At 39.0% G+C, this 113,915-nt stretch overlaps 1 protein-coding gene and 1 pseudogene across 4 annotated transcripts; both read left to right on the top strand.

The window, feature by feature from the left end:
- Window positions 1–4,717: 4,717 nt before the first annotated feature.
- LOC104598337 (WD repeat-containing protein LWD1 pseudogene) lies at window positions 4,718–6,179 on the top strand (annotated as a pseudogene). Its single transcript, XR_016078750.1, has one exon. The product of XR_016078750.1 is annotated as a WD repeat-containing protein LWD1 pseudogene (transcript).
- A 39,179-nt stretch (window positions 6,180–45,358) lies between these two features.
- Window positions 45,359–93,990, top strand: EDA7 (embryo sac development arrest 7). 3 transcript variants are annotated; one of them, XM_010260356.3, is made up of 17 exons: window positions 45,359–45,490; window positions 45,613–45,761; window positions 46,563–46,661; window positions 46,789–46,880; window positions 49,096–49,196; window positions 53,350–53,440; window positions 68,807–68,865; window positions 69,024–69,144; window positions 69,507–69,575; window positions 70,995–71,047; window positions 71,147–71,255; window positions 80,108–80,278; window positions 80,400–80,558; window positions 88,910–89,002; window positions 89,753–89,935; window positions 91,367–91,572; window positions 93,304–93,990. In XM_010260356.3, the coding sequence occupies exons 2-17, from the start codon at window positions 45,635–45,637 to the stop codon at window positions 93,653–93,655; spliced, it is 2,085 nt and encodes a 694-aa protein (XP_010258658.1). In that variant the 5' UTR covers window positions 45,359–45,490; window positions 45,613–45,634; the 3' UTR covers window positions 93,656–93,990. The 3 variants fall into 3 exon arrangements, with proteins under 3 accessions (XP_010258658.1, XP_010258657.1, XP_088747716.1); XM_010260355.3 differs by having other exon boundaries at window positions 45,374–45,490; window positions 45,608–45,761; XM_088891590.1 differs by lacking the exon at window positions 45,359–45,490 and having other exon boundaries at window positions 45,506–45,761.
- Window positions 93,991–113,915: the final 19,925 nt, after the last annotated feature.

Genomic DNA, 113,915 nt, shown 5'->3' with positions numbered 1-113,915 from the left:
TGTATAGGTTTTGATACCTTTCCCTTCTTTTCCCTACGTTTTCCTTCAAACCAAACATTGCCTAATGGGTTCCATAAATGAGTCTAGATCTACTAAAAATGTTTACATGGGTTGAACCATGGTTTTGAAAACTGGAGTGGATGGTTGGACCGGTTGACCCAAGAACCATCTAGGTAACTGGTTCCGTTTCACTCTAAGATCGATTGCTTAGTGACCCACTAACCTGGGTGGTTGAACCATGAACCTATCAACCTAGATAATGGTTTTTGGCCATTTTTTTATTTTAATTATTTTCTTAATTTAAAACTGTTGTTCGAACTGGATGTTGGATTGTTCGACTCGAGAACCGGTTTGCAAATCAGTTTCATGTCCAGTCCGGTTTTTAAAACCTTGGGTTTAACAAATCTGGAGTAAATGTGTCAATGGATATGTACTATGACGATATGTACTAGCGTGTCCCAATGAAACGCTCCCAACATTTCCCAACCGACCATTAGGAACATCTCCCCATGAATAATTTCTAATGTATGGTTGGAATGGTTTGTTGGGACATATTGGGAGCATTTTATTGATAAAAAATCCCTACCAACAGGGCTACCATCCCTGTCCCAACAGACCACTGCAGCCTTACATTGAGAATATTTCCCTTCTCATTCATGGGGAGATGTTCCCAATGTAAGGATGCAATGGTCGGTTGAAAGGTTGTTGGCACCGTGCATTAGTGGCTAATCCGAATTCTTCCCTCTCTCATTCGAACTCCCCTCCCACCGTCTCTCAAGTCAAGATACTATAATTTGAGCATCGGCCACCACAACAACCGACGTTCAATGTAAGGCATCAACTGACGACTAGAGACTGATGGTAAATTGTTCTTTCTTCTCTTTCTCCTCCACCTTCTTCTTCTTCTTCTCATTTTTGTTGACAACAATCCTCTGAAATCTAAAGATCATGTCCCAGAAGTCCAACCCACTCGGGTTGATCTGACGGCAAGGAATCAACTGCTACCGGTTGCTATTGGAGTAAAGTAAGCCTAACCTTCAAAATTAAGATCATTAAGTAGGCTAAGCTCTGATATATGAGGGGGAGAAAAGGAAAGCATGAAGAAAGTTGAACTGCTGCTACTTGAGGTATTAGGAGAGAAAATCCATTTAGGGACAATTAAAAAAATCAGTTGTTCGTCATTACCTTCACTCATTTGTGGTAGCTTTAAAGAATTCCCCAATCCTTGCTAAGTACATGTAGATTTTCTAAGAGCATTTAAACGTTTGAAATTATGGACTGAATAATCCAAGAAGCAACCCGTTGTAGCGCATTTACATGAAGTTTGGATTACTGTTGATCTTATCCCAACACACAAAAGTTGGTATCAAAAGATTACCTAAAAATCTTAATACTAGAGCAGAAAACATTGATCTTACGAGACATGAAATCAGCTAATATATGTCGGTGGCAATTCAAGAGCCAGTGTTCCAATTGATTTTGGCCTTCTTCTTCATTGTCTTAGAATCTTATTGTTCTTTTTCTACCCACATATCCTGCACTTCCGGCCGGCTGACAGGGAGAGAAGAAGAAGATGACGATTTTATCCTCAGTCAACTTGAGCTGTTGTGGTTCGATGTTGAAAGACAGTGGGAGGGGAGTTCGAATGAGGGAGGAAAGTACTGTTGGCTTTGGTTTTTCAGTTTTTTATCTTTTTAGTGGCTGGTTTCCGTTAAATTCCTATTAAGTTAATAAGGTGATGTGCTCATTTTTCATTCGTAGATGCACACTTCCTATGAACCAGAGGGTTCACAGAATTTGAGCTCATTTCTGCAGCAGTTCCGGAGTCGAAATCCAATTGAATCACAAATGAAAGTGATGGATGTTGGAGAAATGGGGTCACTATAACTTTGAAGGAGAAGCTCTGAGGCACATTTGAATACACTGTCTTTAAAACGTTATTTGCCCCCACTCAGTTTTACTGAGTTTGTTGTTGGGTTACAGGCAAATTCGTTCTCAGGATACAACAGAGCCTTGAGCGAGAATCTGCAACCAGTAAAGTTGAAGAATCTCCAAAAAAACCTTCTGTGAGACTGTAGCAGACCGGACTGAGAGAGAAAGAGAGAGTGAATTTCGAATTGTGTGTTTTTAAGTCTGATTCATGCTCCTTAAATAATTTGTGAAGACGTATGAAGAAAATGTAGATACTGACATTGTGACTGTTTAAAAAGTATTTAACAGTTAGTGATTGTTAACTTTCAATTGTGCCTCCTGATCACACCCGATCGAATCGTGACCGTTGAACTCATCAACGATGATCAACGGTCAGCATCGCACCAAAAACCAAAGTTGCCTTTCACAAACGCCTCATTGTGCCGCGCGCGCATTGCACAATATCATACCCCCATACTCTCATCTACTAATTCTAAGGAGTATAAATCAGCTCCTATTAAAATACTGAAAACAAAGTTTATAATTTTCCAATGTGGGACAAATTTAAAACTGGATTTTTGCAAGAGAAAAATTAAATTTTCAATCAAATGTCCAGATGCAAATTCTCATATAATTGACCAATCAAACCCATTAAATTTAATCTCTTATGAGATTAAAATCCAACTACAGAACTTACGATGAACACATTTGAGAAAAAGTGTTGAAGTTTAGTCTGGACAGCGGTGCTCTTCTTATTATAAATAATCACGTCATGGCCACGAAAGCGGCAAAACTTCTACATCTGTTAAATTATAATATTTTTATTTGTGAAATTAAAAAATGACAAAAGTGAGAAAAAGAGAGGGAACCCAAGTCTTTTGAGATTTGCCACCTTTGGACTCCGAAAAAAAACTTCATCAAACCAAGGTGCTATAGCGATCACAGAAGACCATCTTCTTCAACCTTCATCTAGGGGCGAAGCTTGCCATCTGTGCTAAAATAATACATGTAGCTTCATGTTGGATAGAACAACAAGAGGTTCTCTTGAAGTATTCTCATATCTCAGACATGGCAGGCGAGGGCCGGAGAGAGATCTGAGAATTCAAAAGTGAAGTTCAGGCCTACTATTCAGTAGGATGGAAAATGGTGTTGCTTCAACAGATTCCATATATACAACGATGGTTGCATCATCTTCTGTCTAAGCAAACACGAAGGACTGCATACCTCTTTACAGTATTATCAACACCAAGGGAAAGTAAAATCAGAACCGAACATCTTAGTCGTTCAATTCCTGACTACGAGTTGCATAGCACATTCTGAAATGTTTGAAATTCATGTTTTAAATCTTACAATCCAATTCTTTTGCATTATTTTCTTCATTCATATTTCTTAGGATGCTAATAGACAAAGAGTTTGGCCATTTGCTTCCTCGATTACAGTTGCAGCAACTCTGTTCTTGTCAATTTTGGACTGGTGAAGAAGAAGACATGTGACTCTTATTGAACCTTTTGAAGATTTACAGGATTGATTCCCCGTTTATATTTCCAAGAGTTCTGCTTTAAAGATTCAAGGAACTAAACAAGTAGAAGAAAAAAAGGTCTTCCGCAAGTCGTTAATGGTGGATAGCGTTAAGCTTTGATGATGTTTTTGTTTGTAGCCCCAAGTCAGGAAGTCTGAATAGACCTGGGTTCTGTCTATTTATTTTCCTTTTTTTTTTGAATTAGTTAACGGAAGTAAAAATATAATGGTTTTTAAAACCGACTCGGAGATGAACCGGTCAGGGGTCCGGTTACCGGGTCGAACAGTTGGCCCGTTGATAAAAAAACGATCAAAACCATTCGAACAATTAATCGCTCGGTTCAACGGTTTATTGATCAAAATTAACGTTATTTTTTTTTTTTTGAGAAAATCCGATTTTAAGGGGAAACGGACCGGTTCCCGGTTTTTCCGATTGGGTCCGGTTTTACGTATTCATATCTGATTCGAAGAGCACCGCTGCTGCCCACACCATTTTGAGTGCGGGAGATCTGAAGTTGCTCTGAATATTCGTAATTTATAGAAATTTTATTTTCATACGTAAGACTAAAAAAGTCAATTTCTTTTACCAAAATATAAAAAAGGCCAAAAGCCAATTTTCTTTTATTCCCAACCGTACTGAAATCTGTACCACTCACTCTCCGTCAGTGCTCTGATCCTTGGATTTGCATCTAAAAATCGATACGAATATTAATCGGCCAGCACCTGTTGTACTACTTACTACCTTGAGACTGGTAGGTGATGAAGCCATCCATTGTTGTTCGTTAGGTGATCGTTTCACGTGGGTTTCTTCTGCAATTCCAAGATTTATTTAGGAGGTTTGCAAATAGAAGTCTACACAGGGGTTTTTACAGTTCAGTCCACTTGTAGGATTTTTAGGGGGTGAATTGAGTCGTGTGGGTGGATTGGATTGATGTTAAATTTATGGGTAGGATGCCGTTCATAGGGAGGGGGGGGTTTGCAATTCTAAAAATCCCAAATTTATTTTTATTTTTTATGTATCTGAATTCAACCCACAGTTCAGCCACAATGTCCAAATCAATCCGACCTTGAAGGGAATCATAATATGCCACGTCAGCTTACCATGTGGGACCCACGTGGTAGCCGACAGGCTGTTCGGATTAGACTGTCATAATTTATTTGACAAATAAAAGGAGTAAATGCACTTTCCCCTTAATATTTTATTAATTGGGATTGCGACTTTTTTATGGATACATAACTTGGAAAGGAAAGGGAGCGGGGCCTATGTGTTTCTTGCGATATGATGGCATTTTTCTTCCTTGCATGTGTGGCCGGAGTTTCTTGCCATCTTCGGCTTCCGTCGGTACAAGTCGTGTTTGAACGACCTTTTACAGCCTTTCATTATAAATATCTCGGTATTATGTGCTTTATTTTATGAAAAAATATTTCCAATAATAGGTTGAAGTCCTCTCTCTAGCATCAGGCAAAGGCAGAGAGTTAACTAATTAACTCAATGGAGAGGAGGCCTGGTGTGTTCACCTATGACGCCCAGTGGCCGATTTACGCACTAGGTTGGTCGGCCCGTCGCGACAAGAAACACCGCCTCGCCATCGGAAGTTTCCTGGAAGAACACAGTAACAAGGTGGAGCTGGTGCAACTCAACCAAGACACATTCGATTACTCTAACGGTAGTGCCCTTGTCTTCGACCATCCTTACTCGCCAACGAAGCTTATGTTCTTCCCCACTGAGGATACACTGAACCCTGATATAATTGCTACATCCGGTGACTATCTACGGCTGTGGGAGATTCATGAGGACCGGATTGAGCTTAGGACCCTTCTCGACGGGAACAAGGACAGTGAGTTCGACTCGGCTGTCACCTCATTTGACTGGCCGGAGTTCGACCCACGTCGAGTGGTAGCCTGTAGCAACGACACCACATGCACAATCTGGGACCTAGAGAAAGAAGCTGTTGAAGCTCAACTGGTAGCACATGATAAGGAGGTCTACGATGTATCTTGGGGAGGGCCCGGAGTATTTGCTTCAGTCTCTGCGGATGGCTCGGTCAGGGTGTTCGACATGAGAGACAAGGAGCGTTCCACCATTATCTACGAGAATAGCAGATCTGGGAGTACTCCATTGTTACGTTTGGAGTGGAACAAGGCTGACCCCAAGGTCATTGCGACGGTCGGGATGGATAGCAATAAGGTGGTGATCTTGGATATTCGATTTCCGGCCTATCCATTAATGGAGCTAAGGAGGCACAGGGGGAGTGTGAACGCAATCGCTTGGTCACCGCACGTCGGGCGGCAACTGTGCTCAGTCGGGGACGATTCAAGGGCCTTCATATGGGAAGTGCCGGTGGCTGAGGGTCGACCAGAGTCCGGTGATGATATAGAACCTGTTATGTGGTATGGAACAACAGCTGAGATCATTCAGGTAGGGTGGTCATCTTTGGATCCTGATTGGATTGCAGTTGCTTTCTTGAATAAATTGCAGGTCTTGAGAGTTTGAAAAGACTTCATTAATTTGTATTACTTGATGCTATGTTGGTTTTAATTATTACCTACCATGTATCATGTTGGGCCAAAATAGAATAGAAGTAGAAATTCTTTAGGGCTGGTTCATTTCCTCTTAACTTGTATCTTTTAACAGAATCTTTTAACTTTAAGAGAAAAATGATTATTCATTTATTTTTATTTCTTATCTCTTAAATTGTAATCATACAACTTTTTAATGGATATTTGATCATTTTCAGAATTCATAACAATATTCATTGCATTTGAGTTCAGACGAAAAAAAAATTCACCAATACCAATATACCTCTTAATGTAATTATTGCACTTTCAGATGTTAGATTTCAAAACAAACAAACAGGCCCTACTCTTACTTTGCTTCAAATGAAATAAAGAACTATAAAAATCAAATCTCCTTGCATTGGCTTAACATGCAGATGACCACTCCAAAAATTTAGTCTCTCCCTTTTTCTCTCTTGTTTATTTCTTTCTTCTTTTCAAATCTGATTAGCCAATTTCGTTAGTAAGAGCTCACAGCAATGCGCCGACACAGACAACCCAAATTTAACTCTTCTATGGGCTACCAAATTAGCAGACCTGGGAACAGAATGATGAAGTGAGCTTTGGGGAATTCTCTCCATAAGAGCTCTACATTTGGGCAAGATAGGGTAAATCCACTACCGAGGCAAAGTCTTTCCGGTGTCTATATATTCTTCTACGCGCATATTCTCTAACTTCAAATGATTTTATCTTTCCTATCCGAAGAAAAAATGATTTTTTTCTTTTAAGTGAGTGAGTTTAGTCTTTTATTGAGTTTTTTTCTTTCTTTTTTTTCTCCAATATATATGATGCTGAAAAGGTACGATAACAAAAAACTTCTATCAATCAAAAGTCTCGATGCAATTAGCCCGAATACTAACCCATGCCCGACCTAATCTAGACCTGCCCAGCTCAAACCAACCGGATTTGGATCCGAATGGGCATGGTTGTCTTACTTGGATCTGATTTGGTCACTCTTGATGCAATTAGCCCGAATATGAATCTACTTAGATGGTTCAAGTTGGTCTAGCCGATTTGGACCCAAGCAGTTCAAATGGCTCCAAGTGATTATTGCTTTTAATTTCATTGTAAAAATAATATGCATGTAATGTGATTTGAACCTTCACCATTAATCCATGACCAACTTATTTAGAACTGGTTATCAGTTTCAAGTGTATAAATTAAGTAGTTACAAGGTTAATGGGTTGGGTAGGTTTGATTGGGTAAAAGCAGGTTTGGATTGAATCCAACCCATTTAATTTTATTTAAATGGGTCATTAATAGGTTAATGGGTCAAATGGGTTGGACTGAAGTTTAACCCAAACCCAACCATCCAAACCTACCCAATTGCCACCCCTATCTAGCACTTGACATACTACCAAAACCTCAAACATGGACCCTACTCACCCGGCTTCCCTGCCTATAAAACCTTAGCCCAAACCCAGAAGTTTGTGGGCCAGGCCAAATTGTCATTCCTGCTATTAGTGCAGCTGTTGGGAATATTGTCATTCCTGCTATTAGTGCAGCTGTTGGGAATATTGTCATTCCTTCTATTAGTGCACTAGTAGGTGATCCACTCCAGGATTTGCTACCCACAAATTGTTCCCACATCCCTACCTACATTGCACCACCACCATGTATTCGAAACATCTCCCATGAATGACAAGGGAGATATTCCCAATGTGTAGGTGTAATGTCTTGTGGGTATCGATGTGGGAACAGCTAGTGGGTAGAAGATCTGAGCCCCAGGTGATCAGGGTTTATAAAATAGTAGGTTATAATTAATAGGTGTTGATGGTACATTCATTTTTGGTAAAAAGTGACTTTAATATTTTTGGTAGAAAGGGTTGTACAAGAAAATAAATTAATAAATAAATAATTACATGGATTAATTATTGGATATTTTCGGTAATTGAAAATTAACATTAAACTAGAAAAAAGAGTCCAACCTACAAAAGGAGTGATGTTGCACAATCTAGGCACTCCTAGCTGGCTGTGACTTGGCTTCTGGCTGGAACAGACGGCACCTGAGAGGAAAAGTAGATAATAATAGTAGGTTATAATTATTATTGGATATTTGCAAAAGTAGATAATCAATTTTTCTTCAGAATGCTTTGAGAGCCTTACGCCAGCTAAGTTGGCAACAATTTCACCATGATCAGTGATAGAAACAAGCAAAGAAGACGAATGAAAAAATAATAATTCTTCCTATGCAATTCAACCGATTACAACCTTTATTTATAAGGAGCTAGAGAGCCAAGGTCGGCTACCTAAGTTAGAATACAAAGAGGAAAAGTACAGCCAATTTTGGATAGGACTATCTCTCCTAGAATTAAAGAGAGTAATTTTGATAGAATACTAACATCCCCCCTCAAACTCAAGATGGTAATGTATCAATCATCTAGAGTTTGCCAACTAGAGCATGGAAGCGAAGAGGAGAGTGAGCTTTGGTAAATATATCGGCAGACTGATCCTGGGACGAGACAGGAACAAGGCGAACAGTACACTCGAGCACAAGATGACGAATAAAGTGACAATCAGTCTCAATATGCTTAGTGCGTTCATGGAATACATCATTGTGGGCAATCTGTATGGCGCTACGATTGTCACAGTAAAGTGAGGTGGCAGATGAATGAGTAAGTCCCATGTCATGGAGTAACCAGTGTAACCATAACAGCTCGGAGGTAGTGTCAGCAAGAGCTCGATATTCAGCTCCAGTACTGGAACGAGAGACAACTGTTTGCTTCTTACTACGCCAAGATATAAGAGAATCTCCAAGAAAGAAGAAATAACCAGTAGTGGAGCATCTATCAGTAAGATCACCGGCCCAATCAGCATCAGAGTATGCGATCAACTAAAGAGAGGAAGAACAAGAGTAGTGAAGTCCATGAAACAAAGTTCCCTTGACATAACGGATGATATGAAGCACAGCAGCATAATGAGTAGTGCGAGGGGCAGACATGAACTGACTTACAATATGAACAGCATACGCAATATCAGGACGAGTAACAGTAAGGTATACAAGACTGCCAACTAGTTGCCGATATAAGGTGCAGTCACTAAGAGGAGTACCGTCAGTGGCGGTAAAATGGGCATTAGGCTCAATCAGAGTGGTAACAGTCTTAGTATCAGTGAGTCCTGTGCCAGAAATAAGATCAGTAGCATACTTGGCCTGAGACAGATAATATCCCGATTGGTCGGAGGAGACCTCAATGCCTAGGAAATAATTGAGGCGACCAAGATCTTTCATTTCAAATTGTTTGCTAAGGAAAGCCTTAAGAGCGGAAATGCCCTGCAAATCATCGCCAGTAATGATCATGTCATCCACATAAAGGAGGAGAAGGACACAACCCTGAGAGGTCTTACGAATGAACAAGGCATGATCATAAGTGCTAGATTTAAAACCACATTGACAAACAGTAGAGCTGAATTTGGAGAACCATGCGCGAGGCGTCTGCTTAAAAGTCCATATAGAGCCTTATGGAGACAGCAAACCTGATTAGGGAGATGATCATAACCAGGAGGGGGCTGCATATAGATCTCTTTAGAAAGATCGCCATTGAGAAAAGCATTCTTAACATCCATCTGAAATAGCTGTCAGTGCTTAGCTGCAGCAATTGCAATAAGACTGCGAACAGAGGTGAGACGGGCAATCGGGGCAAAAGTCTTCTCATAATCAATGCCATAATCCTGTGTGAACCCTTTTGCTACCAATCTAGATTTATATCGCTCAACTGAACCATCTGCCCGAGTCTTGATTTTGTAGACCCATTTACAACCAATTGCGGATTTATCTGGAGGCAGGTCAACTAAATCCCAAGTATGAGTGCTTGTAAGAGCTTGAATTTCTTCTGCCATTACTTTCTGCCATAGACGGTCAGTACTAGCCTCGCGATAGGTGCAAGGCTCAAATAAAGATACAATGGTAGAATAACAATGAAAATCATGAAGAAGAACGGAATGTTTAGTGACTCTACCAGAACGACGGAGAGGAGCATTAGAACGGTCAGAGTCGAACTCATTAGGAGCAATCAAGGGCTCAGAAGAAGGTAGAGCTGGAGGATCCATAGCCAAGGTATATGCAGTCGGAGAGGTTGCAGGTTGCGCAGTATTGTTAGAGCTATCAGAGGAAGAAGTAGTCGGACCTACAGGTAAATCATCAGGAAAAAGCGAAATAGTAGGATCAGAAAAAAAATGTGAAGAGGTCGTGGTAACTCGAAATGGGGAGAGACTTGAGAACGTTTTGTGTTCCCAAAAGGTAACATGACGAGATATGCGAAGTCGTTGGGAAAGAGGATCCCAACATCGATATCCTTTATGTTCAATACCATACCCCAGAAAACAACATAGACGTGCTTTTGGTTCCAATTTAGTATGTTCATGAGGTTGTAATAGAACAAAACAAACACAACCAAAGACACGAAGAGACTAGTAATCAGGGCAATGGCCATACAATCGTTCATAAGAAGAAATGTTACCAATAATAGGAGAAGGAATGCGGTTGATGGTATAAACTGCAGTGAGGGCTGCTTCCCCCCAAAATCGTTCAGGACAAGAGGAAGAGATTAAGAGAGCTCGAACAGTATCAAGAATATGCCTATGTTTTCGTTCTGCACGCCCATTTTGTTGAGAGGTACCGGGACAAGATCTATGAATGATAGTTCCATTTTGTGAAAGAAATTGGATTAGGATAGAATCTCTATATTCCATGGCATTATCAGTGCGAAAAAATTTGATGATAGAAGAAAACTGAGTTTTGATCATGGTGGCAAATTGAATATAAATTGCAGGTAATTCAAATTTATTACGCATGAGATAAATCCATGTATATCGAGAGAAATCATCAATAAAGATCACAAAATAACGTGAACCACCCATGGTATTATGAGGCGAAGGTCCCCAAATATCAGAATGAATAAGATCAAATGGTGCAGAAGAAAATGAATCACTTATATTAAAAGGCAAAGCATGATGTTTTTAGAGAGGACATGAAACACAATCAACGTGGGTTGTTTTAACAGGACCCAAACATCCATTAGAAATTAAAGATCCTAATCTAGAGGTAGAAATGTGACCAAGGCGAGAATGCCAGACACTAGAGGTGACAACAACAGCAAGAGATGGTAATTGAAGAGATGATAGCTCAAACAGTCTACCAACCTTACGGCCTGTCCCAATGATCTTCCCTGTCCGTGGATCCTACACAGTACAACCACGACTTGAGAAATGTATTTCAAAACCAAGTTCACATAATTGTCCAACAGATATAAGATTTAAAGATAATTGAGGTACCAAAAAAGTGTTAGGAAGTGACAAACGAGATGTTGAAATAGTTTCTACACTTGTGACAGTTAAGGTGAAACTATCGGCAGTATGAACAATTGGTGTAATAAAAGGATTTGACTTGGAAGTAAACAGGGATGAGTTGGATGTCATATGATTGCAACAGGCAGAATCAAAATACCATGATGAGGTAGTACCTAGAGTGACGGACAAGACTGTATTAGAAGGCATACCAGAATCAGGTTGGAGCTGGTGAAGGAGAGTTTGGAGATCTCTAAGAGAGAATTTTGGAGAGGTGTTAGCAGAAGAATTTTCTGTGGCAGCAGCTGTAGTAGAACTCGAAGCCTGAGAACTCATGGATGAAGACTTCTGTCCAGACGCCTTTTTGGCTTGCAAGCGGCAACACTCCGAAATAGTATGACCAGTCTTCTTGCAGTAATTGCAGAAAGTCCGTTTTGAAGATTTAGATGAAGTTGAAAAAGTAGTAGAAGTACCCGGAGTAGCAAGAACATCATCAGTAGATAATAAGGATCGCTCATCTCGAAGTGTTTTTAGTCGAGTTTCTTCAGAGAGCAAATCTTTGATTACAACTTCAAGGGAAGGCAATGGGCTACGATGAAGTAGAGTACCACTAATAGGTTCGTACTCATCCCTGAGAGTTATCAGAAGATGCCAAACACGTTGGCGATCGCGAAGCTTAGAATAAGTAGTAGCTGCAGAGGTACTATCCCATTCAGGTTCACACTGTGCTAACTGATCCCAAAGAACTTGTAACTCAGAGACATAACTATGAATGGTCTGTTCAGGTTGCTGCTTCATACGGTGAAGACGCCTATAGAGCTGAAACTGATGCACATCATCAGAAATAGAACACCGAGCTTGTAAGAAATCCCATACCTCTTTAGGAGAGTCATATCTGCGAAATTCCAACTTGATGCTTGCAATACAAGTATTGCAAAACCAGGTCAGTATTTGTTGATTTTTCCCATCCCATCTTTCTACTCGTTCAGCAAACTTATCTTCTGTTTCATCAACAACTTTAGTAGGTTTGGGAACCTCACCAGTCACATATCGCCATAGAAGGCGGCCCTTGAAAAAACTACACATCTCTTGGGACCATAAATCATAATTTGAGCCATTGAAGGTAATAGTGATGGGATGAGAGATATGTTGAGTAACTTCAAATGAATTCATGAGGAGAAACACAAATCTTTGGAGCAACACAAATCACGGAAAAAAACTGGCTGTGGTGGACGAGTCGGGAAGGTGAAGGATCCGTACGCTTGCTCTCTATCCCTCACTAATGCCGCAGGAGAATGTTGTAACTCTCGATCTCTAGAACGGCGGGGTGCTTTCAAAATAGCAGAAACTTTGGATCTGGAGAGCAAGTTTATGTGGCTGGTGCATGAATGCAGATGGCGCAGAATTCCGGAAGAGGCGATTCCAAAGAGCGCCGACAACGCCTTACGACTGGCCAGCGATGGCTACCCAGAACCCTGTTGAAGCAAGAAGGAACGATTCGTCTGTGTTTCACAAGGGTCTTCCTGCTCCGCCGAGGCGATTCCGAAGAGCGCCGACGACGCCTTACGACTGGCCGGTGATGGCTATCCAGAACCCTGTTGGAGCAAGAAGGAACGAGTCTGTGTTTCACAAGGGTCTTCCTGCTCCGCTGCCCGGTACAGAGGTAAATAGAGAACTGAAGCTTGGATCCTCCGTCTTCCAAGTCTGCGACCAGTCCGACGACTCTGTCCGGTCAGAGGTAAGTAGAGAACTGCAGCTTGGATCCTCCGTCTTCCAAGTTTGCGACCAGACCGACGACTCCTCTGCTCTGGTTGGCTGCGGAACAGGCTTGGATCCTCTATCCTCCGTCTTCCAAATCTGCAACTAGACCAATGACTCCTCTGCTCTGGTTGACTGCAGAACACGCTTGATGACAAGGAGGGAGTAGAAGATATTGAAGATCTAAATTACTCAGTTCCTTACTGGTCCAACGACTTGGATCAGGACGTTGACGAACAGGACCCTTCTCTTCAGTTGGACTAACCGACTAAAATCGAAGCGGAGAGGGCGAGAGTGTGGAAGAACGGCGTCGTTCTCATCGACCGACCGATGTTACCCGCAATCAAATTGCATGCTCTGATACCATGATAGAAATAAGCAAAGAAGACGAATGAAAAAATAATAATTCTTCCTATGCAATTCAACCGATTACAGCCTTTATTTATAAGGAGCTAGAGAGCCAAGATCGGCTAGCTAAATTAGAATACAAAGAGGAAAAGCACAGCCAATTTTGGATAGGACTATCTCTCCTAGAATTAATGAGAGTAATTTTGATAGAATACTAACAATCAGAAATCCACTCACTGCTCTTAGTTTTTAACCATATAGTGTGATTTTTCTGCCTTCAAAAATTAACAAATTTATAAAAAGGGGCTATTTTTCTATCTCCTTGTTTAAGCCAGATCTGTCGTGATTTATGTTTCCAAAATAGCTCTTGTTGAATTAAGTGTTTTTTTATTCAAAGCTTCCGATTGAGTTATTTGGCTTTCATTTTGAGAGTTAATCTGGCTATTCTCTAGAGACAATTTTATGAGTGATATCTTCCACTTTTTTATTTACATCACCAAAATTTCCCAATTTCACTTCTTTAGCTGTCTTTTCACCTAATCCCATTTAGTGACTATCCTAAAATTAGCATAATTTGAACCCTATGATCCCAATTTTGCTTAATTATTTTATGACAATCTTCCTCGAAGAGCCAACATTGAAAGAAGCTTTTGGTTTTTTTCTAAGCCTAGTGCATGTTGATCGGACTAACATCAATAGATTTTCTTTGGGTAAATTTCTTAAACTACCTTTATGGTTTAGTTAATTGACTAAGCGTATCCTTACTGTTTGAAAATTGACTATGGCTACTCTTTATGGTTTGCTATGTCTTAGCTGCTTCATAGATTGTGCTTTCCTGCTATCTTCTTTGTTTTCTTCCCAACAAATCCCTACGACCCTATCCAACAGCAAAAAGTAAAGAACAGTTCAATGACTCCATCCATGAACCATTTATACCATAGAATGACAAAGTTAAAAGCTACCTTTTAAATGCATGTAAAATGTCTGATATCAAAGGCCAACTTCAAAAGTCATACTCAAAGCAACCACTAATAACATTCTCAACTGCAGGAGGCAAACCAGTAGGAATATGTGGTTTTTCTTGCATTGTTACAACTAAGTGATACATATCATCTATTGATCTCCCAAACCAGGGTTGAGTCCCAGTTAACACCTCCAGGATGCTACATCCAACCCCCCATGAATTGGCTTCAAAGGATATTGGGCTACTTACTTCTGGTTGTCATTGCTCTGGAGACATATAATTTGGAGTTCCAAATTTGAGAACCATATATGAGCTGGGTAATGGAATTCCAAGAAGTAGGAAAGGAATCCTAAAATCCCTCATAACAGCTTGGTCATGCTCATTAAGGATGAAGTTGCAGGGCTGATGTGACCAGAGTTGAGTTCACCTACTCAACTAGGCTCATTTGCAACAACTGATTACATAATGCCGAGTGTTGGAAATGACAATGAGAATGAAAGGTGTCTCGATTGAGGAAAAGGGCTGCATTAGGGACATGTGATGAGTCTTTGTGCATGCAATCCACCCAAAAGTTTCTGAATCAGTTGAATCTAATTGAAAGTATTTATAGTTCTAAAAACTAGTAGTGGAGACCAGGATTGCACAGCTATTGTAGGATCAAGTGTTGATTGAATTCGTCGAAAAGTTGTTGAATCAGTTAAATCTAGTGTAGAGGCTAGTAACGGAGTCCAGGACCATGTTGCTATTACAGAGTGTAGTGTTAAAGCTAATGCTGTTGCTGCAGATTTGAATGAGAAATTGCCATTACCAACATCTCCTTCTCCTTCAGTAAAACGAGAAGAGCCTCTTCAAGCTGTTCACAGAGATATTGATGCTCATTCAATTGTTCAACAGCCAACTAGTGTGAAGGGTCAAGATTTTTTGCTTGAGTTGGGCTTTCTCAAAAGAATGTGGAAATGATAGTTCTAATGGGAAAAGTAATCGTATTTTAGAAAAATGTTCTAATGTGGTTGGCAGCTCTGACAAGACAGAATTTGAGGAGAAAACCTCAAATCAACTACCGGTTCATTTTCTTTGTCAAATGCAAAAGAATCAGATCTGGAAGAGAAAATTGTTTAGATTTTTGAAGAAAATCATAATAAATCCATACCAAGCACAGGCATATTTAACCAATTTGTGAGTTGGTGTAAATTTTGGAGAACTAGCCCGAATCCCCGATAGTCCAAATGGACATTGTAGTAAAGAACTGCACCAGATAAACAACCAATATGCAAATCAGGAACTATTCTCAAAGGATTTATTTTGGGATGATGTGGAATGGTTTGTGCACTCGCACAAGGGCTCAGTCATCATCTCTCAATCAAAGACTAGGTACCTTTGTTTCCTTCTAATAATTTTTGCTCGTGGTGTTGCAATGTTCTTTCATTCAGCTTTAACTCAATTGCATTGAGATTTGGAAAGAAAGAGAAAAGGGAAAGGGGGAAGGTGACGATTAACAATGAGATGAATCCACATCAAAAATTATTTCACTTCACGTGAGATGAAATGATTAATTAAGTTGAGACAAAAACTGGTTTTGTTTGGTAGTAAACACTGGGAACACTCGAATTTATTAATTCAGATTATTTCCACAAGTAGGGAAAGAGGGTTGGTTACATTTGCCTAACCCACGTCAAAAATTATTCCACATCGCATTAAATGCGCAATTAATTCCTTATGAATGATGAACCCACGTCAAGACGTGCCATTATAAGGTCTTGTAGACTTGTACGTAGTGTTTTGTTGTGGGTAAATCCAGAGTCCAGACCACACAGTATTTGGTCCCATGCCTCAGCTACAAGAAGCTATAGATCTTCTTCTTCTTCATATGTGGCTAATGTTTTAGGCTGTGTTTGGTTGTAGTATAAATGCATGGAAGTGTAAGTATAAAAATGTAAATTCTTGTTTAATTTTGTTTTGGATTTATTTCACTAATCATGTCTTAATTTTGCAACCAAATAAAACAAAAACAGGTTAGAATTTTACATTAAAATCATTTGCACTGTCATGATTTTGCATCAGTGCAAATTTATCTGTATTGCAACCAAACACATTCTTATGGCCAGCCATCCGGACTCTCTAAATTGAGTGCAAATCCGGACAGTTGTTTCATTTAGGAAAGTGAGAGTTTTAGGTTGAGCTACTGATTATATGGAATTAGTTGCAGTGTTTATATTGTATACATGGGGCTCACAGTGGAACATTGCCATGTTCATTGTGGTTTGTGTTTGCATCAAATTAGGACTCGCTTGGGAGGGCAGATGTACAACAGCTTCAAGCTTTGAGGTGGGCTCTACGGGCAGTATGAATTTGGTGGAAAAATGCAGACAACCCAAATCAGCTGTCACAGACTCTTCAACAATTTATTTTTCTCTACTTTTACCAAATAAGTTATTGACGAGGGTAAAAATTCTTTAATGGATTTGGGTTTATTATTACTATTGTTTTGAATATCTTATTATTTAAATATTTTATTCACTAAAAGACAAAGTAATAATTCATTCAATTCATCGACCTCTACCATATAGGATCTATATCTATATATTAAAATGGAATGTGTCAAGTTGGCACTTTTCTGATTTTTTTTTATCAAAAGTGAACAAAATAACTCAAAATGGCCAATAAGCCTTAAGATTTTTATCTCTTCTCATTAACTCACCATTAGGCTGTGTTTGGTTTAAAGGAAAAAGCAGGGAAAGGAAGGGAAGTGTAGGGAAATATTTACAAATCTTGTATTGGTTTCCCTATATTTCCCTTCCTTTCACTACCTTTTCCTTCAAACTAAACATAGCCTTAACTCCCCCTCTTCTTTCTCATTAACTCCTCTAATTATCTCTATTCATTAATTATACCATTAACTCCTTTAATAAATCTTGTCATTAATTTCTCTCTCCTCTTCATGATTCCATTAAATTGTCTAAAATTCATTAGCTTTATCTATATTTATATTTATTTCATTTTAATTATAATTTTATATACATTATATATATTTATATTAAATTGTAATCATCAAAATAATAATAATTATATTAAATGGAAATATTCAATGATATATTATTAGGCTCAATAATCTACTACAATTTAAAAGATAATTAATTAATTTATATTTTAGAATGAATATTATTTAATTCACTCAACAAACAAAACTAATGTCTTAAAAATCGATTTGGATGTTGAATAGTTTTTGTCTCTAGGTCACGTGTCAATGGTTCAACTGTCTAGGTTGGACAAATCAAACAATGGCACATCATCCATCTATATATGTAAATTCAATTTAATATAATTACATTTTGTGTGAATATTATTTTATGTTCAATTTGTATTTTTTATTTTATAAATAAAAGAGCCAGAAATTGAAATTTAAGACCACAAAGTTAAGTCTTTTAGAAGTTTTCAATACATTATATTTTATAACCCATGATCCAATGACTAGATCAAAAGCGTCAATGGTTCAACTGCCTAGGTTAAATGGGTTTTGACCCAATCAACCATTTTTGACAAAATAGTAGGTTTTAAGAAACCCAGAATTAGAAATAGGGTTGAGTGATGGTTCAAATGGTTTAACTATTTGAGTCAATGACGAGTTGAAAACATTGAATAAAACATTTTAAAAATTATAATACATGTATATTCCATTAGAAATTATAAAAATTAATTAACCATAGTAAAAATAATTTATTAAATTACTTAAATAAGACAATAGTAATTATTAATCATTATTATTATTGATAAAAATATCTATATCAATATAATAAAAACAAATAAATTAATAAAAAGTAACAATATTTATTAATATAAAACTAATACAAAATTATTTAATAATTATTAGTTTTACAATTAATTTTTACTAACGAACTTAAATCTCATTGAAAAATAAAAATTTAATAGAATTAATTACATTTAGTAAGGATTGATAAAAATAAAAATTTATAAAGATTTCTTAACCTTAAATATAGTTTAATTAATTTAAAATCAACACAAGTTCTATTAAAAAATAGGAAATATCATAAAAACCTCCTTGGGTTTTCTAACAATCCTATGAACCTCTCCTATATATGTTTTTGACCTTAACAAAAGCCTCCATATTGTTTTGGCAAAAGGTGCAAATACTTTCATTCCATTAGCATTTGAAATAGAAAATGTTGATGAAATGCATTATTTTTCTTTAAACACCAAATTTATTCAAAAACAATTACAAACCAAAAAATGTTTGGTAAAAAAAATATTTTTACCTAAAAATAATGACAACAAATAAAATTTGAAAAATTAATAAAAATGTAGTATTAAGATACAAAAAAAAATATAGATTTATCTAAAACATGAAAATTAGCCACTCTTACTAAAGTACAACTTGAATTATGATCAAATAAACTAGACATAACCCAAAAAGAAAATTTGAATTGGACTTAGATAAACACTGTTTAATTGGAAATGCCATGGAACTCCTTCCTCAATTTTTCTTAATAAAACCCACCTCACAGATCGCAACTAGTTAGTATAATAAGCAAAACCATAGGTTTCCATTATTAGTGGGCCAGGGTGAAACTCAAGGAGCATGCTAGAGAGTGAAGCTCAAGGAGTGATCTCTCCTTTTCCTACACTTAGTTGTTGTTTTCTGTGGGTATAGACTTCCTTTTGTGTGCATAGATATATTTTACCGTTTAGTGTTGGTATAGACTATAGTAGTTTGATGTTTTAGTTTCCCAGCGTTGCTTTTAAAAGTTATTTCTCTTTGAGGATGGCCTTCACAATGGATAGTTGTTAGTTTTCTACCTCCTTCGTTTTTGTGTTATTTATTTCATTTTTGGCGCTTTCTCTTGTGAGATCAAATCAGCCCACCATAAGATTGTCCCTCACAGCATCTCACAGCACATCTCTGCCATATATTAGAAACATTTCCCGATAATACCAGAAATGATAATGTCATCATTGAAAAATGTTCCCAATACACGGAGATATGCTGTGGGGTGATTTGAACTTATTTTGTTGTTTTTGTTTACTGTTTCGTTGTTCTCTATCTTAGTTAATTAGGTGCATACGGATAGAAGATGTAAGGTCAACTTTCGCTTGAATGATGCAGGAAAATGAAGATACGGAGGAAGACATTTTTTATTGTGATGTGACTTATGAGGATAAGTATTCACCAAAAAAAAAAGACTTATGAGGATAAGAGTGTTTGGAAGCTTTCCATGATTGGTAATTGTGAGGTGGGGGTTAGGTATGTACGGAGGTATGTATCCCAGAAATTTTCCGGATTGTACTCCAAATGCACACCGAGCCATAGAAATTTTCCATCAATTCTCTAACCCAGTTTGGGTGAATCTCAGTTTGGTCAACTCTATAGCTCAGAAATTTTTTAGACTGTACTCCGAATGCACACTATAATAGGTTGAGTTTAAGGTTGAAGGCTCTACATCTGACGAACATTTTTCTAAGTACCTCCGAATGATCTTCTCTTTCCTTTGCTTTCACCACTATGTCATCCACATAGTATTCGATCTCCTTGTGCATCATATCATGAAATAAGCTTGTCATCGCTCTCTAATATGTGGCTCTAGCATTCTTCAGGCCAAAGGGCATTCCGAGTTGGCATTCTAAATGCCGTGTGTGGTGCATCTACAGGGCCCATATAGATTTGATTATACCCATTATAGGCGTCTAAGAAGGAGAACAACTGGTTTCCTGTCGTTGAGTCGATGAGAATGCCCATATTCGGAAGAGGGAACTCATCTTTGGGACAGGCCCTGTTCAGGTCTCTGAAGTCAACATAGCACCTAGGGTGGGGGTGGGAATAGTCAATGTGCTAATTTTGTTCTAATAACCGCAAACTAATGTACTAGGAATGGGATACTAGCCTTAGTTGTTTGTTCTTCTTTTTGATTGAAACCACGTTGGCTAACCATTGTGGGTGTTCGATGGGCTTGATGAAGCCTACTTTCAGAAATCGTTCGACCTCCTCTTTGATTTCCAAAGCAATTTTTGGTTTGAAGATCCTCTATGGTTGTTTCATAGGTTTGAATTTGGGATTTATGCATAGTGCATGTTTGACAAGTGCTAAGTCCAATTCGGGCATCTAGTCGTACAACCAAGCAAAGACATCTTGGAACTCTACGAGAGAAGACACAGTTTAGTTTTGTTTTAACAAATGTCCTAATATTTACAATGTGGAAAAAAAAAAGGTTTTTGTACCTTTCAAAAGATCCAATAACCTTTGTCTTTCCTCAGGTTCTAATTTGGCCGAGATATACAACAACCTTTTCTCTATTCCTTCTACGACCATGTTTACCTCTTCTAACAGCTCTTCCACAATATCAATAGAGTCCTGCATGTGCTTGGGAGGTGCGTGGACCTCATCATAATACTTTACGACTTCTCTATTTTTCCCCTATTGTTTTGGGTGATTTTTAGTATTTCTTTATGTTGTTAATTGTACACACTAATTAATCGCGTCGTACCTTTGATTCTAGTGAGCCCTGTTTTGTTTGTTCATGGTCCTTTTGCGATGAGATCATCATGATGTCCATTTATGAAAGTGGTACGGAAAAATAATTCTGATTGAGACAATCATTTAGAATGCATGCATGTACTTCTTTAATAGCTTATAGTGATCATTTGATCGCATGTTCAGTGACCATATGGTTTCAGCAATAAAGGCATGCGCAATGGTCATCCGATTTCAGTACAGTAGTAAATGCATATATAGTGGTCATTTGATTTCAGTAGTAGATGCATGTATAACAGTCATTCAATTCTAGTAATGGCAATATAGCTTACAACGATCATTTGATGGCATATAACAAGTGATAATCGTAAAGTCATACATCAGGGATGGCCTTCTTAGTGGTTGGTGCATCGGCATCCTTGTACTCTTCCACGGTGGTATAGTAACTCTTCCCATCCTCGCCAATGACTCGTACACACCTTGATCGCTTCTTCTTCTCCAGTGCCGCAAGGGATTCCCTCGCAAGGTTCGGAAGCTGTATACTCTCTACTTTGGCCACTCTAGTCTCACCTTCATCAGCTAGCTTAGTGTAGTAGATCGCATCCTACAAATGGGTTTCTGACTTGTTGAACGAGATGTGCATCCTGGAATCCTCACTACAGGGCCCCTGTGTTTGGCCTTGATGCACTGATGATATGTCGATGGGAACAAGGTTAGGCCATGTATCAATGGGTGTCCCAATAGATCATGGTACGTTGTTCTCCCTGAAATCACCTAGAACTCCTAGGTAATGGTGAACAGGCCCTATCGCGATAGGTAATTCAATGGATCTTTCTATGATGGACGCATTGCCATTAAAGTATGTGACCTCCATAGGCAATCCTTTAACTATTTCTTTCTGAATGTTCATCAGCTTTAAAGTATGGACAGAGATCAAGTTTATAGAATTGCCTTGGTCAATCATGGATCGCCACATTTCATATCCCCTATCTTCGCTGTGATGTACAGGGGGTGGTTATGATGGGGGTCGATTGCTAGCATGTCATCTGGGGTTAACTCTACATGCGATCTATCAAACCGATGGGGTTCCAATGGCCTTCTGAATGTTTCTACCAGTGCCCTGATGGCGAGCCTCCTTGTCAAGGCACTAGCTCCGGGCTTTGTTCGAATCTTTGAATTAACATATCCGGGTGGTCTCGGCCGGGCGCTCCGACCACAATGATGCTCCCTCCCTGAGTGTGCACGAGGAGGGGGTTTGTCTCTACTTGAGTTGGTTTCTTCTTCACGAAATCGTCGAGCTTCACCTTCTATACAAACAACTACCAAAGTGTGAAGCAGTCCATTAAGTCATGGTTCCACGATTGGTGGAAGTTGCACCGCCTCCCTCCATGTCTCTCCTTCTTTGGGTCAACTCTTACTGGTGGTGGTGGCAAATTGATGACACGGTCCTCTACCAGTTTATTCCCTCCATGTCTCTCCTTGAAGGAGCCTATCGCATGAAGCAATTTGTCTCACAACTCCCTGTAATCCACAAGGACAAACTTGATGTGCTGCAGATGATGGGCGGACAGAGCACCACCAACAGGCAACGCCAACAAAGCGGTCACGTCCTTAACCGTCATTGTGAACTCTCTAAATGTCCCAACGAACGTGTGTGTGCGACAACACCAAAATTCCACCAGATGACCCACATACTTTACACCTTCCATACCAGACAGGCTTGTGTCAGTCTACGAGCCTGAGCAAGCCAGAATCCTACAACATCTGACACTACATGGGGTTTTCAAACACAAACTCCGCCCATGCCGAATAATTATTGGGGGACTTTGAGCTGTCACTCCTCGATTACTATCACTTGTAGGACGTAGATTGATCTGAATGCCCACAAAGGCATAGCAACTCGGTACCTAGAACAGGGTCGAATATGCCTTCTATACCTCTTGCCACAGGAACAGGAGGCCAAAACCTCTATTCCTCGGTAGCGGCCAAAGTTGTTTCCTGTTTCGAAAGCATTTTAGCCATGTCAACTGTTCTCACAAAATCGACAACAGGGCACTCGACCCTCTTCTCAGTTTTTCTTCTCTCCTCCCTCTCAACAGTTCTAATGTCCCGGTGGCGATGTAGAGCCATGGGTAGAAATCCAATCGATCCTCAAAAGAGTCAATGACGCAGAAATTATCTTCGCCCACAAAGGAGTGAACACAAACACACCCGATATGCTCACACCCTCTTATAAGAACCTTCTTCAATATTGATGAAAGGTGATTTGGCCCAACCTCATAGACAAACGACGCGTGTACGTGACTCAACACAAGTAACAACTTGGCACAAGGCAGCTCGGTATAAAGTGAGCTCGGGTATGCTAGTACTCCGAACTGGGATCACCTCGGCCCAAGGACACTTCGGCGTTCACAAGGGCAGACCAAAGCGTGAGCTCGAGAAGCTCGCTACTCATTAGCTTGCTACCAAGCAGCCCGGTATCCTGCAGGTAGCTCATCTACTGTACAGATCTCTGCATGGCCACCTCGAGGAGTACACCCCCATCCCTGAACCCCACAGGACCGTACTTATAACGGTAACATTAGTTCACCAACTCCCTGTTCTGACGGGAAGTGACAGTATTACCGTTTGGCGGCGCTTCAACCACCTAAAACGCGACAAGTCCCATTGTGACAGGGGTTCACTGATCGTTCCACCTACCTACCTGAGCCAATGTATAAAGAGCCCACTCTTACCAGGGGCGAAGGTATGTTCTATTATTATTATTGTTGTGCGAAATCTCTACTCTCTAAGCTCTCTCACTGTTATCATCTTCAAGTTCTACACTGTCACTGTGTTCTAACTTAGCCATCGGAGTATCCACGCTGGATGAATCACCCCGAGATCTCTGAACTCCTCTCTTTCAGGAACCCGTTCTCATCATCGCTGAAAGCCAAGTCACCTCCAACAGGAAGTAGCCAGATTACGCTACATCAAATACTGACGTGAGTCGCAGAACGAACAGCAATGAGACATACAAACAGACGCATACTCAAGTCTCGACGGGTTACTTAGAATGAAAGCAACCATGTAGAATTCCCCAAATACCCCCAACAAGGTGAGACCGGCAGACCACATTAATTCAAAAGGCACGCCCTGTCAATAACTGTCGCTCGACCGTGTTGAGCACCGAATTCGTTTTGAATACGCGTAATAATTTAGGAGGCGTAGAATAGAGCAACACTATCAGCAATTGCCACCTGTCCAGAAATATGTAACCATTAAGTCCTGACGGGACAATGACTTGGACCGCCTCCACCGATTCGGATGTATATTGACAATACAACAATACAAAAAATTTGCTCTTTTTTTTTTTGCAAACCATCCTGGGCTCGATGGAAGGGGTAGTTACAGGGTGTTGCTGCGTTATCGCAACACCACCGACATTGTAACGTGAACATAGCTAGGTAGTCCGGTTGAACCAATTATACACGCAAATTAGGGATAACGACAGTATGCCATAATTAAGTCGCATGAGTGCAAAATTAAGCCTAACACCAATAAAAATATTCATTAATGGTGTACAACATCCGTTAGAATGTTTGCAAGACGAAATACAATATTCGTCAACCGGCCCACTCAGCCCTTACAATTTCCATGTCTCGAAGCAGAGGTTCCCGAGCCTCATACGTTTGATAACTCGGCTACATCTGCTTCACACTCTTTTATCATGTGGCACTGATAAATGCACTACGCTTCTACCTCCGCAAGATGCCTGGTAGCCGCCTCTGGTCTGCCTTCTGCCGCCTCCATGCGATGATGCACATCCACCAAGGACCAATCGTAGACTAACATTGTGTCCGCAAGTCCTCACCCATAGCACTGAATGTTTCCAGAAAACAACTTACCAAAAGATAGAGGGGCTAATAAATCCTATTCCATATCAAGCTACCATACACGGGTATAAGGAATACGCATGTCTGCAAAACCACTGAGTGAGAAAAACGTCAAATCCAACAAAAGCAATGTGCTTATTGCTAAGTTCTTATTTATCAATAAGCAGGGGGCTAATGTAGGTACATACAACTTACTTAGACCCTCAAAGAATACTCAGGCATCAAGAACACTACTACAGAGATACTTGCGAAGAATCAAGAACAAACCCTGCGTTGCGATTAACTTACATTCTAATCACAATCACTGTGATAAACCCGTAGCATGATAAACGGACCTCAGAAAGATTCACCCACAAAAACACGAGCATGCTCGACTACGTGATGAGGTCACACCCACAACGGATCAGGAGGACAACGAACCAAACCCGCGACGAGACCCGAGTGTGTACCCAAACACATGGAACCGGTACAAAGAAATGCCTCGTGAATCATCACGTGACACCAGTGAACATTAACATTCAAACAGTGACATCAGTATCCCCTCATAGGATTAGGGACGGTGCGCGAAAGAAAAGCAGTAGCCCTCATGAGTAATGAAGATCTCAGGGATAAGGAAAGCTGATCCCCGAGGATATCTTCATGAAACATGTGGTGACACCCAATAGCGTATCCAATAATTGCCAGCAAGTATTATATTTCCTTTCCCAATATAGAGAAAATGTCCTCGTCTCCTACCTTTTGGGGTCCCAACACTCCCTCCATAAATACGAGAGTCCTCTTTGTGGTTAAGGGACAGAGAAATCGTAAGCAGCTCACTACAGGCATCTTCAAACACACACACAACTCTCCCATTCCCCTTTAATCCCACTTCTCCCTCATAAACCTTCCTTCGTCCTTCGAAGAAAGAGACCGCTCTCCCCTACTCCTTACATATACATTACAGAAGTGTGTTCATCTTTAGATTCAAACGCTTAAATTGTAAAAATAGTTTAGGAAATGGTATTACCATGCCATTGAAAGGAGGTTTCACCATCCTATAGCACCTTTGTAATGTAACCACATTGTTTGTCATAGGATTGATTGCTAGGCAAAGGAGAGGATCTAGAGAGGGGCAGCACTTGAGTTTGCTTAGACTCTAAAAGATCCAGAAGGATGCTCGAGGCTTAGGTCTTCCTTCCTACCTATTATTTGCGTTTTTTATAATAAGAAATTTGCTAAATTAATTTTCTGATATAGGTATGAATTTATCGAATGGAAATAGGCATGACTACTATTCCTTTTTGGCTTTTCTTACTTATTGATATGGTATTTTTTTAACACTACAAAAGACATGTTCTTTTGACCTTTTCTTGCATGCTTAGCAAATTCATATGGTTTTTTTAGGATCCAATTTTGTGGACCCAGCATTGAAATAAAAAGATACTATATAGTAACAAAGATTGTGTATTTGCACTTATTTGTTGATCCTGTTAGTTATGGTTAACAATTAGTGACTTTTCAGACTGAATCGGAGAACTTAGATATGGACAAGAGCTGGAATTCAATAGAGGATAAAGCAAAAAAACTTGCAATAGGGTGCATGGTGCATTGATGTATACTCTGCATTGCACTAGCAACCTAAATAATGTCTGAGAAGAGCATTTTTTATGCAAAAGTATTATTTCATCTTAAATAAAAGCATTTTTTATGTATACTCTGCTGTATTAGGTAATTTTTTCTCCTTGGTCAGAGACTCTAACATGCAACACAATCAGAAATGGCATGACCAATACATAAACTCAAAGCTCTACTTTTCAGAACTGATTTGCATAGCAGAAACTCCTTTTCCTTGGTCATAGAACCAAGCCTTTATTTGTTTGAGTCTGATTGACATGTTGACATGGCTGTATGAGTGTGCTCGTGTGATGATACACTGGTTTTCAGATCATAGGGCACCTAAGTTTCTGGATTTCAACCTACAACTACAGAATCATGGCATGCTGATTATGGAATTTATGTTAACTTGGTACAAATAGAAGGCTCTGAAAGAACAAGGGGAAGGCCAAATGGATATGTATTAGTGAGAATTCAGAATTTATGTAAAGACATAAAACTTGACCAAGGACATGGCTCTTATGGAATTCAATGGTAGAACAGAATTTATATAGCTAATTTATAAAAAATAGCTAATACTAAATTGTAGGGATTAGTATGAGAAAACAGATTTGAGTATGAGGGCAGCCTCTTCAGTACAAAGATTCATGAGATTACCCACTCCACCCCTTCCAAGACCCCAGATCACTGGAACCATCATAAGTGTTCATGTCCCCTTGCCTTGATTTCTAGAGGTTGACATGATGAACACTTATGGATACCTGACCTGAATACTTGGCACCCCTGCCCTCCTAATGGAACCACAAAAGTAAAAGAAAGAAAGCATGCATCTTACCTCTCCATCAAGAGCATCAATGGCATCATCCAACTCAGTTTGTGATGACATAGTGACAAAGCCTTCTATTTAATTCCTGTATACCAAATGCACAAAGCAATAGTTAACCACCAAGGACCAATCTATCCACTATGGTTGCTTCGTTCTGCACAGACATATCATTTAAGCAGTTTCAACTGTTTGCTGCAAAGGCATGTATAAGATTTGGGGTTGACCCAATCATCCAAATAAGGTGTCATGTATAAGAACTTGGTGAATTCAAGTTAACACCCAAAAGCATGCTGAAGTTATTGATGAAATCCCTATTGATATTCCCTGCTCCTTAGTTTTGGGACTGGTTTGCTGCTGGGTTTCTGTTACAAACCACAGCAGTTGGATGGGGTAAAGGGAGTGAGTTGAAGGCTGACTTTCAACTGTAAAATCACAGCAGACGGAGGGTTAAAGGAAGTGGTTTTGGGACTGTTTTACTGCTGGTTTTCCTCTGCAAATTGCAGCAGTTGGCTGGGGTAAAGGGAGTGGGTTTAAGGCTGGCTTATATGTTGTAAATTACAGCAGATAGAGAGGTTTTGGGTTTGGTTCACTACTGTAAATTGCAGCAGTTGGAGGGAGGTCTAAGGAGGTAGGCTCAAGGCTGGTTTACTGCTATGAATTACAGTAGTGAGAAGGGCTGATAAGGGTGGGTTCAAGGCTGGTTTAATTAACTCTATCACTTGCAACATTTAGAAGGGTTGTGGGTAGTGGGTTCAAGGCTGATCTACTGTTATAGTTTGCAGCAGATATAAGGATCAGTAACCAAAACTGATGCTTTATAGACATGTAAAGGTTTAGGTTCAGCTGTGCTTGGGATTAAGTTTGAGCAAGTTTTGGGTTCTAACTAGGTTCAACTAAATTTACATAGGTTGAGTTAGGTTGGGTTCAACAAGTTGGATTGGGTCCAGCTATGGTTTGGACTAGGTTCAGCTAAGGTTAGGACTTGGGACTAGGTTCAGTAAGTTTAACTAGATTGGATCGGGTTCAACTAGGTTTAGCTATGGTTGGGTTAAGTTGGACTGGGTTCAGGCAAGTTTAAATAGGTTGGATTGGGTTCAACTAGGCTCATCTAGGTTCAGCTAGGTTTGGCTGGGATCAGCTATGGTTGGGTTAAGTTGGACTAGGTTCAGCTATGTTGGTTGAGCTTGGGTCTAATTAGGACAGGTTGGGCGGGTTCAGTTGTTTTCCAATAGGTTAGGTTAGCTTCTAACTGGCTTGAGTTGGGTAGGACTGGTTTCAACCATGTCTGACATGTTTGGTTTAGCTCTGATGGATTTTAGTCAAATTGGATTGGTTTTGGGGAGGAATTGGATTCAGCTATGGTCCGGACTAGATTTTGCCTAGTTTGAACAGGTTGGGTTGGGTTCACCAGGGTTTTAATAGGTCCAGATAAGTTTGAATAGGCTTAGCTAGGTTGGGTTTGGTTCAGGCAAGTTTAAATAGGTTGGACTGGGTTTAGGCAACTTTACACTTGTTGGATGGGGTTTAGCTAGGTTAAGTAGGTTGGGCTAAGTTGGGTTGGGTTCAAGCAAGTTTAAATAGATTGGGTTTAGCAAGGTTAAGTTAGGTTTGGCTAAATTGGGTTGGGTTATATTAAAGATGTTTTCACAAAATCTATCGAATTTTCCACCTCCTATGAGGAGTTCTTTTGACACTAGAAGCTATAATCTTACCCTTGACACTAGAAGCTATAATCCACTTCAATTCCACCTTGGTCACAAAATGATTAATGCTAAGGTGTGGCTAGGTTACAAGTAAGAACTAGTCCTCAAGCAAACCCAATTTCGAATTAATGAGAAGGTGGTTTAAGTTTATTCTTTAAAGCAAGGTTTCTATATCTATATTAATTGCTATTAATATTACATCACGTTTTGGACCAAGGGTATACCCTTGATAAACCATAGGGTGTTACCCCAACATTACTCATATTACTCTTGATAAACCATAGGGTATATCACCAACATTACTCTTACTAAGTTCAGTTGATAGTAAAAATACAGTCCCAAATCTAAGCTCAGATCTGTTACCTACAAGACACTACCCACAAGCTAAATAGCTAATTGACTGCTTGAACCACTAAACGAGTGATCTTTCAAACCTTGTTGTTTTGAAGTCCAAGGTTGGTTTTGTCTATTTCTTTTTTCGGATGGGGGTTGGAGTTGGAAGGTGTTTACTGAAAATGAAGACAGAGACCTGATATATTTACTTTATAGGGTAAAAGACTTAAACCTCCCTTGAATTTTCACATAAATACTGAAACCCTCCTCTATCTATAAAATGGACTAAAACCTCCCATGTTAAGGGATGTCATCAAATAAAAACCTCCTTTTTGTTAGTAACGTGTTAAGATTTGATTATATGTGGTTAAAATTTTTCAAAAACACATTTTTGCCCCTTTCATGGTAAAGCAAGAAAAAAATATCAAAACAAATTTGATGCCTTTATTTTCTAATATTTCTGATAAATCTAATATTTTTCAAGGAAGTGAGCCAAACTTTCCTTGCAATCACTATTTGAAATGTGAAAAACAAATAAATGAATATTGCTTTTATTGAAGGCATTATATAGTGAAGATAGTTTATTGGGTTAAAATGATGAGCATCTTTAGTCCATCTCCATTGATGGTAAAATCCACAATGTCTTAAACTAAGCTCAAATCTGCTATCTACAAAGATAATACCCATAAGCTACTTACCAATGTCTTCAACTAAGCTCAAATCTTCTACCTACAAAGACACTCCCCACAAGCTAAATAGCTAATTGAGTGCTTGAACCACTGAACCAGTGATCTTTCTAGCCTTGTTGTTTGATGTCCAAGGTTGGTTTTAGAAACAATACTTAAATGTAATCCTCTCATCCTTAGTAGCTTCAGATATGTACCACACACCATAACTTTAGCTACACTTTCAAGAAGGTGTTGGTATTTTGTTTTATAGATGCTTACTGATTGTATGGGCTTTTTCCTCTTCTCAAATGGTTTTTAAATGTTTTAATGCCTGATTGCATTGCTTGTTTTTGTTGTGAAAGTTAAACCAAAGGCTGACAAATTTGTCACATTGTTGAAACAAGAAAAATCCAATTTGAATTTTTTGTCTTCTTCAAAGTAGACATTTGAACTATCATCCTACTTGCCACATTGTAGGTATGATTCTCACTTGTTTTTCTAGAAACAAGTTAAGTTGAAGTTTCCAAGAGTTAATGGAATTGTAGTTTATGGTGTTTTATCAAGTGATGATCTTACTAAAATTGTATGTAGAGAGCCATTAAGAGTTGAATGGTAGAAGTGTGCATTAAATCTGTACTTAGCCCTTTAATATCACTAATGAAACCATATGGACACATTACAACCCTACAAGATATTGTACAAATGAAAATTTCTTGGGTAAAAGATTATGTAAGTATTTTATTTATATACAAACATTTATATTTATTTATATGATTTTTAGCTAATGCATATTGTCTTTTATTGTCAAATGCAAGTTGAATTTGTAAAGAAATCAACTATTGATAAAGTTGTTGGAGATCAATGTTTATTGTTCTTTTTTCCTATAAAATGCCCAAATTATTATATAATTGACATGTCAAAAATATTTAAAAAATTTGATTGTTATTACTTTTTTATAATATACTTAGCATTATGTTTTGTGAGATTAAATCATAAAGTTGTTGGAGATCAATGAGGTAGATAATATTATGATTACTATCAATTCATACAGGTCTTATTTATAGGTCAATGTGCAATAACATTATTAATATATAGGTGGGTTATTATAGTGATGGTACTTATAGTGACGGACAACACCGTCACTATATCTATAAGTTAATTATATAGTGACAGAAATGATTGTCACTATATTATTTAATAGTAACAAATATTAAAAATTTTGTCACTATACATTTATATATAGTAATGGAAAATCGGTCACAATTTTCCTTTTCATATGATAATAATGACAAAAGTTTCTGTCACTATAGGGTATTTATATTGACGGAAAACACTATTACTATATCTACAAGTCGATTATATAGCGACAGAAATAATTGTCACTATATTATTTAATAGTGACAAATTTTAAAAATTTCGTCACTACATTTATTTATAGTGACGAACAATTCGTCACAATTTTGTTTGCTATATGATAACAATGACAAAAGTGACTGTCACTATAATTCGTCACAGTTTTCTTTAGAAATATTAGCAATTTTCTCTTCCAGATTTGATTCTTTTGCATTTGACAGAGAAAATGAACCAGTAGTTGATTCTAAGGTTTTCTCCTCAAATTCTGTCTTGTCAGAGCCACCAACCATATTAGAACATTTTTCTAAAATGCTATTACTTTTCTCATTAGAACCATCTTTTCTAAGTCTGGACCACTTTCTCCAAATTCTTTTGAAAAAGCCCAACTCACATAAAGAATCTTGACCCTTCACACTAGTTGGTTGATGAACAGTTGAATGTGCATCAATATCTCTATGAACAGCTTAAAAAGTCTCTTCCTGTTTTACTGAAGGAGATGTTGGTAATGACAATTTCTCATTCAAATCTGTAGCAAACATTAGCTTTAACACTAGACTCTGTAATAGCAATATGGTCCTAGACTCCATTACTATCCTCTACACTAGATTTAACTGATTCAGCAACCTTTGGATGAATTCCATCAACACTTGATCCTACAATAGATGTGCAATCTTGGTCTCCACTACTAGTTTCTAGAACTATAGATACTTTCAAATTAGATTCAACTGATTCAAAAACTTTTGGGTGGATTGCATGCACAAAGACTCATCACAAAAGCTATGTGTCCAATGCAGCCCTTTTTTTCAATCGAGACATCTTTCTTTCTCACTGTCATTTCCAACACTTAGCATTATGTAATCAGTTGTTGCAATCAGTCATTTCCACCACTGTCATTTCCAATGCAGCCCCTTGTCATTTCACCTTTTCACTCAACTATGTTTTATTTTTTATAATAATTTAACCGTTATCTTGTTCAAATATCATATCCTTGTTGTTTGTGTGTGTGTTTTAATGTTCATGTTTCCAGACATGTTTGTGAATGTGTACCTTTTGGTTTTTTGTCAATTTGAAATTCCATTCATTATACAGAAACATGGGATACTATAGACAAATAGTGAGAGTGAGGTCAAAGAAAAACTTATCATAGAGAATGATGACATCACTTAAAACAACTCTAAAGTACCCATAGAAGAAGACACAACTAAAGAGAGCTTTCAAGAAGAGGAAAAAGTGTCCAAGAAACCTGAAAATGTGAGTTTGAATCCACACATACATATATCAAAGAAGAGGAAGAGAAGATATAAAGTTTGAATTTCAATCTTACTTTATTTTATGTACTAATTATTATCTTGAATCTGATTTTTCAACAGGTTTAATAAATTGAATTAGTTCCCACAGAGCATAACATGGAAATAACAAGTCATACAGATCTAGGAGATAAATCAATGAGGAAGAAATATTGCAGAAACAAAACATAGAGTATTTGGAGAGCAAAGAGAAGGTTGTCTTGTGTGAGGAGAAAATCAAAGTTGATTTAGAGTAAGAAGAGAACACGAGTAAACAACTCAAAATAGAAACTATTGTTGTGGTGGCAGAAGGGTCAAGATTGCAGGAAGCTGAACAAGGATATATACAAGGTGCTTCTGATTCTGATTCTGAAGATAAAAATAGAATCACAATTGAAACAAAATCAAGTAGCTTGCAAAGCCTGCATGTTGAACATGTGAACCTGGAGAAGAAAGCCAATTTAAATGCAAATGCAAGTAAGGAAATTCTAGCAGCATCTGACACAGATGAACGTGAACAAAGAATTAAGTATGAAATGCAGGTGAGAGCTTCTGATACAGTACCAAGTTTTGAAAACCAAGGTTATTGAAATAACCATTCAAACAGAAAAGATTGCTGGTATATTTCCCTTAGATAACAAATGGGAAGAGTGGCTTCATGAATCTTCTACATCATCAACCAAAGGAAGGGAATTCAAGTCAATTGATACAAGCAAGAATATAAAAGATGAGCTCAAAAAAGTAACTTAAAACATGTTTGCATGTGCTTATGCTGCATACATATGGAATGGGAGACAAAAATTATATTGATACCATTCAAAAGCTCCAAAGTTGAAGAGTGTATAGAGTATATTAGAACAAAGCAGTGTGTGTGGTGGTTATATCTACATATTCACAAAAAAGACAGTTTGAAGACAGTTTGATTCCAATTCGAAGAAAGATGTTGGAATGTCCCAACAAAGTCTCTTCTTAGCCCAGCCCATCTGAAAAGCACTCTTTCCACCTTGCCCACCAACTATTCAAAAGAAATAAATTTTATCATACATTATATCCAATTTTGTTTTCTTTATTTTTCTTTTTAGGTTGAACATATGTAAGGAGCAACTCCAAATGTGTAAGGGATTGGGTTGGTTGTTGGGGGTTTAAGGGGATTGGGGATGGACTACCCCCATTGTGTAGCCAGCCTCATGAAGGGAAAAAAAACACTTGGAATGTAATTTATAATTTTCACAAAATTATATAGTTTAATAGAAATTTGTGAGTAAGTTGATAAGTTGCAAGTTTCTTTTATTCAAAACAAATGTATTTCAATATGGGGATGGAAATCATCATTATATCATTATAAGAGTTATATGTTTTCAGGTTGTTAGTGACTGACTCTCTTAAACTGTCACTAGTTCAATGAAATAGTAATGGTCAATCAGTTCACTATAGCTCTACATATTTTTTATTGTATTCCAAATGCTTAATTAAAGAGTAGTAACTATGTACCAACATTTGATAACCGTCAATATTAGTTCAATGAAATAGTAATGATCAAGCAATGTCGCTATAACTCTGAATATTTTTTATTGTATTCCAAATGCTTAATTGAAGAGCAATATCTATGTACCAACATTTGATAATAGGGGTTTTGTTTTTCTGGGTTAAATGTGATTGTCAAAATTCAATTCTCATCTCATATGAATGACTTGATTCAAATTGGCTAATCATTTTTCCTTTTAGGTTTTGATAAAATTCAACTAAATTTGGCTTTTAGCTATTCTTAATTCCTAAATAAAATGATTGTTGCTTCTTATAAATTATGGAGTAAGGGGTAATACCAACAGGTCAAATTGGGCTTAGTTATAATAGAGTCAATGTCAAAGTTGGATAGTAAGCGGTAATAATACCATGTCAAACAGGTAAATGGACAAACTATTTGAGTTGGATAGTTTTTTACCATTCACCAAGTTTTAACCAAATTCCAAGTTAAATTTTATATAATTTTATTTAAGATTATAAAAATATATTCTATATTTATATTATATACAAATTTATATGTATAATAAATTTAGTATGTTATATTTCATTAATTTATTATATATAGAAGTTCAAAAATAAGTAAAGTTTTAATATTATGGTATTTTAAAAATTTATAGTGAAGTCAGATTAAATCTGAATTTGATGCAAGGTTGTTTAGGATTCAAATTCGAATCAAAGTCTTTAAATTCAACTGGATTTCGAATATTCACATTGGTCGGATTGGATGCGGATATTATTGCATCCGATCCGATTACACTCCTACCTGAGAGGGCAATTGTGTGAAATGCAGTGAATGAAATTTATCGTGAGAACTCTCAAATGCAATGAACAAACTCATGATGTGTATTTCCCAAACTTTTTACTTGACCCTAGTTCAAATTGGACCTGTAGAGACTATTGAATCATCTATATTATTAGTTTTTCTTAAAGGTTAAAAAAATCAATGACCAACTTAGCAACCTGGTCCAAATATTCACCTTACATGGCTTATTGGATATCGGCCTCCCATGAAAAGCTTGAAGCCACTATCCTTAGGCCTGCCAATGATACCTAAAAATCTGAGACTCAATCCAATTATCTTGAATTCAGATGATATGTTTATGTAATCAGATTGAATTCGGATGTTATAATCTACATCCGATTTATCTCATCCCATTTGATAAAAAATCCGAATTCAATTATGTTACAATGTTATATTGATTTTAATATTTAATTTTATATAGTTATATTATGTATGAATTTTTGTATAATAAACTCAATATGTCATATTTTAATATTTAATTTCATATTTACATTAATTTATTATATTTAAAAGTTGAAAAGTAATTAATTTTTTATGTTTTGCTATTTTAAAAAAGTAAAGTAGATCCAATTAAATCCTGACCAGATATGTGTCCACCATGATTCGGATTCAAATCTGAAGTCTTCAAATCCAATTGGCTTTCGGATTGGAATCAAATACAAATTTTGAGTAATTGGATTATTCGGATTTTGCTGAATTTGATCTAATTATAGCCCTAACTATCCTTTATTTTTATAAATAGACAATGAATAAATTATGTAGATTGCTTCATATCAGCTGAATAAACTCTTTTTTATGTTTTTTTGGTATTCGCTGCTATACACCACTAAACCTCCCCTTGTCCCCTTTTCTCCCCTAAGTGTTGGTTGAGGGATTTGATTCCACGTCCGCCGTGCCAAACATATCTTCCAATGTTTTTGAATTGTCGTTGACTCGGATGGTCAAACCATTTAGACCGGGAACTATCTAGGCAACCGGTTCTGTTTTATCCCAAACCCGATCTCTGGCCAAAAACCGTTGAATTAGTCAACGACCCATTGATCTGGGAGGTCAATCCAGCAACCCATTTGACCCAATCAACGGTTTTGACTGTTTCTTATTTTAATTATTTATAATCATTTTTAATTTTTTTTGTCAAAACGAGTTGTCCATTCAGACAAGACAGTTGAACCATCGACCTAAAAACCAATGGGCAGAATGGTTCCGGTTCTGGGTCATTTGTTAAAACATTGATATCTTCAACTCAACCCACCCATGTGCTTGACAACATGAAACAACAATCATTTGACTAAAATGCAATGAACAAGATATAAACCAAAAAAATGTATAATGTGGGAAGGATCCGATTTTTTATCTCTCCATGTTTTCCCCAGCATGTCGCATTTTTACCCAGCATCTCTCTCCCTCTTCTCTTCCAATGCACCTGGGTTCAGTTATGTTTTCAATTTCTCACTCTATTCGTATCTCTCTATCTCTCTCCTTTCTCCTCTGTATGTATTTTGTTATACATCCGCACCAGCACCATCATCACACGGGACGCCAAAGGAATGCAGTAGAAGCTTGATTAACATGGACATCATTTCACGGTATCAACAGAAGCACTATTGCATTGAGGGAGAATGGATTGGTTCTTGTCGAGATTATTTCGAAAAGGCTTTGAGTGGGGATCCAGATTGGTTAGATGAGGCTTTCAATGGGGATCTAAATCATCCAGCTAAATTGTCTACCCCAAAGGTATAGTGAATGAACACATTGATTTTGGTATTTGTATTGGGGGTGCTAACGTCTTTTTGAGTGTAAACATATGTTAAACGTCAAACCAAATTTGTCCTACCAACTAGCCGTTAAGTTTCATCTCCAAAATAAGAAATCAACCCTCTCTCCATATCCAAAGTTTTTAAATTTTCACCGAACCCTTCCCAAACTCATCTCTCTCTCTCTGATTTGAATTTGTGATCCCATCTCTCTTTCTCTCTTTTATTTGCAGCTATGATCCCATCTCTCTCTGGAGGAAACTAGGAACCAAAGAACAAATCTACACAACTATCAGGCTGTGATAAGAGAAATACCAACCTTGATTTTGTTAACCGTATTATCACAACTTCACAATGACATGTTATATTGTTTTTTTCTTTCTTTCTATTATTAAATATAAAAATTAAAATTGAAAACAGTCATGTAATCAATTTTGCATAGAGGTTGATGAATGCATTTGGTAGAAATACATAAATGTGAAGTACTTTTAAGTATCTTCCTTCTTAATCTAAAAATATAAGATATAATAGTTGCTCTAATGTAATAATAAAATCACAATTGTCCACTTCGCAATAAGGATTCAACAACTCCATGCTATCTTTTTTTTCACATTGCTCATTAAGTAGCATCTTTGGATTCATATATAGTTGAAAAACCAGTTTGTAATCCTTTTCTATTGAAATTGTAAAGAGGTTTTGTGGTACTTTATTATTTTATGTTTCAGTCGATTCTAGAATACTATGATTAGACCTATTCATGGGTTGGATAGCCTAATGGGTTGGCCCGATCTAAGTCAGGCTTGGACAAGATATCAGGCCCGTGGGCTTGGGTTCAGACCCAAAACATCAGGCCTACCCTTTTTTCCGGGCTGGGCTCGAGCTTTCTTAAAAAAGCCTGACCCGAGCCCAAGCTCGAACCCGACTTGATATTGTATTTATATAACAAAAATGTATCTTATATAATAAATATATATAATATTTTTTCTTTATTATTCTTATCTTTTTTTCAAGTAATAGTGAGATCTTTCATTATTTTTTAAGTTTTAAGGTCTTTTAATATAAAGAAACAGTTTTTTATTGAATAAAAAAAGAAATTTTTTTTCCAATTTTCAGCCCGAGTTCGGGCATGGGCTTTGGGCTTTATATAAGGGTCGAGGTCAGGCTCAAGACATAGGCCCGTTGGTCAGGCAGGGCTCGGGCTCGAGCTCGGGCCTGAGTATATTCTGTTAATACAGAGACAATCCCAACTTGGACTGGCCCAACTCATGAACAAGTCTAACTATGATATTTGCCTCTTTGGGCATTTTTCATATCATTCTTGGTTATGACTAAGCAATATATGAACATTCCTTATGGACAATATTGATTGTTTTTATGCTAAGTAATTAGATATCCGACAATATGACTTTGGTTGGTTGAAAGGCAAAAATATAAGTTATGAGTGATCGTTGAAGTCTCACAAAACATAAAGTTCATAAAACATATGTTTCATTACCATGCATGCCACACAAATACGAGGAGCACCATTAGGAAAGACAAATTAGGTAACTAGAATGCTACTGGAAGAGAGGAATCTGAGCCACATGGTAGCCTTAAATGATGAATATTTTCTTCTATCCTCTTATCATTTAATTTTCTCATTGATTTGACAATTTCATTTAGAACTTGCTTCCCCATAGTCAAGAACCAGGATATGACAATTCAGTACTAGCACAAGTGCTTTTTTTTCGTCCATTCTTATTGAAGAGGGTATAAACTCCTAATTAATAGGATATCGGATTAGATTATTTTTCTCAAAGGAATTTTGTTTTGTTTAAACTCTAACAGAAGAAGCTTCTGAAACTATGATTGTGTATAAGGATATTTCTTTTGAAAGTCACAATGAATAGTTAATCAAACAATCTCTTGGGCTATTAAAAGGACTGACCTAAGCTAATGAAACTTTCTGAGGATTTCTGAATTAGGGTAGTACATGGGTATTTTTGTAGACCTCAAGGCCAAGCTTAGTTGAATCCAAAGATGGTGATACTGAATTCCCTATGCATGTATATAAGGGCTCCTACTATCTTGAGGAAGCATCAAATTTATGCACCCTTGATCATTTAATTGATATTAGTAAGCTTGTAGACTTCTAGATTATATAAAAACATAGTTCATGTTTAAGATCCAAACCATTAAGCAGTTCAATCAATTGAAATAAATTAGTAAATCATTAAAACATACTGTCAACAACATAGAGGGTGGACCTGGCTCACGTTGTTGTATCCTTTTTCTCTTTTCCTGGCTCATGTTAAAATCTAGACTCTAGAATATAAGAAAAGTCAAAATTGTTGACACTAAAAAATTTCAGTGAATCCAACCTACTTTGAGTACATATACCAAACCTATTAAATGAAGTGGTTCATCCAAAAAAAAAAAAAATGAATGAGGTAATATACCATGTGAAGTTTCTGCATATGTCACAAATTTCACAAAATTTTTGTTTTGTTCCTGTAATTTAGGTACTATTTGGATAAGCTTTTACTTTAAGATTTGGTTATGAAAAACAAAATTGAACCGAAATGACTTCCATTTTAACAAAAAACAATATGCAGTGGAAAAAAACAATATGAGTTTGTTGATGTAGCAGTTGTTTCTCATTTTGAAAAGTTGGAAAAATCTATACTGCTAGAAAGAGGGGGGTCTTATTTGCTCCAATCCAGTTGAAAAAATTTTCCGACCAGCTCTCATTTAATCATGTTAACTTATGCTTTATGACCATCATGCCATTGACCTGCTAAAGAAATGTAAAGGGAATAAGAGCCATTAATTTATTAGACTAAAGAGTTGCTAGGCAAAGATAATAGCCAAAATGCCCATAAAACAGTCTAGTAATTCAAAGAGCAGATTGTGTGTAAACCTTAAATTTAATGTCCAAACTACTAAAATGGTTCAATTTTATTTGTGGTTCTTTAAACACTAGATAAAATGTTTGAGATGCCATAGTGAAAAAAGACAAAATGTCTATATGTTGAACAATATACACCAGTTCTCTAAAAGGTATCAAGTCATCTTTCATACTTTAGCCTGATCCTATCTATGTATTTGCACAAAATAAGTGATTTTAGAATTGCATTGGGTTGGGTTGAACCGATATCTAGTCTATTGATAGAGGATATGATTTGGGTGGTCAATGGACCATGCTTGGGTTGGACACAATTTGAATTAAAACCAAATTGTACAAATTGGAAAGTCCAATAAGATAGTGGATTGGACCAATCCAGGTTGAACAATCCAATAAGACAATGGATTGAACCAGTCCAATCCAATCCAATCTTGGTTGGATTGTCCAATAAGACAGTGGATTGGTCGGGCCGAGTTTGGGCTCGGGCTTGGGTATATTTTGTTAATACAAAGACAAGCCCGACCCATGAACAGGTCTAACTATGATATTTGCCTATTTGGCCATTTTTCATATCATTCTTGGTTCTAACTCAGCAATGCATATGCACATTCCTTATAGAAGCCAACCTTTGCATATTTCGTGGTGCTTATTGGCATTGAATTGGATATTTTGATTTAAAAATTAATTCCAATTAATTTATTTGTTTTATTTTTTGTAAAGGATTTATTGAGGTGAGAAAGTGTCAAATAAGGCATAGGTTGTATAGACAATATTTGTTCATGTGCAATGGAAGTTAATGCTTCAGTAGATGGTTATTCAAATGATGGAGTATCTATGAGGAGATGGATTCAATTGACAGAAGAAGACATAATGGGCATGGAATTTGAAGATGTGGATGCTGCATGGGAGTTTTACAATTTATATGCAAGGGAGATTGGATTTAGTATTCGAAAAGGTGAGACTCAACCAATTGTTGGAACTCATTTAAGAAGTTATCAAGTTCAAATAGCAACCACATATACTAAGAGTTCTATAAAGAACTCAAGAAGGATGGAAGTCATGTTTAGTTTCATATTCCAAGGCATGGTGAACAACAAAGCACCTGTACTGTTTCTGAATTTTTACAGCCAGAACTTGCATGGACGGTTTTATACGATGGCATCAAGAAAAAGGCAACATGTTCTTTGAAGGAATAATAGGATTTCCATGTAGGCATATGATTTATGTTTTTAAGGTAAACCAACTCAGAGATATTCCTCCAAGTTGTATTAAGAAAAGGTGAACCAAAAATGCTACACCCCGAAGTTGCATATACGATTCGTTATGCTGAGCTTACAAACATGTGCAATCATTTATGTTACTTAGGATCTAAGTCATTAAAAGGATTCCAACAAGTTTTGGGTGTCATAGGGGGAGCTTAGAAAATACACAAAGTTATTCAATTTTAAATATTCGAACAAGTGACACAATCACTGAACCTTGTCAATCTAGGAATTTTACCAGGGAACATATTCCTAATCCTATCATAGTTAAGACAAAAGGTCATCCTGGTAGCAAGAGGGCAAAGCCAAGTGGTCAAGAAAATATGGATTCTGTGGCCAAACAGGGCATACAAAGTGTACATGTGCAATTCGGATATCTCAAAATCATGGTGAATATACTTGTAAATTTATTCTTAAATTATAATTTTTGTCTATATCTCTCTATGTAGGTGATGGGCCAAGGCATATTCCATCCAGTAACCAATGTAAGCATAGTAATGATGAAGAAAGAGTGGAAGCAATTGTTTGAAATTTTGTAGAAAGAGATTTCAATACAGAATTTTTGCAAAGACAAACAACTTAGGGTTTATTTTGTTTGCCTTTATTATATTGAAGTTACAAATATGCACCTGCTACTATGGTTTTTATAAATTATGGTTTATTTTAGTGTTCAATTTATGGTTATGTGAGTGTCATGAGGAAAGAATATTGGATTATGATAGTACTCTCCTTGACTAAATCTCTTTTCCTATTTAAAGGCATTGATTTTTATTATTGTATTCTTTCTTCCAATATGATATACAGTTGTAGTTGATGTTAGGGTTTCGTATAGAGTGAGTTATCCATCCAAATTCCAATATGATATACAATTCTGATCCTATGAGGCTATGATTGGACTTTTCTAACCAAAATTGTATGATTAGATTCCTCTCCATTTCAAATCTATCATTACAATCGCCTCATGTGTTGCATAGTTTGATCTATCCGAAAAAAAAAAGCTACATTGCTTTATTGTGATTCTGCTATTTTTACTGTGGGTTCTGCTGCTGTTGATAAATTAGAATGTTACTGTTTTGTTGTTTATATCTAGGTATGAGCAAGTTGTACAAAAAATTCTTCACCTAGAAATGCATTTATGCAGCCCCTTAGTGTTGATTAAAATACAAATTAAAGCACTCTACATGAATGCCCATTTTCTTTTTTTTTTTTTTTTTTTAATTTTGTTCATTTGCTCATACAAGAATATGCATCATGTGGTGTATATTATGTTCTATCAAAGCTGTAGGGGTGCAAGTAAAGTACCCATCTTGAAGAGTTAGCCTAGAGATTTTAAGTTGTGATGAACAGGATATTGTTCCTTAATCTCCTCATTCTTGATCAAGAGTATCTACTATTTACATTGTATCCATCTAAGTTGTGTACTTCCTTTTCATCTCCTCTACTTCACCAACTGTATCTAACCAATGTCTTTTCCAGTTTCTAGCCTGTTTCCTTACACTCTGGTCAACTTTACAAACTGATCTTTTACGTGGTAGCTATTATTCACTATTTACTGGTTCAAAATTCAAATGAAACATAGGCACACCAACCATGGAAATTATTGAGAGTTCATGTTTGGCATGCTCTCTCCATTATGCCACCTTATTATTCCCAATCCAATTCCAATGCTTCTATCAACTGAAATCTTAACTAGAGCTGTAAATTGGGTCGTGTCACCCGTGGTCTGACACAACCCGACATGAATTTGGCATGGCTCGGCACGGCCAGACATGATCGAGTGGGCTATTTTGGACCTGGGGTTTAGGTCCACGGGCCGGGTCAGCACGGCATGACCGAGCAGGCCATGCCACCTACGGCTCGCGTGCCGGCATGCCCAGCCAGTGGCCTAGCCCAACCCAACCCATATATATTATTTATATATATATATATATAATGTATTATATAAATTATAATTATATAATAATATATATTATATATTATATTAATAAAATAAATAATGTTTTCAATTTTATTATACTAATTTATTTAATTATTGTATATATAAGCAATTGTATACATTAAAATTCATATAAAATTAAAATTTCAAGTTTTTTTTTTCAATTTTTTAAATAAATAGCTTTGACCCGGTCCACGGCTTGACTTGGCCCACGGACTAATCCAGCCCATGGTACGACACAGTATGGCACGGGCCTACACGGGCTTGGGCCATGGGTCGTGCTAGGCCAACCCCCCAAGTTATCCTAGGGGAAGGTGACATGGCCCAGGATGGCCTGCACTTTGTGCGGGCTGCCTGCAAACCATGCTATGCCGGCCCAACAATACCCGTTTTACACCTCTAATCCTAACATCTTTCCCCTATTTTCCTCTTCTCTCCCAAACCTAGAACTAAACGCATCTCCCCTGGCTCTTCTCTCTCTCATGCACACCCTTTCTCCTCTCTTCATAGTTAATTAATAGAACATAGAAGTTTGGCAGCCCTAATTGATTTTTAAATCTTGAAATGGAAAGTACTTCATGACCTAGGTTTTGCACTATGTCTAATAGAAATGGTAGTTGTTTTCGCAAGATATTTTCATGCATTCATTTTCTATTTCCAGTTCCCTCAACAGCTCCGCTTATATCACCCTCAAATAATTTGTGGGGTAATCACATGACCATCGGTGATGATAGAGAGTTGCAACATTTCTTTTGGTGCCTACCAAGGCATGCAGCATGTGTGTGGCTTTCGGTTTGAAAGGTTGGATTGATGAGCAAATAATACAAATCACCAAACAAAAGAGAGACTTTTAGTGGATGTTAGGAGAGAAAGAAGGGAGACTTGCATGCATTTTTGTGGGTTTCAATATACAATTGATGCATTTAAGCTACTCTTTAAAAAAAAAAATGTTTAGGAGATTAATAAAATGGTTTGGTTTACATTTAAGCAATAAACCCGGCCAGGCTCCACAGATACATTAAGGCCATGTTTGGTTCACTACTATGGGCCTCATTCTCTTAATTCTTGCTCATTCTAGGCAAGAATAAATAGCATTAGAGTGTTTGGTTACAAAATTCTTGCCAATGACCACATTATTTTTAGAATGAAAAATCAACCCATAGCACAAAAATTGGTTAGCCTGCAGCATGAAAAATAAGCATGCCCCATCTTGCTCATTTCATTATTTGAGGAAACTCTACTTATAAAACTGTTGTCGTAGATGTTTACTTTTGCAAAAGCACTTTTATAAAAGTATTTTTATGAAAATACTTTTATAAAAGTACTTTTACGAAAACACTTTTATAAAACTACATTTACATGAAAGTACTTTTATGAAAACAATTTTATGAAAGTACTTTTACATAAAAGAACTTTTATGGAAGTACTTTTACAAAAGCACTTTTACGAAAGTACTTTTATGAAAGCACTTTTACAGAAATACTTTTATGAAAGCACTTTTGTGGAAGTACTTTTACGAAAGTACTTTTGTGGAAGTACTTTTATAAAAGTACTTTACTAAAACACTTTTGTTTAGGTTGTGGTGCACTTCCAATCACATTGAAACACGTTAGCTATGGATGACACCTAATTTCGCATGTGCAAATGTTTTAAACAGTAAGCTTCGCCCCGTTATTTCCTATTTTCTCCATTTTTTAAATTTAAAAAATTAAAAGTGAGAAGAAACACTCGCTTTGGCAAGTCTTACTAGGTAGATTTTTTGATAGCCCAATAGACAAGAAGACAATGTTGAGCTTTTGGGGTCTTGTTTTTAAATATGAAGACAGATATTTTAAACGGTAAGCTTTGCCCCATTATTTCCTATTTTCTTCATTTTTTAAAATTTAAAAAATTAAAAGTGAGAAGAAACACACACTTTGGCAAGTCATTCTAGGTAGATTTTTTGATAGCCCAATAGACAAGAAGACAATGCTGAGCTTTTGGGGTCTTGTATTTAAATATGAAGACAAATATTTTAAATGATAATCTTTGCCCCATTATTTCTTATTTTCTCCATTTTTTAAATTTAAAAAATTAAAAGTGAGAAGAAACACTCACTTTGGCAACTCATTCTAGGTAGATTTTTTGACAGCTCAATAGAGAAGAAGACAATGTTGAGCTTTTGGGGTCTTGTTTTTAAATACGAAGGTGCAAATATTTTAAACGATAAGCTTCACCCTATTATTTCTTATTTTCTCTATTTTTTAAATTTAAAAAATTAAAAGTGAGAAGAAACACTCACTTTGGCAAGTCATTCTAGGTAGATTTTTTGACAGCCCAATAGACAAGAAGACAATGTTGAGCTTTTGGGGTCTTGTTTCTAAATATGAAGACATATTTTAAACGGTAAGCTTCGCCTGTTGTTTCTTATTTTCTCTAATTTTAAAATTTTTTGATAGAACAAAAAGTTAGAGTGCAAGACGAAGACTTTCCGGGAGGTCACTCATACATCTTAGTACTACTCTCACTCAAGCACACTTTAGCAAGTCTTTCTAAGTAGACTTTTTGACAGCCCAATAGAGACAGTGTTGAGCTTTTGGGGTCTTGTTTTTAAATGGGATGGGATGTTAAAAACAGCCGCAAAGCCAAAAACTTCGTTTGGAGTTTTCTTATTTTCGTCTTTTTTGGTCATTCTACGCGTTCGTCTTTACATCTTTCGGTCTATGCGATATAAAAGGAAAAGACCAATTTTTGGCAGACCAAAAGACGCGCCAAACACGTATCGGAGGAGAGATCCGATAAATCCATAAAAGCGAAAAAACGCTCCTATTAATTTTCTAATTCTTCCGTTCATAGGGCGGCACTCTACTGAAACCCCCATCTCTCTTTGCAGGCAAGTAGCTTCCTTTTCTCCTTTCTTTCTCTTCCTTGTTCTCTCTATGGTATGCCTCAGTTAAGCTTTTCCAGTCTGTTTTAAAGATTAGCTTTGATTGGGTCTGTTTGGATTCAGCCCAGTTCGTTGAGGAGTTAGTTAAACATGGCTTCCAAGGGAGGCAGCCTTAAGTCGACCTCCATTAATGGCGTAAAGATGTATTCTGTATCGGGCGGAAGCTCTGTGCCTGATTGGAAGAAAAAGAGGCTGAAAAATATTCGGAAAGATAAAGGTTGGTTCCCTTTCCCTTGTCCTGTCCTCTTTTTTTGTTTGTTGGTTTTACGAGAATGTATCCGTAGTGGGCAATCCATTTAATAATTCTATTAGGTGTTCTGAATGTAATCTTATGCTATTCGAATACGACCACTCAATGAGCACCGACAATACGAAATTCTGAAAAACTCCAAAAATCCCCCTTTTAAAATAGGAAAGGAAATAAAAGGAAGGTTTAGGTTTAGTATGACCTTAGATAGAGCAGAATGGAAGAACAAGGTTCGTGCTGCCGAACCACTTTGGTGGGATAAGGCAGATGTCGATGATAATGAAGGAAATTTAGTAAATAGACTACATTATGTGTTGTGCTTACTATTTTAAACAGATTCTGCCTTGGAGGTGTAATTGGTTTTGCAAAATTTATGAAATTACATGATTTGGTTTCTTGTCTGAGCACTTAACCCACGTGTTTCTATAAGGTGGATGAATTACAAAGCATGCTGTTAACTGCGATTTGATATTTTATTCTAGCCTATATTTTTATATATTTTTGATAATTTCTAGCCTATATTTTTATTGCATTCTTACATGTACATACAACACTTGATAATCACATGCGTTATGAAGGGTGTATTTTCTTATCCAATATAATGGATTCCATGGCTCTTAATTAAATCTATGAACTAAGAAAAGGCAAAATGTAATTGCAATTGTAGACACCTCTCCTCTTATGTTCTTTTAATTGAATAGTTATATTTCCCGATCAATCAATGATGTCTTTTAAGTAACTTTGCATATTTTTTGCTGTTTTCATAATTAGACTACAGACGGAGGGTTGATTTGATCCAGGATCTGGGGTTTGAAACTGCAACAACCAAGATCAAGGTGACTCCTGACGGAGAATTTCTTATAGCATCTGGTAATTAAAGGTTCATACTATGTTTGCATACTTTTTGGTTGTTGTTGTATCTACAGAGTTGTTATATGTTATGCTTGTACGGTTCATTGACTTCATGCTAATTATTCAGGTTTTTTTTGATATCCAGGTATCTATCCTCCACAAGTTAAAGTATTTGAGCTAAGGGAATTGTCGTTGAAGTTTGAAAGGCACTTGATTTCCGAGATAATAGATTTCCAGGTGCTTACATTTACCATTTGGTCTGAAATGCCAATTATTTTTCAATTTTTAAGAACAACCAAGACAGGTTTATTGATAATGCATAATGACTATCTATTATTTCCTCATTTAGACCCTTCCAGTGAAGCTATAGGAAATGAATCTGACATGGTAAATCTTGCTTGCCATTACATCAAATGGCAAATTGTGTGGATGAGAAAGGAGGATGGAGGCTTGGGTTTGGGTAGGATTATTATGCTTAGGAATTCCTCTCTTGGGAAGGTGGCTATGGAGATTACCAAGTTTGATAGGTTGTGGCATAAGGTTATTATTAGCATTCATGGTTTAATGAATAATGGTTGGATGCTAACTTAATGCTAGAGCAACCCTTGCATCATTCTTGAAATGTATTCACTTCCTTTCTTCCTTCTTCATAATTCATTAGAATTGATGCTGCTTCTGGAAATAGAACTAAATTGTGTGAAGATTCCTAGTGGAGGATTTACTGTCAAAAGGATTAATTCCCTTCTATCCATCCATCTTTACAAATAAAAGCAAATTCATTTCTCAGTAGTTTTGTCTATCATTGAGTCTTGTATGCTTTTGGAATTTTCTATGATAGTAGAATTTAGGCCACAACTCTTCTGGTTTGTTCTTTTGTGTTCGTATTTTAAAGCTTTAGTCAGATTCTGCCCATTTCCTGTGAATGCTGTTTTGTTCTTTTATGTTCGTTTTTTAAAGCTTTAGTCAGATCCTGCCCATTTCCTGTGACTGTTTTGTGTGGTCCAATGTGTATATCTTTCTGTTTGGACACTATACACATGATGACATGAAGATTAACACTTTTGAAAATCTTTAAAAGAAAAGATCCTATTGGCAAACTGTGGCTAACTCCTTACCCCCTAGGTATCCAACTTGTTATGAACTATGCTGCTCAATCTAATCAAGATGAATTTTGATGTCTACATTCTTGCTAACCCAGGGGAACAAGGATTAGGTTTAGAAACCTTGAAGGACATATCTTGGCAGTGTTCTCTGGTCCCATTGGATAATAGTGATTACCCAAGAGCAGGACTCAACATGGATTATGGCTGGATAGTGGAAGTCTAAGCTTCAGGAATTTAATAGTGGAAGGAGATTTTCATGTAGTAGTTACAAAGGATATTGGGGGTTCATGGCAGTAAAAAAAATCCAAGATATAAAAAAGATGGATAGGGAGATGGAAATCAAATATAGTTGGACACCAAGATCAGCCAATTGTATGGCTTATGCATTTGCAATTGTAGTTTTAGCTTCATATTCCAAGTTGGATAGAAAATCCAAAACATTCAATTGTAGTTTTAGCCAATTGTATTTGATTTCCATCTCCCTATCCAATTGAATGTATGTGCATTTGCAATTGTAGTAGTTACAAAGGATATTGGGGGTTCATGGCAGTAAAAAAAATCCGAGATATAAAAAAGATGGATAGGGAGATGGAAATCAAATATTGTTGGACACCAAGATCAGCCAATTGTATGGCTTATGCATTTGCAATTGTAGTTTTAGCTTCATATTCCAAGTTGGATAGAAAATCCAAAACATTCAATTGTAGTTTTAGCCAATTGTATTTGATTTCCATCTCCCTATCCAATTGAATGTATGTGCATTTGCAATTGTAGTAGTTACAAAGGATATTGGGGGTTCATGGCAGTAAAAAAAACCCGAGATATAAAAAAGATGGATAGGGAGATGGAAATCAAATATAGTTGGACACCAAGATCAGCCAATTGTATAGCCATACATTCAATTGAATGTATATGCATTTGCAATTGTAGTTTTAGCTTCAATTTCCTCTCAAAACATGGCAAATCATCATATTTAAAAGATAAAAGTATTTTAAATATACATTTTCAATATTTTGAAAATTAATTACTAATATAATAGGTATTTAATAGAGCAATTTCATATCAATTAGCAACTAAAGAAGGCTATAATTTTATATGATAAAATTTAAGATAGAAAGTAAAAGAGGGAAAAAAACCAAGGATGGAGATGCTGTTTTATTTAATGTCAGAGAGAGGGGGGAGGGGGAGGGAGTACATGTTTTTGGGGGCTGTTTTTCTTTGTGTGGGTATTTCTTATCACCTCTTTTGTATTCCCTATCCTTCAACTTAATAATTTTTTTTTATTTAATACCAAAAAAAATTCAATGGTAGAAGTGACACATTATTTTCACTTTTTTCTGCTCAAGTAGATACTGTCTGATGATTATTCAAAGATTGCATTCCTGTGTGCTGATCGTTCTGTCTGCCTGCATGCAAAATATGGAAGCCACTACAGCTTACGGATTCCAAGGTTTTTTTCATCCTTTTTCAGAATATAGTATTAATATTTCTGTTCTTGTATTAGAAGTTATTTTGTTTGCTACCTTTTTTTTTGTGTCTCTTGAATAATCATGGATGTTTCAATATAAATTTTCTTTAACCAAATTTAGTATCGCTATCTTCTCTTAATACCATCTAGTGGTTGGTATCTAAGGGATATGATGTTAAGGATTATTTCTGCAAGGAGTCTAATTCTTTTGATGACTCCTAAAATATGTTACAAAAAAAGCTTGATATTTAGTATCAAGGTACTGATAACCTTTGTTTTGCTTCTGAAAAAGCCTCAGAATAGTCAGTCTTCCAATTACCGAATAGCACTGTTTCATCAACTCATAATGTAATGAAAGAATTGAGGAGTAATACTGATTCTAAGACTGATTAAGGGTAAATATTATTATAAAAAGTTCTTCTCTCAGAAACTAGCGAGGCTTTAAAAAAATATCTTGATATGGTATTAGCATCGTCTGACCTCAGCCTCTTTCTTCATCCTTGTTAGTGATTTTGCAACTGGCTTTCTTTAGAATGTACAAGGGAATCAGGGTCAAGTATGGGTCAATCATTTCTCACCTTCAATATGTGGACTATTCTTTGGTATTTTAGAAGCTTCTTATGATCAAGTGTAAAAGTTAGGTTTATTATCCATTTATGGCATTTGAAGATTGAAGTATTATCTCCTACCATTCTTCTGGTTGCATCGAAAAAATAAAGGTTCAACTTTTTACTATTATTTTTATTTCAAGCTGAGGTGTCTATGGTGCTTACATTGTTTTAAGTTTAATTATTTAGTGTTAATTAAGTTCTGCACGTTAAAATCTATATTTCTGTTGACAGAACATCATAAGGATATTCCTGAGAGTTAGGAGAAAATATGATAATATGCCAATAAGTGAAAAGCTTGCGATGTAAAACTTGCTGAAACTGAGAGTTGGTGTGATACTGAGATGTGCTAAATAACATATTTATTAAAAATAAACAGAACTGTATGTACAAGTACAGTCTCTCAAGGAGATAAATCATGGTTTGAACATATTGCCTAGACTATGAATTTCTTGCTATTTTAAAGACCTAATAATTCCTAAGGGAATATTGAGGTGTGGTGTCCATTAGAAACTGAATGAAATTGGAACATGCATATGTAATAGAAACTTTGTTACTGCAAAGAGATTAGCAGAGTACAACATCAAGCCTAATAGGGTAGGGCAAGACCAGAAACAGGGTCTCCCATACTATCAAGAAAAGAGGACTAGGAGGCAGCCCAAAAACTGGTACCTGGAAATAAAGTGTATGGTGGAAGAGATACTCAAATATCATGCCAGACCTCTCAATAATTATCCATAATTTGTCACCTAGATGCTTAGGCGGGTGCCTAGGCGATGGATTTTTTTAATTAAAAAACATGTATCCTAGGGTAGTTCCCTAGGTTCCATAACCATATTTCCTTAATAATTATCCATAATTTTCATAAGTATTAAACTTCATGTTAAAGTCTAGGAAATCACATGTATTCACGAGAAGAAAAAGAGAAAGAAAAGAAAATTCAAAAAATATAGGGCTGAACCCCTATTCTTGTCATAGGAAAAGAAGAAAAGAAATAGGTGGAAGAAGAAGAAGAAGATGTGGAAGAAGAAAATGTGTTAATTAGACAAAATTTTAAGTTCTTCCTTATTGGTTCAGGTTTTGAAGTCTTTGAGGGTTCAATACAGCAGTTGGCAATGTCTATGTTGATTAAACTCTAACAAATAAGAAAATAGTAAAAAGAAATATGTATATAAACACACAAAATGAATATTTTGGTTTAATAATGCCTATTTTATAATTATAATCTCAAAAGGTTAAGAATATAAAAGTGTTTTATAACATAGTATATAAAACTGCTTGGCATTTAGGCGAGGCGAGCCTCCAAGGGCACCTTGTCACCAAGGTATCGCCTTGACAACTATGCCTTCCATCAGCATTGATTTCTAAGTTTCCCTCAACTGGTTAAGGTTTAGATATCTATGGGCATCATTCATCTGACCTTGTAGGCAAATAGTGTGCTTTGGTTTAGGGAATTATATTTCCTAGATACTTTTTTATGAATAGCAAAACTGCCATGGTTTTCTGGCCACCGACCAAGTTTCACCAGTGAATGGCTGCCTATATGATGCTTCTTTTTCAAACCTCCATCCGAGATTGCTTATTGTTCTCCATTATCTTACTGTGGGGCTTCAGAGACTTATCAACCATTTTCTCCTTATAAAAAACATTATTGCCTATGTTCAATGATCCACTGATCTCCTTGAAAGTCTTCCATTGGTTATCATCCTATTCAACCCAATGTGGCTTCTCTGTGTTGTTGATAAACTTCTTTCTACAAAACTCCTCAGATACTTCAAGCCATGGACTGTAGCCTCCTGGTTCCGCTTCACTTTCAACTCCATGAGATTTCTCATCAATCCTACCGGCCCATCCAACTCATTTGTCTTTTTATTCCCATAGGTTCTCTATTTATGCCCAACAATAAATACCACAGCTGCTGCAAAGTAAGAGTTTTTCATATTGGAACAGATGCCAAATGGATTCCCTCTTACTTTTCAATTTGTATGCCGAATGGGTTCAATGGAGACTTTCTCAGGACCTTCAACATGTGCTTCTCTCTCTGCAATATTATCCAAACAACTTCTAATAACATCTTTGCATCGTACTCAAACTTCTTCCTCCACAGGCCTTTAACCTTTCCAATAAGACCATGTGAGTTCAAAGGCTTATCAGAAATTACCTTGCCATACACACAATAAACATAGCTATTCTGCATGTTTATTCTTTTCACAATGATAATGGCTACTAAGTACTAACTAGGGCAAATGAGACCAAAGCTAAAACTCAAAGCTTCACAGTGATGAAGCAAGTAAGCTTTCAGTGGTTAAAGTGAAACTCTCTCCCTGAAGCAGTACCAGTTAGGGTATGCCACCCATTAACCCATTAGCTCACTTCTGTTTGTTATTCATACATGCAGACTGGGTGATATCAAAAAGGTATTGTTTGTGTAGTGATCAGTACAATCCTCTCTAAGATGCTCTGTTACTAATTTGTGATTATTGATAAATAGTAATGAGGAAACCATAGGAGGAAAAAGAAATGTATTAGAGAATTTTTAGAGCCAAGTGAACCAGTTGACCCCTCTCTCTTGTTATATTACTGAATAATAAAATGATGATATTTCTCCCTGATATAACATCACATATTTAACAAAACGAAATTGAGATTTTCTGATTCAATATTTTTTTTTTCCGAAAAAAATTGTTAGAATTTAGAAGTGAATGAGGTTTAAAATTCCTTATTAGACCTGATGTTTTTGTAATTTCAGCAGCTCTATTATGGTATATTTGGTAAGAAGGAAATACTGTTAGCATTATAGCTACTTGTATGTATATAACATTATAACCTCATCTTTCACTGTTTAGAATTGTATTTTTACCATTGTAATGTTAGCAGCCATACAAAGAGTGAAAGTTGCAAATCAATTAGGTGTAGGACAGCTTGCTGATAAAAGAAAAAGGTGTAGGACAGCTTGTTATAGAAGGGGACTCCAGTCTCCAAGGTGGTGCTGGGGTGGTTGCAGAACCCTGAGGAAACTATATGGTGCTACGGAAATGAAGTAAAAAAATTTAAGTGGCTGACAAGGAATGTCTGGTAGTAATGGGTGGGGAGATCAGCAAATGCTTTGGATGATGGCTTAGCTAAGCAAGGGGCAAATAGGGAAGCCTTATTTTGGGCTCAGCTGTAATGCTTGTCTTCTTTTAAGTTTCTTTGTAATCAGTTGAGAGAAGCTGCAGCTTGCTCCTCTCCATGGGCTGTTGTATGAGTTCTCCATTATTTTTTGAAGTAATAAAACTATCTTTATTCATAAAAAAAATACGTGAAGGCAAGCAATTACTCAAGTATGCAGCTGTATGCTTTTCACCACGACATAAGGAAAACATGTTCTCGAATGCTGATAGTTTTCTTGTTTCCTATATATTTTGATTCACACTTTGGCTCTTTAGTTAAAGATTAAGGTTAGGAATATTTAGTCATGATAGTTTACTTGTTTGGATTTGAATTTGGGTCTACCTGACTTATCCATATACATATTTGTTTTATAGGATGGGAAGAGATACTGAATATGATTGTTGGTCTTGTGACTTGCTCTGTGCTGCCTCCTCGCCAGATCTTTACAGAATTAATTTGGAACAGGTTTTGTGTTTAAATCTTGTAACTACTCTTTAAATTATATATGGCCCTTTCTTTTGGGGTTTCTTGCCTCTTGTTCTGCTTTACCATCTGAATTGTATGCAGTTGGCTGCAACATTCTGTTGTCATGTGGAAACTCAGTTTTTCCAAAAAGGAATCAAGTTCTCTCTGTGATTGTGCACATCTGATATTTTTGTCTTTTTTGATCAGTGAAAATTAATTTTATTAAGGCAAACTTAAAGGTTCCAAGAGGGTGGGTGTAATCCACCCCAAACAACAAGAGATCACAGAGTTTCCCAAAACAACTGCTGTCTTAAAGCCCCTTGTTTAGCTAAAGTGTGTGCCAAGCCATTTGTTGTTCTTCTCATCCATTTAAAAGAAACATATAACTCCCTTATTAAGTTTACAATCTCCCTAAATTTGTATCGGAAAACCCAAGGGATTTGGGTACTGCTTCTTGTCCAAGAAATAACCACCTAAGAGTCCCCTTCCACTTCTAGATTGTGGAAACCAAACTGTTTAGCAAATTTTAACCCCTGCCTACGCTGCCTAGTTCTGCTGTCAGTGCATCACCATTCTCCAAGGGTCCTGAATACAAAGCTACCAATCTTCCTTCATGATCTCTAAACGCACCCCCTACCCTTGCCAGCCCCATATTACTTATAAAAGAAGCAATCCTATGGTGAGCGGCATGGTGAGCAACGGCGGTGGTGAGTGACAACGGTGAACAGTGACTTTTGAGCTGAGATTGAGATCAGGAGATTCTGATCAGAAACTTGGTTTTTGATAGCTGCGGCGGTTCTTATTAGAATTCGGCCTGCCCTTGAATCTTGTTAGGCTGATAACAGCCAAGAAGAAGGAAGAAAGAAAGAGAGAGAGAGAGAGAAAGGAGAAGAAGAGAAGAGAAGAAGGGGAGAGAAAAGTCTGGTTTGAATGAGAGAAAAAATCTCTTTTCCCATTCGACCAGATTTGTTTTATATTATTAATACTGTGGAAAAGGCACATGTTCCCCTACTTAAGTGAGGGACACTAGTTCTAACATAATCTTACACATCAGCAACCTAAACATAAGCAGAAAGACATAAATACCCCTACACACTCGACACTAACACTCCCCCTCAAGCTGGTGAGTATATATCATATAATCACAGCTTGTTACATATGTAGTCCACTCTTCCCCGACTCAACCCTTTAGTAAATAAGTCTGCCCATTGGTTCCCTGTGTTAACATATGCAGTATCCAGCACTCCACTCAGCACCTTCTCTCTCACAAAGTGACAGTCAATCTCTCTGTGTTTGGTTCTCTCATGAAACACCGGATTAGAAGAAATATGAACTACAGCCTGATTGTCACAGTAGAGCTTCATTAGAGTATCAGCAATGTATCCCATCTCCTGTAGAAGGTTCCTTAGCCACACTAATTCACAAGTAGTATGTGTCATAGCTCTATATTTTGCCTTTGCACTAGTTCTTGCCACAACTGTCTGCTTCTTACTTTTCCATGTCACCAGATTACCCCCAAGAAAAGTGCAATAGCCTGTGGTAGATCTCCAATCAGGAGCCCCTTTTAAATACTTCACAATCCTTAGAACTGCATCCCAATGTGGAACCAGAGGTTTCTGCATGAATTGACTTACCACACTAACTGCAAATAAAATGTCTGGCCGAGTAATGGTTAGATAGTTCAGTTTACCTACAAGCTGCTGGTATCTGCCAAGGTCTTCAAACACTTCACCCATATCATTGCTCAACTTAGTGTTGGTTTCCATAGGTGTTTCAGCTGGTTTAGCACCTAACAAACCTGTTTCTTCCAGCAAATCAAGGACATATTTCCTCTGATACAAGTTAATACCATGCTTAGACCTTGCCACTTCTATCCCCAAGAAATGTTTCAATTTACCAAGGTCCTTTGTCTGAAAATGTTTCTGCAAAAAAGTCTTCAACCTATCAATGCCCATTTTATCATTTCCGATAATAATAATATCATCTACATACACCACCAATAGGATCTTTCCTGCCTGAGAGTCATGATTGAAGACTGAATGGTCAACTTGGCACTGTTTCATACCAAGCTTCTTTACCACCTCACTAAACCTACCAAACCATGCTCGAGGAGATTGTTTAAGCCCATAAATGGCCTTTTTTAGTCTGCACACCTTACCATCCTCCCCCTGAGCAACAAACCCCGGTGGTTGCTCTATATAGACCTCCTTGAGTAGATCACCATGCAAGAAAGCATTCTTGATATCAAGTTGATAGAGGGGCCAATCATACATAGCAGTAAGAGAGATCACAACACGAACGGAACCAATCTTAGCAACCGGGGAGAAGGTCTCTGTGTAGTCAATACCATTGGTTTGGGAGTACCCTTTGACAACCAGTCTAGCTTTCAGCCGCTCTACACTACCATCAGGTAAGTACTTAACAGTATAAACCCACTTACAATCGACAATCTGCTTACCAGGAGGAAGAGTGGTGAGGTCCCATGTATGATTATGAGTTAAAGCTGAGAGTTCTTCTTCCATTGCATGGCGCCATCCTGGAGAGGCAAGGGCTTCCTAGACATCCTTAGGGATAACAACAGAGGATAAAAAGGAGATAAATTGGCGATGGGAAGCAAAAAGGTGAGTGAGAGAAACATAATTAGAAATATGATGAAGGGTACAACTGCGTTTACCTTTCCGCAAGGCAATGGGAAGATTAAGGTCAGATACTGGGAGTGGGGCTGGTGTGGGGACAACTACCAGATCTATCGACGATGGAGCTGGAGGAGGAGCCGGTACATGTGGTCGATGTGTATACACTTGACGGATAGGTGGCCGTTCAACAGGTGGTGACACCGGAGGCAAGGACTTGGTCATAGCTGGAATAAGAGGAACAAAATCTGCAACTGGAAGAGGAAGGGGAGGAGGTAATGAGGAGGAAGAAACATCACCGGACCCCAAGAAAAACAGAGTAGACTCAAAGAAGGTAACATCAGCACACACAAAGGAACGTCGAGAGCTAGGATGATAACACTTATACCCTTTCTGAGTTTTAGAATAGCCAAGGAAGATGCACTTAATGGATCATGCATCTAACTTGTCCTTTCTTGGCCCCAGATTATGGACGAAGTAGACACACCAAAAAACCCGAGGAGAAAGAGGAAACAGAGACAAGGGAGGAAACAAAGTGGTGAATGGAGAATGACCATCAAGGATAGACGTGGGCATTCGGTTAATCAAGAAGCAAGAAGTAAGCACCGCATCACTCCAAAAGGGTTTGGGGACATTAATGTGATGCATGAGAGATCGAGCTGTTTCCAAAAGATGACGATTCTTTCTCTCAGCCACCCCATTTTGTTGTGGGGTGTAGGTATATGAAGTTTGATAGATAATGCCATGTTGGTCTAAGTATTCTTGAAATGATAAAGAGAAATACTCATGGCCATTATTGGAACGGAAAATTTTAATGTGAACACCAAATTGGTTGCGAATCTCAGCATAAAATTTTTGGAAAATGGTAAATAATTCACTCATTTCTTTCATTAAATAGAGCCACGTTATCCTTGAATAACCATCAACAAAAATGACAAAATATTTATATCCATTGTATGACATTACTTTATAAGGACCCTAAACATCTGAATGAACCAAAGAAAAAAGACTTGACATACGGGTATCAACCCTAGGACTAAAGGGAACACGATGATGTTTCCCCAACTGGCACGACTTAAAATCCAAAATAGAAAGATGACTCAACGAAGAAACTAAAGACTTCAAAACTTTCAGCGAAGGATGACCAAATCAGCAGTGCCACTGGAGAGGAGAGAGAGATGACTGGAGAGCTGTTGATGTATTTCCACCACTGTCAAGATAATACAATCCACCTGCTTCATGCCCTCCACCAATCTTCATCCCCGTCTTGAGATCCTGAAAAACACACGAAGAAGGGTAAAAAGTAATAGAGCAATTGAGTGACTTGGTCAACTTACTAACAAACACAAGGTTAAACGGAAATTTAGGGACATACAAAACTGAGGATAAAGGTAAGGGGGTCATGTTAACATTGCCAACACCACAAATGGAGATTGTGGAGCCATTAGCAAGGGTAACAGATTGTGATGTTGAGCAATGAGAGAGGGAAGAAAACACACCTGGAGTTCCAGTCATGTGATTGGAGGCTCCAGAGTCAATAATCCAAGGATTGGGTGTGGATGCCAAACAAGCCATACCTGAGTGTGTGAGAGTAGCCGTGTTCTGCTGAGATGTGGACTGGACAAACCTCTCATACTCATCACGGGGGACACTCATCATCTCCTTCTCGGGAACATCTGTGGATGTAGGAAGTATCTGATCAGTTGAATGACTCTCCTGTCTGAAGCTGCTGTCACTAGTCATGGTATGATTGGCCCAAGTTGAGGGTGGACCATGCAAGTCATAGCAGTAATTAATGGTATGTCCATCCATACCACAATGTGTACACCTCCTCGGACCCGAACTACGTCCTCCGCCACGGTCTCCTCCTGAATCTCGTCCTCCAGTACGACCACCACCACGGTTATATGTAGGTCTACCACCACCACTTCGGCCATATACCGGTCCACTGCTACCACTACGGCTAGACTGAGCTCCCCGAGCTCCACCTCTAACACCACGGCCCCCCTCGACACTGCATAGGTTGATCTATCAGAAACACTAGAGTTCTTGGTAGATCCAATGGATATCCTCCTAAGTCGAGCAAACACCTCTTCTAAGGAAGGGAGAGCTGACCCTCCTAGTTCTGAGCCCGCACTGGTTTATACTTAGATTTCAGCCCCACCAAAAATCGAGTCACATCAAGCTGTTCTCTCTGCTGTTGCTGAATTTTAACATCAGAAGTGAGGGGGTGATAAACATTCAACTCATTACGAATGTTTCTCATACTAGCATAGTACTCCTCAAGACTCTGATTACCCTGTTGCAGATTGAAGTATTCCTGATACAGCTGATATACTCTGGTTGTATTGTCTTGACCCGAATACAACATCTTAGCATGGTCCCACACTTCTTTGGCAGCATCAAGAAACATGAAATTTACACTAATCTTGGGTTCCATACTGTTCCATAACCATGTGATAATCTGTGCATCTTCTTGTTCCCAGTCATCATACTCATGAGAATCAGTGGAGGGTTTTTCTTTCCTTATGTGTTTCACCTTCTTCTTTGCCTTAAGAAAAACTTCTACAAATTTAGCCCAAGGTACATAATTTTCTCCATTCAGTTTAATGGAGGTCATTTGAACATTCAGGTAGTCAGTAGGGACCATTACATTAGTCTTGCTATCACTGCTGTCTCCCATTGCTGAATTCGGCACACTGGTTTCAATACTTATTGTTGCTTAAAAATTGCACTCTCTACACCACAAACCCTACCCCACAACTACTTGAAAACTCACCACACTGTTTGAGGACCACTCCCCCTTCGAATCACATTGAAAACAGCATAAACCCTAGCACACTACAATCTGAAATCCCACCATACAACCTGAAACAGACTTATCATTTGATTCACAATAAGAAATTGCATAGAAATCTCTTATCTAATCACCCGAAAATCAGACCACACAAGACACCCACTGCAACACATGAGTCAACTCTCTTCTCTTCATCGATTAGGGGAGGGCTTCTTAGAAATCACGGCAACCAACCACGAACAACACAACTGGAGGCATAGAAACCTTCTAGGGAAGAGGGCGACCACTCCTTTTCATCCCTTTCCCTTATCTGCAACAGATGGCGAAGAAATCAAGAGAAAACCCTAGATTGGGTGTGCAGAGAACAGAATTCTGGGCAGACCCGATTTGCTCAGTTTGGCTTTGATACCATATTAGAATTCGGCCTGCCCTTGAATCCTGTTAGGCTGATAATAGTCAAGAAGAAGGAAGAAAGAAAGAGAGAGAGAGAGAAAGAAGAAGAGAAGAGAAGGGGAGAGAAAGGTCTGGTTCGAATGAGAGAAAAAATCTCTTCTCCCATTCAGCCAGATTTGTTTTATATTACTAATACTGTGGAAAAGACACATGTGCCCCTACTTAAGTGAGGGACACTAGTTCTAACATAATCTTACACATCAGCAACCTAAACATAAGCAGAAAGACATAAATACCCCTACACACTAGACACTAACAGTTCTAGATCCAATGTCAAGCTTGATGAAGGTTGTGTTGCTCAAGGAAGTAGGCAAGGTGGGAGAAAGGTTGGAATTTCTAAAGAGGTGCTTAGTAGGTAGGTTTGTTCACTCAGACCCTTATATAAGAGAGGTGGAGGATTGAGTGTTTGCTGAGTGGGGAAACCTGAGTTTCTCCTGTGTTCGAAGGGAAAGGATTGGGAACGTTTCTTTTCCTCTTCAATTTTAGGTGGAGAGAAGACATGGAAGAGGCCATAGCAAGGGAAAGGATTGGGAGAAGAAGGAACCCAGAAGTTTTCTTCAGTAGATGGTCATCCTATCTAGGAAAAGATATAGAGAAATTGAGATTCGTATGGATCGATATCTATTGGATTCTGTTACATGCGTGGAGTATAGAGGCTTTCAAAGCTATTGGAAATACAGTGGGAAGGTTTAGGAGATTTGATTTGAGGAATAGAAGATGGGAGAACTTATATTTTGCAAGTTTTCTAGTTGAGACCAAGGAATGTAAAATCTGTACCATCTTTTCTAGATCTATTTTACTTGGATGAGGTTTTCAAACTTAGGATCGTAGTTGCTGGTGAAGACCCCCTTTTCGAGTGAGAGACCAGAAGGCGGCAAGAGAGGCAGGCACTCAAGGTTGGTATTTTGAAATCTCCTTCTACTGGTCGACCGGCTATGGGAGAGTTGCAAAGTTTGAAGCTTGGTAAAGTTGAAAGGTTAGGGGCTTGTGATATAAAGGTTAGAGTTGCAAAAGTGTGATTCAGAGGGTGGCTCTTTTGATGCCTTTTATTTCTCTGAATTTAATTTGGGGGTAAATTCTGAAAGTAAACTTTCAAAGGAGTTGGGGACTGTTTTTTGCTCGACCAAGGGTATGATCAAGTCCTAGTGCTGAATCCTGAGGATGGTGAAAGAAAAACAGTGAAGGATCTGCAGTCTGTTTTGGCTTTGAGTCCTATCCTGGATGAGAGGGGGTTAGAGGTTGAAGGAGAAACTAAAGAAAGAAGCCGAATTATTGGGAGATCAAAAGTTTATAACAGGAGAAGAACTTACAGAACAAGGTCTATGATAGAGACTGTAACTGAAAGGACTCAATATTGGTGCTCTTTCTTCAGATGAGGAAGGAAGCCTAAGTGAGGAGGACGAGGAAGAAGTTCATATGGATGAAATTCATCAGATTGACAAAGATGTTGATGTAACTAAGATTGTATAAACGACTGTGGAGGTAAATAAAACTCTAGGCTTGCTCGTTTTGGGAAGTGAGTCATTTACTAGGAGAATGTTCGAAGAACTGGAAGAATGCTATGTGTTGCCTGTTAGGGAGAGTGATGGAGGTCCTCAAGTGCAGGTTCCACTAGTCAATGAAAGCCACAATAACTTAGCTGCAACTAGTTTGGTAGAGGATATTGGTGAAAAGACTGAAGCTTTGGTTGATGCCCAGCTTTTTGCAAAAAAAAAAAAAAAAAAAAACACAATGATGTGGAGTTGGAAAGGATTAATGAGAATCCCTCTTACTCATTGGAATTCCGGAAAAATGTTCTAGAAAGTAGAAGATTTAAGAAACAGAGAAAACAGCGAGATGTTCTGGTTTCAAAGGTTTTTTCTAGACTAAAATGGAGCTTTTTTGGGATTAAACCAAGCAAGAAGATTGTGAAGACCAAGAAAATTTCCAGCAGTTTTAGTGGTCAGTGATTCAGAGGTTGCAGTGCTTGAGGTTGTTTTTGGTGATGGCCTTTCAAGGGGTCTGTTGCTTTCTCATGGGTTTGAAGTCTTATGATCATGCTACTTTTGAGTTTGATTTTGTTTTTGAGCCGCTTGTTCTTTGGTTGCTGCTTTGGTTTGTCTTTAGTGGTTTCATTTTGGGTTTTTGGTTTGGTGTTTTATTAAGTACTGGCTGTCTTGATTTATTGTGATGAGTTGTGGAGGTTGTTTGTCTTCTTCTCTTTCGAGACCTAGGGTCTCTCCCCTCTTGCACTCTCTTTTTTCTTTTTAATAAATTTTATTTTTATTACCAAAAAATAAGATTCCCAATACAGTATATTCTTCCTTGCATACCAGTTGAAAAGATTATTAGCTGTCAAGATCTGCTGATCACTGAACCCATCATAGTGACATATTCTGACTCAACAGAAAAGGATCTTTTTTCTTGGATGGTTGAACTGTTTCTTTTGATCAATAACAGAATAACTTTCATTAAAAAATAAGAAGAGGTACAACAAGATGGGGGCAGATAAACTCTCTTAACTCCCCACCAAATGGAAAACAAAACAAATTACACACAAGCCTGAAACAAAGCATCCCTATTTATCCATACAGTTGATACCAAATGATGTAGGACTGGTCATTCTGTTATTATATGATGTAGGAATGGAACGATCCAATTGTGAGTCTAAGAAGTAACTAATTAGCTAGAACCATTGCAGCCAGGGTTACAAGAGCTTTGTCTTGGAAGTCTATTCATGCCATCCTTCCTTCATTCTTACCGTTTGTCAGGTATAACCCTTGCTTTGGTAATTTTGTTAAATTCTGGGAGCACTTATGGTTGGGTAATGCAACTCTCAAAGAGCAATTTCCCTCAATTTATGCAATTTCTAACCAGAAGGATGAACCTATTGCCTCATTTATAAACCATTCGATCTCCTCTGGATTTGTTTGGAATTGGGTCTTAGGAGGGGTCTTAGAGACTATGAGGTGAACAATGCTATTATCTTGATCCAAAAGCTTGAGAGAGTGTATTTGGACCCTCCAAGAAGGGATTGCTGAATCTGGACTCTTTCCCCATCGGGTACTTTTGCCTATGCTTCTTTCTTTCTATCCTAACCCAGAATAATGACAACCGGGGCCAACTTTTCCCAATTAATGGGTTTGGAGTAAGCCTATTCCGTCTAGGATTGGTGGCTTTTGTCGGGAAGTGATTCTTGGTAGGTAGGGGTGGCCACGAGCTGAGCTCTTCACGAGCTCGAGCCCAATTTACAGGATCATTTATTAATCGAGCTGAGCTTGAGCCTAATAAAGTTTGGCTCGTGAGGCTCGCGAGCCGGCTTGAATACATATACATACATACATACGTACATGCATTATTATTATTGTAATAATAATAATAATAATAATAATAATAATATTATTATTATTATATATATATATATAATAATAACTAATTATTATAATTCTTAATTTTTTAAATATAAAATAAAAAATATTTTATATATATTTATTTTTATAAAACATTTTTCTCAAGTCGAGCTTGATCCGAGCCGAGCTCGAGCTTACGAGCTTTTGACTCGAGCTGAGCTCGAGCTCAAGGTTCTAGCTCGAACCGAGCTCGAGCTCGAGCCTTGTACTACCTTGGCGAGCCAAGCTCGAATAGCTAGCTATTCGGTTCGGCTTGGCTAGAATCTATCCCTATTGGTAGGGTCAATACTTATGGCTTGTTCCGTAGGAAAACACCTATCTTTTGCTTATATCCTCATTGGTTCTTCTCTGCAAGGCTAATGGTGAGTCTTCTCATCACTTATTAATATCTTGTCCTTTTGTTTTTCCAATTTGGGATTGGTTTCTTTCCTTATTTGGGTGCAGGTGGAATCCCTTGTCAAATGTACAACGCCTATTCTACCCCACCTTTGTTAGCTGGAAGAAAAGAAGAGGCAAGATTTTGTGGAGATGAACAAGAGCTGCTACCTGCTCGACAGTTTGGGAAGAAAGAAATCAAAGATTATTTGCAGAAGAGGAAAGAAACAGGGGAGCCCTCATTGAAGCAATGACAACTAGGGTGATCAATTGAGCGAAGACACTGAAATTATTTGAAGGAGTTTCTGTTGCTGATCTGATGAGGAAGTTGGGGGAAGTGGCTGACTCAGCTCCATTGGAAACTGTAATTAAACCATCCTGGACCCCTCACCCAATGGATTTTATCAAATTGAATTTTGATGGTAGTAGTGAGGGTAATCCTGGACCTTCAGGCATAGCATTCAGAGATGAGGAAGACACTATTAGGGCTATATTTTCTGGCCCTATTGGTGTAGGTGACTCATTGAGAGCTAAAATCCTTGCTGTGATGGAAGGAATTCAGAAAGCCAAGGAGTTAAATGTTTCCAAACTGATAATTGAAGGGGACGCACAGCTCGTTATTGGATGGCTCCAAAAGGAGGAGATGGACTGGTGGGAGTATACAAATGGAAAAAAGGAAGTTCAGAGATATGGCTCAAGGAATAGAAATTCAGTTTAACTGGATTAAGAGAGATGCTAATAGCTTGGTTGATGCTTTTGCTAGGCAAGGGGTGGGAAGAAATGATTTGTTCTGGGCTATGCTGTAATGCTTTCATTTTTGGGGGGTGGGAGCTACTGGAGTTTATCTCTCCCCTCTCCTCCTTGTATTTGCTTATTTTTTAATGAAATCCATTCAGTTATTGATAAAATAAATAGCTAGAACCAATGCAACATGTACACACACATGGGAACCAGAACCTGATGTGTATCCAGGAGTCTAATTCAGCAAGATGAAGAAACAAGGACTCATAGATACACCTGTAGAAAAAATAGTCCATATTTTGTTGAGTTTTAACATTATGAACATATAGAATAAGGTTTTAAAGATTGTCTTTGTTACTATGACATTTTATAGGAAAAATGACATTCATTGTGTGCATTAGCCGTTCACTTATCTTGAGTGCAGAATCTGACTTGTATTAAGTCACATTGAAGTTTCCTTTAAAAGTGCATTGAGTGCAGAATCTGACTTGTATCTGACATGGATACTCCATACATTTAGGAAAGCAAGCAACACTGGCTAGAACAGGGCTTGGGTATGATTTTCAGACTAAGGTAGAGATTGGTAGATTAGGAAGGGGTGGGGATTAACTGCAACAATTGAAAATTTGTCACAGAACTATGAAAAATTCCAAATAAGGGAAATCATTTTCTAGATAAGTATAAGCATTGACTAATTTTGATGTGGTTTGACCTTGGAGCACATCTTGCACAACATTACAAAAATTCTGGAGCTTTGAGATGAAACTCAGTACAAATTGAACAAAGCTTGGAACAGCATGATGAAAACTGCTTGATAAGAAAACTTTAGGTTTTGACATAAAATTGAAAAAAAAAACTTGGACCAGTTATTATTATTTTTTTGGGATAAGTAAGTTGAATTTTATTAGGAGAAATCAAAATATACAGCATTACAATCATCCCAAGGAGAGGTGTGAGATACATCACTCCATTAACTCCTTGCTTGGCTGATGTATCAGTCATTTGCTGATCTTCTCACCCATTGATTTTTTTTTTTTTAATTAATAACATGTAAATTTCATTAATAAGAGAGAAGGGTACAAACTACAAAGGGGAGAGGTAAGCACTCTTAACTCTCCCGCCAAAAACAGAAAACAGACCAGAAAAGATATTACAATTGAGCCCAAAAGAAAGAACTCTACTCACCCCTTGTTTAGCTAACCTATCAGCAAAAGAGTTGGCACTTCTTTTGACCCAAATTACTTATAGTTTGATGTCCTGTGGAAGCGATACTCCAATCTTGTTTTCCTTCATCCAACCCTCCACCAGTTTGGAATCTCTTTCTATAATCAATTTGCTAATGTTTAGCTCCTTAGCTCTTTGTACATCTTCCAAAGCTGCCAGAATCTCAGCCCTAAGGGAGTCATCTACTCCAATTGGTCTTGAGAAGAGAGCAATTATTTTCCCTTTCTCATTCCTCAGCACACCCCCAATGCCCGAGGGGCTTGGATTTCCAGCACTGTTTCCATCAAAATTCAACTTGATGCCATTTTAATCAAGGCTGAAGTGGCAACTTTTTTCCAACTTCTTAACAATTCATCCATTGAAAATCTTTAAAAAGTTCTAGAGACTTCAACCAATGCACCACTTTGGTAGAGATCATCCCCAGAATAACTTATTTTCTCTGTCCCCCTGTCTGTAAAGATTCTTGAATTCCTTGAAAGCTGAGGGATTCTCTACCATATGCACTAGTTCATATTCAGTCCATAGGTTAATGAACCTTGCACGATACTCTTGAATTTTCCTCTCTCCTTGATGATAAGAAAATATACCAACTTCTATTTGATAAAGTCTCGGAATATTAGATTGCTGATATTCCTTCTCGAAATACAGAATCTCATAAGCAGTCCTATACCCATGCATGATGCATGGGAATAGCATTTAACTAGTGCACGTGATAGAGAATTTTTGCATTATCAAATTTCCACTGTTGTAGGGCCTTGGCATTTGAATCTTTAGGCTTAGTAGTTGAGCAATCCAAACAGCCCCAAATTTCCACAAGGTATAATTGGATCCATTGAAGTTGATGAGAAGAGTATCAGCCCTTTCCAGAGCCATTGGAACAGAGAGCCAAGCAACATACAACAGAAAACAGCAGCAAAAATAATTCCAATAAGGTGGTTACCAGTCCACCCAAAGCAACTAAACAACATTCCAAGGGAACTTTTAACAAAAACCTTGTAAACAGGGATAATACCTCCTTGAAAGGGCTTATAAAAAGAAGAAATAGAGATGCCAAACTTTGTCCAAAAGTCTGATCAGAACACCCTATAGTAAGGTAATAAAAACACCTTCATTCATCAGAAAAAAAAGGTAATAAAAACACCAAGACTTTGTTCACTTGTCCAGAAAAGGAAACTGCAGCAGTATGCTGACCCAAAAGAGAGGGACCAAAACCTTCTCAAAACTGATCCAATCCAAACCAGCCAAATAGGATCAATAGAACTTCTCTGGGCGTTCTCAGATCTAGGGTTTTGTAGAGATCTGATGTTTCTCAAAAGAGATCCAAAGAGAATACCATTTAAGTATGCATAAATCCTAGAGAAAGGATTGATTTTGGTTGATCAAAACAGCCCAAGATGGAAATATCATGCATACTTAAAAAGGACTCACTACTACTGTAAGTCAACCTCTTAATAGCAGATGAATAGAAGGTAGAAACCACAAGCAGATCAGATTTTGACTTGCTCTGATACCATGTCAGAGTAGGTTTGAATAGAAGAGGAGAAGAGAGAAAGAAGGCTATATGGGTGTGTTGAAAGTGACTGTTCACATCCAGAAAAGAATATTTATATTAAAAGATAAATGGACCATTCTGTCCTCAAGATACAAATAATGTACATTTTAGTATACAAGTAAAAAGATCTAGTGTACAAGGACTATAATACACCTATTCTCCCAAGATACAAAAGGAAGAAAAGACAAAATTAACCCTTTTTGTCTTTACACTATTAGACACTTCATCCCAATTTCTCCAAATATAATCAAAGGAGAGATGTAAAAAGATATTCAAAGTTCTAACCTAGTGTATCACTCTAGTCATAGCACACTCTTTTACTGCTTCTTCACTTCTTTCTTTCTCAAGAAAAACTCTAGCATTCCTCTCTTCCTAGATGGTCCAGACAACTGCTGCCCTTGTTCACAAGGCCCTTCCCCTTTTCTTTGGCCAAGGAAAGGTAGAATAATCAAACAAGCTCTTCACCTCCAACATCAAGTTCCACTTGTGCCCAGACAAAGAAAAGAACCAATCCCAAATTCCTGCAACAAATGGACAGGAGATTAGCAGTTTCTGAACATTAGGGATATTGCATAAACTTTTCTAATGAATAACTTGTAGACATTGATGTCTGTTTGCAAAACTAGTGAGAAAATAGGGAGAGAAAACTAGGAATCACTCAACAAGGATCTAGAACCAATAACTGAGGTTTGGTCACCTCCATGTGCTGGATGGAAGAAATTAAATTTTGATGGCAGCTGCATGGGCAATCCTGGACCTTCGGGTATTGGTGGGGTCATCAGGGAGGAAAATGGAAATATTGTAGCTATGTTTTCAGGACCTATTCAGCATGGAGATGTGGTGAGATCAAAACTGTTGGCAGCTGTGTATGGGTATTATTGAAGGTGATTCCAAAATTGTTGTGGACTGGCTGAAAAAGGGGGAAGGAGTAATATGGCAGTTAAAGAATGAATTAAGACGTTTCAAACAGGTTTCTAAGGATATGATAATCCAGGTAAAGTGGATTAGAAGATCTGCAAACAGTGGCAGATGGGTTAGCTAAACGTGGAATTCAGAGACAGTCCATGTTTTGGGCTGTTTTGTAAATATTGAAAGTGGTTTTGGACCTGATCTTTGCCCACAACTTCTTATTGTACTTCTTTTATAATTAATAATAAATTTTTCTTGTGTTGCTGATAAAAAAAGGATCTAGAACCATTGCAGGGTTTATAGGAATCACTTACCATAAGCATAATTTGTAGAAAAATCACTCAAACTTCATTATAATGTTATTTTAAAGACTTACATGTATTTATTTGTTTTTATGGGTGGCCAATCCTACTAGGGCTAGGAAAAACCAGAAATTACAATATTGCTACTATCATAAGAAAATAATTGCTAAACTACTTAACTAATGACTATGAAATTTTAGACACATATAATCTCTGACTCTAAAAAATCAAACTATTAAGTCAGACCCCACATACATGCAAAATGATCTAAATACCCCTACTATTCTAAAAATACAAAAATACACAAGTTCCAAAAAATTCAATACATGATAAATTGACTCTTTCCCTTTTTACCAAGACCTTATCCACCAGTGTTGATTTCAATGCTTTTCCTAGACCTGCCTCACTAGAGAAACTGGATTTCTGTTTCTGTTCTCCAACCTTGTAAATGTGGAAGAATCAGGCTCTTCACTAACATGGTTATATAGACCCAGTGATCTTGCCACCTAAACCTTAACTTCCAGTATCTAATTGACACACCCACTTTTTTGCAACAGGCCTTGAAACTTGGTCTTCTAAACCCAGCACAACCATCTCCCTGGAAAGAGGCCCATCCACCAATGAACTGGTCCTATGCCTTACCTGGGATTAAGAATAGAGAACCCAGGATCACAACAAAATTTGAATTTGAATTTAAGTTTGACCTTGAGGCAGTACTCCCTTGGTCCCATATACCCTGGATTCTTATGAATTTTGATCCTGGGGAAGGGCCTGGATGTGCGATGGCTAAACCATACAACCAACTCCCTTATCTCAATATGTTAGATCACCTTCATATATTTTTGTTTTGATATGCCTAGATGTATTTTGGCATGGTTGTGGCATAAATTGATATTTGTTCTAGATGTAAAATAATAGCTCATTGCATTGCATTTGTTTTGTCTGTTGTATCTATAGCTGCAAATACTGATATTGTCTCTTTAATTTACAGGGTCGTTTTCTCTCATCACTCAACACTCAATCCCCAGCAATAAATGTAGTCTCTCGAAGGTTATTGAAGAGTGATAGTATAGTGGCCCAGAAGTTGTTTATTAGAATGATGAATGTTTATAGCTGATACAGATCTCTCCCTCTCTCTTTCCTTAATTTTTGTTTCTCCAATTCTTTCATTTCACATTTTCCCTTTGACTTTCATTTTTCCGATCCAGTAAACTTCATGGGCTAGTTGCTTGTGGTGGTGAAGATGGTGCCGTGGAATGTTTTGACATGAGAACAAAAACTTCAGTTGGCAGGATTAATGCTGTTTCTCCAAGTGGTGATACCAATCAGGTAGTGTTTCTATGTCTTCCTGAACTTTTGAAAATGATTGTTAGGTCTAAAGGCCCTGAAAATTATCTCTGCGAATTAGTTTGGCATTTATAAAGTGTGCAAAGTAGTATTTATTTGGATGTGGTATCCTCAATGAGCATCTGAATGCTAAGTCTCATGGACAGGCTGTCCAAATCCCTTGTTACCCTGCTAGGCAAACAAGACATGCAGAATTTGCTAACAACACTTATCCTCAAATGGACAGCAGATCTCTGCAGCCAAACATTTTTTTAATGAGCTATCATAACTTTGGTCATGTAGAAAATTGTTAATTTGCTTCTTTGATCCTAGATGGCCCCCTTTTTGCTTTGCTTGATTTGCAGGAAGTTTCTACATTAGAGTTTGATGGAGATGGGGGTTTCCTCATGGCTGTTGGAAGTAGTGCTGGAAAGGTACAATTTCATCACTTTGGTAATAAAATGTTTTTATCTGATTTTGATCTTATCTTACCTTAATGTTATGCTTCATACCTTATTAATTATCTTTAATGGTATATTTTTTTCTCTTATCAACATCTCCATGAAGAAATAGGGGTTGGTGAATCTTGACAGATCATCATATTGATGTAAATAATTTATCTGAATATATCATTTGTTAATTATCGTGAATGGCCATTTTATTAATGATATAAATTCCAGAAGCTTTCTGGTGCTGGTTCTTGAGGTTAAGTTAATGGTCTTATTTTTTTTTTATTACAACTCAACCTGAATCTGTTACACTTGTAATTTTATTTTTTATGCAATATGTATGTCATATGTATTGATTTATGTATATACAAGGTCACGTGAGATGTGCAATTATCAAAAAAAAGGATGCGTGAGATGTGAGGAGAGAGAATAATGATGAAGGGTCTTTTATTTTAAAAAATTATTTTAAAATGTTGCCCATGTATCATTTGCATATATACTATGTGTACATGCATGGGTATGATAGTGTGTCTTCATCCATGTGTTTGTAAATTTGGTAGGTAAACTGAACCCTACCTGACCAATCAGATCTCATGACTGGGTTTGGGTTAGGGTTGAGAACCTTGGGTTGAAGACCATATTGGGTTAGGGTTGAGGTTTTAACTCATTGGGTTGGATTAAAACCTCAAGTTATTCTTTGTTTTTATTTTTTATTTTTTCTTTTTGATTGGCCTCCAAATTATTCTTCTCCACTTTCCTGTTTTCTATAGTTCTTTTCATTTTATGCTTGTGGTTGTTATTGGAATTCACATCATTTAGTTCCCTTTTCAACCTTGTTCTTTATTCATTTGAGAACCTTTTTTTTTTGTTTTCATGATTTTGAAACTGACCTTTTTCTCATCATTCTATTAGAGTGAGGTGTTATTTTAGATGGTTGTGTCAACTTGTTGACATTGTAAAAGAATGTCATTATAGAACTTAGTGTTGAATTTCTCTTTATGTTTTATTCCTATTAGTTATTCAAAACTTACTAATAAGAATAATCTTGGACCAAACTACAAACTTTTTGAGGCTATCAGCACATCACATGTTTGAGCACAAGGATAACTACAAAGGGCCATTATCCTTTGTTGGTCTACTGTCAGTTGTCTTGGGAGTTGTGGATTTGATATGCACCTAAACTTTGTTTCTTACACTTTAGCATGAGATTTTACCATTCCATCAAGAAATGACCCCTATAGCATAAGGACAACCACTCTCTAATAGAACTTTGTTGCTTGTATTCTTGTGGTTTGATTTGTATTCCTAAAAGCTTAGAAAATTGTTTTCTTTTTTGTTTCAAGCTTCATATTCATCATTCATCCCTTCTGACCTTAGATCTTATTTGTGCCTTTGAAATTACAGGTATTTATCTATGACTTGCGTTCTTCCCGTCCTGTTCGGGTGAAGGATCACATGTAAGTGTCTCATTGGAATTGGTCAATGCTTTTAAAACAATGAGATGTACTTTTTTCAGTTCTGACTTTCTTCTATGTTTGATATGATTATTTTTATAGGTATGGCAGCCCAATACTGGATATTAAATGGCACCATACTCTTAATTCTGAAAGACCAAAGTTGATCACTACGGATAATCATATTGTTAGAATTTGGGATCCTAACACAGTAAGTTTGTTTTCTTTGTGGACATTATGATTTTGATAAGCCATTTGCATTCTTAACCATTTTATTTTATTTTGTCTTTTGATGAGTAACTATGAAGTTTATTGATTTAATTGAAAGAATATTATATATAGAACATGCCTAGGCATCCCAAGCATAGGCTGGTAGACAACCACCTATCCCATCACAGAAATGTAAATTACAATTCAGCCCAAATTAAATGTTTCCTATTAACCTGTTGTTTAACAAAACCTTTGCCATACATTTGCCAATCTCCTTACCCAATAGAAACTTGAGACTATTTCTTGTGCTAAATATCTGATTTCCTTAATGATGTATATCACCACGTTCCTTGATTTTTACCCTTGTGCCTTTCCATCACCACCTTTGAATCTCCCTCTACCATCATATTTCTAGCAGTCTTACAAGAGCAAAGAGAGAAGTTCCTCATCCCTTCTGTTACTCCTTTGGGACTGAGTTGGGATTTTGGCGAGTTCTACGTCATTTTGTATTCTCTTGATAATGTCTGTTTGGATCCCTTTATCTTAGATAGACGAGTTCTCCTCATCCTAAGGGTTCCTTTTTGTGTGCTTCCTTCTTCAAGTCTCTTTGTCAGTCCCCTGACCCTCAAGAGTTTCCCTTCAAGGAAGTCTGGTGTAGGTTTGTTCCCCCAAAAGTTGATGCTCTTTGTTTGAAGTGTTTTATGGGAAGGTAAACACCTTGGGAAATTTGCAAAAGTGGAGATCCTTTCTGTGTTTATCTCTGTACTGGTGCATTCTTTGCAAATGTAATGGATAGGATTGTTATTACTTATTTATTTCCTGTTCTTTTGCTACAAAATTATGGGATTGGTTCTTCTCTTTGTTTGGGTGCAGGTGGTGTAGTTGGGGTGGTAAGGCAATAAGGGATGGTCATGGTCTCTAGACAGAGGATGACTGTGAGTCTGCGCGAGTGAAGGTTTTGTAGGTAGGGTGGAAAGGCAACAAGGGATGCTCTCCTTGAAAGGCTGAGGATGACCAAGGGTTTGTGAGAGCAAAGATGCCAAGGGAGCTTTGCGAGAAAGGGGATTAGGGTGAAGCAGGGAGTAGGGAGAGATTCGAAGGCCCATGCATGAGATCAGTCTCGAGAGTCCTTCGTCTTCTAGCCTTCTAAACTTGGTAAGGTAACAAGGGATGGTCTCCTTGAAAGGTCGAGGATGACCAAGGGTCTGTGAGAGCAAGGATGCAAAGGGAGCTTTGCGAGAAAGGGGATTAGGTTGAAGTAGGGAGTTTAGAAGGCTAGAAGGCAAAGGACTCTCAAGATTGATCTCGTGCATGGGCCTTCGAATCTCTCCCTTTTATAGGGAGATCCCGAGGCTATAATGAGAATCATACAAATAAAGACTTTTCTTGTTGGAAAGTGGATCACGATTATTTGGTGCTTAGTGGGTAAGCTTTATTGGGGTTTTGCCACGTGTCCAATGAGGATCTTTTGGTATTAGGATTCCCTTTCCCTTAAGATTCTCACATGGTATGTCTTGGCTACAATCCTTTTCAAGCTTGCTCGTGGTCACACGTTAGGAATAAGGTTTTTATGATGATGACATGTTTCAGTGACATGGCCTACTATGACACGGCGAGTCGCTGTTGCTCATTGAGTAGGGGACGATCCCTGTTTGTCGAGTCTTCAGATAACTCTGAGCAATGACTGTGTATGACATCACAGGTGTAAATGGTCACCTTTGTCACTTTGGAACGTTTCTCATCCATCCTAGATGTCTCTGCTTGTAGTTTGTCAGCCATTACAATGTTCACCGCAGGTGTTCCGGTAATTCGCTTTGTGCCATTGCAGTCTTCATTGCAAGATTAATTCTTCGTGTACTCATAATTTGTGATCCTCATTGCGGTCTCTGCAATGCTAATCTACATGTACTTACAGGTGGAATCTGCCTTCAGATCTACATATGTTATTTGACCCATCTACCTTTGTGTGGATCAAAAAAGTGGAAGAACTGCAAGATTTTCTGAAGAGAAGTAGAGAAGTTTACAAGAACTCAAGGAGTGTGTGATTACCAGAGTGATACATTGGTTAAAAACCTTGGAATGTTTTCATCAGTTTTCTTTGATGATTTTTGGAGAAACTGGATTGTGGTGGCCAATAGCTGTTCTCAGAAGGATAAAACACATGTAGCTTGGAGACCACCTCCATTTTAGTACTTAAAACTGAACTTTGATGGAAGCAGTCAAGGCATTTCATGCTGCTTTGGAGTAAGAGGGGTGGTGAGAGACAAGGATGTGAATATTTTGGCACTTTTCTCAGGACTGGTGGGGGAAGGAGATTCTATTGGGTCTGAATTGCTTGTTGCACCACAAGGAATCCAGATCGCAAACCAGCTTGGTATGGTAAATCTAATAATAAAAGGTGATTGTAACTTGTAAGGTGGTGGTGGGATGACTGCTAAATCCAGACTTTGTATTGTGGTGCTATAGAGATGAAATCAATAAATTCAAATGGTATACAGGGTGTATGAATGTAAGAATATAGTGGGCTAGGAGATCAACAAATACTATGGCTCATTTTCTAGCCAAACAAGGGAAAAATAGGGATATGTTGTACTAGGCTCAGTTGTAATCTGTTTATTAATTTGTTCTATTTATTTTTGATGTGGCGGAGGTTGCACCTCACACCTCTCCAAGGGATGCTTATACTGGTTTTAAGCTCTTGATCATTTACCAAAAAAAAAAGACTGCTGGCATCTCCCCTTTTATTGAGTCCCCTTGCCTAACAGGTCCTAAAACTTGTTGGAAATGAGATTTCCATTTGTTCATTACTTTGTATTTGATCTCTTTGTTAATAAAATGAAACCTCTGTTCATGAGGCATTTCTATTATAGTTGTATTTACATATAAATAGAGGGTCCTTAGGTAATATTGTAGGGCATTTCGATGGGATTTATCATGGGGGTACTTGAAACATCCTATTTAAGGGTGAGCCTGCCCAACTCACTTTCATGGTTGGCACATAGATGGTTTTCATAAGATAATGTGGTGATATCTAGGGGTTGAGCAAAAAAAACCAAAAAACCGAACCGACCGAAACCGAACAGAAAAATCGGTTAACCGAACCCATCGGTTCGGTTTCGGTTCGATGTTTTCAAAAACCCGACAATTTTGGTTTGGTTCCGGTTAACCATTTAAAAAAACCGACAGTTACCTGAACCGACTGATATATATACAGTAATATATATTTATATAATTATATATATATATATTATATTTTTTATTTTTTTCGAAAATCAAATAAAAAGGTTCGGCAGTCTAAGAGTGTCAGACTGCCGAATTGAGATTTTCAACCTTTCTCTTCGAAAATCGAACCTTTCAATTGAAAATTAAAACATATCATATTTTATTTCATTTGAAAACCGAATAGGCGAACACTGCCAAACTGGTAGTTTGAGTGTTTGACAGTCTCTTCGAAAATCGAATCCTTAATAAGTAATAATTGGCCTCCTACCTCCAGCGTGCCTTTCCAGTTTCCCCTTTGTTTCCCTCTCTGAAACTCTGAGCTTTCTCTATCACTCTCTCGGACTCTCAGTCTTAGTTCTCTTCTTCCCCAACAGACCGACGGCCTCCAGCGCTCCGCCCTCCGACCGAATCACCGATGGCCTCTGACGACCGAATCACTGACGTCCAACCAGGCGACCAACTGTCTCACTCTTTGTTCTCTCTCTCAGACTCTTCTTCTTCTTCCCCAACGGGCCAGACCTACCGGCGGTGTCTCACTCTCAGTGAGTGTCTCTCACTAATCTGTCTCAGTAGTTAGTTTTGTTCATCAGCTCTCATTCTCTCATCAGTCATTTCTCTGACTCTCTCACTCTCAGACTCGGAGCTTTCACTCTCTCTGAGACTGTCTGGCATCTCCTCTCAATCTCTCATCTCTCAGTCTCTCACTCGACACTCACTCAGACTCACTCAGTCTCTTCTCTCTCAGTCTCAGTCACCCATCTCTCTCAATCTCTCATCTCTCTGTCTCAGTTCTGTTCACTCTATCTCAGAAGTCAGATCATCGTTCATCGATTCTCACTCAGTCTTTTTAGAGGGGAGGCTTTTTCCCATTTTTTAATTTTCAGTGCATAAAAAAACCGAAAAACTGAACTGCGGTTAAGCAGTCCATCGGTTAACCGGTCGACTGGTTAACCGACTGCATCTGTTCAGTTAGATTTAAAAACCGAACAGGTTGGTTCGGTTTAGAAAATCACCCCACGGTTCAGTTAACCAAACCGTGAGCGCCCATAGTGATATCTCAGCCATTGGGGTGAGATATCAAAAAAAGCTGAGAGTTTGGATCCTCAACCCCAAAGGTGCTTTTTCTTGTACTTTGTTCTTTCATTCCTGGTTTCCCCTATTTCTCATGGGTCCTCTTTTTCGATGCTTGAAGTATGGTGTAAACCTGTTCCTTTAAAAATAGAGGCTTTCTATTGGGAGGTCTATCATGGAAAACTCAACACTATGGACTTATTGCATAAATGAAGGAAAACTATGTGTTTGTTCCCAAACTGGTGCATTCTCTGTAAGGCAAATGGTGAAACTAGGGGTGAGCAAATGGGTAGGTTCTACCCAGAACTGAATGGAGCCAACCTCGAACTAGCCTTGAACCGGTCCTACCTAATCTGCTACAAGGTAGGGTCTGGTTCCGAATTCTTGAAAGTTGAAACCAACCCCCACCCAAGCCGATTCCAGGGTCCAGGGGTTTACCCTACCCGGACTTACCCAATGAACTGACCTTGGTGGAACCTGCCTTGGAACCAAACTTGCCTTAAATAAACCCCAAAATACTTTGGGGAACGTGAAGATTTGAACCTAAGCACTCATGGTCTCACTTGACCATTGAGTTACGTAAGTTATGTGATTATTTGATTTCATTTTAATATTTGAATGTGTAAAACAAGTAAGGTAAAAGGTAATATTTACAAAATTTAAATTTAAATTATAAGTTTTGAACCACATAATAATATCTACATATTAAGTTTCTCAATTTAATCAATAAAGATAATATAAGTTTTAAACTGTATATATTATATTTATTGAAAATCAAGTTTTTAAAGAAAATACTTTTTTTTTTTTTTTTTGAAGGGGAGATTAAAGAAAGAACAGGTTCCATGGGTAGACCCTGGAACTGACCTCGGAATTGCTAAGGCTTGAACCAACCTTTACAAGTTAGGTTCTGGTTCCAAAAACCTAGAACCGACCCCTACAGGGTAGGTTCTGCCATGGAACCGAACTGATAGGTGAAACTATTGGACATCTTTTTATCTCTTGTTCATTTGTTACCTTTATTTTGGATTGGTGCTTTTCTCTTTTCGGGTGCATGTTTATTGGTCAAGGAAGAGAGGGAGAATAATGTGGTGTTTTAGGGCTACTGTGTTATGGATAGCATGGGAAGAAAGAAATGTGAGAATTTTCAAGGAAGAAGAAAGACATTTGGAGGCTATTAAGGTTTGCATAACAATTAGGGTGATACATTGGGTTAAATCCTTTGACCTTTTCTCACCCCCACACTGTTGATGATATAAAAAGAAATTGGATGGAAGTGACTTCATCATCTATAAGGGAAGAAAAAATCATCAAATGCTGGCCTCTGCCCTTGGAAAACTTTATAGAACTTAATTTTGATGGGAGCAGCCTTGAGGCCCTTTAGGCATTTAGGGGGGAGGGGGCCAGGGCGGCGGTTTAAAAGGCGTGCCTTGGTGCACAGGTGATGCGGATTTTAGGTTATGTGCCTCACCTAGGTCCCAGAAGGAGTATTTTCAAAAGGTGTGCACCTGGTGCGGCTTGTGCTTCAGCCCAGGTGTGTGCCTTTCCGAAAATCCTGTATTTGCTAATGTTTCTCATTCATTCATCCTAATGAAAGATATTTCTAAAAGACACTTAAAGTTATAAAACCTTTCTTTTTTACAGGGATTAAAAATTTAAGACCCTAATATGGACTTGTTTGGGCTTGCCTTGAGGGGGCTTGGTATAGAGGCGGCTTGTAGAATCAATAATATGTAATGTTTAACATCACATTTGCTATTTGAAGTAATGCAATTGGAAAGAAAAATAGAGAGATTAAGAGTTTACGTGCTTGAATCTGTTTTATATGTCATGCTTGATTTTATATTTAAATATTCATTTTAAACATGTCTTACATGTTATGTTTATGTATTTTAATTTTGGATAGTAGGTTTTTTAAAACATTTGTTTTAATTTTTTTATATTTTTATTTGATAATGTGTTTAATATTTTTATAATTTGGATTTTTTAATTTTTGGCAATTGTTTGCATTTTTTTTTGTTTTTTGCATTTTTGTGCCTTGCTTCAAAAAGGCATGCGCCTTGCCTTGTGCCTCTGGCACAAAATGGCCCTTGGACTTTTTTAAAACACTGGTTCAAGGATAAAGAAGGGAATATATTAGCTTTATTCTTGGGCCCTATTGGTCTTGAAGATTCCATTATTACCTTTAGAAACCTTGTGTTAGGTTTCCCTGCCTTTCCCTTCCTTTCCCTACCTGTTCCTTCGAACCAAACATAGCCTTAGAGCTGAACTGCTAGTTGTCCTGTGTGGAGCTCAAAAAGCAAAAGTGTTAAAATCTGGAAAGGCTGTTTGTTGAAGGGGATTCTCAAGTGGTGGTTAGCTGGCTAAAGGATGAGAGGAGGCAGCTTGGATCTACTGAGATGGGGTTAAGAAAATCAAAGGGCTACTAAAGGGATTGACAACAACTTTTCAGTGGGTCCCTAGGGAGGCCAATGAGCTAGCTGATTCATTAGCTAGGCCAGGGGGTTGTTAGGGAACAACTGTACTGGGTTCAGTTGTAATATCTGTACTCTTTAGGGTATCTTTAGCCCTTATAATCCTCTCTGTACATTATTGTTTATATTAATGAAAAGACTCCTGGTTATTTACAAAAATAGGAAAACCATTGGCAATTCTAACCTTATTTTGTACAAGAATGTATAGAATGAAAAATTTAAGCGCCAATAATTTAATTGTAAGACAATGAATTTATATAAATACATTAAACCAGTAAACCCGATATAAAACCAAGTCAGACCGAACTGGATTAAATCAGTTGTTCATCTAGTTAGAGCTATTTTCATCAACTTAAGTGCTAGAGCTTTATAGAATATCAATTAAAGGGTCAAAATAGGCAAAAGCAAACTTAAGAAGATTCCAGAATATGGAGTCCCAAAACATTATAAGTAGGGGCCCCATACCCATATGAGGGCCCATTAACAACAAGACCTTCAATCCTCAATGGATCCATTTCATGGGAGAGAAACTCGTATTCTCTCTCTCTCTCTCTCTCTCTCTTTCTCTATGTGATTCTCTGTTATCACCAACATATTCTCCCACCATTCCTTGGACCTTTGGAGCCTGACCACCGCCTGACCACACTTCATGGCTTTACATTAACAATGGATATGGCTTTAAACAGAGTGGGCTGGCGAAACAGGCTTCATGTAGCTGATCCCATGTAATTTGGATAAGACTTGGATGATGATGACGACGATGATGATGATGTTTAGAATGAAGAACAAGGTAGATTTACCTATTATATGGTTAGGCGTCCCTAAATAAATAATTCAAGGGATAGGAGGAATAGATACATGGTGTTGAAAGTGGATGCCTGAATAAGCAAATGCTGCAATGGAAGAGGCACCGGCAGCAAGCTTGGAAGTGGATCCTGAGCTTTTGTAGTTCCTCCTTGGAAATATTTATCATGTCTCAGGTGGATACCGATAAATGTTCTGTGGAGGGTGATGCTGTTAGGTATGTTGGAGGCACTATTAACTTTCTTATCCTTTATGAGCACCAACAAAAACTGAATCATTACCATTTGGAGTCTCTTGCATAAATACTCTCCACCTTTCTAAACTTTGAACATGACGCAGTGTAGCTGTTCTTAAATATGTTATCTATACCAGAACGATCCCTATTCTGGATTTTACCTATCAAGGAATTCAAAAATGTAGTTTTTTTCTGTTTTTTTTTTCCTATTTGATACTTGATTTTCCCCATCCTTGTTGCACTAAGGTTTGAACTTCTTGTAGTTTTCGATCCTTAGATCCATATCCTATTAAGAATGGAGTAGTGCTCTACCAGAGACTATTTATCAAGAAAAAGTAAATAAATAAAAAGAACTCTGCCAGAGACTTCTCTCATGCAAACTAGAGATCTCCTGCTTCAATTGGTATATTACAAGCAATGTTCCTTTGTTGGGAGAAGAGAATCTAAGTCATAACCATGGGATTCTTGAACTAATTGCTACTATTCATACTCTGGAGAATCTTCTGAAGATTCCTTGGTTTTCTCATAATCCCATTAACATATCCTTGTTTCCTATGTCCAGCAGTGAACATTTTTTTTTAGAAGATTTATTGTACTCTCTGATCCAATACCCAAAGGGGTATTCAGTCTTGAGGCAGGATTAGCTATTCCATTATTTTCTGAACTTCTAACAACTTGTGTAACAGATATTAAAATTCCTTAACAACAAGGAACAGCAGGCCCGACACAACTAAACTGGAGATGTACACCTCCAAATTATTAAGACTTAATACGATCTTCAAACAAGCATTCAGAAATTGGTAGTTTACTTTATGGAATGAAAAAAAATAAAAAAATTGAAACAAGAAATGAACTTATATTTATGATTAGGATCTTTCTCGTTATGCTGCTATGAAACATTATGGGAATTTTTCTATCAATGATATTGCTTTTCAGTTATTTATTAGGATTTTTAATATATTTCTTACTTTTATTTTGTAAAATAATGCTTATTAAACTTTCCAAAGAATTCCTGACAATAATTTCCCACCCTCTTCTATGTTTCTTCAGGGAGATGGTTTGACCAGTATAGAACCAACAGATGGAACTATCAATGACATATGTGTATTTCGCGAGAGTGGTTTGATGATATTGGCTCTAGACTGCAGCAAGATACCATCCTACTTCATACCTGCCTTAGGTCCTGCTCCTAAATGGTGTTCGTACCTTGAGAACTTAACGGTGTGCTTGTTTGCTTGGATAGCATTAGTTTTGATTCTCAACCTATATATTTTTTATTTCTTTACTGTGAGGTTTTTAATTTTGTATTTTTGATCCCTTTTGTTGGGCTTTTTCACTGCAGGAAGAAATGGAGGAGAGTGCTGAAACAACCATATATGACGATTTTAAGTTTTTGACCAAAGAAGACCTTGAGAGGTTGAACTTGACAAATTTGGTTGGCACTAATCTTCTTAGAGCTTATATGCATGGCTTCTTCATTGACTATCGGTTGTATAAGAAGGTAATGCTGCTTCTCATCTTGCATCTTTCTTCAAGAAACATTATGTGCAGGATAAATTTATTATAGGAAACAAAACCAGTTCACTTTTCATGGACCATTATTCGTTTCAAGCATTTTCACTTTTCTACCTGTAAATTTCCAACTTTGAAAAATATTGTAGTAGAATCTTACATCTATGGGACATTTTCAAAAACTGTGGAGTAGAACCATAAGTTTAGTAATTTAAAACTCTGAAGGTTGTCCGTTTTGTTAGCTATATTGAAGACATTGACATTGCATTTCACTTGGTCAAAAGAATCTGCAGTTGCTACTTGCACAAGAAAGTACTTGGAATAGAAATATCAGAAATAACTTTGTAGATTAAAGAAAAAAAATGACAAAAATATTAAGAAGAAGATTAGAGAAGGGAGAAAAACATGACTGCCAGAATGTTTTTGAGCAGCAGCCTCTTCTATTTATAAGTATTGTTTAGTTACAAAATGAAAAATGCAAACATACCCCTATGTCATGGATTGACGGGGTTGGATTTGGCAATGGAAAGAACCCATGCAGCATCCTAGCCTCGTGCAGCAAGGACAACCCTTTTGTTATGTAAGGGTGGCCAAGTGTAGGCCCATTGATGGCTCAACCAAGGTCAGCGGCACTGGATCATGACCTCATTGCCCATGGTTGGGCTCTTGTTTGGCTCATGCCAGTCCATGTGAGGCGACACTACATGCCAAAGGGGAACTATGCTGATGATGTCGATGCTAGGCAATTGTTGGGCCCTGAACACACCCTAGCGCTAGGCATAGGGTATGCAAAGTGAAGGGGAACATTTATATCCCTCTCTCATGCATGGCCTCCCTCTCATGCATAAGGCTTAGTGCTGACCCATTTACTATCCTCATAAGCGCGTGTGCCCATGAGGAACCTTGGTAGCCATGTAGCCATTAACCAGGGCTTCCTTGCGAGGGATGTCTGGTCTTGGGAGTGCCAAGGGTAGGCACCCGAGGAGGTTGACCACCCCTCAAAAGAGGATGTTAAGCTTTTGAAACTCTGCCCAAAGATGACATCAAAATGCCAGAAAATCATATTGCAGAATTTACGATAATGCTACTCAATGCAGCCCACCAAGTGTAGGTAGACTGAGCCTACTTTTAGACCACAACACCTAGGTGGAATAATATAAAAACTAATGAAAACATATAGAAAACTGATATAACCACAAACAGACTGTAAAAAAATAAAGTGGAGGATATTGATCATTCTGAGCTTGTTTGATCATGTGTCAACTTGGACTTCACACCACCTTGGTAAACACATCTGCAACTGCATCTTTAAATAAACACAAGGAAGACAAACTTCCCCTGTTGACACCCTTTCATGAATAAAATGCGTACTCACCTAAATAGTTCAGTTATGCTGTATGGGATCATAAGCAATATCTATTGCTGCTTGTTTATCACAATACGGCATAAGGGCTCTTCAAAGGAAACACCTAACTCCCTCAAGAGTGATTTCAAAACTACTAAAGTTTAGAAACATCATGTGTCATTGGCTCTATGCTCTGCCTTTGCACTAGGATTAGCTACTAACTTTGTTTCTTGTTTTTCCATGATACTAGATTTCCTCCAACCAAAGCACAATAGCCAAAAATGGAATGTCTATCATCCATAGCTTGCATGACCAGTATTTGTATACCCCTCTACCCAGTGGTTTAAAAGGTGTGCCTAGGGTACACCATGCCTAGGTCCTAGGTGTAACACTTTTAAAAGGCACATGCCTTTGCTAATGTTGCTCATTCATTCATTCATCCTAATGAAAGATATTTTTAAAAGACACTTAAAGTTATAAAAACTTTTTTATAGGGATTAAGAATTTAAGACCTTGATATGGATTTGTTTGGGCTTGCCTCAAGGGGCTTGGTACAAAGGCAACTCGTAGAATTAGGAATGCATAATGTTTAACATCACATTAGCTATTTGAAGTAATGCAATTGGTAAAAAGAAAGTGATTAAGAGTTTACATTCTTGAATATGTTTTATATGTTATATATTTATCAAAAAAATATGTTTTATATGTTATGCATGATTTTATTTTTAAATTTTCATTTTAAATATGTTTTACATTTTATGTTAATGTATTTTAATTTAAGATAATAGATTTTTTACCAAAATAATAATAGGTTTTTGATAAAAAATAATATTTTTTGAACTTTTATTTTATAATTGAAGTTTATATTTTTAAACTTAAATATATGTACTTTTTTTGCGCCTTGCAGTTTTAAAACATTGCTCCACCTTCATATGTCCAAGATTAGTGTATAAAGTACTCATAGGGCATGCATGTATTGGTTGATGACACTAGCTGTGTATGAAGTAATCTTCTCACCAATCTTTGGTAAATGGTGTTGTCCTTCAACAATTCTCCTGCATTTTAACTTGTGGTTTTAATCAATTGGTGTATCCATAGGTTTAAACCCCATTTTCCTAGTCTCTTAAAGCAAATCATGTGCATACTTTCTTTGTGATATAATTATACCATGTTTGGACTTGGCTACCTGGACTCCTAAGAAGTATCTTGATTCTCCAAGATCTTTAATCTCAAACTCCTTAATCAGAAATTGTTTGAGACTATCAATCTCAAAGTGTAACTTCCAATCACCACTACATTGGAAAAATTGCACTGAAATTTCTTATGGAAGGGTCCAAATGAAGAGCAAATGCTTTACTGTGTGGCTTGAGACAAAATTTGTGAATCAAGAGAGAAAGGACACACTGGATTAAGGAAGTTGAAAGCGGTGAACATTTCTCAACAAATGGCTATGGTGTTTTGGAGGAGCATTCTCATCCACGGAGGCAGAGGCAGGTGATGGGGGTAAGGTATTGCTCCTATGGATTGGAAGTCTGGATTATATTTTTTCAGAAGTATTACAAGGCATTACATTCAACCCTTCAGAAATACTACCCTACCATTGTAGAAGCATAAACGTTATATAAGCAAGCCCAATACGATTGATTTCTATTAACCCCTTGCTTGGCTAGAGTATAGAAGAAATATAGCGCAGCAAAAATCCTGGTTTTAGAGAAGAAAATAAAGAAGAAAAGGAAGGAAGAAGAAGATGTTCAGGTGAAAGAGAAAGCAAGAGGAAGAAAAGAGAGGAAAGGAGAGCTGAATCGCGTCTCTCCCTCTATCCCTCAATCACTTTATATATGCTGAATATTAAAAGGTGAAGAATTACATGGGTGCCCTAGTTAGGCGGCTGACCCAAAGACATAAGAAACATTAAGTATTGTGGCCCATAAAGAAGGCCCACTACAGCTGAAATAAAACTACTTATAGATAAAAAAAACTGAGGCCCATTTGGCCCAATCTCTACAAGTATCAGCTGGCCCATTTGCAGGTTTCTATACCCATTGTATCTTTATCCTCATATTCATACTCCTTTCCAACCATTTGATCTGTTTAAGTTCATTCTATAGCCCCATATTGCTTTCTCACTGTTTTACAGTCACCCAGTTACAACCTTGGAGTCGCCTTCTATAATTAAATCAGTCAAACTCATTTCTCTTGCCCAGTGTAGTCCATGAAGCACATCATAAAGCGCAACCCTTGTGGAGTCTCCAGGGCCAATTTGACCTGAAAACATAGCAATGGTATTCCCTTCCATGATTCTAAAACACCTTCCACTCCTGATGGACCCAAGTTTCCTACACTACTCCCATCAAAGTTTAGTTTAATGAAACCCTCCTTAGGTGGTGTTCATTGTTTATGGCTTTTTAATTTCTTTGAAGAAGATGCAACCACCTCTACCCACTTTCTTCACAAATCATCATGTGAATAGGATGAGAATAACTCCATGGACTTAACCCCTTGCACCACCTTAGCCTTGACGCATTCAAAAATTGCCTCTTGACTTCTTTCCCTCCTTAAAGATTCTTGCATTTCTTTCTTCCCGTATTGTCCACACAATTTATGCCCTTGTGCATCTCCATAATATCCTCTTCTTAGCCATGTGAAAGTCAATGCACAAAACAATCTTGCCATATTTGAAGGCACCACCCACCTGCAATCAAAGAAAGAGAAAAACCATTACCAGATGTAAGCAACAAATGGACAAGAGACTAGTAAATGATAACAAGTCTTGCCATTAGCCTTACAAAGTGTGCACCAAGTCTAAAGTGTTGATCTTTTCATGATACACCTCCCACACTTCTTTGACAGGGAATGATAGTTGAGGGGTGAGGGGAGGTCCAAGAGCCTTCAAAAAGGACATACAAGTAAAGAAACCCAAGTGACGAATTGATTACACTAGAAGCTTCTTCATCCCTCAATCTTCTTTGGAATCCTAAGTCCCAATAACATTCCCTAGGTGAGGATGATGATGAAAAAGCCAGCAATTCTGAAGTAGGTTCTTTTTTGAAAGATAAAATAGAATACAAGAAGGGGAATGGGTTCTTAGGAGAAAAGTTACCCACTCATACGTCTTCCCAAAACCAAATTTTATCCCCAGAACAAGCATCATACCAGATAAAGTTTAGAAACTACTTTGGCACATACCATGTTTATCCCCAGAACAAGCATCATACCATGTTTAGCTTTCAATGGAAGATTGCTGACACACTTGCCAAGGGGTAAATAGTGAACAGATGTATTTGGCACAGTTGTAACTGTATTTTTGTGTAATGGGGTGAGGTAGCACATTCTACCTCCCCATGGGAGGCTGTATTTGTATGCTGATCAAAAAAATGGGAGGCTGTATTTGTCCATATAATTCCGCTTTATTTAATGAAATTTGTTAGTTATCAAAAAAAGGGTTCAACTATGATGCCGGAAAGACATGATACTGGGAAAATTTATGGTCAAAAAAGGGTTCAACTGAGAATTTGTTAATTAACAAAATTCATGGGATTTTTTTGATTGGTCAAAAACTCAGCCTTTTTGGTATCATGTTTTTCTGGCATCATAAATTTTTCCAAAAAAAAAAAATCATTTCTGGACAACCCATTGAATGCTTGCCACCACTCCACAACTTTTCACTTTCAAGAGGCAGCCTCCACAGCCATTTACCCAAGAGTGACAAATACTTCATTCCACCAAGTGGTCCCTTTTTCTTTTCCCTAATTCCCATACGAAATCTCTCATTATATACTCTATCACCTTTGCTATCTTCTGTGGGATCTTAAAGACTGAAAGGTAGTAGATTAGGAGATTTACCATAGTGAATTTTATTAAGGTTAATCTACCTCTGGAGATGTAGTTCTTTTTTCCAGGTTGTCAATTTTTCTCTAACTCTCTGTGATAGGATTCCAAAATCTACTTTCCAGGTTGAACAAGAACATAAGGCTGGAACCTGGTAATGGTGAGCACTTTCATTTTTGGACAGATGTATGGGTTGGATTTTGAGCTAGTTTGGGTGCCAAACTGCCAAAATTTAGGGACTGTTGAGGTTGGTTGGTCTCTATTTAAACCCCCAGATCAGGGACTCTTGGATCTGGCTCAGGGAACTACCATGCTCTTTCTCTACTAAGTCTTATTATAAGGTTTTGATTGGGTTGTTCCATAAGATTGTTTGCAGTTGGATTTGGCAAGTGAAGGTTCTATCCAAGATTATTTTTCTGGTGTGGACTACTGGCTGGTATCAGATTCATACTATGGATTTATTGATAAAAAAAGGAATGGATATCTAACCAATTCTGTAGCCTTTGTTGTTTTCCTCTTCTATTGAAAGAAAAGGAATGAATCTAAGCAATGCATGCTACTTAACCTTTATGGAGGGTCACCTAATTCTGCAAGAGACTTGTTATTCACTGCCCTTTTATCCATCTGATATGGAGTCATTTCCTTAACTTTTTCACAGTCAATGGGTGCCTCCTCAATCAGTGGCTGAGCTCCTCTCTTTTTGGAGAGTGAGTAGATTCTTGCTGAAGGAAGAATATTATGGGATCAACTGCCTTTTGCAATCTTTTGGGAGGTGTGGAAGTAGAGGTCTAAAAGGATATTTTAGGGGAGAATTCTTCCTATGAAGAGCTATTGTGAAGAATAGAGTGGGATATGGTCCGGTGGGGTGGAGTCTTTCATCAATTTTATGGGATAGGGAATTCTACAAGAGCTGAGTTGTTGGCTGCAGTATAAGGAATTCAGATTGCTAATCAATTCTAAGGTGATTGTGGATTGGTTATCAAGTCCAGACTCAGTTCTTTGGAGTTATAGGGATCACATTAGAAAAGTTAAATGTTTAACAAGGCACATGTCGTGTAGATACCAGTGGGTGGGTAGAGAGGAAAATGCTTTGGCTGATTATCTTGCTAAACAGAGGTCTGCTAGGGATCGGTTATTTTGAGCAGCTTTGTAATCTTTTTTTCTCTGACCACCTGTAATGTTTAGGGGAGGCTGCACCTCGTGCCTCTCCAAGGGATGCTTGTAAAGTTTTATTCTGCTTGATCAATGAAATCAATTTTCAATTATCAAAAAAAAATTATGAGATTTCAATTACAGATTTTACAGCTGACTGGATCTCAATCCCTATCTTTGCAAACACTTCAAGAACCAACCATAGTTCCCCTTAGATTGATGGGGTTAGGGGTGTTCATGGGTCGGGTTGGGTCAGTTTCAATGATTTTTTTCAACCGACCTGATCATGTCGGGTTGCTTATTCACCAAACTGAAACCGACCCAAACATTAAGGGTCGGTTGGGGTTGGTTTGTCGGTTTAGCCAGTTGGTTTGAACAATGGGCAAAAGCAAGAGGTTGTGTAGTGTTTAGCGTGTGCAACAGATATTTCAAATTTCTCCCCAAGTTTGGCAAGTTTAAAGCCTTAGGGATCTTTCTTGCAGGGCTTGCTGATCCCAAAAAGGTAATAAATAAAAGACTGAAATTGACTCAAACGTTCCCCCCCCCCCCATATTTCATTTCCATGTTTCCTTTTCGGTGTAAATTTTTCAACTCAAAAACAAAGTAAAAAAGAGAGTGTAAGAAATATTTGAAAAAGGGAAATAACAATCCCAAGACAAAAGCAATTCCCCATTTAGCTAATGTTACTTAAACTTAAAGCTAACTAGGATAGGAAAGGACTAAGATTTCAAAAGTAAGAAGCAATAGGCCAATAACCAATGATGGAAACACTCTACATTAGTGAGTTACTTGTTTGGTTCAGTTTAATTTCAGTTTTCAAGTGTGAAAACTGAAACCAACCTGATCTATCGGTTTAGTTACTTGCGAGAACCAAAACCGATCGGTGATTACAAAAAACTGACCAAATTGGGTTGGGTTGGTCTGGTTTGGTCGGGTTGGCTCACAATCTGAACACCCCTAGATGGGGTACATCCCCTGTCCAAATACATCCATAGTAACACGATAACATGAAAACTCACATAATAAATTCAAATAGAAAAAGAGGACGGTAACATGGACATTAATAACACAGTTATAGCTTACACGTATAAAGGACATGAATCTACAGCAAGAATAAGAACACATTGTTGTTCATAACATGGAAAGTTAGTGGTCAAATGTAGGTTGGAACATGAATATACAGCAAGATAAAGATGGGTTGGATGAATCTACAGTGACAAAAAGGATTAAATGAATTTGGAAGATCAATACCTCAAACTGATTTCTGTTAACCCAAATTTATAGTGAAAAAATGCCAAAAAAAAAGGTTTGAAATGGTGTTTGATAATCTGATTCGAGAAAAGGAGAGAAACACGATACTAACCTGTTGAATGATGTGTTCTTGTGCATAGAAAGTTGTTTTCTGGTGATGATAATGGAAGGAACGTCGGAAAATTGTGGGAGGTATTGTCTGTGAGAGTGGTGGTGAGAACCTCTTCATTTATTAGGGTTCGAAAATGGTAAAAGAGGGGGTGGTGGGTGTAGAAGTGTTCTAGTGTGCAAAAGCATGGAGTCTATTTTTTTGCACTTCGTGATTTGGACTTTTGTGTACTCTTATTTTCTAATTTTTAAAGTATAGAACACATCAGTCCAAACGACCACCTGTACTTTCATGCTAAACTACTTTGAAGGTATGACAGATTGACAGTCCAAACGCCTTGTCTGCTTTCCCTTCTGGAGCAACTAGATGTTTGAACCTTCTCCATGTTTTGTTATCAATGAAGATATTTGACATGGTTTTTTGATAAAAAAGTAATTTCTGTCCGGAAAACGAAATAAATAGATATCCTTAAATAGTCTGTGCTTGTAACTTGCATGCATATTTGCCACAATGTATTTATTGTTGACTCATTTAATGTATCAACTTCATGTCTGTTCTATAGGTAAGAAAACAATGAGCCACTATCATGAAAGTATTGGAAATAGATAAAAGCTGATTTTGTTTTGATATCATGTTCTTGTTTGCAATGTTGCAGGCACAATCTTTAGCAGATCCATTTGCATATGATGCTTATATAGAGCAGAGGAAAAAAGAGAAGCTGGAAGCAGAACGTGCATCTCGAATTACGGTTAGATGCTTTTGTATTGAATCTCTCTTTTTCCATATGGTTTATTTGATTCGAACAGTTTAGTTTGTAAGCTAGATGTACAATTTACTTTTGGTAAGTAGGGTTCTACTTCTGGCTGTTGCATAAATATTCCTGCAATGTATCTACATGTTGAAATTCTAAATTGATAGGCATCAGTGGTCGAACTATGTTGGTTCACAGTCACTAGGTTGATACTTGTAGGAAATTCTAGATTGAAGGCATCTAATTTATTGAACTTTCTATAGTTTTTAAACCATCCAATCAAAAAATTTGGGGTCTGTTATCAGCACTATTTATTTATTTTTGAGATAAAAATGGCAAACTGATGTGGACCAGGGGTTTGCTGCTTCATTTTTCACAAGAGCAGTATAGAATCATGTGACACCTTCAGAAACTTAAGATATCTTCTACTGACAGATACATTAGTGTAACAGTGCAGAAAAGTCTTTGAGTATTTTAATTGACTTGGGGAATCTGTTTATGAAGACCAGAAACTCTATAATCTATACTATTTTGTCCCAATGGAGAAATCAAATGCTTCTGTTGGCTTCTAGAAAAAAAAAATAATATATGCTTTTGCTTGATAATTAATCACTTTTTCTGGAGATATGAAATCTCTATTGTTTCATCTCGATGGAAAATCAAGCTTTTCTTCTTTTGCTTTTAGAGAAAAGGAATATATACTTTGACACGTGAGTTATCTCACATTCCTTTCATTTTTCTCTGCAGATCAAGAGGAAATTACCTAAAGTCAATCGTATTCTTGCAGCTCGTCTTCTTGAAAATGATGAAGTGGAGAATGAAGTGAAAGATGTAGATGAATTGGACGGAAAGAAAAAGTCCAAGAAAAAGAAGGGATTGAGCAGTGATGTGCTGAATGATGAGCGTTTTGCGGCAATGTTTGAAAATAAGGTAAACTCCAAATGGATTTCCAAGTATGTAATACTGATGGTGGTCCAGCCAGAAGGGGTCAGGAGGACCTACCTGTATCATGAGGTGTATTCTGCTGGATTAGTTAAACACTTTGGGGATTTTTTTCTCTTTGATTTTTATGGGATTTGTTATCTCCTGACATCACATAGGGAATGACCTTTTTGTAGTCCTCCTTTTGATAATGCAGTAAAGTGTTTCATTACTGATAAAAGAAGAAAATAGGAAAGAAAATGTAAAAAAAATGAAGGCTCAATCTATATTTGTTTAAAATGCTAAATTTAGACTTGGACGCACAAACAAGCATGCACACTTCCATATGAAAGGGCTTTTCTTTTCATAAATGATGGTGTGTTGTGTTACCATAGCAACAGTAGAGAAATCCCTAAAAGGATATTGAGATCTTTTTTAATGAGATGAAACTGGAGGCGGCAAATACAAATAAAATCTTCTATAAATTAACTTACATGTTACTTTAACTTTGGAAATGTGTTCTTTTTGTGTTATGTTGCATTTGTTTGTTCGGTGATCACTTTAATTTTTCTAACTATATGTTTTATTGCTAGCTGTGTTTCCTTCAACAATATTATTTTTTATTTAACATGCCTGGAATAGTAATCTATCGTGTATGGTTCATATACCAGATTCAAATAGTTAGGATAAGTCTTGGTTTTTTGAACATGACAATTCAATTGAAAAATATGTAATACAGGCACCCACTCACACACGTGGAGTACCCACAAAATACTCAATCTGTAATTCTGTATTTGTTTAAAATGCTAAATTTAGACTTGGACGCACACACAGGCATGCACACTTCCATATGAAAGGTCTTTTCTTTTGATAAATGAAAGTGTATTGTGTTACTATAGCAACAGTAGAGAAACCCCTAAAAAGATGTTGAGATCTTTTGCATCTTAATGAGATGAAACTGGAGGCGGCAAATACAAATAAAACTTCTATACATTAATTTACATGTTACTCTAACTTTGGAAATGTGTTCTTTTTGTTTTATGTTGAATTTGTTTTGTTCGGTCATCACTTGAATGTTTCTAACTATATGTTTTATTGCTAGCTATGTGTCTCTTTCAATAATATTGTTTTTTATTTAACATGCCTGGAATAGTAATCTATTGTGTATGGTTCATATATTCATATACCAGATTCAAATAGTTAGGATAAGTCTTGGTTTTTTGAACATGACAATTCAATTGAAAAATATGTAATACATGCACCCACTCACAAACGTGGATACCCACAAAATAGTCAGAAACTTGGAATTAGGCTTGTAAATTGACTGAAGAATATGTTATTTACATTTTTACATAAATAGTCCTTTTATGACATATTTACTTTCCTTTCTCCTCAGCACTGTATATTATAATGCTTACTTAAATTTGATTTCCTCTTCAGGACTTTGAAATTGATGAGAACTCGGAACAATTTATGGCTTTACATCCTATGGGTTCCAAGAAACAGCCTTCATTGATTGAGGAGCATTTTGAGCCAGTTTTGGAGGATGAAGAAGAGCAGAGTTTAAGTGATTCTGATGCATCTGGAATGGCTCAATCATCAGAAGATGAGCTCAAGAAGAAAAATGAAACATCAAAGGTTCCAAGGTGAGATGGACTATGAACAAAATGTATTATCAACCAAAGTGATTTAAAAACTGTTTAGTATTAGAAACTTATTGAAATAGATGTCAGAGCTCCTGATTATTTAAAAAAAAAAATCACAAATGCACAACTGAACTTACTTAGAATTGGTCTTTAACTTGGTATTGGGACAAATTTACTTTTTAGGCATGTGCTGCAAGGTTGAACCTCCAGAACATTTTCCTTTTGCCTTGTTCTGAGGTCAAGGTGCAAGCTTCAGTCACCCTTTAAAATACTTGAAAATTACAGAATTATAATTGACAAGTGTTATTTGGAAAAATAGTAATTAAAAATGTAGGACAAAAAGGAAAAAACAATGACCATTAGTGTGCGTCATAAGAATTTATATGGTAGAGAAAGGTTGATGAGAACATTTTAATATTATTTAGTATTAGAACATTATATCATCATGTAAGCCTTGCCCACTAAATTATATGGTATCAGATATCAAGTAAAATTATTAAACATTCAGTAAGAGGTAACAGTTATATTGGGGTATTAAGTTTAATAATGAAATTAGAAAAGGTGATTAGACAATATTTGGTTTACATTCTTATCCTTTCTTAATATTTTACTTTTGTTTATAAATATTTTTCCTGAATGAGACTATAAAAATACCTGGTTAATAATCTAAAGAATGTAGGTGTAAATGATCTTTTTACAGTCAGTGATGTAACACCAAAGGAAATGAACTACTGGAAAAAGTCCAAGCTGGCCTGGCCAGATATTGATCTTTTAGTGGTTGACATGACATTTAGGGAACCTGTAGGCATCCTTTTTGTCTTAACACTTGAAACCCTAAGGCTTCATTTGTTGGCAGTGGAAATTTCATTTACACTGGTACAAATGGATGGATTGCAAATGGGCCAAGTGCAAATTCTGGTTTACTTGTTTTTCAGGTTTTATTTTATTTTATTTTATTTAAAAGGAGTGAATTTGGAAGTAACATGATGTATTCTCCAGTCTATATAAGAGAAAATAAAAAGTAGAGGGAAGCTTATTTGTTTGTGTTGAATAAAATGGAAAATAAGATGATGTGATCCCATTTTACATGAGAGAAAACTAGTGCAAATGAGATAAAGTGCAAATTTTGCATCACGTAAGGGGGGCAAATCTTAGGTAGAAACAAATGCATGTTTGAACCAAGTGTTGATCCGTGTAATTGAATGGAGCCTAAATAACTCTGACATTAGATTACTGTTTACATAAATGGCATAGTGAACATAGCTGAGAACTAGTATGTTACTATTTCTGATGAATGCTATGCTGAAAATCATAATTTCAATAAACTGAGTGTGTGTAGAAAAGAGAGGAAACAGTGCTTGTAAGTTTATATTAAATTGTACTGGATGCTTTAGTCTAACCTGAATAACCCTTTCCATTTATTATTGTTAGCTAGAATTTATAATCTAATAGCCTTAATTAAGTTGATTAAATTAGTGCCAAACAATAGAGAACAAAGATTCTGCCATATTTTGGATTATGAACTTGTGTTTTTTGTTCATGTAAAATTAATAAGGATGATCATAATGATCCTTCACAACTCCATTGTGCATGTCAACTTGGCTAAGCCAAATTTATTGCAAAGCTTTATAAGTAAAATTCTATGTTAAGTGCATTTTGAGTAGAATTTCTTCATCAAAGCCGGAAAAGGAAAATTTCTTTCCCACTAAAAGTAATTTGTAAAATGTGCAGACTATATGAAGTGAAGGATGAGCGACATGCAGAAGCTTTCTGGAACCGTGTGTCACTTGCAAAGGATGATTCTCTTCCACTAGGCGAGAGAGTGGCTTCCCTAGGAGGCCAACAGCCTTCTGGGGTCCCTGGTGATGTGAAGTTTGGACCAGGGGGGTCACGGGAAATCTCCTTTGTGTCTAGAAGCTCAGCCAAGTACAAAGAGGACAAGGAGGATGCACGAGAAGGAAAGAGAAGGGGAATCCAGTCATTGGGCCTGAAACCAGATAGATCAGATTTCCGGGGCAGAGGCCATCATGGCAGAGGGAAAAAAGGAAGTCATGGGAAGAGCAGAGGTAGAGGCAGAAAATGAGGTCTACATGAATTTTCTGGTGAGCACACTACTTGGGGCAGTCAGAAGAGTAATGCATGGTACAAGAGATGTATTCCCTTGTCAACGCTGATTATCACTAGGTTTCTTACAAGTTGGTGTTTTTTGTTTGAAGGATGGATATAGGAGCTAACAGTTTCCATGTCTAGCAATTTTGTCGTATAATAAAACAGATATTTATTTAATTGTTTGGGAGATAATCAGCCAACAGTCTCCATGTCCCATGGCAATTTTGTTGTATAAGCAAATGTATTCTTGATACACCACATAAATTTATTGTTGAAAGTAACAACTGCTGTGCAAAGCCATGACGACCATCAGCCTTACTTGAGTTTACTTTATTATTGTTTTTTATTTTACCCTTTTGGAGGAAAGGAAATGAGTTATGAGGCTCCCCAAAATGTCATACTAATATATCTAAATTTCAACCTTAATCTATTACTGCTAGAACCGAAGCATTCAGCCTACATTGGGCAAAGAAAGTAGCACTCTGATCATCTTGATGCTCCATGGTGGGTCTTCAAATCCTTTAAACTATTGACAACCCATCTGAGAATTTTGACGCCTTATTTGAGTATTTCCTTTGGTCTACTGCTTTCTACTGGCAATTATCTATGTTTTCCTTCTCTCTCTAAGTGGAAAATGTGGTGCAATCTATATAATAATGACTTACATGGAACCGGAAGGTACAAAATATTCAGCCTATCAGCATGCACCCATATGCATCCAATTTTAGGGTTGTCGATATGTTAAACACAAAAGAGTTGGGGCTTGGGATATGTGGCCATTTCTCAAGTATAATACCCTTTCTAGAGATGTTCCGAATCCTGATTCAATTCTTATTGCCCATTGGATTGCCTATAGTGTATGTCAATACTTTGAACCATGCTGACATGTATGAAATATGAAAATGCAATATGGGTATAGTTTCTGTTGGTGCTCGGAATGGCCGAGGATAACAATGTAATTTCGCCCTTGGACTCTGAAGGGTGGCCGAAGGCTTTGAGGATTCGGAGAGGTCGTTGCTGAGGCCGATGTGTGTATGTTGAGGCGGGGTGGACTCTGAGTACGGTAGAAGTCGAGGGTAGGTGGTCGAAGTGCTATAAGGCAGAAACTCGTCAAAGGCCCCAGGTGAGAAATTGAGGTAGAGTCTTCGACGGTCAAGTTAGTACAGGGTACGAAGGGAGAGTAGCAGGGTAGGATCCTGTAGGCAGTTCCAGAATAAAGTCCCAACAGTAGTTATTGCAATAGCCCTTACGACAATAGATGTTGGTCTTGAGTTTGTAACCCCCTTACTTGGAGGGATGTACCCTTATTTATACTTGAGCTGCTTGGAGGTAGGTGGAGATGAACGCCTGAGATGGGAGTTGTACGAGGGCCTATAGCGGCTTAGGCAGGGTCACACAAATACATCGCGGTTGGCTCTGTATGATGGGGGCAGGGTAACCCCTATTGTAGTGGATCTCGTTCCCTAATCTGGCGCTCGTGGGTGGGCCTCACAGCCTCAAATGGGCTAGGTTGGGTCACCTCACATCACTTGCCCCCCACTCCCGAGGCTAAAGAGGAATGTTCGGCTTCAGCTGATGGGAGTAATAATGGTGAGCGCCAGAGGGCCCGGGCAGACGAGGTGTACCCTGTGGTGGCGTCCTCTTTCGTGTCTCTACTTGTTTTGTCCTTATGTGTTGGCTCGAGGCTGTGAGTGGTTTACAACACTGTTGCTTTGGACAAGCGATTCGGGAGGCGCGCTCAATGTGGACGTTCTGGTGCCGTCATTTGGGCTGAAAACAAGGGGGCCGAAGGCTCCTTAGGCTGAAGACTTGTGGAGCCAAAGGTTGTTTAGGCCGAAGACCTGTGAAGCCCGAGGACCCATGCACGGGATGGCTTTCCGGTCTGACCGATGCGCACATCCGCGCGGCCGAGTTGCATAAGCCGGTGGTCCATAGTGGGCAGACGCATCGGTTCACCCGAAGCGTCGTTTCGCCTTCCGAGAGTGAGCATCGTTTCGCCTTCTGAGGGTGTGCATTTAGGGAGGCGGCATAGCTGGATCGCAGGTGTGGAGGCGTTTTGCGTCCGTTGGATTGGGGACAATCCGAGCTATCGCTAGCATGTCATTTTGCCTTCCGAGGTTGAGCATCACGCGGCGCGCCTTGATTGGGTAGCGGAGGCGGTGGCTTCTTAGCAGTTGGATCTTGAGAAATCTGGGTCGTTCGTTCCTCTTTAAATAGGGCCTTTAGGGGTATCATTCCCGTCGTTTGCCTCTAAGCGCCTTTGCCTTTGAGTGAACTTAACTTCCAGACTCTCCAACCTTCAACACTCTACTCTTACTCTTTCTTCCTCTACATTTCCTAGGTAACTTTAAACAATGTCTTTCTCAGATTCTGGACCTGAGTGCTATGAACTTCCGCATGAGTCAGAAGGGAGCTCTTCCCGTACCCCTTCTCACCTTTCCCCCTTGAGTCCTTCTACCCTTGCCCCCCTCCGGCGGGAGGTCATGGTGCTCCGGGAAAGGGTAGCCCCTAAGGATGTCGAAGGCAGCCATCGAGGCGAGGACCCTCCCTGTGAGAGTGCCACTTCTGTGACACCAAGGGAGGCCGAAGGGGCCTGCCTAGTTGAGGGGGAGGGAGCCCTAGACCACGTTCCCGGGACGAGGGCTGCCCAGGTAGTAGCTGAGATTGGTGTCCTCCGCCTGGGTTTCAAGAACTCTCTAGATGGGGACCAGGTCAAAGCTCTAGTAAGGCAGTACTTCATTCCCTTGTCCTATGGTATGAGGGTGCCCAAAGTAGGCGAACGGCCATGGACTCCTAAGGAGGGGGGAGATATGCGTCTACCAACATTTCCTCCAGTTCAGTCTCCGATTTCCCCTTCATCCGTTGATTCCCGAACTGTTGAGGGCGTATGGGATTACTCTCAGCCAGCTAGTGCCCAACGTCGTTAGGACCATAGTGGCCATGCTGGTGGTGGCTCGGTTCCAGGGGTGGAGCTGATGCTAAGGCTCTTTCGAGTGTTGTTTGTGCTAAGGAGGCATTCCTCTGAGGACGACATGTATTACCTCCAACCCTGTAAGATTAAGCCGATAGACAACCCTTCCTCCGTGCAAAACTGGAAGGGAAAATTCTTCTTTTTATCATGCCCCGAGGGTTGGTCCTTTAAGTCGGGGTGGGGAGAAGTTAGCCAAGATGCGGAGAAGAGTGTCCCCATGCTCATGAATGAGGAGAACAATGACCTCGTCTAGTTGCTCGACCTAGGGATAGTCCGAGCCCAGCCCTTGTTGGAGGAGGAGGTCCCACTAGTTTTTGCGGGGCTTAGCCCTGCTCCCCTTGGTAGGTGAGATCCTGTAGCCTTTTAACACGCCCTTTTTCCCCTTCCTTTTTTCTTTTCTCTTCTCTTTTTTACCTTTTTTTTTGCTACCTCACTGATGGCTTCACTTTGTTTGTAGAGGTGCCAATGGATGCCGGCCAGGCTGTTCTGGAACGTGCTCGCGCCATGCAAAGGGAACGGGCCAAGGCGCCTCAGAGGCCTTCTGATGGGTAGAAGAAGGCCGAGAAGGTTTCAACCTCTGCAACGGGGGGTCTTCCCGCCAGGTCCCTACCAAGGGGATGAGGGCAAAGGTCCCTGCGAAAGGGACCTCTTTGACAGCTCCCTCGAAGGGAGCCACTTCGCAGATTCCCGTGAAGGGGAAGGGGACCGTCAAGGAGAGCCAACCAAGGCGCGAGGAGTAGGTGCCGTAGCAATCGGCCGAGGTGCCGAGGAGACCTGCCAACGAGGTCGATGTAGGGAGGAAGAGACCGGCCGAGGGGGCCGTGGGGGGTCAACCGCAGCAGAAGGTGGCCCGCACCAGGAGCTCTGTCAATGATGCTTCGAGGGTGTCCCACATGGAGTGGATGGGGCCGTTCTCTACTCCCATGCCATTGGAGGAGCTCGCCTAGCAGTCTGACCAGATCTTCCGCCCTCAGTGGGAGGTCCGCGAGGGGGACTCGATCCGCAATGCGGGAGTTGACCCAACGCTGGTAATCAGGTCCCTGTTGTCTCAGGACCGCTTCCAGATGTTGGGGATGGCCCCTGACAAGCTGTACGACCAGGGGTTGCAGAGCCTGGCCGAGGTAACAATCTGTCCCTCTTTGCTTCTCTTTTTTCTTTGTTCTTTTTGCTGGGTACTGACTGTTTTCTTGTTGCAGGGCTGCCTTCATTTTGTTGGTCTAGGGGACCGATTGAAGTTGACCCTAGCCAATATGGATAAGCTGGAGGCTGAGAAAGACAAGCTTCAGCAAACTGCCGCCAACGCCATGGAGAAGTGTCGCGAGATGTAGCGGTTCTTTGCTGACGAACAGAGGTTCCGCTAGGAGGCTGAGGAGAACATGAAGAAGACACAAGATCTTCTTGCCAAGGAGCAAATTGAGAGGGCTCAGGTTGAGAGCCTCATCTCCGAGGCCGAGCGGCGTCTCCGACAAGCCAAGGGGGGCATCTCTGAGGCAAATAGGCGGGCGGCCGATGCAGAGCGGAGGGCTAAGGAGGCAACTAAGAAGGCTACCAAGGCCGAGCAGAAGATGGTTGGCGCCAAGAAGAGGGCCCAGGAAGTAGAGAAGTGGGTTAGCGAGCTGGTCGACGTCGCTTTCGGGGCTTATTTGGACGGGATCGAGGACACCAAGAAGGCACTCTTGGCGGTGCTTTCGGACTTCGATGCTGAATCTTTGAAGGTGATTCCCGATACTCTCGAAGAGGCTGCCGACTCTGCACTTCCTCCTCCAGCTGATGGCGAGGCTTAAACCAGGCTTGTTTTTTGTATTCAGCTTGAAGGGCCATAGAACAAATTGAATTTGTAAAGCCAAAAGGATTTTTTTGTGCATAAATAAAATCAGAGTTTTTTTATCTTTTGCTTCAAATGTTGCACTTTGTGTTTTGTTGTGTTGTCTTTCCTTGTATATTTTTGCATCGTTTTTTGCACTTATGTTCTTGTTGCCGAAGGGTCCTTGCCCCTCCAAAGGAAAAAACACAGCGTAGGATGAGCGTAGTTCTCTTTGGTTTACTTTGTTCTATTTTTGCGCGTCAGGATCATGGAGAAGGGGTGGCTGAAGCAAAGCCTCCGAGGCTGAGTCGGGGCTTGCCTGGCCTAACACCCTTTTAGTCATTCATTTAGGCGGGGCTAGAGAGGCCTGTGATGGGGAGAGGCCGAAGCAGGGCACCAAGCTCGCCTGTCTCTCTTCCCTTTACTTAAATAGACAGTTTTGTATGCCCTTAGCTTCAATCAGAATGATGTACTTTATGTGTTTATTGTAAATGAATAAAGATACATATTTGATTCATGTTCCCTTGGTATGTTTCTGTGTAATACCCTTAAACTGGACACTTAATGAGACTCGTGTTAGTTTAGAATGTTCACAGCTAGTGGGTCGGTCTGGGGAGACCTATCCTGACAAGGCTGACACTGTGGTGCCACCAAGTCGGTTGGGGTGGCCTGTCTCAGCTGCCAGGGTGAGACCCTAGGCACATACAGTGTAGGATTAATTGAATCTTTGAACTGGACCAGATTTCCAGTATTGCCCTGGACCTTGGAGATTGATGGGCAAAACTGGAAAGTTACACCCGACCCCTAGACTCGATTATGATACTACACTAGGTGTCGGATTGGGCTGTCTTTGATGTACCAATCAGTGAGATCCTTAGCGGGGGTCAAAACCTGGGTATGTTGGGACAGTCCGAGAATTCATCTGAGTGGGTGATCATAGTGACAGGATCAGCCCCTTTGTCGGACAAAGGTAATGATCAGGGATGCACTCTCACTGATGGAAACCAAGACTGCCGGCAGCCGATTTCAACCGTTGAGATTTGTTTTGCAAAATATATTTTATATAAGATATAAAAGTATATATGTATGGTTTCTAAATTGTTTGCAAGAAGGTTTTAATTCCCGGGATCCATATAAGTGGAGAGTGCAACACTGTTCCTTGCAGCCGAGGGAGAGGTCCTCTCTTGTCGGGCAGTGTATGATCATTATGGGCTGAGAGGTTAAGTGTAAGACCATTGAGGATAATGCCTGATGGGCTAATCTTGCATCTGCCCACAGTCCCTGGGTGTTACAAGGTGGCTTGGCCCAGGGACCACTTAGTGTAAGTGTTGGGCCCATAGAGCTCATTTGATGGGTTTCAGGGGGTACACTGTCTTCAGCAGTGCATTCGGCTAGGCCTTGTAACAAAGGCTGGGCTGAACCCATGTGGCTGATGTGTAGATCAATGCTTGGGTCCCACGCCATACAAGGAAGCCCAACTGGGCAGCAATTTGGAAGGTTTTTGAGTACATAACCTTAATGGGCCTTAAGCCCATTTCGAACTGGGCTGATTTGATTAGTCATTTAAAGGGGGCGAATTCTGAAGTGGGTCAGCTAAAAGGATTGGGCTTAGACCCTATCCACTCAGAGAGTCCAAGATCTAAATAAGATTTAGATCTAGAAACCTCCTAATTAGATTAGGAGACAACTGATCTGATTTGCAGATAAGATAAGGATTATCCCTTATCACTAAGGGACTTCTAACCCAAATATGATTTGGATTAGCAACTCCTAATCTGATTAGGAGCTGATCCCTTTGAGATTATAAAAGGGGAAGGGGGCGGCAGCCTTTTACATCATCAACAGCATTCTTCTCTTAAAGAAAGAGAGATTGAGAGATTTCCTGCATACTGCGAATTCTCTCCTGCCGCCACCTTCCTGCCATTGCCATTCCTTCAGTTCGATCTCCAGTTCTTGGGAGCAATCAAGATTGGATCTTGATTTCAATCTTTTGGGAAAAGATTGATTGGAGCTGTACTCACAAGCCGTCCAGTTGATTCTTGCGAAGGGTCAAGTTCTTTTGAAGAACATTGCTGATTCTGCTCCATCCTTCACTGCGCCATCTTCAGTGGGAGCAGATTTTGGATCCTTCCTTAGGCGTGAACACCTCCATTGGGAGATAGTATTTCTCCGTATCAGGTATAATCCTCTCCCACTCCTTTTGGTTCAGATCTGGTTCAGTTTATGGTTCAAGATTGATCCTTGAAAATATGATTTTCTAAAAGGGGAATACGATTCCCAGTTGAAGGGAGAGATAAAATTTTTGAAATTCGCCCCTTATTCCGCAATCTTTGGGCGTCCATAGGATGGATCTCTCATCCCTTCAGTCGATATAGAGTGGGGCCGAGGTTGAGCTAGGGCTCACCTGTATCCCAATCTTATAAGTGTTGGGTTCAGCAGGGCCGATGTGGCCTGCCATATTAGGGGGTGGCTGAGACGGAGCTGGGGCTCATCTAGCTTTGTGGGACCTAGGTCAAGCAGGGGCTCACCTGGCGCCCATATCCCAACGTGTTAACCTTGACGAGGCCGAGGTGGCTTGCCATATTGGGGGGTGGCTGAGACGGAGTTGGGGCTTGTTTGGCTTTATTGGGCCTAGGCAGAGCTGAGATTCGCTTAGCTCCCATGCCTCCGCACACTTGTTTCGACGAGGTCGAGCACAACGCTCTAAGGAGGCTGGCTTCCTTTGCTGGTAGCACTCAGTGTGAAAGTTCAGGAGGCAAGTGCTGAGGCACACGGGGCCCTCGTCCATCTTGGCGTATTCTGACGCACTAAGTCATAGCCAAGGTGTCTGCTACTTATTCGTTAAGTCTTGGCGTCGGTCTAGCGAGGGGGTATAGCCTCGGAGGCCATACGCCCCGACCAGTTACGAGGCTGAAGAGTTATAAGGACTTAGTAGGTACATGCACTGAGCATTGAGCCAAAGAGAACTTTGCTTCGTTCATTCCTGAGTTTTAAAAAGATATTACAATCATTTGTAGTACATCTGGAGGTTCCCCGAATTCCATGTTTGAGGTACAGCTCTTCCATCTAGGTGTTCCAAGTGGAAAGTGCTAGGGCCAGCGAATCGCTTAATCCTGTAGGGCCCAGCTTCTCTACTTCAGGTTCGGGGACCATGACTTTTCTGAGGACAAGGACTCCCTCTTGATAGGGTCTTTCTTTTACCCTAGAGTTGTAGTAGCAGGCCACTCGCTGCCGGTAAGCGGCTACCCTTATCTATGCTTGCTCTCAGGCTTCTTCCAGCAGGTCTAGGTTTGCCCTGAGGCCTTCATCGTTCTTGGCTTCGGCATATGCTTCAACTCGGAGTGTTGCCTGGCCGATCTCTACTGGGATTACTGCTTTTGTGCCATAGGTTAAGCCGAGTGGGGTTTCTCCCATGGCTGTCCGAGGCATAGTTCAGTAAGCCCAGAGTACACTATTTAGTTCTTCAGCCCATAGGCCTTTAGCTCGGTCCAATCTGGTCTTCAGTCCATCTAGTATTGTCCTATTGGTGACCTCGGCTAGGCCATTGGTTTGGGGATAGCCTACCGAGGTGTACTATTGCCTGATGCCAAGGGAGGCACACCACTCCCGGAACTTGGTGTCATCAAATTGCTTCCCGTTGTCGGTGACCAGCATATAGGGTAGATCGAAGCGATAGATGATGTTTTTCCAAAAGAAGTTTTGGATGGCTCGCGCCGTGATGGTGGCCAAAGGCTCAGCTTCTACCCACTTGATGAAGTAGTCTACCGCGACAATGAGGTACTTCCTGGTCCCATGGCCAGGGGAAAGGGTCCAAGGAGGTCCATGCCCCATTTGGCAAAGGGCCATGGGCTGCTGAGGGCCGAGAGGGTGGTGGTCGGCCTGTGGCATAAGTTGGCGTGTCTCTGGCATGGGTCACATCTTTGCACCAATCTAGTTGCGTCCTTGTGGAGGGTAGGCCAGAAGTAGCCCTGCCTTAGAGTTTTTTAGGCTAGGGATCTCCCGCCGAGGTGGTTACCGCAGATGCCTTCGTGAATTTCTTGTAACACATAATTGCCCCCATCTGGATGGAGGCATCAGAGGTAAGGCAAGGTGAAGGATCTTCGGTACTGCTTTCCCTCTAGCAGGGTATAATGGGCTGCTTGTCGTCTAAGTCGTTTTGCCTCATTTCTGTCTTCGGGCAGCCGTCCTGTTGACAAGAAGTTGACGATGGGATCCATCCATGAGGGTTCGGCCTCTATGGGGAGCACATGGACTTCTTCGATGGAGGGCTGAAGTAGCTTCTCGACGTGCACGGTCCGGCTGAGGGATCCGCTCGAGGTACTCGCCAACTTGGAGAGAGCGTTGGCTCACGCATTCTCGGCTTGCGGGACCCGTTGCAGGGAGAAGCATTGGAAGTGGCGGGCTAGATCTTGGACTTTGGTGAGGTACTTGGACATGCTTTGTTCTCTAGCCTCGTACTCACCGTTGAACTGATTCACCACCAGCTGAGAGTCGCTAAAGGCTTTGACATGTAAGGAGCCGAGGTCCCTAGCAAGTTGGAGACCAGTGAGGAGGGCCTCGTATTCGGCTTCGTTGTTCGATGCTAGTCGAAACTTAGCGCATACTTCAGGACAATATCATCTGGTGTAAGGAGGATGAGGCTTGCTCTGCTTCCTTTAGCATTGGAGGACCCATCTACAAAGAGCTTCCGTCGAGGTTGAGCCTCGTCGTCCACATGATCCCCCTCAACATTTTCTGGGGACTGGCGAAGGGCTCGGCCAAAGGTGTACTCCACTATAAAGTCTACTAGGGCTTGTGCTTTGATCGCGGGCCTCGACTGGTACTGGCTGTCAAATTTTGAAAGCTTAATGGCCCACTTCGTCAGGTGTCCTGAGGTCTCAGGTTTAGCAAGGACCACCTTGAGGGGATGGTTCGTCAGGACCACTACAATGTGGGCCTGAAAATACGGCCGAAGTTTCCTTACTGAAATCACGAGGGTGAAAGCCAACTTTTCTATCTCAGGGTACTTGGTCGCGTCGTCGCAGAGGGCCTTGCTAGCATAGTTAACTAGCTTCTGCATGCCATCTTCCTTGATGAGGATTGAACTGATTTCCTCATCCCCGGCTGAGAGGTATAGGTACAAGGTTTCCCCCTCGGCTGGCCTAGCGAGAAGGGGAGGCAAAGTAAGGTACGCCTTGAGGTCGTCAAAGGCACATTGGCACTCTTCCGTCCACTAGAACTCTTTCAGCTTCTTGATGAAACGAAAAAAGGGTAGGCAGCGGTCGGTTGACTTTGACATGAAGTGATTGAGGGCTGCTATTCAGTTGGTGAGTTTTTGGGTCTCCTTCACCATCCGCGGGGGTGCCATATCTAGTATGGCCTGGATCTTTTCAGAATTAGCCTCAATGCCTCTCTGAGTGACGATGAAACCTAGGAATTTGCCTGATGTAACATCGAAGGCACACTTGTTGGGGTTAAGCTTCATGTTATACTTCCGCAAGGTGTTGAAGGTTTTGGCTAGGTCTGAGACGTGGGTCTCAACCCTCATGCTCTTTACTACCATGTTGTTCACATAGGCTTCGGCATTCCTCCTCATCTACTCTTTGAACACCTTATTGACAAGGCGCTGGTAAGTGGCCCCGGCATTCTTGAGGCCGAAGGGCATCACACGGTAGCCGTATGTGCCATGCTCGGTGATGAATGAGGTTTTCTCTTCATCGTCTGAGTGCATCTTTATCTGATTGTATCCGGAGAAGGCATCCATGAAGCTAAGCAGCTCGTACCCTGCAGTGGCGTCAACGAGGTGGTTTATCCTCGGCAAAGGAAAACTTCCCTTGGGGCAGGCTCGATTAAACGAGGTGGTTTATCCTCGGCAAAGGAAAACTGCCCTTGGGGCAAGCTCGATTAAGGTCTGTGAAATCAATACAGATCTGCCATTTCCCGTTAGCTTTCTTTACCATAACAACGTTTGACAACCAATTAGGGTAGTGTACCTCTCAGATGAAGCCGGCATCTAGTAGCTTTTCAACTTCCTCCTCTATGGCCTTCCAACGTTTTGGTGCAAAGTTCCTCTTCTTTTGCTAAACTGGCCTAGAGCTCGAGTCCACGCTCAGCCTATGTGTAATGACCAAAGCAAAGACGTCGGCATTGAGTCTGAGGAAACTTACCAGTTCGGATAGGCTCTTAGGGGGAAGGTTGGACCCGATGCGGACTGTTTTTCCGGGTTCGTCCTCGTCTAGGGGGACCGAGACAAGGTCCTCGGCCGGTTGGCCTCGGCTTGCTAGCTCCTCCCTGAGGTCGAGACCCTCTAGTGGCTGAGCTTCTTTATTCTTGCCCTTCAGTGTTGCCACATAGCACTGACAAGCGGCATGCTGGTCCCCACGAACGACTCCGACGCCACGCTCAGTGGGGAACTTCAAGGCGAGGTGGTAGGAAGAAATGGCTGCCCAGAGTGCGTGAAGGGTTGGCCTCCCCATTATAGCATTATAGGGTGAGCCAATCTTCACGACTAGGAACTCTGTCATCCTTGTCACCTGCTGGGGCTCCGTCCCTACTGTGATCAGTAGGGAAATCTTGCCCTCCGGTTTGACGATGCTGTTGGAGAAGCCGACTAGTGGGGCATCTACTGGTTGGAGGCACTCCGGAACTATCTTCATCTTTTCAAAAGCCTCGTAGAAAAGGATGTCGGCTAAGGAGCCACTGTCTACAAGGATTCTTTTGACTACGAAGTTTGCAATGATGGCCGAAACCACCAATGCATTGTCATGGGGGATTGCTACCCCCTTCAAGTCCTCGTCTGTGACGGTGAGGGGTTCTTACTTCTGCTTCTTGGGGGCTAGCCCCTAGATGTTTAACTGCCTGTGTAGGCTTTGCGAGCCGAAGCTGAGGCTCCACTCGAGGCCGTGCCTCCCATTATGACGTTGATGACGCCTGCTGCTTACTACTGTTGTTGCTGAGAGGACGAGGCGCCAGCCTCGCCTCTGACGTACTACTTGAGGTGGTCTCGATGAATGAGAGACTCTATCTCGTTTTTTAGATCGTAGCAGTCTTCAATGTCATGGCCCATACCTCGGTGAAACTTGTAGTACTTTTTAGGATTCCCCCGACAGGGGTTCTTCTTCACCTTTTCGGGCCACTTCATACATTTCTCCTACCCGATCTACATCAAGATATGCGTGCAGGTGGAGTTGAGTGGCATGTATTGATTATAAGCCAAGGTCGGGGCCAAAGGCTTTTTGTTGTTGTTGCTGCGGCTCTAGTCCATGTTTTTTCTCTTCTTCTCAGGGGCTCCGTCCCGATGCTCTGTGCCCCTCTCATGGGCGTCTGTGGCCGAGGCCTCTTCAACTGTAATATATTTCTAGGCCCTTTCTAGAAACTCCTGCTTCGTCTTCGGTTGGCTTTTGGCCATGGAGCATTTGAGAGCAGAGCCAGGGAGGAGCCCGCTGATAGCAGCATGCATGGAGACCAGGGGGTCGAGGTCGTGGACCTCAATTTCTTCTTTCTTGAAGTGGTCAATGTATGACCGTAAGCTTTCCCCTCGCTTCTTCTTGGCAATCATCAGCGAGACGACACTCTTCTGAGGGTGGCAACTACTGATGAAGCGCGCGAGGAACATGTTGGAGAATTGCTCCCATGAATTGATGGACTGAGGTGGGAGGCTTAAGAACCACCACCGAGCGGCCCCCTTGAAGGTTGCCTGGAAAGTTTAGCACGTTAAGGCGTCGGAGTACCCATATAGGATCATGAGTGCCCTGAAGCTTTCCGGGTGGTCGTCCGGTTCAGAGTTCCCGTCGTACATCTCCAAGGTGGGAGCCGTGAAGTTCAGGGGTAGAGGCTTGACGATGATATCAGGGGAGAAGGCATCCATTCTCCCTTGGCAGGAGCTTTGTTTGGCCGAGGTGTCAGTTCGACCCTCTTTCACCTGTTTAAGCTTGACTCGAAGTTTGGCAAACATGGGGTCGGGCATGGCCTGCATGCCATCCCAGTCTTCATGAACGCGGTGGTGCTCGGCACGGACTCTAGAGTGTTCGGAGTTGAGACTGCGTGCTTCGCATTTAGCGTGGCGGTCGTTAAGGACGTCCCGGAGGTCTGAGACGTGAGGGGAAGAGGCTCGACGCCAGCCCTCGGCCCTGGAATGGACGTTGGGGCAATCGCGGCGCCTGCCTTCGTCCCTCGGGTTGGCCCTACGACATCGGTGATGCTGCTTGGAGGGCTGACAGCTATCCTCCGATCGTTTCGGATCCTCCTCCCTTCAGCTGGGAGGTCTGAAGGTGCTGAAGCATGGGTCGGTCGGGCGATTGCTACTAGATTCTGAGGGCTCGGCCTACTGGGGGTCGACTGGGTGGTGGACCCGTGTCGACCCGGCTGTGTTGACTCCCCGGTGGGGCGGTCACCTTGGGGGCGACCTCCTGCCTGGGGGAAGTTTTGCTCGACTCGTTGTGTCAAATATTCCAAGCGATCGAGCACGGCCTAGAACTGTTCATTGGTGACAAGACTCTATGTATTCCTCGTTCTTCGTACCATGTTGACCAGTCGGAGCTTGGGGACCTGCTAATTGTTGGTGCTTGGAATGGTCGAGGACAACAATGTATTTTCACCCCTAGACTCCGAAGGGTGGTCAAAGGCTTTGAGGACTCGGAGAGGTCGTTGCTGAGGCCAATGTGTATATGCCGAGGCGGGGTGGACTCCAAGTACGGTAGAAGCTGAGGGTAGGTGGCCGAAGTGCTGCAAGGCAGAAGCTCGTCGGAGGCCCCAGGTGAGAACCCGAGGCAGAGTCTCCGACGGTCAAGTTAGTACAGGGTACGGATGGGAGAGTACCAGGGTAGGATCCTGGTAGGCAGTTCCAGAATAAAGTCCCAACAACAGTTATTGCAATAGCCCTTACGACAATAACTGTTGGTTTTGAGTTTGTAACCCCCTTACCTGGAGGGAGGTACCCTTATTTATACTTGAGCTGCTTGGAGGTAGGTGGAGATGAACGCCTGAGATGAAATCCGTACAAGGGCCTGCAATGGCTTAGACAGGGATGCAGGGTCACGTGAACACATTGCGGTTGACTCCGTGATGGGAGCAGGGTAATCCCTGCTATAGCGGATCTCGTTCCTTGATCTCGTACTCGTGGGCTGGGCCTCCCAGCCTCAAATGGGCTGTTTTGGGTCACCCCACATCAGTTTCCAATTTCCTATTCAACTAAGGTTTAAAATATTTATGATATTGACCAATATGCTCCGGTACATATTTGGTTTTAGAGATACTGATATGTGGCACAATAGGAAATTACAAGTCGTAGAATTATTGTATTCGTTATGCATGTTGTCTCCAAGATCAGAACTGAGGATTGAAAACGGATTGGTCTGAATATCACATATTGAATACCATACAATAAATTTAAATTAAAAAGTGGTCAAAATATTATATATCACTAATAAAATGAACTGGAGTTAAACTTATTTATAACCTTTACTACCAAGTCAACCTACAAAATTGAATCCATTATTAATAAACATAATATTTATTTATTTATGCATACATAAGCATATGTGTTCAAATATTATCTGATTGGATCATATGAAATTGGATAAGGCTGTGTTTGGTTTGAAAAAAGAAAAGGTTTTCTTGCCTCTCCTTTCCTTCTACATTTTCTTTTAAACCAAACACAACTTTAAGTGTAGACTAATTTTTTACTATGTTGCCAGAAAGACAAGATACCTAAAAAACATTCAACCAATTAATTAACATCATGAAAATAGGAACCAATCTGGTGGTTTTCCACCAAAATACACGTGGGGTTGTGATTTGTCAAATCCTTTTAGGTATCATGTCGATTTTCCTCTAGATAAAACGTTTACAAAAGACCAGGAATATTCCTGGGTTTAGAAAGAAAGCCCACAACACTTATTTATATAAATAAGAATACCCACTAACATGTGAGTTGAAGACAACTAATGGCCTCTTAGGTTTTTATTATTTTTTGAGAAAATTCTCAATTAGTATCCTTTGGGGTTAGTATCACTTTGGTCCTCCAACTTTAAAATGTGATAATTTAGTATCTAACTTTTAAAATGTGTCGATTCAGTATCTGCCGTTAACCAGTCATTAAGTGGCATTTAAAAAGACATAACTACCTTTTGAGTGTCTTCTAATTTTTTTTATCAATCATTCAAATGTTGATATAAAATGAACAACCTCAAATCCTTGCCTCTTTTATCCAATAAAGTTGGGGTCATAAGAATGCCCAAGAAACATGACCCAGTTTTTTTGAACAAAATAGGCAAGGATTTGAGACTGTTCATTTTTTATCAAAATTTAAACGATTGATAAAAAAAAATTAAAAAATACTCAAAAGACATTTATATCTTTTCAAATACTGATTATCATATTGAATTATCACATTTTAAAGTTTGAGTAGGTAAAATGACACTAACCCCAAATAGAGGATATGGACATTTTCCCTATTTTGTTTTTCGATATTTAACTCTCGGAGGTAAGTATTAATAGCGGGATTCGAATCCATATATCTGCTTATATCAGTTGGCTGCCTCTCAGTTTTTTTTCTTTGGGAGCCCGTTGCCTCTCAGGTTAAAACTTAAAACATGGACAAATCAAGACCCATACATAAATCAAAATGATTGGAATTTGGAAGATTGTTTTGAATATCTGGCCGGAGGGACTGGAATCTTGTCTGTGCATCCAAAGGAATTGGATTAGATGAGATGAAAATAGAATGGTTAGAATCATCAAATGATTCTATCCAGACTTGACCTCTTGGATGTTTGCCACGTGTCAAAACGACAAACCATTTAACCCGATAAATTGACAATCCTGACCCTTCATGGTTCCGACGTTGGACCTCACAATCACCAACCAAGAATAAATAAATGTACCTGATGTTACAAAGGTACAATTGTAGTGGGCCCTTCATGGGGATGGCCTCATTAACCGCCGTTTACAAAGTTACAATAAAAGGAAAGCAACAGAAATAACCGTGATCCAGGGGCAGCCATCTGGTTTCACTGCCCCTTGTTTTCCAAAACCCAAATACCGAAAACTGCAGAACCCACCAAGTTTTGTTGGCAGTAAGTTAAAAACCAGTGAATACGCAATAGATTCATTGAATAAACCCAAATCAATGGGCTTCGCCGTATTTATTTATGCCTTTCTTCTTAATTTCATCCATCCATCTAATCCAGTCCAAAGGCCAAAGAACACTGTGACAACTCACAAACCGATCAGCTTTCATGGCTTCCCTTGTTCTTCTTCTGTCCGAGTTTCTCCACCCAGAAGACGCAAACCCAGCTTCTTCTCCTTATCCTCCTACTTCTTGTGCCGTTGCTGTCGCCGCAGCTTCTGCTTCTGCAAAGAAAAGGGTTGCCGGAATTTTGGCTAAAAAGCCTTCTGAAGCTAGGGAGAACAATGCAGACATGACAGAAGATCTGCCGGAGCTCAGGGTGTGTGTAGACTTGGTCTGGCCTTGAGTGATCCATCTTTCTTCTCCTTTTCTTTTTCTTTTGTTATGTAATTATTTTTGATTCAAGTGATGTAATTACAGAGAAGTGCAAAACTTCAAATTAAAATCAACCCTTTTATCTAATCACAGTTGTTTTGCTTGCATCTCGGAAAGATTGGAGTTTTGTTGCAAGGAGAACTGGTGCAAGAAATTGAAGTCATTTGGGCAATGCTCTGTGCCGTGGATTAGAAGAAATTGAAGGGAGAGAGAGAGAGAGATGTAAAAAAGGGAATGACAATTGACACAGCGTAGTTGCATTATTATGAGAAAACCTTATGAGGTGTCATGATTTAAGCAGGAAAATTCCATTATCTACAACTACAAATATCATAATCAAGCCGGTGTATCGTTCAGTGAAGCCCATCTAGTAAACACAGTCGAGCAGCTGATGCAGATCATACGGTTGAGAGCTTTTGAACAAATGATTTTGTTTGTCAAAGTGAACGATTGATACCTCTTGTTTACCGATGAACCCAGACCCAGTAGCTGAGATTGGCCGCACGGCGTTCCTAGAGACGCGGGATCACCCCAGCGTCGGAGTTGGGATCTATTTTGTCGGCAGTTGATTCAAAATCCCCTCTTTGTGGGATTCTTCTTTCTCGTAATAAAATCGGGTGTGGTGCTAACAAAATCCTTCACATGTCTTTTGTCGACAATCACCCTGATGCGAGATGACACGTTTGTTAAGAAGAGGATAATTTGATTAATCGGATAATTTATCACGATGGTCATTCATTTGGGGCAATATTGTAAAGGATGATTTCAGAGAGAAACTGATTTACTTTTCACGGATCATATGCCAAAACCTATCAATTGCTACCGAGACCGGATCTTCTTCTCCTCACAAATGGGCTCCTCATATGCATTGGGAACATCTCCCCCGTGAAGCAGATCTGGTCTCACATTGCGTGTGAGACGCCAGTTTGAGAAGCAGATCTGGTCTCATTGCTAACGGTATTGAATATTGATACTACGAAGATGTTACTTCATCTCATTAAAGGTGGGGCTGTATTAATAAATCAGAGGTTTTGGTTTTCTGGTATTACAACACTGTCGTAGCAAAAGTGGCTTGGTAGGAAACTAGCAGCATAATAAATACGAGGGGACATAACAGGCTGCCCATTGAATTATAAGTGGGCAACCGAAGCTGAGTTGGTGTCTTTTTCGAGCTTGTGGTTTGGCAAACATTTTTGGGCCTGTTTATGCTAGAGTTCTCGTGGGCAGGAGTAGGGTGGTAATTGGAAAGGTATCTAATCTGCCAATTCATTAATAACCTACTTATATAAAATTAAATGGGTTGAGTTCAATCCAAACCCGTTTTAGTCCAATCCAATCCACTCAAATCCATTAATCTTATATTTATGGAATTAAAAAACAAACTATTTATCTCTTAACAAATAAGTTGGTCATACCTTGGTGGTAATTATAGTTACTATTTACACAAGTGGTAAATGTTTAAATCACATTATATGCATGTTATTTTTACACAAGTACGAATTTGGGTTTGACCGAACCACTTAGGTTCAAACCACTCAAACCAACTTGAACTATCTAATTGGATTATCTTCAAGTTAATCACATCAAGAGTAGTTGAACCATTTAGTTTTGGATCAATCCAGTCGGACCAGACCGGACCGGCTCAGTCAATAGTGGATTGACTTGGACCAGAGCATATCATGTTTGTGCACGGGTTTGGAACCGAAGCAGGTCAACGTAAGTAAATTGGGTCGGTTGTGCAGATATTGATCGACTCGGATCAGCTTGTGCTGGGTCGGGTCAGATTGTGTGAATACTTGTTGAACCGAATGATCCAAACTGGGCAAAGCAAGTGGTACCAAACCATTCTGCCTGGGGTTTATTTCGGATTCGGATGGACCTAAATCGATATATGCTGGATCAGGTCAAACCGCATTGAACTGACCCGAACTCGGATCAAATTGATTTGGATTTATGTTGGGTGAAGTGTGTTGATTCAAGACAAAATTAAATTTAGTTAATAATTAATAAAAAATGAATGCATTAATTATAAATTATTTAATTTAAATAAAGAAAATTAAAAAAAAAGGCTAAGGAATTAATACTTATGTTTGTAATGGTTAATTCATTGGTTATCCACAACCCAACTCATTTAAATGGGCGGATTAGGTGATGGGTTAATCACACAACCCGCCAAGTAAATGGGTGGGTTGGATAGGTTAGATACTAGGTGGGTTGGGTGGATTCAATGGGTTGGGTGAAAAATTACCACCCCTAGGCAGGAGATCCAAACTCTCTGCTAGGAGCCATAAAACCCATAATTGCGGTTTTGAGCTAAAAGACTGATGGGACTCACAGCTACATTGCCTATGTATTCCCTTTCTAAAAGTTTGTCTATAAGAGAAAAACAGCCACGGTCCTATTGCATTAATAAGGGCAATGGTTACATCCTAATCTTCCTAAAACTCCTAATCCGTACTTGTTTCAAAACTTAGTGGGTTGAATTTTTAGAAGGGAAAATTCTCAATAGGTATCCAGTATTTTAGGTCGAGTGCCAATTTAGTACCCAAACTTTAAAATGCAATAATCTAATACCTGAACTTTCATTTTGCGACAATGGTTAATGGACCTTCAGTTATGTTTTTCACATGACCTCATGTATGATTTTAAAATTTTGAAAATGTCAAAATTATCCTTAGAAAATACACTGTTCAAACTCCACCGCTCCATCTCCTCTCTCACATATTCTTGCAAAGCAGTTTCCTTGATATACGATGTAAGCCACTTGCTGCAGACCAACCCAAACCACGTCCGCTTTTCACTTCGTCATGTGTTAGCTGCCTTCGGTTCATCTTATCCACTTGCAACAAGCCCTCCGGAGATACCATCGAGGCCAACTCCGGAGCCATCCTCTTTTCCACCGGAGGTGCCTGCAACTCGTACAGCTTTGGATATCGAAACCGCGCCACTGCCTGAAGTAGGGATCCCCAATCCTCCTCCTACTTCATCTCAGATACCGTCGAGGCCTAATCCTAGCCCGGAATTTCCAAGACCCCCAATTCCGTCTCCGAGCATTCCCGACATTCCGATACCAAAGCCGCCGGATGTAGTGCCACCTCAACCACCGATCAAATATCGCCTAGGCCTCCAAGTATTGACCCACCACCGTCGATTCCTCCCGATATCATACCACCCATGGGGCCGTTTGCAGTTTTTTCTACAACTAGTTGGTGAATCGTGAGGATTTTCTTTAATTAATTTGATATATATAACACGCCTATTTACAGTGTACATAAAAGGGTTATATTTCTCATTGGTGAGCATTATGTTCACTTTTATTTATTTATAGTTTTTCAAATAAAAAAGTTTCCATTGGAAAAATTGCAGAACAGAGGTCAAATCATAAATAGGAGGTCAAAACAGTGGCAGTGAACAGTGCCAATGAACGTATGATGCGGAAACCATGGTTCGGACTAGAACAGTAGTGGTGAACAGTGTTCATAGATTGGAACAGTGACGGTGAGTAGTGCGGGAATAGTGGCAATGAACTTTTGTTTAGTTCTGACTCTATGAACACTGGTTTTCTTTCTCTGATTTTCTCTTCTGTGGCGGGGAACACTGGCAGTGTTCAACGAAGGAGACGATGAACAGTAAAAATTAGATGAAACTTAAGGGGCATTTGTGTATTTTCCTATGACATTTAACCATTCGTTCGATAAAGATTTCAATTTGATGTTTATGATTAAAGTGCACAAGGAGTCGTAACGTAAGCAACCAAGCACCTTATTAAGTCCAAAATCCCCAAAACAACTCACTTGTCCAATTTCATGACCTAATTCCTCATTTTAACCATTAAATAAGCAAGATTCCATTTTAAGCCTACTTATTAATGGATAAGCCATAAACTATAACCTTGACATGAACCAAAATAACCCAAAAATCCAATATCTCAAGTTTCATGACCTAGTTCCTTCATTTGACTACTAAACAAGCAAAAT

Source organism: Nelumbo nucifera, chromosome 7 (genome assembly GCF_055504915.1).
Source record: "Nelumbo nucifera cultivar China Antique chromosome 7, China Antique-T2T, whole genome shotgun sequence".
NCBI classification, from domain to species: Eukaryota; Viridiplantae; Streptophyta; class Magnoliopsida; order Proteales; family Nelumbonaceae; genus Nelumbo; species Nelumbo nucifera.
This window is presented reverse-complemented; position numbering and strand designations above follow the sequence as displayed.

Coding starts and splice junctions, on each gene's coding strand:
- EDA7 (XM_010260356.3), top strand. CDS start 45,635: ATGGCTTCCAAGGGAGGCAGCCTTAAGTCGACCTCCATTAATGGCGTA. Junction 71,048..71,146: donor GTTCGGGTGAAGGATCACAT/GTAAGTGTCTCA, acceptor TTATTTTTATAG/GTATGGCAGCCCAATACTGG. Junction 91,573..93,303: donor GAAACATCAAAGGTTCCAAG/GTGAGATGGACT, acceptor TAAAATGTGCAG/ACTATATGAAGTGAAGGATG.